General features: G+C 42.6%; 3 protein-coding genes across 11 annotated transcripts in view; all 3 read right to left on the reverse strand.

Moving 5' to 3' along the window:
* Window positions 1-1129: 1129 nt before the first annotated feature.
* On the reverse strand, window positions 1130-67417 carry zbtb46 (zinc finger and BTB domain containing 46). Its single transcript, XM_022192061.2, is given in 11 exon segments — window positions 1130-5488; window positions 5587-5762; window positions 6640-6646; window positions 9590-9708; window positions 9823-9865; window positions 11294-11625; window positions 16336-16617; window positions 44385-44774; window positions 44777-45320; window positions 45457-45677; window positions 67013-67417. Coding segments are annotated over 10 exon segments (2520 nt in total). The 5' UTR covers window positions 45643-45677; window positions 67013-67417; the 3' UTR covers window positions 1130-5047.
* Window positions 67418-86828: 19411 nt separating this feature from the next.
* uckl1b (uridine-cytidine kinase 1-like 1b) lies at window positions 86829-107937 on the reverse strand. Of its 5 annotated transcripts, none has more exons than XM_022192071.2 (15): window positions 107798-107937; window positions 99878-100068; window positions 97914-98020; window positions 96620-96790; window positions 96188-96259; window positions 95163-95352; window positions 94834-94895; window positions 91688-91707; window positions 90876-90974; window positions 90661-90754; window positions 90108-90170; window positions 89838-89960; window positions 89433-89540; window positions 89192-89348; window positions 86829-89062 (listed from the first exon to the last, which is right to left on the reverse strand). In XM_022192071.2, exons 1-15 carry the CDS (start codon window positions 107920-107922, stop codon window positions 88983-88985), a joined length of 1662 nt encoding a protein of 553 aa, XP_022047763.2. In that variant the 5' UTR covers window positions 107923-107937; the 3' UTR covers window positions 86829-88982. The 5 variants fall into 5 exon arrangements, with proteins under 5 accessions (XP_022047763.2, XP_051805521.1, XP_022047761.1 ...); XM_051949561.1 differs by lacking the exon at window positions 91688-91707 and adding an exon at window positions 92862-92878 and having other exon boundaries at window positions 107798-107932; XM_022192069.2 differs by lacking the exon at window positions 107798-107937 and adding an exon at window positions 104848-106498.
* A 3311-nt stretch (window positions 107938-111248) lies between these two features.
* Window positions 111249-136439, reverse strand: part of znf512b (zinc finger protein 512B) — a 26401-nt gene continuing 1210 nt past the window's right edge. The window contains exons 2-18 of one of the 5 annotated variants that reach the window (XM_022192073.2): window positions 136217-136439; window positions 134858-134989; window positions 126081-126160; window positions 125796-125924; window positions 125322-125497; window positions 124926-125209; window positions 124752-124823; window positions 123777-123911; window positions 123081-123202; window positions 121605-121697; window positions 118947-119045; window positions 117955-118215; window positions 116929-117264; window positions 116479-116580; window positions 116254-116316; window positions 115751-115849; window positions 111249-115237 (exon numbers count right to left, since the gene is read on the reverse strand). The exon at window positions 136217-136439 is cut by the window's right edge and continues 50 nt beyond it. In XM_022192073.2, the coding sequence (XP_022047765.1) occupies window positions 114893-115237; window positions 115751-115849; window positions 116254-116316; window positions 116479-116580; window positions 116929-117264; window positions 117955-118215; window positions 118947-119045; window positions 121605-121697; window positions 123081-123202; window positions 123777-123911; window positions 124752-124823; window positions 124926-125209; window positions 125322-125497; window positions 125796-125924; window positions 126081-126160; window positions 134858-134987 (2526 nt within the window). In that variant the 5' untranslated portion in view covers window positions 134988-134989; window positions 136217-136439 and the 3' untranslated portion in view covers window positions 111249-114892. Of the gene's footprint in view, window positions 115238-115750; window positions 115850-116253; window positions 116317-116478; window positions 116581-116928; window positions 117265-117954; window positions 118216-118946; window positions 119046-121604; window positions 121698-123080; window positions 123203-123776; window positions 123912-124751; window positions 124824-124925; window positions 125210-125321; window positions 125498-125795; window positions 125925-126080; window positions 126161-129322; window positions 129461-134857; window positions 134990-136216 lie in introns of those variants that run through there. The other 4 variants (XM_022192074.2, XM_022192076.2, XM_022192075.2 and 1 more) reach the window with 4 other exon arrangements.

The following is a 136439-nucleotide window of genomic DNA, read 5'->3' on the forward strand; positions in this document are numbered from 1 at the left end:
ACCCAGTATATTAAGCTAAACTAAACCCTTGAAATGTGCATCAAAAAAAAAAGTTATTTTTTTCTTTCCAAAAAAAATGTCAAAAATTGATGTGCTGCTTTCTTGAATGTCAGTTTTCGTTTGTTTGTGAATCAGCAGCAGCGAAGCCAATAGATCTCCTTCCAAAATAAATGTAATGCATTGCAATGGCAGCTCCACTCAGTTCTCTGCTTCTTCTACTGTGCTCTTATTGTTTGTCCAGGCGTTTACCCTGTCTGTCACTTCTCTCATTTATGACCATTTTTTTTCTCTCCTCTTGCGTTTTTACCCACCCTTACAGTGGCTGGTGTGAAAACCCAATCTTTGCTTCTTTTATTTCTCATTGATTGATTGTCTGGTTGAGTTTGAGGTTGTTTTGCATGTCTAGCATCGCTCATTTTTGTTTCCTATTCTTTTTTTTTTTGTTAGGAGATACAACACTGAAGGGTTTTATGTGTTAGATTTCCCTTCTCAGTATCCAGTAACCCAAAGCTGATGTAGATTGTTTTCCTCTAAATGCAGAATTGCTCATTGCAGCCTGACAAACACACACACACACACACACACACACACACACACACAGTGCTAAAAGCGTTTTGCGGGAAACATTACGTCAGCTCTGGGTCTTCACTGGAGGGCAAGATTTCTCCTGTGTGTGGGCTCGGCCTCTGGTCTTCACCACCAGTCCAACACACACGTGGACGAAACACTTTCTGAGGAGTGGTGCACTCAAGGAGTATTTGTGTGAATGTCAAGCCTATGACTAGTGCTTGAAAAAGATGGATGACCATGTATGATGCTGATAATGTGATCTATGTGATGTAATGTGATGGAAAGAAAATAAACCTGAATGGAAGAAGTCTGCCATCAGATTTTTTTATATCATATGCGATGATGAATAGAAATATTTTGTGACCTGCTGATGTTGACAAATCTTCCAAAAAGGGGAATACGTTCATTTAAGATCGAGCAGGTGGATTCGCTCCTGTGTGTCTGCTTTCTTTGATTTGTGTCTTCCTCCCCCTTGTGGACAGCAGGAGGTTTGACACCATGAGTTCCATCAATCGGCGTTTTAAAAAAAAAAAAAAGCAAGAAAAAGGCACAGCGCACATTGTTCACTTCTTTACAGCAGCAATTTCAAAATTTATTGAGACTGATTGGTTTTTGCAAATAATAGTCAAGCTAATTCTTCCACTAAACATGAAGTTAGAAAGAGGCTTGGACGGCTGGTGGGGCCTGTCCCAACATCAAAACAGGAGGCTCATGGTTGACTGTAAAAATGTTTTGTGATCAGTACTATCAACCGAAAAAATATCTGCACAAGAGCACTTAAATCTGCCCAAAACAAAACAGGTGTAAAAACAGGACAGGTTTTTTTGATTATTTAGCACATTTTGTTACAAACACAGGATTATGATAATAATCAATATAAAGTCAGTATCATATTGAACAATATTCCCAATGAAAATAAACAAACCTCAAGCTTCAAGTGCGACCTTTTACAAATTAAAGACCCTCCGAAACTTGAGAGAGAAAATAAATAATATATAATAGTAATATAAATTCATATATATGAAGGTATACACACATCACTCTTAGTAGAAGAACAAAATCTAAAGTAAAAAGCGCCAATTTTGAAATATAGTATAATATAGATATACCCATATCTATGGCTTCATGATTTGCACGTGTGAATCAAGCTATACAGGCTAAATGAGGATTGCAATTTGTACACGTCTAAGAATACCCATATTCATCTGCAATAGAGCAAACAGTTCCAGTTTTGCATCGTGTGGAATGAGACAGTTGTGTGCAGATGCCGAAGATGTCGCTTTGGTATGACAAAATGAACACAGGCATGCAGTTAAGACCACAAGAATCAGGGCACAAAAGGTCATCAACACACGGTGGGAAGGAGAATCTGGTCGCCCATCATGATTTGTCTCTTTGAAGGTTTTATCCTCGAAACAAACAAAAAAAAGGACACATTTCGCACCTCCAATCTGATCATCTCGGTAATCTCTATCCACTGATACAAATATTCAGTCATCTCGTGGAAACAAGCACTCTCACAAGCACACAGGTGAAATGTCATTGAGGCACATATTGAGGGGTTGATGGCAGACATTTTCCTGAAGTACAACCCAGAATGAGGAAGAAGACGTACAGTACAGGTCGTGAGAAGAGCGCAGGGCCGGGGGGAGTCACGCATACATCCAGATGTCTCTCAGTGGTCGCAACAAGCGCCACGGGACAGAGATTTGTCACTGATCATGGGTTCCTTCCACACCCACCATTGACATTCATAAAAATTTCTACCCCATTGTCTTTCTTATATTTTCTTTCTACACCCCAAAAAACTACTTGATAAATGGGTCAAAGAAAAACACAATAAATAACACAAACAAAATAACTGACAGTTGCCAGACACGAAGAAAGCATCACGAGTCGCACTGGACTGAGAGTTTCTCAGCAGGGGTTGATGGGAAGTGCAGTCCATGGCACCTGTAGCAGAGAGGCCTGATGTGTGCGACCAGCACTGGCAACAAAATGTTTCCCAGAGTTACTACTGCAGCACTCGCTTTTCCCCTTTACGCAAATGAACGAGAGTCGAGCCAGTAAAACACCAGCATGTAGAAACACAGCGTGTGGACCGAACACTCCGCTATCTGAGTCGAGTGTTTGGTCTGCACGCTGCATTACTGCTTGATTGTGTGCCATTTGAGGCGCGAGACAGTAGAAACCAGAACAAAAAAAAGAAAAAAAAGAAGCTTGGTTTTAGGATGCAGTCTTCAAAAAAGCTAGCTGGTCCTTTCACACAGCCCTTCATATTCACAATAATACCATAACATGTGCACTTTTTCAAACTGTGACACATAGTGACGGGTCCAAAAAATAAAAACAACCCAACAACAAAACCGTTTACCACAACAATAAATCCAAAAAAGCACCTGCACACACAGACTGTGAAACAAAAGCACTTCATGTATACAAAGTACAAGATTGTTTTTGGTTTGATATTAATCAATTAGTGTACATTAGTGATGCAAAAGCGTGTGCTGAATATATGTTTCAATCAAATATCTAACAGAGAAGTTTTGACAGTGAATGTGTTTTTCCCCCTTGGTAAAAAAAAAAAAAAAGCAAATACGACAGAAAAAGCGTAAACTGGCACAATAAAAGGTTGATAAAAGCCCCATGGCTTGCTGTCCACAACAAGGCAAAGTATAAAAGCTTTTTTTTTCTTATACAAGATAGAAAATATCAAAAAAAGAAAACACAATAAAGCTTAGCATCCAGCACTTAATAATAATTAATAATAGTAACATCAACAACAGTAATCATAGTTCTGATATTCATAATAATAAGACATGTCATCTGCCTCTCTTGAATTGTCAATAACTTTGCCGAAAGCATGGAAATAATCTTAAGAAAATCAATATAGACTATTTTTGGACACTGGACACTCATTCTTGCATACTGTACAAACACCCATCCTGTTCCAGCCAAAACACACACACAGAGAGGAGGGAATGACTTTTTCAGAAAATCAGGAATCCACAAACAGGTTTTTCAATAAATAGCTGTTAAACAAAACAAATTAATATTACACTCTCTACAAATATCAAACTCTGAACTTCAAGCACAATTTTGATCCTCTTCTTTTAACCTTACAAAGCCAGAGAAAGCATATCGCCAAAACAAAGATTAACCATGGAAAGAGTCTGCATATTCTGTATCCAGAAACTGGAATTACATGACTAAGAAAAAGAACAAAATAAACTGTTTTAAAACAAAGGCAGCTCATCCTTAGGTGTGAGAGACTTGGCTCTCAGGTCCTATTATTCGCAACCTCCAGTGTGAGAGAAACTGTACCAGAGACAGCGAGAGAGACAGAAAGAGTTATTAGTGTAGCTCATGTGGATCCATTGTGTGCTTGAGTTGATTTTCCAAACAGGGAAGCAGAAACCGATGTGTATAAAGACGGTTAAAACTCACACATACACTGACTTTCAGTCTCTCTGTCTCTCTCCGTCTTGCACAGCTTTCATTCCCCTTTTTTTCAAATTCCAAAAATCGTATGTACATCTCCAGTATTTGTTGGAATGGATCGATAGAAACCAGGTGGTAAACTTAAGCGAAGAAAAGATTAAGGACCACACTGAAAGGCATAGGCTCTATAAACAGCAATCTGCACAAAGATTCAGTGATTTCTATATCGTGATAACAGTCAAGAGGACATAAAGTATATCCTTAAAGGTAGGTGCGGTCACCGAGTTGTTTAGGTAAGTAAAGATCAGATCAAAAATGTAAACCACGGGTTCAGGGCTTTGATAGAAGTCAGTTGTCATTAAAGTGCAAGTCTGTGGCAGTAGGACTCTGCATCAACAATGTGCCATCGGGCTGCCCGGTCCTCTGACACATATAGCTTTGCAATAGATTTAGACTCTCCCTTCACTCATAGAGAGACACTTTCTCCAGAAAACATTACAGACGAGGAGGAACGACCAAGACTCTCGTCCTCGTGACTATTCCCCTACACTGTCAGTGATCCTTGGTTTCCATGGTGATTGTGATGGCAAACATACAAAGTTGCAGTCTAGCGTTGGGCGTGTCCTTGGCAGCGTCCTCGTTGATTCCTGTTGTGACAGAGTAGAAAACTACTGGACTCTAGCCTGAACCCTCAAGAAAAAGAAACACAAAAAACACTGCATCAGAAGTAAAGGAGGTAAGCAGAAAAAGCCTTGCACTTAAGCCATCTCTTGATCACTCTTCTTCTACTATGGCAGTCAAGGTTTAGAATAGCGGAAGTGTGTGTGTCAGTGTGTGTGTCTGCGTGTGCGTGTATTTGAGTGTCACTCAGAATGGAATTAGATCATTGTCGCGCATCACCCTACAGCATTTCCATTCAAAGGAAGGCCTGTCCACAGAGGGACGAATGGGTAAAGAGAGCAGAGGATTCTGCCTGAGAGATCACAAGAGATCTTCAGAGATTGATGATGAGCCACTAACAGGAGCTGGACAGATTCTATGAGATCCAGGCGAAGTCCCTCTCGCTGCCGTTCTGCTGCTCCCCCTCCTGTGCCGAGGAGTCACTCTCCTCCTTCTCATTGTCCAGTGCTCCGTGCGCCTCAGCGGTCATCCCTGAGTCCTTCCACTTCCCTCCTTCCTCCTCCCCTTCTCCCAACATCTCCCCGTCCCCTTCCACCATCATCTCCTCCTCCCCCTCTCCGTCGCCGTCGCACTCCGCCTGGTCATCGTGGAAACGATCGCCGGGATACAGCTCCTCCTCTGGTGAGATGTCTCCGCCCACTTCCCCGTTGTGGTCCAGCAGGGCAGCCATGCCCCGACCGGAACAGTCGGCACAGACGCCATGGCGACGGGAGCCATGTTTGATTCCAACGCTGGCTGCTGACATGAAGACTCGGCTGCACACTTTACACACATACTTCTTGTCTTTGCTGTGGACCTGTGCAGTGGAAACACATCATTTTCTAAATTTTAACTCACACTCTGGATAAGGTGTAATTTACTGACCCCTACAGGAGACTGTTTAGCTGCACTCACCAGTGTGTGTCTCTTCATGTGCTCTCTTCTGGTGAACTTCTTGCCACAGATTTCACAGGGGTAGGGCCTCTCGCCAGTGTGGGAGCGCATGTGCCTCTTTAGGATGCACTGGTGCATAGCAGAGAAGCTGCAGTAGGGGCACTTGAACTTTTTACGGATCACCGTGAAGTCATTCACTGTAAGGGCAGACATGGGGAGGGAGGAAGGACAGAAAGAGAGAGAGAGAGAGAGAGAGAGGGAAGGGGGGATTGATTAGTGTTGAATGAAGCTCATTTAAATAAGCCGAGACGTCACTTTTCAGTTATTACATTTAATTAGCGCCATGGTCTAGAAATGTACCATCAATTCCCATGGCCACCCCAATCCCAGTCAAAGCTACAGTTGCCCTGGCAACAGCTCTTCCTCCATACAAAAGCAATAAAGGCAAAGAGATACTATAAACACATGACACAACAGTCAGTCTGCCTTAGTTGCTCTAGAGGGTCTCTACTATGGACAGCAAAAACACAGACAGAAAGACAAACACAGACGATGAGGAGAAAATAAAATCACCCACACACACAGGGAGGGAAGTAAAATCACACAAAGGGAGGCTACAGCAAAATAAAGAAAACAAAAAAACAAATATTAATACCATGCCTCAATCTTGTATAGAGGCTCAGTAAGCCAATTATCAAAGCCTTGATTCAAAAGGTAGTTAGGCAGGTGAAGGGCGTCCAAGGCAACAGATGTGCCTGGTGTGTGCATGTTTGTAGCCAATGACAAACTTTACAGGGAGGACTGGATTTACGAGTACAGGAACACAACACGCACTGTGCACATCTACTATACATCAAGGAGGGGTCGGAACACACAGTTAACGGTGAAAAACTTGAAGTGATGCGATATAATTACCTCCATCTGCACAACGACTTCTGCTCTGATTAAACGTTTGACAAAAAACATGCAAGGATACATGAACCGCACAACAGCTTTAGGCATTCAGACAGTTTTTTTTAGGTTAAAATGCAAAATCAAAGAGATAAATATTGTGGTGGATGTGCGAATGGCTACTTAACACCTGCACAAAAGAGAGAAAACGGCAGCAAAGTTTTCACATTTTTTCATCGTAGTTTAATTTACAGCATAAAATCTACAAGCAGAATCTCATTCCGTTTAAAAAAGTACAGATCTTTGTACAGTACATGGGTTTTGATGAGAAAATCTAGAATGAAATATCTTTCAATATTTACAGCAACACTTACTCAAACACAGAAATATCACACAATGGCTGTACAGTTTTTTTTTGTGGTTGTTTATTTGTTTCTCCTCAAAGACTGGCTCTGCAGAGTTCCTGATCAGTTCCTGACATCTCTGAGCCCGCCAGTCTGTTTCAGCTGCTGGCTAGGACAGAAAGTGCAACCTGAAAAATGGGATTTTGTAGCAGAAAGGATTTGGCATTTGGGAGTTCCTCTAGATGTGAGCGTATTCTCGGTGTGCTGAAGTGAATCTTAGAGGTAAACACAAGTGGACGTCTTCCCTTTGCATTTAGTATTCACAGTATGGGTGTACACAACAAACCTTCATTAATGGGCTCTGACAAGACGATATCTCGTTGCAGGGTAAAGGCCTGCTGTAAACTCAAAGAAGAGAAAATTTTGGCAGAAACTGGTGTGAATTTACATTAGCGACGATTTTCGGGCCAGTGTTCACACAATTTCAAAATTCTGCAAAACCCACTTGTCGACATCATCCACCTCCGCCCCACTCAGTCCTCACCACCTGCATTATTATTCTCCTGCATCCCCCACTTGTCTCTCCTGATCCCCCACAACCACACATTATCGGTCCACAGTTGTGACATCACTAAGCTCATCTGCTTTAAAGGGCATCTGCCCCATCGCTCCCCACTTCCTCTTCAGATGAGGAGTCAGGGGTTAAGAGGGTCCGGAGCCGTGAAGGGCCAATTACTGTCCAGCTCCAGCCACACTCAGCCACTACAAGATTCAAAGATCTGGGACAGAGGAGATGGACAGAGAAAGAGAAAATGACACCACCCAACCCCCATCCTAGCTGCTGCTGGTCTATTGTTTTAGCAGGCTTTGTCTCATTCAGCACATCCCCTCCATCTGCACCGCTCCGACAACACGGACTGAAGGTGGTCATGTCAGGCTAAAGGAGTGAAGACGAGCGTCTACTTGTTGAAAGTATTGAATATCTTTGTCTTGTTTTCTCTCTGACCATTCAAAGAAAAGTAATCACAAATATATTTTTTTATTTCTATTTAAGGTCTTTCATGGTAATTCATATTATTTGTTGAGATGCACTAACACTTGCAACAGTCATAGCCTTCTTCTTCTTTTCCTTTCGGCTTTTCCCTTCAGGGGTCGCCACAGCAAATCAATTGCCTCCATCTAACCCTGTCTTCTGCATCCTCTTCTCTCACACCAACTACCTTCATGTCCTCTTTAACCACATCCATAAACCTCCTCTTTGGTCTTCCTCTAGGCCTCCTGCCTGACAGTGGGAAACTCAGCATCCAATATATTCACTCTCTCTCCTCTGGACATGTCCAAACCATCTCAGTCTGGCCTCTCTGACTTTATCTCCAAAGCCTCTAACATGTGCTGTCCCTCTGATGTACTCATTCCTGATCCTATCCATCCTGGGCACTCCCAAAGAGAACCTCAGCATCTTCGGTTCTGCTACCTCCAGCTCTGATATGGGTTTTTATTCTGTTCCCATGCTGCAATGCTACAAATTTCCTGCAGGTGGTGTGGTTGTGTGGGCTGTGAGTCCCTGGCAGATATGAACTGTGTCTGAATGTCTTTGTGTCCATAATGCAGGGGAGGACACTATGATAAAGATCTCTCTGCCTAAAAAGGAGAGAAGAGGTTAGTCAGACGTAACTGGCGACAGAGAGTCAGACAAGTAGTTTAGGCCTGAGAGGTGGAAAGACACCCCCTGTCTGTCCAGCACCGCAGTGGAAACTAATTCACCTGTTTATTGGTTGAGTCTGTGCACATCAAAACCTAAAGTTTTGGTCACGAGTCCAAAGGTTGTTTAAACAAATCTGTTTTGCATAGAAATTGTGCATTTTTGACACATAAGTTTGTATGAATCATCCTTAAAAAAAAAAACAATAATGGCATTAAATTTAACAAGCTGTAAAAAAAAAAAAGAGGTGTCCCAAGTTATGTCAACAGACAGTTCATATTAAAAGGAATTCTTTCCTTGTCAGTTCAATGACACCACAGAGCATTTTTGGCATGTTAGACACATGTGAGGATACACTGCTAAGTGATGGGTAGAAATGTGTGTAGCATAGAGCTTGCAGATCAACTCAATTTTCAACATTGATACTGCGACTATGATTGTCAGCTTTCATCTGTTGAGTTAGCCCCCACAGGGGGTCAATAACCCCACCCTGAGACATTTCCATTCCAGTGCTGCCTCCCAGCACAGCTCCTGGCACTGACCCCACCTGGCAACACACTTTAACATGTGTCGCCAGGTTTTTCTGGGTGCTAAAAGCCTTGGCACAGGCCGGGCAGGTGTGCCCTCTCTCTTTGGAGTGCACCGATGACAGGTGCCTGTGCAGGTCTGTGCGGTCTCTGAAGTGTTTCAGACAGTATACACACTGCATCAGCTTCTTCTTGAAGTGGATGGTCTTCTCATGTCGGTCTGCGTTTGATTTGAGGGTGAAGCTGGCAGGACACTGGGAGCAGAGGTAGCGCGCCGGCGCAGGTTCGGCCACTGCAGGGCGGTAGAGAGACTGGTGGAAGTGGAGGGGCTGGGACTGAGGTTGGTGATGCGGTTGGATGGGTCGGTGGTGCGGACCTTGCATGCTCGGCCAGTCCAGGGACAAAGCCATCAGAGACAGGGTGTGGCGGTATTCGTGTTCCCTGAGATGCTCCAGGCTGCTGAACAGCCGTTTGCACAGGGAGCAGGCGAACCCCTGTGAGGGCCAGGCACCGTGCTCTGGCAGGACTCTCTCCCCTGATCCAGCCTCTTCTCCCAGCACCAGCGGCCCTTTAGTCCCTCTGCCAGCCATGGATACTGACGCAGGCACAGTCAAGCCACCAGCACAGCTCCCCTCGCCCATCTGATCCCTCTCGACAGGAGACTGGTCACCTTCCAAGGCTGAAACAGTGAGAATGAGGGCGAGAGTGAAAAGTGAGCGAAATTGTGAGGTATAGTGGTCGCAAACTCTTAAATTATCGAGTCATGACACGCTTGAACTTTTTAAAATCATACCTGTGCTGTATTCTTTCACATCTTCTTTGTCTCTTATGCCTTCCTGTAAGCATAAAACATCCCGTTATGTCACTCACACACATTAATACAGTCTGTATGGAATGTTGTCTGGGCATGCAAGAGGCAGGAAGGTGATACAAGCTGTGAAGACAAGGTTTATTTTTTCAACATGTGAGAAACACAAAGAGGAAAAAAAGACATGGAAACAGAAAGTTAAGTAAAAAGGAAGTAAAACAAGGTGAGAATTATTTGAGATTAGAAAGCAAACATGGAAAAAGTAAACAGCTGACAGTTTCTGGATGCTACAGCAGTCTTGAGGGACACAAAACGAGCAGTTAGGTTGATCTACAGCATTAATAATATTATCTGCCTGCTACTCACACACTCAACACTCCCATGAGGTGCAACAAGCACCCGTCCCTACTTCTTTCCTCTCTTCTACACCCCAGCTCACCCTTCCTCCAGCTACTCTCGCGCTCTCGCCATTCCTTCACCCCCACCCATTTGCTCAGTCCCTACACACCTCCTCCTCCTTCTCCTCCTCCTCTCTAAGAACAGAACACCATGCACTGGGCAAACAGATGGCTTGTCCGTAGAGATAGGGAGGCTTGTTGGGAGGCAGGTCCACTGAAATCAAATGCTGCTCCTAAATGCTCACCCGCACACACACCGCCTGGCACAACAACTCCCATCTACACATGCTCATATCGCCACGCACACACACGCACGCCCACTCTCGCGCTCACGCACACACATGCCGAGCAGAACAAACAATTTCCTGGGCTGCGAGAGCAAACCTCTCATTGTCTACTAGTATTGATTCTCCTCAGTCTCATCACACTACCTTGCCCGTTATCTGCCATATCTCTAAGCGCGCGCTGCCGTTGTGACTAGATGTGTCATCTCTAATGTAACTACTATAAACTACATTACCGCTAATGCCTAGCAAAGACTCCTGGCTTGAAGGTGAATTCAGGTCTAGCTATATTAAAAGATTATCTGAGGAGGGGAGATGTGAGTGAAGAACAGGCAATCTGAAAAGGAAGAGACAGCAAACAAAGCGTACAGAAAAGAAAGACAAACATAAAAAAAGAAATAAATCAAAAAAACAGACAGCATTTCTTCTCCGGTGTAGCAGGAAATATGCCAGATTCCACAAAGAGAATGAGATACACAGGGAGGTTGAGAAATGATGGGCTCAAGCATAAAAAAACACACTTTTGTAATGATGAGAAATAACCCCATTAACCCCCCATTTCTTCTTGTAATAACTCCCACCCCCCACCACGTCACTGGTCACTTCCTACTCTCCGTCACCTCTCAACCTCCCTCGGTGTGTGTGTGGAAGCAGGGTGAAGCTGCCCCCTGGATGCCTCTCTCCACTCGCTGTTGCAAACTTTTATCTGACAAGAGGAGCGGTACCCAGAGAGCAGCCTCTGCCCTGGAGCTGAGCCAGGCTCTGTGTGCTTACCTCAGGCAAGGTGGAGGGCTTGGGGCCCTCAGGGGCCTCTTCCACTTCCATGTCCAAGCCTTCAGAGCGTAGCAGGGGTGCCCCAGCCCGCAGACCGGGGGCCTCCAGGGGCCGAGGCTCAGAGGGGTGCAGTGGCGTGGGTGGAGTGGGTGGGCAGTATGCTGATGTTGATGAGGATGATGATGGCGGTAGTGGTGGTGAAGATGGTGGAAGATGAGGAGGAAGAAGAGGAAGAGGAGGAGGAGGAGAGGAGCCAGCCCCCTGTTTGTTATGAATAGTGGCCCCCGTGGCCCCTGGCCGGAGCGTGCTGCAGTAGTTGTTGGAGCGGAGCCCTGAGGAGCACAGGAAACGAGTCTCACCCACCCACTCACGTACAACTGCAACTCTGCTAGCAGCTGGCCACCAGAACACAACGGGAGAGAGTGGGCAGGGGGGCACACAGAGGCTGCCAGTGCTACACTATCAAACACTATGGAGAGGGGGAGGAAGAAAAACTCTGAAGTTTCACTTTCCACCAGCCAAGGGGAAAGGGTTAGGGCTTCTCTTCTCTCTTTCTCTCTCTTTTTTTCTTTCACTCCTCTGCTCTCCTTCTCCTTCCACCCACATGCGTGCGCAGAGGATGGCAGCGTGTGTGTGTGTGTGTGTGTGTTTTGTGAGAGAGTGTGCATGTGTTGTTGTGTGAGCGAGTAAAATGCATATAAGGAGAGGGCTTGAGGATCCTCTGTAGCGTGGAGGGAGATTGTTTTGGAGAGGAGCCATCTTGCAGCTCGAGTGAAGACTTTTTGTACACGCAGGGTAAAGGACGACTACATCGACCATGTAAGATGTTTACCAGCAACAAGTTAAGGCACGCTGGATAAAGAATTTCAGATTTCCTGCAGGGCCGTTCTATAAGCTTTTCTGCTACATTAATATCACCATTAGCTGCTACCAAGAGTGCATCTCCTTTTCTTTTTTCCCCCTACTTTGATTAATAGCGCGTATTAATCAAAGTGTAATGTATTGCAGGTTATTCTCGACAGTGTGTATGTGCAAGTGTGGGCAGCATTTTGGGGAATGTCTCCAGAGTTATGCAGTGGGTTAGCCATTCATTGCCCTCCTCTGCACAACGGACAGAATCACACAACCATGAGGCTCGACCGTGGACGGATTCCTGGAATGTTAAACTACCGCACCCGACACTCCCCACTCCCACTTACTGAGAACACACACAAATGCTTAACTCCCCATCTCTTCTTCCCCACCCCAGCAGTGACAGGAGAAACAACATTAAGAGCGAGAAAGAGACTAAGACAGAGAGTAAAAGGATGAGCTACAGGTGAGAGGGAGCAGCTCATTAACAAATGGTGTTCTGGCAGGAGACACTTTCTCAGGAAAGGAGGCTATCATGGAATAACTACGGCAGTTTGGTTTGGTTGGAGCCTTTGGCAGAAACGGAACATGCAAACTGTATGTTTTATAATCCCGTCTCACTGAGTTTAATAGTGCAGTCGTGTCTGGCAAGCTGTAAAGAATACAAATAACAACAGGCTGACTCACTGCACAGCGACAAGAGCAAACGATAAAAGAAGACTAATACAGTCATGTAGAATAACTGAATCTCTTCAATTCAGAATGATCATATACAAACTAAAAGATGCGTAGGTTCTTCCACCTGCCATCAGAATAGCATCAAGACTCATTAGGTGTCTTTAGGCTTTAGGGAAATAATAACTGTAAGGAGGTTGACCAGTTACCATCAGCTGATAAACTAAGACTTTGTACGTCTATTAGGAGAAAATAGGCAGATCGAACCATGACTCTGTAGCAAATAAGGCTTAATGAGACCTTGTTTGCAATAACCTCTGGACAGTTTTATTCTCCTTTTACTGTTTTAAAAGATACAACAAATTTCCACTCATGTTTTAGAAACTTTATTTTCCTCCTGAAGGTAAGAGACTGTTAGAAAAGTGCCAGCAACAACAAAGTTTCTGTATAACGTTAATTAGCTGAAAATATTGTAGCAACAGCTTTATTTTAATTATTCGTCACTGTTCATGCTTGTACTCACACATAAAAACAGAGACAGACCCATGGCATCGCTATACATGATCCACGCTTTAACTTTGTGTCGCAATCATACATAAATCCAGAAAAATCTCTGGAGAGCCGCTATGGAGCCACAGGGAGCTGTTGTACAGGGTGAGTCAATTTTTGAAAGTAGATGTGAAGTGATGAGAGCTGGCAGTGGAGAGAAAAGTTCAATAATGTCAGTATGATCCCTATAGTTAATTGGATGTTCCTTACAGCCCGTTTGCGGTGGCAGTGCGGGCAGGTGCACAGGGATGGTCCAGCAAAATCTATTGTCTGGCATTGACTGTCTGACGTACAGAGGGGTAGTGGGGCCAAATCCCAATGATCTTAATTGGATTTTGGAGGCTGATTGACATACGGACTGGTTTTTATTGTATTTTGGCATTCCTCGTGCACGGAGGATATAGTCCGTGACCCATGCAAAGGACCGCAAAGAGGAGCTGCGCATTTGAATTGTGCTTCCTGTCAACAAGGTGGGAGTCGGATCAGTTTGCCATCAGGAGAAAGGGAAATTCAGCTGAAGAACGGTTCTGAGTTTAGTCTAGATTTTGGACGTGAATCTTTACAAGAAACATGTTTTATTAAACAGTCAATTACACAGAAAAGAAAGAAAAAGAGAAAGGAGGAGGAGAGGGAGTGGGAGACAGAATGTCAAGGCCTTTTGCTGATATTCAGTGGTCTCTCTTGAATTGGGCCAGGTGACCTTGCTCTAGCTCCTCTCCGTCTAGATCAATACTTTCCCAGGATTTTAAAACCAACATGCTTTGATGCTCCACGGCCGAAGTAAAAGAGTGGGGAAAAGACAGGAGTGAGACAAATAAGGAGGAACCGCAAGAGCTGGCCAGAAAGGGAGGGAGGGAGGGAGAGCGTGAGGGATGAGTGTTAAGGAGGGGTGAAGGAGAAATGGATGGAGGGAGGGATGGCGTGAGGGGGAGTACGGGAGGGAGAAAAGGACAGGAAGGATGTTCAGCAGGGGTGAAGGAGAAGCAGGGGAGGAGAGCAGGAGAAGGGGAAAACGAGCTGGGAGGGAGGAGGGAGGGAGGCAGGGAAGGAGGGAGGGAGGCAGGGAGGGAGGGAGGGAGGGAGCGGTGATCTGTCAAACCAGGCAGACTTATCCTCCGCCCAGTAATCTGAGGTACAGTGTTTGTTTATTTTCTGTCCTCATTTAGACACAGGGACAGACCCAGGGTGGGAGGGGAGGTTGTTGGCCATCTCGACAAGCCCATTTCCCCAACCCCTATTGTGTAGGGAATAGAAAATAGGGTTTGGCTAACCAAAAACCTCCGTGAGGTTTCTTTGGTGACAGCTGAAATACAGATATAGGGCTCATTTATCGTGTTTTTTTTCCACGCAGGGTGCAAATGATTAACATTCTCTGAATTCTCCAAATGTCCTATTCATATAGTCAAGGCTGAGTATGTCTGTAAAGTCTGAGTGTGTATCAAAAAGCCTCCTCTTCTCTTTTCTGAGGCTTGTGAGGCTGTCTATCTGTGCTGTGACAGCATCTGATTCTCCTCTTTAAGCCAACAGAAACATCTCAATCCCACACACTTAACACTTGCACAAAAGGGGTGATGCGATGTGACGTGCGTGTGCGAGTGCGCGCAACGGTGAACGTGTGTTTTGGTCTATTCAGTCTTGGCCCTGTCTTTTATTTTGTAGGTGAGTGGGGCTCAACTCAATAGACATGACTAGGCTTGGAGTTGTACCCTTCCTTTGCCTTTCTTCCACTCACAAAAACTGGCAGAACTCGGGACAAAAGATCCAATTACTAGCCAGTAAAAGCAAAAGAAACAAACACACAAGTCGAACACGCACATACACACACGCACAAATGTGCCCACGCGGACATGGACTCAAGCAAATATACACTCACACTAGGGCACACACAGATACACACATGCAGACACACTGACAGTTTAACACCCTCACTGAAAGGCAAAAAAAAAACTGTCTGAACACAGAAAAATTCTCTTGTTCACATCGACAAACTAAGCACAAATGCGGCTGCTTATTGATCTATTATTGATATGATTAGAAAATGGTTTATTGCACAATAACTGGAGGAATGGAGTGGAATATAATCAGTGATGTAAGGGTGTCTTTTACCCCAGATAAGATGAAAATGTCAAAGGGGGAAGGAAGGTTGTTGCTCGCACAAATTGAAACAAAAAAAAAAAACTGTTTACATACAGGTTGCACAATCATTCATGATGATAAAAAAACACTTAACGCTCACATTATTATCACTTGCTGTAATTGTGTTTGTCTCGCACGACACCAAATTTCTCCAAATGAACGAATGTGAGGAAAATACTAATGTCGAAGACGCCTTCGACGGCACGCAGAGGCTTGTTTTTGTAGTTGAGCAGAACAATTAAGTAAGTAAAAAATATCTGAACAGTTGCTGCTGCTCTGTCGTGTTATTTTGCTGCTGTGAAATGCAGCCGTAGACCCACTGATACGCACAAAGAAACTGTCACATAAAACCAAACAAATTTTCTCAAGACAGCAAGAGCGATCCCAGCAAAATGTTCTCTCACTGAGTCACTGCTGACTAGTCATCACCGGCGTTGCCACACAAACTGGTTGCACACTCAAGTAGCACCACACACAAACACACACACAAACACACACACATTCAGAGTTATCCAAATACAGTGGCTGATGAGGGAAAATACTGTGCAGCAGAGGACACTCATGCCAAAAGCGGTCAAGCCTGTATGTTTTATGTGTCACAGGTGACCACATAAGCAGGTACTCAAAGATACACTAGAAAAAGTTGACTTTGTGTATATGTGAGTTGTAAGTTAAATTTGTAGCTGCGTATGAGTGTGTGTGTGTGTGTGTGTGTGTGTGTGTGTGTGTGTGTGTGTGTGTGTGTGTGTGTGTGTGTGTGTGTGTGTGTGTGTGTGTGTGCGCGCGCGTAACAATCAGTGTGAGCAAAGTGCTTGTAAATAGTGACTTACAAGACAGGGAGTGTCCTCCTTTGGGCAGGTACTCATACAGCAAGGGGTTATCATCTCCCATCATCTCAGCCCGCAGTGACAGCAGGCTGTTCTTACTCATCAGTGCTGCCTTCAGATTGGCTACAGACGAGATCGTTCCGCCCCCGGCTCCTCCGCCACCCTCCTCCGATTCGTTCGTGCCCAGGAAGCCAGGCTCTGTGGTGAGGGCCTCTTCCTGTTTGAGGAAGAAGTCGAGGCGCTCGCCACGGCTGTCTGAGCTGTTGGGTTCGGTCACGTCTGCCCCTGAGTAGAGATGAAGTAAGAGGACAAAGGTGAGGTTCTTCTGTCAGTGTACAGCTATCAATACTGGCATTAAAACAGGAAGTTAAGCAGGTGCTCTGGGGCAATACCTGAGAACATGGCACACAGTATTTCATTAAAAGGTATTACATGCTTCTCTACAGGCGGAAAATCCTGTCACTTCACAGGGGATAAAAAAAAGGGATGGTCAAACTACGAAAACCCTGACACTGTGCTTGTAAAGCTGTCAGTTCAGAAGGTTTCACCTGACGGAGATATACCAACAAAAAAAGAACTTCCATATTAAACCAATTCTTTCAAACCTCTCAGCCAAGTCATCGTTTACACCCAGTGTTTTCGGTAGCGACTACCAACACGTCACCGCTCTGATTCATCTCCCTCTCTCCTCGACTCCCTAACATACCTCATCATCATCAGTCAACAAAAATACAGGGAGATCATAAAGAGACAGAAAGGCAGACGTGGTGTGTGTGTGTGTGCGCGCGTGTGTGTGTGTGTGTGTGTGTGTGTGTGTGTGTGTGTGCTACGTCTGCGTGTGTGCGTTTAGCCATCAGAGTGGTTGAAAGCAGAGAGAAGCTGTCAGCAGCAGACATGTCGCTGGAGGTTCCACTGTAGATCTACAAGACTGTCAGACCACACTGCTGACGACAGCTCTGCTCCACACTTAAACAGGCACAAACAAATACACGCACGCACGCAAATATGGACACACAAACACACTTTCATTGCCTCCTAATTGATATTTAACTGATGACAGGTTGCTTTCTCTAACAAAGACTTAGACAAAAATACACACCAGGCACATCGCCGGCTTAGAGACTTTGAAAGAATGCCTTGTCTACACCTAAAACAAACACGCACAGACTTTTGAGTGCTAACGCAGACTTGCGTGTTGCCCGAAGGGAAGCGTGTACAGAATTACGTGCAGTTGTTCTGGACAGAAACCCTCTGACATCCTTTTATATACATCCACACAGGCCATGCAGAAATCACACTTAAAGCTAATGGGGGGTAAAAGACGTGAAGAGAGAAACAAGGGTGACGTGGGGCCACGAGAAACAGAAATGAGAAAGCAGAGGAGAGAGAAAGAGCACAAAAAAAATTGGCGCGAGGCAACAGAATAGCCCCATTGTCCATTTTAACTACAGTCAGGTAGTGCTAAGTGTTTCCTCAGTGCAGCCCGGTGCTCGTCTGCTGCAGGGGGAGTCAAGGTGACAGAGACAGTAGTTTGCCTCCACGTCTGGAATACCGATGGGTATACAGCCTTTTCACAGCCTACTGGGTCAATGTTGACCACCATCTCTCTCTCTCTCTCTCTCTTACACACACGCAAACACACATGCACGCACATGCTGTCAGTTATTTTTCATGCTCAGTATAGATAAAATGATCACAGATCAGATGGATGGATGGATACACGCTCTGTATGCACGGCTACACACGCGCACATATATCTGAAAGGTGTAGAGTGAGATATTGAGGACGGCAGAAGGAGATGGGGCGCGACAGATAAGAGTGACATACATACGAAGTAATCAGCAGCCATCAAACTACTACGAGACACCAGATATAAAAATAGGGGATAAAATAGGAGAAGAAAGAAGGCAGGCACGAACAGGGTACTAAGAGAAAGAGAGATAAAGGAAGGGAAAAAAAGGCAGGGGAGTGTAAAAGCGGGGGTGTTGAGCTGTGGAGGAAGCACAGTGGAGACACATAAAAAAACACACGCACACACGCATGCGTCCACGCACACCCCCGAACCCGCCCGCGCACACACAAACACACACAAAGTTAATTAAGGAGGGGGTGTAGGGGTTGGCGCAAAGGGGCACGAGGTGCAGGAATTCATTAGAGCTCTGCCCCCTCCTTCAGTGGGCAGCCCAGCAGCCACAGGAGTCAATCAATAACATAGATCTGCTGTTGGCCAACAACAATACACACACACACACACACACAAACACACACATACATGCACACACACGTATATGGCGAAAGGAGAGGCAGACAAATGGAAGGAGAGGAAGCGAAAGAGAGGGAGAGAGAAAAGAGGGCCATCTTTGACCCCCATCTCCCTCCACTCATCTGTTCATTGGATGAGTGAACGACCCCTGACCACTTTTCCCAGCATCCCCTGGACACGTGCGTCCACAGATGGATCATGTCCGCCCTCCTCGCAGTCGTACAGTAACAGCGCTTCAGTCACACGCCGCAGATCGAGTTATAGATCGCTTCACAATGTCCGCGCGCAGATCACTCAAACTTCTGTCTGCTACAAAAGCGCGTGAAATGAATATCTGTCTTTTCCACATTAGCGATCAACTCTGTCCGTCCTACCGACAAACTCCGCTGTGCAACCTACAGTATCCTGTTTTCTGAGGATATATCCACATATCCGAGACTAAGCGTGAAATATTAGAAATTAGTATTCAGCTGACCGCAAACAGGCTTTCGCTCCAAATAATCGGAATATACTGCATAATCCTCCTTCACTTATGTAAGCTTTATCGGGCCTGCGTAGATGGTGTGTTACTTAAACCTCATCCTGTTCTGACAGATAAAATCATTTACCACACCAGAAACAGTCGCACCTAATCCCATGCACGCAGCTTATGCATTTCATCATACGTGAGCCTGGTTTGGTTGAGGATTTGTAGACACACATATTGTGGTGTCTTTCAAAGGGAATAGGTTTATCCAGAGTTTTAGAGACACTGTGGTTACATCATTCCTTTGTGCACATATGCTGAGTGTTAACGTAGCGGTTGTCATGAGACAACCTATGAATTTCAATGGCCTGGAATATGCCTTTGAACTGCATGGTCAGATACAAAAAACAATAGCATTTTCCTCCCCTTTTTTCCTCTTTCTTCTGTCTTTACAGTGCTGTGGTCTCTGTACAGTGAAGGGAATTTTCATTTTCCCCTTCATAAAAGAGTCCGAATAATTTAGATTTCTGCTTTCTGAAGAGATCCTCCGTTTAATTTGGTTGCCATGGTAGCCAGGCACCCTTGGCTTCAACATTTATGCTAAATAAAACCCCCTTTTAAAAGGAGAGACAAATATGTGGAAATGGTGGTTCTCTTTGTTCGTGTGTGTGTTTATGTGTGTGTGTGTGTGTGTGTGTGTGTGAGAGTGTGTGATGCTGCGAGCTATGTAGGGGCTTGAGTGGGAAAAAGGCAAAGGAGAAATAAGACTTGCCTTGGAATAAAAGATGTGTGTGTTGAACTATACTTCAAATGTTTGCGAGGAATACTGCATTTATCATCTATTGAGAGAGTTACGGCTAATGGATAGAAGATATAGTTTTATGTGCTGTGGCTGGAGGCTGCACTGTATATCTGAGTGATGTGTGTGTGTGTGTGTGTGTGTGTGTGTGTGTGTGTGCATGTTTCGCGATGGGAGTCGTGTTATTAGAGAGCGCGCTTTGACGCAGTAAAAAGGAGGAGAGAGAAGGCCTGAAAAGGGAGGGAAGGGTCAGCTGACCCAGTTTGACCTCTGATCTTCTGTTCTGATTGTGTGATTGTGTGTGTAGCGAGTTGTGCGAGCGTCTCAACAAATGCCTCCCTCGTCTCCAAACGAAGCTTACCGCTGCTGCGCGAGGGAGTTTTCATTTTCCAAAAATACAAGTTTTGATGGATAAACGATGAAAAAAAGCGCAAAAATATACATCTATACGCATCCGCACATGACCCAGCTGTTGATGGACGCACTCCTTTAACACCTCGAGTCAAACACACACGCTCACCACACCTTCAAATCAACAGAGACAGTAGCCAAACACAATGGAGAGAAAAAAGTCCAGGGTGGTTAAGCAACGAGTTACTGAGGCTTGTCGACCACAAGAGAGCTGTCAGAGAAGAAAGTAGGGCTTGTGTGCATGTTTGAGTATGGGAGAGTGCAAACAAAGGAGAAAGACTCTCTCACTGTGCATCTCAGTGTGTATATGTGTGTGTGACAATGAAAGACACAGAAAGAAGCCTTGCCCCGAGTCAGCCCGGTTAATGGCTCGGCCAGCCCGAGGTTGAAAAGGACGAGGCATTACAAGAGCCGTGTTGTCATAAGACTCCACCGCTCACCGCGTTGTCTATGCAACATTACAGCGTCATGCTTCCCAAAAATGAGAGAAAAAATAACATGAAAGCCTCTCCTTCACCTTTATATCACGAGCGGCTTCATAAACTGTACGTGTGATTAGTGCATGTTTGTACTCGAGTGGACAAAGAGGGGAGGGAAGGTGGAACTTGCTTCTTCAGCATGCCAGAGTTTGAGAGGGTAAAAAAGTAATTTCAGCCAAGAAGGGGGAGTGAGGCACTAAAACAGCTCAAGAATTCAGAGGCAATTTAAAAAGCAGTGTGGGAGAGGGGAATGAAAAAAATGCTGGGTTAAAAAGGAGGGAGGATGGAAAGTAAAAGAGGTTGTTATTCTCTCTCTCTCTCTCTCTTTCTCTCTCTCTGTTGTTTTTAGGGACTAGCCGGGCCACAACCTCCAGGAGAGATAGGGATGGGTGGGTGGGTGGTGGTGGTGGTGGTGGGGTGTGTGTGGATAGGGAGGGCAAGCATAAATCAAGTAGAGCCTGAAGGCTTTAGAGGAGGGAGGGACAGAGGGAAGAGAGTGGTAAAGGACAGGGGAGAGAGAGAGAGATGATGGTGCTGGTAGTGATGGTGGTACTGCTGGGGGCTCAGAGAAAAAGAGAGAGTGTGGGTGGAGGGGAGGAGAGGAGAGAAGAGAAGAGGAACACAACGATTGCAAGAGTGGTGGGGTGAGAGGTGGACGGTGGGGTGATGGAGTGTGGGTGGGTGGGTGAGTGAAGGGGAAGCGAGGAGAGGTGAGGGGGAGGTTACAGAGGCTGTGGGAGGGAGGGCTGGGTAGGGACGGTGGGGGCGAACCAGCAAGTGTACGAGCGCGCATCTACAGTAAACCAGCTAAATTTGAAAATGCTTCCTTTTTCTCTGCGCCTTTGCCCGAGTCCACATTAAGATGGCAATGCTGCGCATCCGCGAGACGCGATGAGGAGGTGAACATATAGGCAGAGGAGCTATTATATCAGGAGGTGGTATAATGTGATCTCTCAGTAAGGCAGAAACAGGCAACAGTTACCTCCTCGGCTGTTGTTCATAAGAAATATTCATGTGGTAGATATTCCTCTGTTCCAGGTACGATTTGATCCTCAGCTTTTTTAAAGCGTTGTCACAGTAGAACACGACGCAACAAAATTCATCAGCACGTCTGTCAGCCTACTGCTAAGTCCTTGATTCTAGTCCTTAGTGAATGTGCACGTTGATTTTTAATACATCACTTTCTGGTCGGCTCGGAGTCCACAGATTAAAATTTTGGGTTGCAAAAGTCCGTGGGAACTCTTGCAACCTTCATGGATGCGGAAAGTAGAACACTGGCCTTACATGCTAGCCAGCAGGGGCAGAGCCCGTCAGTTACAACCAAAACTTGATTATATTCATGCACACAAACTGATGTGGACAATTCGGATGTTTAATTGTTGTATCGTGTCGACTGCAGTATGGTTTAAACGTGTACATATTCCGCACATGCACGCTACTACCTTTGTAGCACAGTTGCTACACAGACACAAATTTTAGGCTGCACATGCAGTGATGAAATTTACTTCATGTGGACCCTTGAGAACCCTTGCAGACTCCGTGTCTATAGCACAGGCCTGAAGTTAATTCAGGCTTTCTGTATCTGTGTCAAACAGGTACCCATGACATAACTTTTCATCCATCCCAGTTTGCTGGACATGCGGCCCAAACTGTCCAACCACCGGACTGTCTGCACTGCAAGCACGCATACTTTGCAGGTACCAGGAATGTTACTAAAAACAAATACTAGCTAAGAGTAGAGGCTATGCAAAGAGATCATCCTCACCTGTGTAATTCATCATTAAAAGGCCTGTAATTTAAGTAGTCCCTGCTGGACATTCTCTGTGTTTTGATTTTATATGCTTTCCATTGACAGTAGAAAGTTCTAAATTCTACAGGAATCCTGTGCAATGTCCACTCACTGTACCTGCCACATATTGGGAATATGCACACAGAAACAGTGCTACAACATACTACTTGCTTTACCCTGTAAAAGGTACAAAGCTAGAGTAAGCCGTTCAGAAATATCCACCTGAACCCCTTGTGTTTTCCTGTGTTCAATATGAAGGGTAGTAACCATCGGCATAGACCGACACGCACCTAGTATAGTATGAATAGAACCAGGTGCGCGCTCGCTGTCCGCTTTCAAAGTCCGCATCAGTCATGTGGAAACCATGAATTGGCCTTTACTCTTGGAGCGTCTTTTGAACTCGGCTGTTTACTCCCCCCTGGCACTTTTTTCTCAAGATTTACCTCTTTTATTTTCCCCACCTATTCTGTCTTCTTTCCCTTTGGTTTGTTTTCCTCTGTGTATTGTAAAGCACTTTGGATCAAGTGTGCTATATAAATAACATTGAATTGAGTGAAGTTGAGGATTGTGCACCTTTCCATTCGATAAAGAATGACTGGCGAAGTGAAAGGTCTCGCAAGGAACATGCTAACCTCAATGAATCAATAATCTAAGTTCATGCAGTTTATTCAAATGTAATGTAGTTATAAAATGACTATGATCTTCGAACCATTTCTCTTTTGTGAAGAAGGGTATATTCTGACAGGGGAGGTTAAATTAAAGTGGATGTCAGAACACAGCTCATGAGCCACAATAGTTTCTTGAATTTAGTTTTGCCTCTGCCAAAGTGAAAGCCCAAGCTGAGGTATGTTTTCATTGCTGTTTGTCTGTTTGTTTGTCTGACAGCAGGAGTATGCAAAAAAACTACTTTAGATTTAGGTGTAATTCTTTCAAACCAGAAGCGCATTCAAGAAACACAATCCTCTGCCAAGGCCAATGCCCCATCTTCCAATTTAAAAAGTGATTCAAATCTGCACCAAAATGTTATGCATTCCTCCATTACCCATGCTCCACTTTCCACTAAATTTCATGAAATTCGCCAACAGACAGACAAGCAAACTGACAAATGGAACTGATAATACTGTATGTCTCTGCCTGTGTGGTTAAATGAGCTGATTCGCCTTTTTTGCCCCTTTACTGTAAGTTTCAGTGTGACCAGACCTTTTGTGTATCAGGGAACTACAACAGCAAGTATGCAAGCAACTAGCATTTCCAATAGGTCAAAGTCTGAAGGTGGTCAGGAAGACAGGGACAACCAAGCAATTTTCTTGAATCCTCTGATGATGCTTGAATTTATCGCTGTTTTAAATGGCCGAATTACAGAAGTGTAATCAATAGTAATCATCATGTAGTTTAATTCGTCATCATAAAACAGGGACGTGATCGATGTCTGGGTGAAACAGAGGAGGCATTATTGTTCAGCAGGTGAACAGGTCGTGCCGATGGTGCACGATCAGATGGCTCTTTTGTATTCATTCAGTTGTCTGACAAGCAAAAACAGAGAAATATGTAAACGAGAACAACTTATCACGAGTTCCGCTGGGTAATCATGGAGAGTGGGAGGCGACAGAACTCAGGCTTAACTTGGCTGTGTCTGTCCCACTCATTAACAGATGTTGACAGTGATCCACAGTTTTGTTCAAGGCACCGAACAAGAGGTTTTGCTTTCCAGCGTGGACGGAAAAATTTCAAATGCACCTTTTCAAAATTAGCCGCCTCGGTGCGGACGTAATCTCGGTGAGCAAGTGAATGAGTGAAAGAAGGGAGGGAAGGAAGAGCGGGTGAGTGCGTGGGGGATGGAGGATTGCAGGGCTCAAGGTAATCTGGGGAGTTAATGCAGCTTAGAGGGACTGAGAGGAGTGGGAGGGAGGTAGAGAGAGGGAGAGAGGGGGAGTGATGGAAGAGAGAGAGAGAGGGAGAGAGAATATAAAAATAATAGGGTCAGCAGGGAAAGAGGGAGAGAGAGAGGAATAAATGAAGATGTATCAGAAACAAAAGCCAAAGCAACTGAGGGGTGAGAGAGAGCGAGGAAAAAAAAGGGAGAGGGGGGAGAGTGTAAAAGCTGGAGAGAGATAGGAGCGAGAGAGAGCGAGCCGAGTGACTGTGTGAGAGATAAAGAGTGGGCTAATGAAAGGTAGGGTGAGGCTGAGCGAGTTGGCGGGTAGGAGGGAAGTCGACAGAGAGAGAGAGAGAGAGAGAGCGGGGGAGAAGTCTGCATGGGGAAAGAATGCTGGGTGGGGAAGGAAGGCAGACACGCAGGGCTTTGTGCTAAGAGCAAAGAGAGAGATCGAAAGATTGAGAGAGAGAGAGGTTACGTTTTGGCTTTATGCACGGAGGAGGAGGGGTGGGTGGGGGGTGAGGACCTGGTGAACGAGCCCAAAAGCCACGTCCAGCCCGATCCGGGGTCGCATTAGAAGGGTGAGGTGGGACAGAGAGAGGTTGAGAGGAGGGATAATGGAAAGTGGAGGAGGAAAAATGACAAAGGCTCTGGGTGGGGATGCTGTACCGAGCCTGTGGGTAACTGGTGTGTGTGGGCTAAAAACACTCCCCGTCTCGCGCTGACCAACTGGAAAGCTCAGGGCTAACTAGCTAGCTGGAATTGCTTCTTTACTGCTCCGTGGAAATAAATTTGAAGCGACTTTAACGAGCAAACAAAGTTGGACAATGTCGATATGTTTCCAGCTGCACATTCTGGAGCAGATGCAGGAAGTATAAATGAGATGAATTATATGTTAAAACAGGTTGAGTAAAACAGACACCGGTGAGGTGAGGAAAAATATGATTTAACCTCCTATTAAACTTATCTATAAAAAAAAAAGTCCAGTTCATCCAAATTGTACTTTCCATATAACCACAAGGACGCATGTGAAGTTGTCGCACTATAGAGGCCACATCTGCATCTGTGTGGAGTTCTGTTTTTTTCTTTGTTTTAATCATGAAATGAATGAAATCATTAATGGATAAATTCCAATCCCCGGATTAATGAAAAATCATTAATTAATCACCTGCATTGGACTTAAGTGTCTGTACCTTCCTGCATATTTAATGTTTTAGCCTTATTGCACCTTAGTATTGCCGTGATCTTCCTATGTGCATTCAGAATTTTTCCCAAAATTAGTTTTAGGAAAACAGAATGAGGCAGATCAGCGCATCAGAATTAAAGAAGCTGCTTGGTTCAAGAAATATAGGTTCATTTGTACTGTATGAAATAGGTTGGCATTGTCATACTGGGATGGAATAGTACATTAGCACTATATTATTACTACATTTGCAAATTTAAGGATCAAAAACAGCAGAAACGTTTCGAGTGTCAAGAAACCTGTCATTGCACACCAAAAACAAAACCTCCATTAATGCCAGTGTCCTCACATGTTTTTATATTTCGCTTTTTCTGACTTTTTTAATGTGCTGTAGACCGGCTGTCCAGGCATTAAGTGGCCGCCTGACAAATGCACAAAAGCACAACACATGAAGAAGTCCACTGCGGTCATACGCCGCAGTCACAGCAGGCGAGCAGAGAGCAGGTGACCGGCACAAAAGGTTCCTCCGCAAACAGTCAGTGTCACTGTGCTCCGTCCACACAGGGACACTTCACAAAGTGGGAAGCAGGGGGTGTTACATGTCCTCTGGAGAGTATTAGCGTGCTGTCGGGCTGCCCAGTGACCAGAGAGGCTATTGCCCCTCTCCCCTCTTTCTGCTCATCTCTCCCATCTCATAACATTAAGACTGTGCTTCTCTGTGCTTGTATCCTTGGCAACCTGCCTCCAACAATGGAGAGAGCTCTGGCCTCAGCATGGGAGGAGTATGGTGCCACAGAGAGGAAAAGCAAGGGCGAGGGAGATAGACGGCGATGGAAAACTGGCAGAGCGGCTGAGCAGGAAAGAGAGAGTGAGGGAGTGGGTTGCAGGGTTTGCAGCAGGTCAGATTGAGGGAAGAGAGTGAAAGGGTTAAACAGAAGAAGGAAGTCAGAAGACATATGAGACGTGGATGAGAGAGGCGAACCTGAGCGGAGCTGCGAGCTTAGCGTTAGTGGATCAGTGGAGATCTGTGTCACTTCTTGAGCTGTTTAAAGTTGGACAGAGTTCAAGATCAAGCAGGACAAGTCTGAACCTTGAACTTCAGGATGATCCACGAGCCTCTCAGCAGCCTCAAGCCTGCGAAGATCCCACCGAAATAGAAGATGGTCTCATTTGACACAGCTCTAATTCCATAATCAGTTCTGGAGCTGCAGCCAACATGGACCTAATGATGAGCACTGACTGCGCAAAATCTCGTAAAGTTTGGTTTTCTGCATTTTTCTTGTTCTTCTCCCACTTGATTTACCTCAGGGCTCATTAAAACCTTTTTAAACGTACTTAAAGTCAGATTAAGAGATGGAGGTTTTGGAGCAATATTTGCCTGCCAAGCCAAAACTTGCAAGGGGTTGTTGCTGTAGGGGGAAGAAAATCACACGGGACAGGAGAAACAATCGCCACAGCAGAATTGCCACAGTATGCATCCCTCTATGATACAAGTGTAAGAGTTAAGACGAGTAGAAATCACACTGTGTGGACAGAAGGGAAAAACCAGAGCAAGGGACGCCTGCATGGAGGACTGTATTCATCTTCTCTTCCCCCCACTGCAGCTGAGCTGAGCCATTGAGATTAATTGCTTATGATCAAATCAGCAGAAGCTGTGCAAATTAAAGAGCGGGGCTGCCATCACCACCACCACCACCCTCCTCCCCCTTCACCCCTATTCCCTCCCTCACCTCCACAACATCTCCCATCAACCCCCCGAGCCAGGCCCAGTGGACGGCGCGTGTGACGAGCCGCGGCGCTTATTCGAGGCTACAAACGTGTCATTTCCTCTTTCCCCCCAGAGAGGAGTGTGGAGCGCGGAAAGGGCTCGAAATGGAGCAAAGGGTCGGTCACATGGACACACACGCACACACACACACACACACACACACACACACACACACACACACACACACACACACACACACACACACACACACACACACACACACACACACACACACACACACACACACAAAGAGAGAGTCAGGGCCCCTAAGCAGAACCACTGATAGCTCAACCCTGCTTCTCAAAACTGCTCCTCTCTCTTCCCTCTCTGACTCTCTCATTAAGAAGCCATTAGAGAGAAGGGCAGCGTGAGACCACATGACCCCTTTCTAACCTCTGTAACACACCCCTTAAAGGCAGGGAGGAACGGTAGGGGAGGGAGAGAAAGGAGGAGAATATACTAACAGTGTGAGAAAGCAGAGGCAAGAGGGTGAATGGACAAGATGGGGAAAAGGGGAAAAGCTAAAAAATTTCACATATGACCTGAATCTTTCCTCAATATATGGCCATGCGATGAGTTAATTCTTATGTTTCCAGTGCAGTTTTGGGTGTTTTTCTAGTCAATGACAGATCGCATCACCAGCGTCATAAAAGATGATGTCCTGAACTTGTAATTGCGCCACAAAAAGGGTGACATTATGTCACCGTAGCGGCACTTGCTCCTATAAAACATTCTCCGACTCACTGCCGGATGATCAGACGTGCTGTTAGCTGCGCGCTCAGTGGAAGCATCGAGAGGATGAAAACACGGCAGACAGAGGAGGTCTGCATGAGTCAGAGTGGCAGCGAGAGGTAGAGAGGCGTGCGATAAGTATGCAGTGACTTTAGGAGAAGGGGATAATTTGGGAGTGGAGGGGAAGACGGCTGGGCTGCTTCCTTAGTCGGACACAGGAATGTGGAGCGGGCGGATCCCAAAGTGTGTGTGTGTGTTTCTATGTGTACGTGTGCGTTTGTGCCAGACAGGAATCCCTAACCCCCACAGACTCCGGCTCCACTTATCAAGACCTAAACAGAGGGGTATGGAGGGGGAGACGGGGGAGGCCGGGGTGAGACGGGTCTGTGAGTCCTGCGCTATCAAACTCTAACCCCCATTGCTTGCTCCCTCTTCTCGTGCACACACACAGAAACACACACTGAACCTTGAAGCTGGATGTCTCTGAGGCCAGATGAGCTGTGGGAAGGCCAAACAGTTTAACCGGCCAAACAAAAGCTGCCAGCGTCACAATTACACAATTACAATTACACAAGCAAACACGCAATCTCCTCTCCGTTTCTGTCTCACCACCGACACTTAAAAGAAAACTTCTTCAAGCCTCCACTTTCTAATATGCAGTTTCTCATTCACTCTGCATTCATGAGGGCCCCTTAAACTTTTCTTTCCCCGCTCAGGTCAGGTGTAGTCTCAACTGGGGAATTAGTGTTAATGAAAAAAAAAGAAAAAAGAGAGAGAGATACGGGCACCCCTGCTGGGGGGAGGTCCCACCTGAAACAAGCACATGACCCATTTCAGATGCAGAGATATGAGGAAGAGGAAGAGCAGTGGGGGCTGAAAAAAGAAAGATAGAAGAGAGTGGAAAAGAGATGAAACGAATCAGATGAGGTTACTCTTTGCATGCTGCTGCTGGAATATGAGGGTAGCGAGGAGGAAAGAGTTGCAGGGAGGAAGGCGGAAACAATGAGGAGTGCGGGCCGGCGGGTGATCTGGGGCAAAGGGGTTGGAGAAGAGAGGGAGGCTAGTGGGAACAAAGAAGAGCTTGGCCTCCTTTAAAAAAATAACTGTGTTTAGCAGCAAGGAGCAGATTATATAGAGAGTTGAAACCCTGACTTCAAGTCCAGATTAGCTGCTGGTGTAATAGAGGAAATATTTATCCAAGTTCATCAGAGTAAATCTCTTCATTTTACACAGTTTTTTAGGCAAACTGTTTATACAATAGTGCAGAATACAGACACTTTCAATAAGGTAAGATTGACTTCACTGCATGACGTGTGTTTTCATTTGAAACAAGTTACTCAACACCTAAAACAAACAAGACAGTACTTAAAATTAGATATATCAGGTAGAATCAGATAAAACTTTCCCATGTCAACATTAAATTTGATGCACTAGTGGATAAGAAGTGAAGGAAACCAGAGTGGTAAAGAGTACTCACACTGGAATGTAAGAAAATCAAAAGTAGGTGTTTAGTGTTCAATGTTTTCATGGCAATTGTAATTATTTATGTATACTAATATGGCAGTACAAGTATAATAACTATCCAAACCCCAAGCAGTTACTGGGCCTTTTTTTTGCTGTGGCTACATTACTTTGACTTTCTTTTCTTTTTTTAATGGGACAAACTGAAATCAACAAGTACAATATTCACACGCAATATATAATTGTGAGACTTTTTGCAACGTAGTTGACATTTTTGCTGTTTTCAGGCCTAAAATCAACATGGCCGCCTATAACCAAACACCACATGGCATTTTTAGAGAAAGATTCTTCTAAAATATTATATATAACAATTGAGTAAAATTGAAATTGAAAGTTATTTATAAGGATATTGTAGTAAACCTGTTGACATGTGATAAATCCACACTTGACTCACTCAATACTTTATATTAAATAACTAAGAAAGCCTTGGAGTCTTGCTCATCTTTTCTTCAGGAGGAAATGACATCATGTGGAGCAGGTCATGTGATCTGGGATTAACACACTTCCTTAAGAGGTGTTTTTGTAATGGGTAACTTATTTTGAAAGTGATTTCTGGGACACAGATACAATTTGTTATTTTCCATATAAAATTTGCTATATTGCCAAGAAAGAAACATCTGTCATGATTATCTTAACCTAATAACAAGAACACAATCAAAACATCTTTTGAATAAGTTCATTTTATTGTTGTTTAGCTAATTAGAAAGTGGTTGTTATTAAATTTGGGCAGTTGTTTAGTTGATATTTTAGTGATATCCAGTCATTTTCTATTTAATAAGGGATTGTTTCCATAATAAATCATTATGGAATTTGTAAATGCATGATCATAATGACCATAAAAAACATTATTTTTTTTTATTTTTAATAAAAATGTATGCAAGATTGATCCCATGGACTTCAAAAGTCCCTCAATTATATATTGACCCATATATTTCCACATTCATGTGCCCACAGGTGTTTGACAAATGGTGGATATTTTACCAACAACACTACATTTAGAATTTGCTTCCCTATTTGTCTCCTCTCTGCTCCGCAGCTCAACCCAGTTGAGTCAAAAAGTCCCATAGTTTTTCCTCGTGTGACTGTTGGTTGCAGCTGAGACAGTAGCGGCTTCACAGTTATGGCGAGGAGCACAGCAGTTATCTTTGTTGTCCGGTGAGAGCAAACTGTACATTTTTGGTGTATTTTTAAATAAGACGTGTAGAATCAAGTGATTTGGTTGTAAAATTCCAATTTTAAGCTTAGATTTGGTTACGTTTTCTGAAGATGAGCACTTCATGGGCCGTTGGAGAGTTCAAAATCCAACAATTCTTTCAGTTTTTACAGCTTCTGGCTCTGATAAATGTTTTAATTTTAGCTATATTTTACAAATAACATGTCTGTGAAAACCCACTGGTGGGTTTTGGGGTTCAGATGGTTCAACAGACAAGCAAATAAGACGGATCCTGTGAGAAGGAAGTTTAACCTAAAGCCCTGCCTCTATTTGAAGCCCATGTAATGTGAAAATGTGAACCACACACACATAAACATGCTCCCATACTGTAGACAAGAAGTGGCTGTAGCTCCAGTGTATGACATGAGTGAAAGCAGAAGTGACAGTGTGAATTGACAGGATGTTAAGGAGGCTCCAAACAGACAGAGGGAAGGAGGGATAGAGGAGAGAAGGAGGGGACAAATAGTTGTGAAGGACAGACAGTGGCTTGCAGGACTGTCTTCAGCGTCTCTGCAACTATCAGACCCAAAAAGAACCACACACAAACACACACACGTACACAGCCGAAGCCATAATTGTCCCCTGTGGTGATTTTGGCCTCTCCCTCCTAGTTTCTCAGCGCTGTTGGCCAACTCTTCTGTATCTTTAACACTTTCTTTTTTCCTCTTTTGAAAGGAGAAGGGGGGGGGGGGTTGTCACTAGAGTAGGAATGAGGGATGAAGGAGAAAGAAAGGTCCAAAGGAAGGAGGTGTGGAGGGGTGTGACGGCGGAAAGGGGGAAAGAAGGGAAGGAGGGGAAAAATGAGAGAATGAATGTGTAAGAGGAAGGGAGACTTTGCCCTCCAGCGGGAACACTCCCACGATTGTGTGTACACATGAGTGAGTGAGTGTGTGTGTGTGCATGCCTGTGTGTGTCTGTGTGCGAGCTGTGTCACGGCCAAACCGACACACCCACAGGCTGCAGACCTCTATATCCTGTTCGGGTTGTCCGTTTGTCCAAACATCATGCGCCCACCTCCCCCTCTTCCCCTCCTCCTCTTCCTTGTCGCTCCCCTTTTCTAACTGGTCTGACGAGGGGTAGAGGCCGCCAAGGGAGTGGGTACAGTAAATAGAACAAAGCCACCTTTCTAAAATAAACAGACCGGGAAAAGAGGAACTTCAGGTTGAGTGAAAATGAGAGAGAAAGAGAGCGCAGATCCAGCCGAGAGCTTACGGGAAAGAACTTTATTTCTTAAGGTTAAGCGCGTCACTAAAGTTACTGTTTTCTGCTTCTCCCTGTCAGTCAGTCTGCCAGTGTATATGTCGGCCCCTCACACACTCAATTTACTAGTCTCGATATCCCGGCTGCTTGCGCTCGACTAACTCTCGGTGAATGCTGGGTACAGTGTGACACATAAGCCACAGCGAGCAGAGCTGCCAGGCTCACGGCTACAGGGCCCATTACTGGCTATCAGATCACTGGAGGAGTGAGGGAGAGGCATCCTAACTCACATCACATCACATCTCATATCTCTAAAAGAGGAGCCTTGTCATGGATCCCCCATCAAAGAACAGAAGCAGGAGGCGTCGCTCAAAGCCCATCGTTTTTGGTTTTTACAGATTCCTAAAAATTTACATTTTTTAAAAAGAAGTACACTGGTTTAAACTATTTTAGAGGTTTTAGGCTCCGGGGTATCCAAAAGTTTTTGTTTTTTTGCTACCAAATGAGGATCTGATTTTACAGAAAATAAGTTCCTCTTGTGACAACCTCACATCTGAGTTTGTTAGTTTTGACTTCACTAAACATAACCTTGTGTATCCTCTCCCCTTAATCACGTCAAGCCTTACAGACTTATCTTGCCAAAACAGTGACGTGACATGAGGCAAAGATACTGTATGTGGTGAAAGACAATAAAAGCATTTAGCGCCCCACCGCTTGCTACATGCGTCAGAATTCATGCTTGTTTCTACAATTCATTCAGCTCTAAACAACCGAGCAGCGTATTCTTCTGAGTATATCATTATTACCAACAATTTACAGCAAATAAATGTTTCCAAATCTGCGAAGAAACTGCTCTGTCATTGTGTCTTTAAGGTTTCGCGCCAAAAATGCAAACTAACACAGTCAATACAATAGGGATGAAGTTGTACCATACACACAAACTACTTCCTGTCTACAGCTCCTCAAGCACCATAATAATAATAATGTCAACCATAATAATCCCATAAAAGGAAGTCAGACAAATAAGACAACAATAAAAGAGTTAGAATGTCTATTAATAGTTGGTATTTTAATGTCGAACTTTCAGTCTCTTCATCGGAGCAGCTTTTGTGGGGGCACAGTTGTCTTCATTTTCAGTGTCAGTCTGAAAACCTCTGACTTAATAAAAAGTGAGGCGATAACAGGAGAAAAACACAAATGTCCTGCTGATTACGCCGCAACTTACTCGTCAACCCCCCCAAGTAAGAACAAAAAAATCCAACACATTAAATGTTAAATTACAGTGTGTTCACGAGGCAAGTGGCATTTTAAAAATCTTCTTTGACCCAGATTTCGGTGTTACTGATTCTTTTTTCAGACGAAAATAATCCGAAACCATGCGGCATTCCGTCCTCGATAAAAGAGCAAAATTGTTTTTTGGAAAATAAGGAAGAAAGCAAAGACAAATAGTCCAAAGGCCCTCAGGTATCATCTTCTTTTAAATCAGAATAAATAACTGAGCCAGAGAGGACGTGGAGTGTATTCTCTTAAATTTATGGATGTGTGTTTGATCTACAAAGTCAACTGTAACCTACATCTGTGTGTAGATATTTGGGGTTTGCAGTGGAGTATGTGCTGATATGTTGGGCCAGTTTGGGGTTTTTTTAAACTTTGGGGGTACTGCTGTGAATGTTCAACCGCGAAAACCCCCCTTGACCAACTCCAGCCCTGCGTCGTGCCAACAGGACATCCTGTCAAGGTGCATTCTGGGTAATTTAATTCTTAGACCTGAGCAATCGATGCCAAGAATTTTGTGTGTGTGCGTGTGTGGGTGCGGCATTTAACCACATATATTTTTAAGTGACATGTAGCACTGTACATATATTTTATACAGTATTTTGCAGGTGTTGTGCAGGTTTATGTTTTATATACTTAGTGGTTGAGCGTGTACAGTATGTGTGTGGGCCGCGGCTGACTACACATGGGCGCGATCCAGGTGCACTCAGGGTGGGATGGCTAATCTTTAACCCCCCCACCTCTAAACACGCACTTCTTCTTCTTCCTCTTCTCCACCCACCAATCCTTCTCCGGCCTGTTCCAGGGGCAGGAGGCAGGGAGGTGGGGGGTGCTGACGTTTTGGAAAAAAGCCACGGTCAGGAGTGGGGAGGGGGCAGCTTCCTGTCCAAAATGGTTCTTTTAAAGCCACAGAATTATAAATAGAGCAGGTGTCAGTATTGAGAACTAAGAGAGAGAGAGTGCTGTGAGAGAAAAAGACAGACAGCAAGAGTGTGAAAAATTGTGCGAATGTGTGTGTGTGGTGTGGTGTGGTGTGATGGCGTGGTGGAGTAGAAGAAGGGGCTTTTAGCTGGTGGACTGCCCATAACGTCCAGCAGGATGTGAGGTCATATGACAAAGATGGTTGGTGGGCGGTGAGAAATGATTGGTTACCACAGTGATAATGGAACTTTTTTTTTCTTCTTAATTTCGAGAGGACTGAACAGGAGGCACAAAAAAATGGGGGAGAAAGAAGTGCACTCCTCTGTCAGAACTCCCCAAAGAATTAAAAAAAAAAAAAAAAGTGAGAGATGAGGATGAGGGGGGTAAATGAGTTTGTGTGGAAAAAGAAGAGGAGAAAAAAGGGCAAAGAGAGGAGATGGAGGGAGTAGAGGGAAACTGGGGGAGGTGGGGTGAGCAGGCCACAAAAGTCAATAGGGTGGGAGGAAAAGGGCTGAAATCATCTATGCAGTCAGAGGACAAAGAAGCAGAGCAAACAGGGGGTGGGGGAGACAGAGCGAGGCGCAGAGAGAGGCCTGGAGTACAAAGACAGTGAGAGACAGAACTGATAATAGACTGACTGTGGAAAAAGTGAGAAAGATGAACCAGGAGTCACCAGAAAAAAAAAAACTAAGATAAAAAAAATGGACAGAGAAGGCAGAAAATACAGCAGGAGAGGCCTCAACATGATGTAGCTATCTAACCCATCATGTGTCTAACAGTGAGCCAGGAAGAAAGGGGTTAAAAATTAAGTCCACACAGTCTGAAATATTAAATCTATTTTGGTTTTTAATGAAGGAGGAGTGAATTAGGGAGGAAATATGAGAGTAGATTATTAAACCGAGAGCGAAAGAAAGAAGGGAGCGGAAAAAGTGGAGAGGTGTGTGTGAGGGGTGAGGGGGTTGAAATCTGTTCACGGTGTTTTAAATATTAAACCTATTTCAAGTTTAATGAAGTGCAAATACTATGGGGAGAGTCTTAACTGGAATACAGAGAGGAAGGGGCCGAAAGGGGGATCCGATTCATTATTTCAAGTGTTCACCTTTAGACTGCGGAGACTTGGGGAGAGGAGCGCAGGGAGAGCGGGAGTGGGAAAAAAAAAAGAGAGAAAGTTTATGCGGAAGTGCAAACTAGAGGGCAGTTTTGAGCTCACCTGTCTGCAGGCCCCAGGTGAGTCTAGGAGGCTCGAGAGGAAGAAGATCTGAGTCTCAAACAAGCCAAAGCATGCAGCGGCACTAACTGCAATGCTCCTGCGCTCAAAGGAATAAACAGGACAGAGTTCTACGGAAAAATGATTTCATTTTTTTTAGCATGCCTCTGTGGGCATGTGTGTGTGTGTGTGTGTGTGTGTGTGTGTATTAGTGGTTGAGGAGGGGAACTCTGAGGCCACAGAGCGAGAGGAAGAGAGTCAGATAAAGATGTTGGATTTCAAAAAAGAATTTCGATGTAATCAATGTGCAACAGCTAGAGGGAAATGGAAAGAACAGCCCACGTGTGATTGAACTGTTCACGTCTACATAATCAGATGCTCTCAGCTGTGTGTATGTGAGTGTGTGTATATCACACCGGCCATGTACCGGATTGCCAAAATCCCCCAAGCTGCCACTAAAGGTCACCATGTGTGTGTGTGTGCGCTTGTGTGTGTGTGTGTGTGTGTGTGTGTGCGCTTTAATACCAACAGAAAAACACAAAAAGTATTTCCAGTGCTGTTATTATGTGGGATAAAGATCAAGTTGGTGTTTGCCCCAAGTATAAAGGCAGTAGGAAAGAAATCAATCGTTAACTCGTGTTTTCACCGGCTCTGGCTTCTTCTAAATCTGAGAGGGCAGGTGCCAAAGACAGAACGAATAAAGGGTTCTACCTCCAAAATGACAAATCCACCTTTTGAAGAGGTGACACCTACTTTAATAAAACGAATAAAAGCACAAGGTGTAAATAAAATACTGAAATCCTCAAATGGCAGAAGGTGAGACCTTTGTGGACCAAATGAAAAACTTGAATTTTAGAAATACTTAAGTCACAACTCTGATGCAATTATTTCCTCATATATTACTATTAAGTCTGGAGATGCTTGTGATGACCGAAATATAAATATATATCAACACAATCATTGTCTATGTATGGAGTGTAAAATACAATAAGGTCTTTGGGGTGCTAATTTAACTTATCTGTTGATTGTAAGAATATTCACTTTAGACTCAAAGCAAAAGAGGAACAAAAACTGACACCCTCACATTTGAGAAGCTGGAACAAGCAAATGAACTTTGCTTGACATTAGAATTGTTTCTGTTCTCCAACAAACTGATTAACGGATCCCTCGTTTCAGCACTACATGAATTACACAAAGAAAATATACCGAATTGTTTAAAAAAAATTGACTTTTAGTATTCAAACCACTGCCATCTTTGATTCGCAGCTGCTTTTTAATCCAGGTGTGGAAGAAGCAGCGGGGGCCAAACTAAAAATAATCTGAGGTAATTATTTAAAGGTTCAGGACATAAGCGAGGCAGGAGAAGTACGGACTATTTAAAACTCTCCTCCTCAAAAATTGTCACCTCCAATATAGCATTGTGCGGAGAAAACATACACATGATGAGTGCACTGAAATGCAAGCGGCGTCGATTTCTTCTCTCCGCTTCACATGCGAGATTTCAAAGATTTGTGTCAGCAGACAAGGTGCGTCTAAGAACCGCGGAGATCAAGCATTAGCGGGCGAGAGAAAAGGATGCTGAGCGCTTAGTGGCCTCAGTAATGACATCAAGTGAACACAGCAGATGTTTGCAAGGGAAGGGGATCTAAAGAAAACAAATCCTAATTCCTGCAGCTGTTTATGTCAACACGGGCACATGGCATTTTCATGGAACGCCTTGAAACGGCTGCTGCTGCTGCGCTAATACGCCAAGCCTTTACACAGTCATATATTATCCTTATGTTACAGAATATTCCAGTGGAAATCCTTGGTCAGGCAGCCCCCAGTGTTGTGTGTCATATGTGCAGTTCTAATAGGAAAGCATGGACACTGATTACAGATGAATGGGAGGGAGGCAGAGTGTGTCCAGGCACTTCTCATCAATAAAGAATGAAGCAATTAAGCTAATCTCAGACTGAAGGTGCCCTTTCTCCTTAATACTCACCATATCCCTTCATGGAAACCAACAACTGGACTTCATGGAACAACAGCCCCTTAGCTTAATGACACAAATACCCCGACACCAAAAACACTGCCGAAACGATTTTTCAGTTAATCTACTATAGACTGACCTCACATTATATGGCCGGCAAAGCATTAACAACATTAATATGATGATGATGGCTACATTCTATTAGATGTGTCTGATACTGAGCCATCATTACTGTCATTATTTACACCTCTTCTTTTCCAGTTGTGGCAACGGAGAAATGTTTGCTGTGAAAATGACTCAATCAACAGAAACTTCAACGACTATTTTGATACCAGATAAATCATTTATATGCAAACATTACAGCTTCCCAGCTTCTAATATGTGAAGATGCTCTCTGATTTGTATAATTGACAGTTAATTTGCTTTTTTCGTTTGCTTGGGTGAACTTGTCCCACACACACCAGCGAAACTAATCAAATAAAAGATGAATGAATGTAATTACAGAGTTTGTTGCCTAAAGAATAGAGTAGTGGACCTGAAGTGGTGACATTATTCAAAGGAAGCGGTGAGGGCTTGTTATTTTCTATTTGTAGTGATAATGCAACAATCACAGCCATCTGTTGTACATGTTTTGAATTAATGATGAAATTCATATAGATAATAATCTTTGCAATATTAAAACTTCTCTCAATATTTCTATTAATGAAAGAACCTATGTGCCAGTACGTGAAATACTGTTATTTCTAGCACTAGTACTTATGTATATTTTGATTTATTTTTGTGCTAATATGCTGTTGCTTTAGTACTGCAAATTTCCCCACTGTGGGATTAATAAAGGCTTATCTTATCTTCTAATTTTAATTTTGGTGAGTGCTTAAAGTATTTCATCATTATAATTTATCTTCTTTGTGTGAAGCAATAACAAAAAAACTGTCATACTTCTTAAGCTAATCTTTGCAGTATATCTTACCTATGTTACAATGTTGTGTAATATTTGAAGTGTTATACTGACCACTGATACAAATCTCAGTGAGTCGCCACATGTTGAGCCGGTGGACCATCAAAAAAAAAAAAAAAATCTGTAAAGTTGTTCATCTCTTTACTGGCTCTTTCTGTCAGCCTGAACATGGGATTGTTTACATGTAATCAACCTTCATCAACTCGACCTGCAACACCGCGCCCCCCCCCCCCGTACCTCCCCCGGGCCTCCCCCGGGCCAATCTCTGTGGTTAAGTCCAGGCCCTGAATGTCTTTCCCAGTACACACTTAGATAATGTAATCACGTTCTAATATACCCGCATTAATAGTATTACATCACTTTCTAGTTCTTAGGCCCCATCCATTTGCCTGTTCATTTGACTCGGATCTTTGACTGTCGGCCACAAATTCCTGGACTTAAGGAGACTTAAGCGCACTAACTCTCATAAACTCACAGACATCCTGTGTATTTTTGGGCCTGACTTGCATGATGGAATTAAAAGAGCACTCTCAGCAGGCAAAACATCCCCAACACAGGACAATAATGATCTCACTAAACCTGTTCAACAGTCCCCCAAACCTTCACTAAGCACAAGGACACCACCCCCCTGCAAACTGACTCAACACACAATAGTGAAACGTATCCTGATTTACACCACTACTCTGAGGTTTCACCGCTAAATGGCAAAGCTGTCCCTCCAAAAGGAGACCCAATCCTGCCCATTCTGCACCATTTTGAGCCCAAAACACGGTCGAAGGCGAGGATAAATGGTTGTCTTTTGGCGAACACCATGTGAACCTACACCAGCAGCAACACTAGACTTCCTGTAACCTTTAGGTGAGAAAACACCTCTCTCATTAACCACAGCCAGACTTAAACTCTACCTTCTACCGAAGAACAGAACTCTGGAACCGGCCAATGGTCCAAATAGCGGCATTTACCTGGACGGTGTGTGCGATTATGCATGTGTGTGTGTGACTCTGAAGCCATAGACAAGATGTACTCAGCCACCATAATAAGGTCTGACTGCAGGTCACAAGATCCGGGACTTAAGGACACTTAAGCAGACGAACCGTCATAAGCCCATACATGTGCTCTGCCCAATCCGCATTTCTATTTTGTCCCTCTGTTATTTTTTCCCCTCTCTCTTTCATTACCCCTCTCTTCTATCCCTCTTTCACTCTTCCTTTTCCCTCCTCACGCCCTTTCCAGAAGGTCCTTCCCTAAACCCCAGAGAGAGGGGGAGGAGCCTGGGATGGCGAGGACACGCTGGTAATCCGTGCAGTGACCCAGGTCAATTCAATTATCCTGTTTTCTTTCGCTGCGCGATGCGTGTGCCCATTTCACAGCCAACTCCCTTAATGCGCCCAGGATTAGCTTCTCTTACTTTTAATGATCTACCTATCGACGCCTTGGGCCCCACAACACACACACACACACACACACACACACACACACACACACACACACACACACACACACACACACACACACACACAGAGAGAGAGAGAGAGACACACACACACCCAGGTAAGTTTTTCATGCATAAGTTTTAGTGTAAAGGAATTTGCTAAACAATTCCGTAAGGCTGGGAGATCAAGTGAGGCTTTCTCAAAATAAATATGTGTTCATGAGAGTGTTTGTGTATGTATTTGTTTGTATGTGGGAGTGTGGCTTACATAAACTGCAGTAAGAAGAGGATTGTATTATCCATCTGCATTTACCCAGGCTTCACCTCACACCTCCAAGATTTGAGATAATCATCTTAGGCCGTACACGTTTAGTTTAGTTTATTGATAGGATCCCCATTAGCACAGCTTAAGCTGTCGCTATTCTTCCTGGGGTCCAACAGTAAATACAAATTAAAACAATAACATATATAAAAACCAATACAAATCAAACAAGACACATAAAATACATAACAAGCCACTTCAATTCGTTTTACAGCTTAGTCAACAACCGATTTCTTTGGTCCCATTTTCAATCCTAGTTCGATATTTAATCCACATCTAGTATTTCCTCCCGATTCACCTTCACTGACACCCAATTTCACCACCTGACTGCATTCTACACAATTTTCTCTTATCCTATGAACTTCCCTTCTGTTCTTTCAATAGGAATGTCTTTAGTTGTTGTTTGAATTTATTTGTTTTCTCTTCTAACGTTATCCTTTCTGGCAATTTATTCCATTCTGACATTACTCTGCAAAGGAAAGTTCTTTCCATAGTATGTGATTTTACTTTAGGAAGACAAAATTTTTTTGCACACGCATGTCTAGTATTGTAACTGTGTTTGTCACAACTGAATGAAAGATTGTTGTAAAGTATTTTAGGATTTTTGTGAGTTATAATATTTATTAAAAGTGATAACGATGAATATAGTATCCTCCCCTGCACTGCTAACCAGTTTAATTTATTTAGCATTGATTTAGAGCTACTTTCCAATTTGTAGCCTAAAACCATACGAGCTGCTCTATTTTGTAAGATCTGTAACCTTTTTAACACTGTTTTTGTTGCATTTGACCAAACAGGCGAGCAATAATCTAGATATGAGAGGACCAAGGCGTGTGTGATTTGTATAATTGCTTTCCCTGTTAGAGCATGTTTGTACCTTTTTAACATTGAAATTGCTCTTGCCATTTTTGTACACATCACTTCTACATGTTTAGCCCATGTTAATTTATTGTCAACTATAAGACCTAACAATTTTGTCTCTTGGACCTGTGTTATTCTTACTCCATCTATAAATAATTGTAAGTCATGTATATATTTGATACTATTTCTTGATCCCACAACCATTGAAACTGTCTTAACTGTATTTAATACCATTTGATTATACTTAATCCAACTTATAACATTTTTCAGTTCTTTATCTAAAATACTTTTCAATTCATTTACAGTCTGTGCTGATGAATAGAGTGTAGAGTCATCGGCATACATGACAACTTTAGCTTTTTCTAGAACTAGTGGCATCTCATTGGTATAGATATTGTAGAGCAAAGGTCCAAGGCAACTGCCTTGTGGCACCCCACATGTTACAGTTTTTTCTGTTGAAAAATGACCATTGAAAAAAACAGACTGTGTTCTCTTATCTAAGTAGCTTCTAAACCATATTACTGCTGACTTCTCGAAGCCATAACTTTCGAGTTTATCCAAAAGTAGTTTGTGGTTTAGAATATCAAATGCAGCCGAATAATCTAACATAATTGTTCCTACAATATTATTTTTCTCAATTTCTTTTAACCAATCATCAGTCATTTGTATTAGGGCAGTGCCTGTTGAATGCTTCTGCCTGTAGGCATGTTGATAATCAGTTAGCAAATTATTTTCATGGAAATATGCATTCACTTGTTCATATACAATTTGTTCCATTACTTTTGCTAATACAGGCACTAAACTTATGGGGCGACTATTGTGCCCAGAGAATGTGCTTTTTTTATCTTTTGGAAGTGGAATCACTTTTACTTTCTTCCACTCACGAGGACAGTAACTATTATTAAAACTTAGGTTTATTATATGACAAATTACAGGAGCAATGTAGTCAGCAGCCATCCTCAAAAGGCATGGATCTAAACCATCCAGACCTGCTGGTTTGTTTTTTATATTTTTAAGGATTTTCTCAACTTCTTTTGTTGTTACACTTTTTAAATTAAATCGACAGTGTTTGCGCTCCATCAATTTGTCTCTTATTAATTTGTTTGATCCGATATTATTATCGGTTTTTGATAATGTTGTCTTAAGGTTTTCAACTCTTTCTATGAAGTAACTACTGAAATAGTTTGCAATCTCCTTCGGTTTTGTTAGGAAGACACCTTCAGCTTCTATAAAAGCAGGTGTTGATTTCCTGTTTCTTCCTATGATGTCATGTATTATGTTCCACACTTTCTTGCTATCATTTTGAATATTATTAATTTTATTTTCATAAAATAATTTCTTTTTATGTCTATTTAGTTTTGTTATTTGATTTCTTAATTTACGATATTTAATCCAATCATCCTGATTTCCTGAGGAGTTGGCAGCTTTCTTTGCCTGCTCTCTCTGGTTTATCATTTGTTTTAATTCTTGATCTAACCACGGTGTTTTTATATTTTTTGTGCAGAACCTTCTGAGAGGAGCGTGTTTATCTGCTATTGACCCAAAAACATTGTTAAATAATTTTATTGCTTCATCAGCATCAGTTTGCTTCTTTATTTTTAACCAATTTACCTGTTTAACTTCATCTAGGAAATGTTCCAGTATAAACCTTTTATACGACCTTTTATATGTTATATTAGGTCCAACTTTATCTATTTTAACCTTCCTAACCGTAAGAATTAAATTATGGTCAGTACATCCCACAGGAATGGATACAGTGCCTGTACAGAGTTCAGGTGTATTTGTAAAAATATGGTCTATACACGTAGCAGTTGTTGTCCCATCATTTTTATAACATAATCGTGTAGGTTTTTTTATGAGCTGCACAAAACCATTCACAGAGGTTATTTCTGAAAGCTTGTCCCTTAGAGAACATTTCTTTACCAACCAATCAATGTTCAAATCTCCTACAAAATAAGTTTCATGACCCATCGCACTAATTTTCTCTAACATCATACTAATCATGTTCATATAATCATTATTTGCATTTGGTGGCCGGTAGCAGCATCCTATTAATAGAGGCTTTATGTATGGTAAATGTACTTTAAGCCAAACTGCCTCTAGATAACCCTGAGTACAATCTTTAATTTCTCTAACAGGTATATTTTTATGAATATAGAATGCAACTCCCCCACCGTGTCTATTCCTATCCCTTCTGAAAATGTTGTAATCTTGAATTATCAATTCACCATTATCAAAGGTATCATCCAGATGTGTTTCAGAAATGGCTAAAACATTGAGATTATATACCTGAATTAATTCTCTCACTTCATGAAGTTTATTTCTGATACTATTGATATTAATATGTGCTATTCTTAGACCTTTTCTTGGTTTCTGTGTCATGGTTGAAGAAAAAAAAAAGTGTTCAATTTAATTTAAAAGCTGTAACATTATAGCTCTATTGCTTTAGGACTTTTTGGGTGTACTAGTACGTGGATGTATTATTAGCTTGTCATGTCTTAGAAATGCTATATTCCCCTTTTCTCTTGCTTCCCTCATTTTTGGAAGCAATTCTTTCCTCTTTCTCAGAACCTCTTCAGTGTAATCTTCGTTTACATAGATCTTTGTCCCTTTCAAATATTTGGCTTTTTGCAGGACCATCAATTTATCTTTATATTTCTGAAATTTGACCAAAATAGGTCTGGGCCGAGTTCCTTCCACTCTTCTACCCTTTCTGTGTACATTCTCCATTTCAATGTCCCCATTCAGTTTCAGTTTATCAGTCAGTATCGTTAGTGTATAAGCCCGCTAATCTCAACCCCAGAGGAGGAAAAGAGGTCATTTTCTACTAGTAAACTGCGCGGATGGCTAACATGCCTTGAAATATCCACACAGGATTCAAAGTATTAGGCACTACTGTACTACACTGTGAAGTGTCGTGTTTACTTTACTGCACATGAGTTCTATAAAAGTCAACAAAGGAATGTGACTGCCTCCATGCCGCTACTGACCTAATGGTTAGAAGAGGAAGTTTAAAAGATAAATTAGATTTTGCTACTGTTAGGTGTTGAGATCACACTCTCACCCAATTATCTAACTTAATCTTATTATCTCACCAGAAATCCACTAATTACATGACAGGATAACTAAGTAGAGGATAGCGTTACAAAACTGTAGCAACTGAAAGTCATCAACTCAGCCTCACAAAGACTTTTCCAAGATGGAAAGTCTTCTTTTTTTGGCCTATATCCATCCCACCAATTTTGAGATCCTGTCCAAGCTAATTCCACCTGCTGTTGTGACAGTAAACTGATAATCTAGTCACTAAATCCTGAAAACACCTGCCTTGTTTTTACCACTGCTGCAAAAGCACTTTCCACAAATAGGAGACAGAACACTGTGTGTGAGAGGTTAGTCGGCCTTACCTGGGATGTCCTGCCCATTGTAGTTCCATCCAGCTACAGCCAGCATGGAGGGCAGAGGGGATCCAGGCCTACTGTCCCTGTCTCTCTCCCTGTCCCGCTCTCGGTCCCAGTTCCTCTCAGCCTGCTGGGTAATATGTCTGACTGTGTCCTTATTCTTCCTGTTCTTCCTTCGCCCCGACCCTGACAGGGGTTGCCAGGGCCCTTCACCACCTCCACCAGCACCCCCAGCCCCTTGCTCCCCCTGGCTCTGGGCTGCCCCTCTAGGAGTGTCCCGGGGATGAGAGGAGGAAGCAGGGGACACCTGTTCTTCTTTGACAGTGACAGGCCTATAGTCATGTGGCCAGGCGGGCTGGGAGTCGTGGCAGGCCTCCTCCTGGCTCTCATGGCTCTTGGGGGTTCTTGGTCCTCCTTTCCATACGTGCTGCCTCCCTCATGGCAGCTGGCGATGGCTGAGTCCCCAGAGGAGTTGGCCGGGCTGGTGCGGCGCGCCAGCCAAGGGGAGGTGCTGCGACCAGACATGATGGAGGCCAGGGCTTCAGAAGCCATGCCCACTATCCCCCCTCCACCACCTCCTAAACCTGCTCCCGCAACACCCCCTGCTCCCACTATACCCACTCCTCCTCCACCGCCTCCAACCGCTCCACCTCCACCGAGGCCGGCGGCGGCGACGGCTCCCATTTCAAAGTCGGCCAGTTCGTCAGCCATCTCAGAGCGGATGCTGATGTCCAGCGCAGCCTTGATGAAGCTGTGGCAGGCCTGGACAATGTCTGTCATCTGCAGGTAGCTGGCGGCCGACATGACCTCGATCACGTTCTTACTGGTGAGGGCGAGGTGCGCCGAGTACATGAAGTCCAGAATGGCTTTGAAGCCTGTCGCCGTGACGATGTCCAGGTGAGTGACAGTAGTCTGGTGATGAGGCTCTGCCCCTTTTTTAACCTGCAGGGTAAAGAGACAGAGTGTGTCCTTGCTTATTCATATCAAGCTAAATAAGAATAAAACTAATTTTTAGCATTTCTGAAACTGCCTTGTCAGCTTGAAAAGACACAAAAAAACAACCTATATGAGACCTCACCTGGCAGTAAAGCGTCTTGAAGTAGCGTGAGGAGCCCAGGAGGACGTTCTTATGGGCTTTGAAGATCTTTCCGTCCACGATGACACAGGCGTCACAGAGGATGCCGTGCTGCCTCTGCTCGTTGAGCTCTCTGAGGAGCTGACGGTAGTGAGACGAGATCTCCATGTCCTCCTTCCTGTTGTTCATCTGTGTAGCTGAACAAAAGCCTCTCCTCCAAACATCTGCTGGGAAATGAAACACACAGGCAACACAACTTAGGCTGAAAAATTCATCAAAATGAAGCACACTGCACCATTTAATGTACAGTCTGCACATTTGACTGCTGTAATTTTACAAACATGCACAACAGCAAAAAGGTAGAGAGCAGAAGCAGTGGAATTTCTCTCATACAGTTTATTTCTAGAGAGGAAAATGAAGCGGCAACGTATTGAAGCATGTCTCCTTTAAGTCCATATATGTGGCTGGTAGCTCTATGCAAATCACTGATTTCATTTAAATGTAACATAGGGAAAGGAATAAGTAAATTTAACTGAACCACTCCTTTAAAGATAAGCCAGGGTAAGGATATGTCAGTAATGACTGTGACATAAAAACAATGACATCAATAGAAACCACATCTCAACTGCTGTAGTTTGATGTCTAAAAACAGCCCAGTAACAAATAGTCAAAAATCTCTGTTTAAACCGTGTCTGACAGGTTCATTTATGTGTGCGTGGGAGTGTGTGTGTGAGAGCGAGCGTGTGTAAGCTCATTAAAAATGTCAGTTAAAAAGTGTAACACTTTCACAAAACAGTTTTCAGCTAGAAAAACACCTCATTTAGTACAGACCACTTTACCATTAAATTTATCAATAAACACAACCTCAGTTCCTTTTTTTTTTCATCTCATTTCCACTGTGAATATTCAATCAGCTGTCTAGTTAAGACAGAAATTCACTCTTGAACCTTCACCTCAGCGCTTCAGATCTTGCACAGTTCAGTCTAGGTTGTGAACACAAAGTTTTGCTGGAAACTACAGAGAAAGGACCTTTAATGACAATTTGCAGAGCTGCTCAACTGTCAGTGAATGAAGATCCAACTCTCGTTGATGCGATTCATGGTGTTGTTACAGGAATTCTGCTATATTTTATGAAGAATTTTACCAAAAAAAAAACCCACAGAGAAGCTCATAAATTTGAATGTTTACTATCTATCAGCACATAAAGTTTACTCTACTTCTGGCTTTCGGGCACACAAATATTGATCTCCAATGTAAGCAGGCTTTCGCTTGAGCGTAGATAAAACATCATATAGCCTGTGCTTTTTTTTTCCTGCTGTGCACAGGTTAGATGACATAGAAGAGGCATTGTGAGCTCACACACAAGAGAAGGGGATGAAGGGAAAAAAAGGCCATGACAAGGGGAGTGCAGAAGGAGACAAAGAGAGAACGGTGAACATCGCTATGTTGAACCATGCAATGAGGTGGCGGGAAAACAAAGAGAAACCACATAAGCCCTAGCAAACAAGCATGCGTACACACACGGCGCGAGAAGAAGAAGACGACAGACACACACATATTCAAGCAGTACATTAGACAGAGCATTAGCAGCCGCCGCTCCTGCTCTTGTCTCAGTGAGGGCTAAATCGCGAGGACGCAGAGTGTTACCAAACGCAGCAGTGATTTGTTTTGGGAACGCCACAGCTGTCAGCTCTCATGGGCCATTCTGAGAGATGACAGCTCGGGTTGACCAAGGTGACAGCAGCGTTTGCTCGGGGGCCGGCACACTTCAGGTCATGTTTAGCAAAGCTCTGCTCAACCTGATGGCTTGTAAGATCAGATAAATCCACTGTGTCTCCCACGTCCACTTGGACAAACACACCTCCTATGAACAGCAACGGACAAGCGGATGGAGCGGCGGTGACAACTGCCGAAGCATCCCTCGCTCAGGAAAATAAATAAATAAATCGATCGGTGCGTTTCTGGCCCGACACCTTTCACTCTGATTGGTCTGTTCTTAAAGTCGAGAAATAAGAACTGTGACGAGGAAGGAACTTGGATGCAGAATAACTGTGTCTCTCAGAGTCTCAAAAGGCAAGTTTTGACGCAAGTGTTTTCATCCTCTGCCTCACACATTTCTTAGAGGAAAAAAAAAATCTATTGGCAGTCTAACCTTGAGATATTCTTTCCTGCATTGTTTGATGGAGGTATTGAGAGTCTTCACCTTTCACCTTTACAGACAAACCGAGCAGCTTTAAAGACACAGCAGTGCTGCTCCTGCTCTCTCTGCTCTTCTTCTCTCAGGGCCGCGGACACATTCAATTGTATAGCCCAAGTCTATAAGATACGCTCCGTCTCAAAGCCATATAACACACAAAAGGAGTCATTTATTCACCAAGACATATTCCTCCCATTCCTCTTCCTGTTTTTTATTTTTTAGCCAAAGAAGGTGAAATGAAGGGCCACCGTACAGCATACAGTGGTCAGCAGCTTCCATTCGAGACATGTATCTGATGGCAGCTCGGAGAAAGAAAGCCGGCTACACCAAATCAGCAGCTGGAGCAAGACCGCCATCGCTCAAGTGTTGCATTTAGGGGCCACCCGGCTCTGTTTCCACCTCTTCTACCATTTTCAGAGTCCCAGTTTCAACAATGACAAGCTCTCGATTGAACAAACAACATGCTAATCACAGCCAAAGCAGGGCATTCAGCAGGAGAACCGGTGAATTTAAAGGGTCTCTTCACCTAAATTACAAAAAAAAGGGAAGAAAAAAAGCACTGACCTCTACGTTATGTGTTAAGATATTCATCTATTCATATTTGAAACTTGTGCTTCCACACAAATGCAATTTAGGTGAACGGAATTTTCTATGAGGCAATCAGCATTTATTCAAAAAAAAAAATTAAGCAGCGGCAGACGTACAGCTTCTCGAATGAGTGTTCAATGCTTTTCTTTGTTGTGAATGACACAAAACTGAATCTCTATGGTTTTTAGAATGTTGGTTCGACAAATTAGGCATTTTATTAAATCCTTTTGGACTTTGGAAAATTGCGGGAGGCATTCTCGAAAGAGGAGTAATTAAGAAAGCCAGCAGATTACCAAAGAATGAAATTTATCTCAATTATGCTCAAGCAGCTCTAAACAAAAGTCCAAGCACCTTTGCTGTATTTAATTGGCAACAAAATGTCAGACATACAGCAGATATTTCTGATCTTGGACCAAATCAAAGAAAATTCTGGATACCACAAGATTTCAGAGACAAAATCTTTTTGTGTGTGTGTGTAATTTGCTTGAGCTGGAACTTCACTTAATTAGAGCAACTCTTTGCACTCAGTTGTAATTCATGTCCAAAGTTCTGAGAGTGGTACTGTACTCCGATACAAGGTTTGTCCAGGAGCATTTAAAAAAAATGCACAAAGTGTGTGATTTTGTGCAAACGAGACATTAAACAGTGCCTCAAATTGAACAAAAACAATGACGAGTGCAGGATAAAACAACAGCAGGGCCTCAGAGAGAGAGAAAAAGAAAGAGAGGGAGAGGTCTAATCAGATTTATTGCTTGAACAGACTCAGAGACATAGTGAGTTAGTAGTTAGGTAGAGAAGCGGAGCTCTAATGGAGTGCGCTGTGACCTCTAAACTCTTTGCTTGCCTAATTGGCTTGTTTAATTTCAGCATGTCCAATTCCCTCCAGTCAAAGACCCCCTTTACACAGGAACCAATCCCATGCTATCCCTACACAAACACCCAAAAAAAAACCTCTCCAGCGTTCATCCCGTCTTTTATTTTCCCTCACTCCAATTTTTCGACCATGAGCCGGACTCAAAACCCATTCCTTCTAGCTTGTGAGTACAGCCTTGATTTATGGCACACTTTTTTTTTCAAATATACACTTGACACAAGATGGGAAAGTAAGGTAAAATGAACTTGTCAAACAATCAACTATAGAGAGAGAGACTTTTGCGTCTCATCCAAAGCATTAGCAGCCTCACCAAGGCTACAGAGACTAAAGCCTGCTTTCAGGATGTCACACAGCAGAAAAAAAGCTTTTCATCCCTCTATGAAATTTCACTGCAAAAAAAATAAAAAAAATAAAAGAAAAAGCAAGGAAAAAGTCATCAGGAGGCAGGCTGACAGTCTGTGAGCGGTTATTTGTGGTCAGAGACGATTGTTTCAGTAAAGCATGCCACCAGAGCTCCAAGTCCCTGTCACCCTTCTGAGGACATATCAAAAGTGACTGTCCTCCTTAACCCCTCCTTTCTTTATACACACACACACACACACACACACACACACAAAATAAAACCCCCTCCCTCAACACACACCCATTCGCTCCCTGCCCCTAAATACACAAATACATGCGAGAACTAAAAACACCCACATTCACACGCTTAGCAGAGCCGTCATGGCATCACACCCGGTTTGTCCTGGTCACATCACAGCAAAGTCACTTTAGGCCCCGGCCAGACAACTAAAGAGATGAGACGTGTGATGGAGTGAGAGAATGGGGCTTCCTCCTTCTTGTGTTTCTCTTAATGCAGCCTGTCCCTCCGAGCCACTTCTCTGCCTCCTTGACCGCACAGGACCGAGGGGAGACGCAGCGCAAGGTCCTTCTGGATCAAAGGCAAGAGCCACACTTTTGTTTGTCCAGGGTTTAACATGGAGCTCTTACTTTGTGATTTAACGAGGTATTTGCACATCACACTGGATGAAGATGTTACAACATAAGAAACATCTTCACATGAGGTGATGCTACAAGATTGATAAACACACTCTAGCAAATAAAACTCACTTGAAGTGCATCTTCTCTGAGACGTTTGTTGATTCCCTCTCCATTAACATTCCTATCGGCAGGTACAAGGTTAAACTGGCTTCATGTGTCTTTATGTGTAAGTTAACACCATTTATGCAGCTTCATGCGCTTGCAGGTATATGCATTTTGAATTAAGGGATTTCCAGCTGGTCAAGGCAAATTATTATTTAGTGGCAAAAACTGTCACTGTCAGCTAATCACTCCACATTCAAATGGTGGCACTGTGCTCAGCAAATGGAATAATTTTCCTCATTATTTGATAAAATGAGTTTGGCATGTCACACTGAGTGAACACAGAGTTCACACAGCCCTCTTTTAAGTGGTCAAATAAATAAATAAGTGCATAAATGAACCTAGAGGAAAACCGAACTGACAGCATTTAACAGATTGAATATAAAACCATGTTAAGTGTAGATCAGGCTACTTTTTAAAAAATATTTCTTTGCATTTTGAATATTTTGGCAACTGTTTATTATTACTGTTATTTTTAAGAAGATTGTGTGAAATGACCAATAGCGGCAAACCTAGGGTAAGTTTTCACCTGCAGTTTGTCTCAGTCAAGGGAACATTTTACAGTCGCATCTTTCAGCTTGTCGTTTTAGGTTTCCAGCTGTAATTCCGTTACTTTTGTGGTAGTTGGTTTCACCAATAAAAGTCTCATAACTGCTGTAACTTTGTTTGCAAGACTTAACAGATGCTGCTACCAACAATCTGCTGAAGACACGGACACATTTAGCAGCTATACAGCCAAACATTAAATTTAAAAGTTGGTGGAGACCAAAAAAGAGCTCAAAGAGAGTCAATTTTAAAGTTACACTCGTCAGGTGGTGAGCAAACATTCACCGAATTAATAAAAAATAGAGTACATTAAGACAAATATTTAGTAAGTAAGTAAAGTTTATTTCTTAAGCGCTTTTCACAGATAAAATCACAAAGTGCTTTACAATAAAATTTTATTTTATTGTAAAGCACTTTGTGATTTTATCTGTGAAAAGCGCTTAAGAAATAAACTTTACTTACTTACTTACTTACTAAATATTTGTCTTAATGTACTCTATTTACACTAATATTCCATGAGATATAGCAAACTATGCAGCTTAAAAGCTGAGTTCTGGTTACACACGAGTTGGACTTGTCTAAATATGGTGCCGCAATAAAATAATCTCTAATCTTTATGCATCAATGCACGGTCAATTTATCTAATTTTTACATAAAAGCGTCCTGTATTAGCAGTGAATTCCCTCTTTTTAACATCCCTGCCTTTATATTGGCACCGTCTATGAAAATCAGCAGGGAGGACTCAATAAAAACTGGCCAGAGATTGAAGAAGTGAATGAATGTGAGGAGGAAGGAGGAGGGAATCATCAAGGCAGGACTCAGTCGCCAAGAGTTGGCATTTATGTTGTCAACCATCCCAGCTTCATGCCTCAGTAACAATTTTTTTTTTTCAGTTGAGCTAAAAAAGCAACATGTTCGCTTTTCCGTACTTTCTAGTAGTGACTTGCACCAGCACACTATGTTATAATTGCAGGCAGTTTCTGTGGAAAAGGCAAACAGGATGGTGGATCTGCATTAAATGAATTATGTATAATGTAAAGCTTTCAAAACAAAGTGCAATAAACAATGAAGTTTATATTAAGAGAATCTCTGACATGGCATGAAAATATCTATACAATCTGAGAGGAAGGAAGTTTTTTTGTTTTTTAGTTGCAAGATGAGGTATTTTTTTTCTTTGTAGAGAGAGAAAAAAATAATACAGGAAAAATTTACAACATGAAGAAGTGCAATTAAAATGATATTCAGTTGGCCAATAGACGCACTGTTCTTCAAGCTCGGCGGTATGATAGAGGGCAGCCATTACCTTCCAGAGTACTCTCTACTCAAATAAAAAAATAAAAGTTCTATTAAGTTTCAAGGTTTATTACTATTATCTCCAATATAAACCTGAATGTGTGATGAACGTTGCCGATGTTCGGTGCTCAACACTTTGCGAGTATGAAGCCCGCGGAAGGCCTTTGTGAGCATGGGCTGAGGAGAGACAGAAACAGAGCAAGGTGAAAAGTCAAAAGAGAGAATGGAAGGGAACGCTGAAGTAGGAGAGAGATAACGAAGAGTGAAAAACAGTGAAAAAAGAGATACAGCGGAACCACAGACACAGCAAGGCCAGAACGATAGAGACGGAAGATAGAAAGAGGGGGAGACAGGAACGGAGGGGAGAGTGACTCAAGCAGCCAATATTTTTTAAACAGCTTTGCTTCCACTCAACTGGGCATCAAGGCCATTATCCCGGGGTTAATCCCCAATCCGACGGAGCTGGCAGCCTTCCGGGACAAGCCAGGGTGGCAGTCCATCAACAAGGCAGACAAAAATAACACACACACACTCAAACACATGCACATGACACACAGCCAGACACAGGCAGGCAGGCAGGCATGCAAGCTGCAATTATTTATAAAAAAAAAAAATAACAACACGACAAAACAATTTGCTGCAAACGGTTTGTTCTTAGCTTCTTTGTCCTTTATTTTCCCTCGAAAACATACTATTGTTCGGGTTTGTCTATCATTTTATCTCTGACTTCTTCATGCCTCCCTGTACGTTCTTGTGTTGTCAGTTTCCCTTGTTTCTTTTATCACACACCCTCCATCTGTCCACCTTTATTTTCCTCCACCTTCCCCACCAGCTCTAATCGTGCCACATTTTGCACCTCTTCCTCGCTCTCCCTTTTCTCTGTCCGCTCTCTGTTTCCCTGGCCGCCGTCCAAGGAGCCAAGGTGGAGGAAGAGATTGACTCAAAGAAGGATAGCCATGTCATGTGGAGAGGGACCAAAGAGGATCCAGCAGGCTTAGGGAGACTTAGCACTACTCCCTTCATCCTTTGCTCTTCTCTCCTCGGTCCCACCCTGCGCATACTATACCCGAAAACAATACCCGGACCCTCCACGTTTCCACCTGAAGGTTTCCATGCTGCTCGCCGTACTTTCTGTACATGTTCACGCTCGGTGCACCTGCCAGTAGATCTGCCTACATAAACCTCCTATCCAGCTTATGAGACTAATGTGCTCCCTTCAGAATCTCCAGGCCTCTTCTGCCACCGTGCCCTCTCACCTTCAGCCACACAGGTGTTAAGCCTAAAGTGATCTTTTGGAAATCCAGCCACAGTAAGTACGGGATGGGATGATCTCAGAGTGACCGGAAAAGGAGGTGTGACTCAAACACGTTGCCGTTAATGTCCTTTAGCCTAAACACTAATGGCCGAGTTCCAAGTCGACCTGAAGTTCCTCCAATGACCTACAAAAACCGTCAGTGAGACTATGTGACATGACATGAGCTTAAAGACAAGGGTGAGACAGTCCATCTGACCATCTCTGTGTTCTCTTTTTGTCTGCGCCGTCTTCCTCCTCGATGCTCTCACATTTGTGCGAGTTGTGCGAATGTGTAGTTTCTGGGCTATCTTTCTCTCTAGGCCCCTAAGCCTGCTATGTCTCCCATGGTAACTCCCTGACTGACGACCCGGGGCTTAGCCTAAATTCTCTCTCTATTAAAAGCTGTGAAATGCAAATAATGAAACATCTCATTACCACTGTCGGAGAACCCAAAATGAAAGGAGGGGAGAGTGGGAGGGAGAGGCGGGGGACGACTGTAAAACAACGAAAGAGGGCTTTACGGTAGGGAGGGCGGGAAGGTGAGAAGACAGGGAGAAAACGAGCGAGAGCTGGAAATAAAGGAGTGGAGTGCAAGGGGAGGAAAGAATGGGAAGAGGGAGGATGCGGGGGGGGGGGGGGGGGGGGGGTGAAAGGATGAGAGCAGATAGCCAGACAGTGAGTCTTTTGTTTGATGTTTCCATTAACATAGAAAGTGGCCAGGACCAGCCACCTCTGCAGACAGAGGGGGAGCCCCGATGAACTAGGCTGTGAGTTAGTAGGTGTCATTCAAATCTCAAATGACCAGCACTGGAATATTCCATTTATAGATCTCATACTGAAGTTTAAAACAGACCATCAGTCGAGGGCTTTTTATTGCCGCAGAAGAGCAATCAAACGCAATGTATGCACAGATAATGCATATGCTTTTCAAAGAGCAGCACAGATATATATAAATACTGCCCCATCATTAATCAACCCAAAACTACACCAGCTCAACAAAAATGTACAAACTGACTTTCTACTTTTTTCTCTTGACTACATATTTGTGAGGTACATGGAAGTGAAATCACCACCAGGAAGTTTCTGTATTTGGACTTTGCAGGTAGGAGGACGGTAGCAACGGCGTTGAAGTCTCATGTGACCACATCACCATCTGCTGCAAAACCCCGATTTCATCACCGAAACAGTTAGGAGACTCATCTGCGGATATCGTGAGTAAATTTATCTGAGGTTGAGTTTTTAGGTGTGACATTGTAACAGCAGGATTAGTTCCTGACTTCTGGGAACTCTGTATTGTGTAAGTTATCTTTTTCCCCTGCGGTCACAGATGGGTCACGGATACATCAGAAATGTGTTGCTTTCCACGGAGGGGAGTGCACAAAGCTGCTAAAACTAGTAAATTTGTAATGGAAATTAGTTATTTGGATTATACTCAGAATCCTGCTGATTGTGATATAATTATGAGTAACAGCGAAGGAACAAAAAGCGGCAAAATCACACAGACCATAAAGAAAGTTTGAGTGGAAACTGGAAGAAAAAAATGCTAAAATTATCACCCAGCAGATTTTGCTAACAGACTTTCCAGTTAAACTTTGACCAACTGTACTACATAGCTGATAAAAAGTGCGTGGATGCCAGATCATAACACCTTTAAATTATTATCGAACATCTCATTCTGATATTATGGGCATTAATATGCAGCTAACAGCCTCCTCTTCTTTGAAAAGGCTTTTCACATGATTTTTGGAAGCAGCCTGCAGGGATTTGCTCCCATTCAGCCACGAGAGCATTAGTGAGGTCGGGCGCTGATGTTGGACGATGGCCTGACTCGCAGTCAGCGTTTAAGTTCATCCCGTACGGTGGCTCATGACATTGAGTTCAGGGCTGTGTGCGTGCAGTCAAGTCCTTCTCCATCAAACATGGAAAAATAACAATAAAGCATCATCGTGTGCTGTAGGATTGAGTTTCCCGATAACTGGAAATGAAGGGTTTCCCAGGAGAGTTTCTTGGTTTGAAAGATTCTATGATTCTATTCTTTGGTCCCTTAACAAAAGGCAAAATGTTACACATTGAATATATCACATTACAGGAATGTTAAAAAACATTTTTCAAATTAAAAAAAAAAAAAATTCTGTCATGCGAAGCCCAAAAACATCTTGAAAACATTTTTGAATGTTGGTTTGAGAATGTTCTTCCTATGTTATCATGAAACAATCTGAGAAAGTTTTATAGAAGAATGTTCTGTATTGTGTTCCTCAACGACATTCACAAAACATTGCAGCCAGAAAAGTGCAGTAATTTGTCACATTACAGGAACACTTTACAAAAAATAAAAATCACCTGAGGCTTTGATAACATCTAGAAAATATTTTTTAAAAGCTGGTTTGAAAACCTTTTGTTAACATGGAACGTCAGCCGTGTTCCTGACAGCATCCTCTGAATGTTCCTGTAAAAGCATTATATTAACTTCATAGGAACATTACCCGAAACTAAAACATTCTGAAAATGTTCTTGGAACATTTGATTAAAACATTTTCTTAAAAAAATTAGAAATTGTAGGTAATGGTATACAATGTTGCAGGAATGTTCCCTGCCATCAGGGACACTCCAGAACCTCAAACACAGAACCACAGCAGAAATGTCAGAAAGATAAAGTGCACATTAGGAAATAAAGTGTGCCAAAGTAATACACATTTCTTTGCAATGACGGATCACAAAACCCAGTTTAAGTGAAGCTGCCTTGACAATCTGCCGATTTGTCTTTAACCCTTTTGATCATCAGATTTCAACACTTCAGGTCTTTAATGACTACAAAATCTATTACAACAACTACAAAAATAAGACCCAGGTTGCAAAAAAAAACCAAGCAAACATAATTTTCTTTTATTCGCTCCTTCTCCCCGGAGCTTGCTTTTACATCCCTCTCCCTTTTCTCCCCAGTTTCTCTCATTTTTTAGTCATTTGGCAAATCTCCTTTCTGTTTTGAAACACACCAAATGGCTTTGTGGCTAAAGTGATGATGACAATATAAGGCTATGGACTGGCTCAGAACTCACATTTAACACCTACCCTGATTTCTCTCTCTTTCTGCCAGCCAAAGCCACTCAATGTGTGTGTGTGTGTGTGTGTGTGTGTGTGTTGTGTGTGTGTGTGTTGTGTGTGTGTGTGTGTGTGTGTGTTGTGTGTGTGTGTGTGTGTGTGTTGTTGTCCAGAACCCTCTCATAGGTCTTAACACAAACCTGTCACAGCAAAAAAGCAACCTGTCACGACTCAGCTAGACACGACTGTACATGACTGTATCACAAAGACACAAGCAGCCTGTTCCTGAGCTGTTAAAACAGTCACTGCAGCCACCCAGCTCCGAAAGGTCTCAGACACCAACACACATTCACGCACACAACCACAAACATCATACAAAGTCTATGAAGGAATGAAACAAAAGGCACTATATGCAACAACAAAAAAAAACCAACAAGCATATAGTACAACCGTAGCAGTCTTAAAGGGAAATAGATGTCTGAAGTGTCTGACGACTGAAAGCTAATTGTTGTTTGGTAAAATGTGTGGTTTCTGAATGTGCAAGTGAATGATGGTGACTCACTGCTGGTGGCCAGTCGCTATCTGGTGCCGAGGCGGGTGTCCAGAGAGTGTGTCTGTGTGTGCAAGGGTAACTTGGTGTGACTGTCGCTCTGTCAGACAGCAACAGAGGCATCTTTCTCAAATCCACACTGGGCCGCGGCTTACAATGAGCTCATGCAAAGTGGGGAGCAAAAAAAGCCGCAGCTTAATGTGTACTCACAAGTTCAACAGGCGCACCCTGCACCCCCCCTGAGCAAATATTAAGAGAGACCTTTACTCCCTGGCTAATCTAATTCACAAAACACTCAAGAGCACACACACAAAACACGGAAAACATTATTTTACTGCATTAACTTAGCCCTCCACGTATATCATTCACTTATCAATAACTAACGTTCCCGCAACAATCTACCGCGCAAACAAATAACTGAGCAGCACAGTGATTTACATATAGATAGAGAAGCCGTTTATAAAACACATTTGTATTATAATAGCCCGAGGCTGTGTTGTCAGTCATCAAGCTGATCAAAAAGCAGCTACTATACAACACTGATGAATCTTGGAGCGCTTTTGCGAATCTGTCCTTCAAACGGTTAGGAAAAAAAAAAAAAAAGGAGTGAGATAAAGGGAGAGGAATCAAGGAGAGAGGAGAAGAGCATCTAAATATAGAGAGACTCGCGTTTTGGAGTCAGAAAAGAGACGTGAAGGGTAAGAAAGAGGGAGGAGGCAGGAGATGCAAGAGGAGAAGGAGGAGAGGAAGAGGAGGGATGGGGGGGCAAATAAGAAAAAGCAATAGCAATGAAGGAAAGTAGTGTTAAAGCTGCAAAAAGAAGAACAGAAACACAAGCAGTGCAGCTCCAGATCGATGTTTGCACAGCCTCGGTGGGTTTTCTCATCTGCCGTAGCCTTGCTTAGTGGACTTCTGGAGAACGAGACATGAAGGACACTCAATTTTTAACCACAAGGACGTAGGAGCTCAAATATACAGCATAGCATATCACTACAGGTGTTCGTCAAATACGGACATCGATACTGAGGGTCTACCCCCTCAGTGATCGTTTGAACAGTTTCAGCAAACTGGCTGCAGCCCTTTCTGCTGGACTAAATTCTCGTAGTAGTCAGTGAAGATGCAAAAATCATTGAGGTTCTTTGTTTTCTTTGTTTCCGTGCTGTTCATTGGCGGTGCATGGGGAAACAGCTGTAATCTCATGCTATGTCTTCTAAATCCACCGACAATGTAAAGCAGATTTAAGTCAAGGAGGAGTTTCTTTAGCTGAAATCTAATTGTTTCAACCAAGTGACTTTATAAAAGGGGTTATTTGCATGGTGTGTCTCGAGGCTGTCGTGTCCTCCGTGATTGACGAAGAGTCAGGTCCGAATCAGACAAAACGCCTCACCTGGATCCTCACTTCTGTCCCGAGAATCCCTCTTCTGTCAACCCCTCTCCCATTCCGACTTCCCCTTATCTGTCTGTCTTTTCTGTCAGGAGTGTTTACTTGAATGCGCTTTGACGTTTGACTGTCACCTGTTGACTAACATGAAACGGCTGCCATGGCTTCGCAGGCTTTTGGGAGGCTTTGCTGCTTTTTTTCCCCTCCACCACCACCACCACCCCTTCGACAGCGATAGAAAGAACTGCAAATTCGTGTACAAAGTGGCGTAGCCAGACATAAGAGACACAATGAGAGAGAGGGAGAGACAAAAGAACCACTGTGTAAACTCTGATGATGGTGGCGCTCGCCATCACTAAGGACAACACCGAGCTCGGAAACCTCATTCTGAAGAAGTCACACATTCCCACATTGTGAGGCAGTGCCAGTATCAGGTGTCCGTCCAAACCACCAACCACCAATCAACCACCACCCCCTTCTTTGACACACCATCGCACACACCCAAGACAACCAAAGAGGTGTGAGTGTGTGAGGGTGAGATAGAAGACAGGACCAGGGGGAGAGAGAGGGAGAACGAAGGCAGAGGTGGGGCGTGAAAAAGAGGAGTGGTAGTAAAAGAAGAGGCACGGAAAGAGCCGGCAGATGACAAAGGCAGACAGAATGACAATGAGTGAAAAGAGGAAGAGTAGGGGGGAATAAAGAAATAAGAGAGGGGGACGAGATGAGGTGAAAAGCGCATGCCAGCTCGCCAGTGTGCGAGTTTGAGGTAGAGGCCAAGAAGGATAACAAAAGAAGGACAGCAACAATGACACTTCCGACGCATGTTTCGTGTGGTGGAACGCACGCCTAGGACAGACCTAGCGAGGGGCCAGTGGCAGGAGATTTGCCCCTTTTCTGCCACCGAAAAGGGATGTGAAGCTACTCACCTTCTTTCACATATTGGATCAGCTCACCCCCTCCTGTTCATAAAGGGAACTCTGCCGACACAGAAGAGCTCATAAAATGTCCAGCAACTATGACAAAGCTCCACTTTCCTCGCCGATTTATAAAGTTCACATAATAATACACAAAGATCCATTTTTAGCAGTGAAAAAAAGCTATCATAAAACCTATCGGAATCAAAGTAACCCCTTCTAACCTGACGGGAACTTATTCAAACTCGTTTTTTGTGATTTTTTTTTTTGGGGGGGGAGAAACTGTTGCATAACGGGATGTATTAAATACGAGCTCGGGTCGGGGGGGGGGTAAAAATGAGAAGGGAACAGGGAGAGGGTAAAAATGAGAAAAGGAGGAGAGGAAGGGTTAAAAATGAGAAATGGAAGTAGGGGAGGCCACATGAGGCACCTGGCCCACTTACAGCAGAGGAGGGGGTGGAGGAGAGGAGGAGGAGGAGAGGTGGAAGATTAAGAGTGGGAGGAAAAAAAGAAAAGGAAGGTGGAGGAGGCAGCAAGGGAGAGGATGAGGAGGAGGAAAAAAGCGAGTGAGATGCAGCTGGGACAGAGCAGAGGGCACGGGAGGACGGGGGGAGGCTTAGGGTGAAGTGAAGCAACGTAAAAGAAAGGTGAGGAGAGAAAAAGGGTGCGAGATGAGAAGGCGAGGGGGGAAAAAAAACGGCAGATGAAATAATGGGAAGGGGGGAGAAGGGCAGGGATGGTGGAGGGGGGGAGGTGAGGTGAGAGAACGAGAGGAAAGAGGTGGGGGCTGGAGGAGGGAGGAGGAGGAGGAGAAGAGAAGAGAAGAGGTGGCCTTGTGATGCCGAGAAAGGAGGTGGTGTGTGCGTGAGCGGGGATGAATGTGTGTCCCTTTGTGTGCGTGTGGGTGTCTAAAATTATGACGAAAAACTAACACCCTCACCCAAAGTATGAATAACCGACCTACAACAGGCCAATGTAGGTTTCAATCTCTTCTCCCAGCACATTCGAGCAGCCTGCCTATACCACTAATATCCCACTAATACCACCCACAGTCCTCGCTCCACCTCACATCAATGAATATTTCATGTCTGATGGCACTTTTAAAGCAAAAACTAATTAGCAAATCCAAGTTGATCTGGCATTAGTCATATCAGGGCCAATTAAAAGCCCAGTTCTACTGTACATGTTTAATGCAGCGAAGTGGAATAATTGTATGTTGAGCAGGGGAGAGAATGTTAAACAGGCCATTGTTAGCAGCACTTTAGCCACTTCTAGCCTGGAGTCCATGGCTGGAGTACAAACTCTACCAAAGCAGAATAATGTTCGTACTGAAACACACACGCAGGACCCACACACAATCTTGAAAGCAGTAAACCGAAAAACTCCATCCATTAATTAGAAGCTGTCGGCCCATGAATTCCATTGGGGTCAGGTCTTATAATTAAAAGCTATATAGTAAAAGAGAATAGTTGAAGGGAAAATGACGGTTGTATGCTTCGGTAATAATATTAAACAGGGATCCAAATATTGGCAGAAGCTTACAGGTCAGAATGATATGCAGTATTAGTGGGGAGAAGAACCGTTTCTCTGTTCCAACACAGTGTTTCCTGCGGTCAAGCGCCAGTCAAACATAAGTTGTAAAGGGCAGTATTTGTTGGTTTCGGTTGGAGAAAGGTAATGCTGGTTTGTATTTGAGTCTTTCCTAACCTTCCCTCTGTGTGTTTTTTTTTTATGTAGGAGTTTAGATTGAGACAGACAGCACTGACACACACAGACTAAACTGTGCTGCACAAAAAAAGCGACAGAATAACAAGGGCTAGAGCTCTTTTGGAGTGGATGTCTGTTTCATCGCCCCCCTCAGCCCTCCTCCCCCCACTCGCTCTCCTTCACATTCCCTCTTTTCCTTCCTCTCTCTGCCTCCCCTGTCTCGTTCTCTCACCTGAGCTTTGATATGGAAATCTCTCACCAGCCAGAGCCCGAGGCTAGTTGACTGTTTCTAAAGATGTATTTGCTCAAAGCCGCTCAATTTCTCATCAAATGCTCACACTGTGTGTATAAAGACAAACTCTTTCACTGGGAAAATAACAACTAACAACCACGTACTTATACGAGGCTTTCAGCAGTCTGCAAAACCCAGACTCCAACAAAGAGGTTTTTCCAAGCCAAAAACCTTCAAGTTCTTAATAGCTTATATAAATTTGACTAAAAAGATGGTGACCTTTCTGCAAAGTGGAGAGCTGAGGACGCCAACTATCTTGTCGATGGAGTATTTCAAGTTACTGTGCGTGCTTATGTAGACAGCTCTTTCCCGCTGGTTTACCAGTCCTGCCATGATAGGTAATTATGTTACATTAAGGAGTCCCAACCAGCACGGCGACAACGCTGAGCAGAATAAAGCGACAACTGGAGCCATTCAAGGACACGCGGAACAACATACAAAAGATTTAGTAATAAGGGAATAATTTGGGAATGTGAAATATTTGGGAAGATGAGATATTCTTGCGAAAGAATGCAAATCAAGTCAACAACAATAATCAGTCCCATGTCAGCTCATTACGAGAGAGTGGTGTTATCAGTGGCACAGGTTTGAGAAGGTGGTCTTGAGCAATTTAACGTGATCTTAAAAAAGACAAAAAGATTTTTAACTTTAGCAACACAGCTCCTGTAGACATACAACGCTTTCAGTTAGAAAATCCTAACACCTAAGTGATTCGTAGCTTTAAAAAAATCATAGGAGTTAAATGAAAACATAAAGCTTTAAGAATATCAATGATGTTAGTAACTGCTTCACACATATAACATCAATAAGGGAGCTGAAGGGATAAGAAAATGTCTAGAATTTATATGTCTTCCTTTGTTTTTTTTCCATTAACAACAGACACGAGGCTAATTGAAAAAAAATACGTGCATGTTATCTAGCTGGCTTGCATTACCTGACATTTAAAACACGCCCCATCATCTTATTGCAATTTGTTTTGACAGCATCAGAACAAGTGAAAACATACAGAATATTAAACCAACAATTAGGAGTGCGTTAAGCAGGGAGACAGAAAAAAACACACACGAAGACTGACTGATTAGTTTCAAGGCCGGTCCGGACTGTGGGCATTGATGCAATTGATAGCTGATGTTGTGTTTCTTTAAATGCTGTAAATTCCAGAAAATTACCCATGATGCAGATAAGCATTGTGTGATGATGGTTAGAAAAGAGTGAGTCTGATCTGCATTCCTAAATAAAAAGAAAAACACACCCTGGTGAAAAACAGGGTGAAATCCCTCATCTGCTTCTCAGGAATGTGTGACCCATGAGGTGTTTTGCAATATCAAACAACCGGTCAGAAAATGTCTCATTTTTTAAAAAGTGCCTTGCATTTGATTTCAACAACGAAATTGGATTATAATTTTTTTTCTCTTACTTCGGGACTTTTGATTCTTACTTGTCTATTAAAACTGCAAATTACTCTCCAATTTGAAATGCAGGGACAAGAGAACAAAAGAAAAGAACGAGGGAGATTATTGTTTTCATTGACATCCAATCGTAGGTGGATGCATGCACACACGCACACACGCACGCACGCAGCACACACGCACACGGCTATGAAATATTAACATCTATGTGAAAAGACGAGTGGGGTGGCGGAGAGTGTTGCTCTATGTGTGTGTGTGGTCTGGGGTGAGGATGGCTTAAACTCACCTGTTCTCTCTGCTGGGGGGAGGGAGGATGGGCATGTTAGATAGGTAGATAGGGAAGCCAGCTGTTACAACACACACACACACACACATCCCACAGCATCCGCGTAACCCTGTGGGGATTAGGAACACCTGTATTCAGCACTGCACAATGAGCTATAGAAGCAGCTAAGCTAAAGGGCCTTGGGAGTTATTAGGGGATGGGGGATGGAACTTCAGAGCTGGGGGTTAATGCGTGTCTCGAAATGAAATAGATGTGAGAATGATGTGTAACAGATAGAAAACTGAGTTGTCAGAAAACTCCAGAGAGACTCGGGGTGTCGTGTAAGATATGTACACGAGTGTAAATGGTTCATTTTGCAGTTTGTTAGCCAAACAGGTGTCCCCATTAACAAGTGAGCTCCGAGGGGCGATCGGGATGAGACAACTGGCAGAGAGAGACAGAGACGGAGAGATGAATGGAGCACAAGGTGGCTAACGGGGAACATTTGCCCTCTCTGTTTGGGAAATTCTGCACTAAATGAGACAAATTACAGTACAGAGTATTGTCATGTTGTCTACACAACACACGCACGCATGCTGCTGTGTTGGTGTAGTATGTTGCATCCCTGGGGCTTGCACAGCTAAAGCCGAATAACCTGCTACCACACAATTCAGCCCACAACCTGCATGGGAGCACTGAGCACCACCTACACAGCTGCAGGCTTACAGACACACACATCCACACACACAGCAAGAAGGCAAGTGTCGAGCTTCAAACCTGACTGTCACGCAAACCAACGAGCCCCTCCGTCTCGTTTTCTCACCCTGCCACACCTTTGCTGTTTCCCCACAAACATGCAAACTCTGCAGCCGCGCGAGTGGCTAATATCCAGCGTAACCACCTTCCACAAACACCAGCTTGGACAAGAAAAAGGCAAGTAAATTTAACTCACTTATCTTGTTTAATTAATTCATGAGAGATAGTGCAAGTGGAAAGTGCTTGAAATCTGCTTTGCAATCCCACAAGCACACGCGCTGCTATTTTTTCCATCTTTTGGCCGATCTCGCCTACACTCCTCCTCCACTCATCCTTGTAGCTGTTGTCTTGGTCTGTATTATATTTTCCCCATGGAACACACAGATGGAGGTGCAGACACACACACACACACACACACACAACACACACACACACAACACACACACACACACACACACAGAAGTCCAGTGTTCTTGCAGTGATTACACTACACAGCCCCACCTTAGGGAAGCAACCTCAGTGGTAAAGCAAGGAGGGGGGAAAGCCTACAAAACACAAAGCATTCTGGGAGATGCTTAGGTGACAGTGTGGATGGCAAGTTCATTTCTTGAAATGCCATGCTGGTTGAGCAGTACAACTGAGCTTTCTCCTCATTGCACAAACTGTGTCGAAATGGACACGCGCGCGCGCGCGCACACACACACACACACACACTGCAGTGATTGTATTTGAATAAAAGACTTTGGAGGGTTTATCATATCAAGTGCCAAACCTTAACTCAGTAGTTGGAAGGACAAAACAACCAGACAAATCCAGGGAGGCCTAAGACAATTTGGAAAAATGGCTTGATGGTCTCTTAATCCCAGAGATCCAGTTAGTCGCTGTCAAAGAGAGGAAAAGGCCTAGATCTAGCCGGCCTGTATGAAGTTTGCAGCCGTGACGCGGAAAGGAGCACTTAAAAACTTTTAATAATGTGAAGTTTGTAGTCATTTTATTCATTCATTCATTCATATATACACTACTGTTCAAAAGTTTGGGGTCACCCAGGCAATTTCATGTTTTCCATGAAACACACACTGATGTGCTAACAAAACTGCACAGGGGTTTTCTAATCATCAATTAGCCTTTCAACAACACAATGTAGCATTAAAACACGGGAGTAATTGTTGCTGGAAATGGACCTATGTAGCCCGCGTAGATATTCCGTTAAAAATCAGTCATTTCCAGCTAGAATAGTCATTTACCCACGTTATTTGTGCTTCATTTAATGTTATCTTCATTGAAAATAAAAGCTTTTCTTTTCAAAAATATCAGCATTTCTAAGATACCCCAAACTTTTGAACAGTAATTTATATATATATATATATACATATATATACATATATAGACACACACACACACACACACACACACACACACACACCACACACACACACACACACACACACAACTTAAGGTGACTGAGGTTCACTTGCAAAATATTGTTTCATTAGCTTTAAATTAGTGTTCCCAGTCAATGTGTTCTCATGACTTGCCATCAGTTTGCAATTAAAATATAGGACTGGATTCACATAACATACATAAATCCATGATGTACACTTGCACTAAAATCTGATGAGTTTGTCTCACATTACTATGTAAAAAGTTTGGAACCCCCAGGCACACAAGCTGATGATCAGGTAAAGATGTCTGTCACAGGTCATTACACTCACCTGGCTGTAGCTACTGGAGGTGCACGACAGCCAGGCGCGCATTGCCGTCCTCACACAGAGCGTGAATGAAGTGTGGTCCCCTGACAACCCCCACCCCCCCCCAGCCTTCTCTCACATGGTAAGCATGGCAGAAAATGGAGGAAGACGGAACTGACCGGTTTTGAGAGGGCAGACACAGACAGCAGACACATCCACACAGCACAGGAGACAGACTGAGAAGCGGCGAGGGAGAGACGCTTAAGGCTCCAGTCGCCAATAAACAGAAAAAAGCACTTGACGCCACTCTTTCAACTCTCAACACGGATCAGATGATGATCAACAATTACACACACACAAAAAATACCCGAGAGCACCATCTGCAAACAAAATCCCCACCACCCACCACCACCTCTCCCTCTCTCTGTCTTGTCTGGTACTCAAGGGTTGGGTGTTGACGCAGCAGAAATTTCCAGCTGGAGAAATCCCCCTTTTGGAGGTTAATCGAGGGGAGAAGGAGGAGGGTTTAAGCCCTCGTCTTCCAGCCTCTCTGAGCGCTTTCATTTTGAATCCCCTCCAGACGGCTGCACGGAGCATCACCCCGTATTTTTCTGTGGCACGATATGTGTGCATGACAATTTCTGCCCCCCCTCCTCTTCACCGCCACCTTCCTTTCCCGACCAATGTGGCAATAGGCTGTCACGCTGTTCAAAACTTTCGCGAATTTCACCCGAATCCGCGGTTTCATCAAACTCGATCAGCTGATTGGAAACCCAGCAGAGAATGATGCATGTGTCTGCGAGTGTCACGTTCACCCGAGGAGGTATTTTTCACACAAAAAAGTACCAGCTACAGAAATTCGTGGATGACATTCATTCAAAAACAACATTTACGCACACTGGGTTTGTTTGGAGACAATTACGCACACTGGATTTTCTCCTTGCGCGCAGTTAACAACATTAATCTGAAAGTATTTCTCAGTAACCATTTGGTCCACTTTGGAAATACGTCAAAACACATGTTCAGACACATAATAAAAGTAGATTTGAATTCCTTTTTGTCTGTCTGTGCTCTCTTATTCGCTACATAACGTGTAGAAATGTACAATGTGCGTATCCCGGCAAAGAATGACAGCTTCTCCAAATATCAACAAGCGCAATAGACAGCTGGCTGTCACGTATGGAACAGGTAGGCGTACTTTCAGACTGTCGCCTGCTCACTCGCTCGGTTATGTTGCTGTCAAATACACTCATGCCGTGGCTAACATGATGCCAATGGACCGGAATATATATATATTTTAAAGCCAGAAGACGGACAGACAGGCCTTCACATTAGTAGCTTTCCCGAGAAACACTACCGCGATTGCGAAGAGTTGCATTGTGTCATGTCTCCAAACCTGTGCGCCCACCAAACTATCAGCTGTGGACGCTCCGTGAGGCAGAAAAAAACGCACAACTAATTGTTGACATGGTACAAAGCCGTGGAAATGTGTGGCGATATGCGTGGCGCCTGAATGAAGGGGGAGAAAAGGCGCAAACCTGTTAGCAGGAGGTGGAGGAAAGCGGGGCTGAACGCACGCTGGTGGAAGGGCTTTAACTAGTAATATGAGGAAGTCAGACATACCTGTTACCCCATGGGGTCTGGGCTGGACGCGGTGTCGGTCCTTCGGAGTCCAATCCGCTGTGACAGCCCGAGAGAAGAAAGGAGGGGACGTCCAAAGCGCCGGGTACTGTCCTTCCTCTCCTCTGTGTGCTTTCTGTAAAGTGTTATTCCCCGTTTTTTTCTCCAAACTCCCCGCTCCTCTTCCTCCACCAGCCCCCTTTTTTTTCTTTCTCTCTTTCCCTCCCCTGCTTTTCCGTGTCTTGGTATCAGGAGCCTCCCCCTCCTCCTCCTCCTCTGTGCATGTCTATCTCTCTCTCTCTCTCTCTCTCTTCCTCTCTCACCGTCTCTCTCTATCTCATTCTCCCCCCCTACACACACACTCTCTCTCCGTGTCCCCGTATCTCCTCTCTCTCTCTCTCTCTCTCTCTCTCTCTGTCTGTCTGTCTGTCTCTTTTTCTGGGCAGAGTCAGGAAATGAGACAACATGAACACACACGGAGCTTATATCCATCTGATGTAAGATGAGTCTTATCAGAAACACTCAAAACATATCATTTATTATTATTATTAACAATAATAATATCAATGCTAATAATATTAATAATAGTGATCTGCTTTATGATGTCAGCAGTGGGGTTGTCATGAGTCTGTGGGGCTTCTGTCTTGTGCGTCTGTTGCCATAGGGCTCAATAATGACCAGGGGATTACTGTAACTTACCCCCTCTTGTGGCAACAACAAGAAAACACCAGTCAGTCACATATTTGAAAAGATTTTTTTTTTTTTTTACAGTTTGACACTGTTTGGCTGGAAAACACCTATCACAGCCATGTGATTGTAGCCTGCAAGCATAGTGTTTTTTGGCAAAAAGTCTGGGGTAATTCCACCTCAGTCTGACCTCTCCCTTGTTCGCGCATGATGGATTTTTCTTGTTACATGTCTTTTTAAGTTATGGGGGGGGGGGAATTATCATGAGGTGATAAACTTCAGACGCTTGTGCCAGAGAACAGAGGAGGGGGGAAGTTTTGTGCGATACCAAAACAGCTAGTACATGTATTGCAATATGCACTTCTTTCTGTATATAGGCAGTAGTACAGAACTGATCCCATGAGGTTAGAATCAGCATAGAGATAATTGATGAAATACTCAGAGGTGGAAGAAGTACTCAGACCATTAGGAGCTTTTTACTTAGGTGAAAATATCGGTAAAATATTCTCTAACAAGTAAACCTACTGCATTAAGAAGGTACAGAAGTAAGAGCGCTAGACCTAAGTGCTGAGAAATAGTCCTATGATTTATGTGTAAAAGTATGACACATCACCTTAGATTGTTAATGCAACAATGTAGGAGCATCATTTGACTCTCCTAGCTGCTGAACTTAGGTCTACTTTATCTATTTACCAACATATATATATAGTTCTTTAGCGCAGTGGTTGCCAACTTAGGGGTCAGACACCTCCGAAGTGTTTCGAAGATAAAATTGAGCGGCCATGAGATCATTAATGTAGCACAGCATTAGTCCAGGCAGCACACTGGACTCCCACCATTGGCTGATTGGCACTGATTTTTATGCTGTTTGCCTTACAGTGACCGGCTCATTCACAAGCGCACGACTAACATCCAGTTTCTCAGGTGAAAAGCTCAGACACTAGAACTGATCACTTTTCGCTGGTAATCTCATGATTATCACAACTCTCTCCACTCCCACAACCTCTGCTTTATGCGGTATTTTACATTGTAAAGCTCCGTCAAACAGAACAGATTCTTTTCCTCATATTCTGCCTGTAGAGATATTTGTTATATAGGCATCACGGATGGGAAAACTCATGACGATGGGGTTTTTGCCTTCAAAAAGGTTGAGAGCCACTAGTTTCGAGGAGTACAGTTGTCGTAAAGATTGAGTCGATGTAACATGAACTGGTTACACTAAAGTAAAGTACAAATATTCAGAACTGTGAATTCCAAAAGTAGTGTTACTTTCCATAATTGCAAATACTGCATGTTGACGCAACAAACAAGCTGACTGCTGTCAGTTGCTGCAGGAGTGTCCTAAATTAAATTTTTTCTTACAATGGAGAACTTGTCTATTCTTAACTATTGTTATCAAAAACTGTAACTTCTACAGCGCGAGTGAGAGTGGGTTTTTTTGTGTGTCAGTGTGTACAATGAACTGTGTGTGTGAGTGTCTGTAGTAATGAGGAACTGTGGCTGGGCCTGTTTCTTAGGAAATAAGAATATATCATCTGTGACCAGGAATCGTTGTAAGTTTGAGGAAGTGGGAAAAATTTATGGGGAAGAGAGCAAGTGGCACAGCTAAGAACGTAGGTGTGTGTGTGTGTGTGTGTGTGTGTGTGTGTGTGTGTGTGTGTGTGTGTGTGTGTGTGTGTGTGTGTGTGTGTGTGTGTGTGTGTGTGTGTGTGTGGAGAGAGTGATGTGTGACCTCAAACAGCAGGGGGTAGATCCGTGCCTCCATCAGTCTGGGTAGTTGGCTGCCGAGGGCCGGATAACGGAGAATGTCAGGCCATGTGGATTAAGGCTGTAGGTCTGTAATGCCCAGGCACAGATCTCCCTCTCTCTCTCTCTCTCTCACACACACACACACACACACACACACACACACACACACACACACACACACACACACACACACTCTCTCTCTCTCTCTCTCTCTCTCTCTCTCTCTCTCCAACTATGGTCTGCAAACACAATCCCTGCCTGAAACAAGCTGCTTTACTCAAAGCTGTGCTCGCTCACGCCAATGTGGCCTTCCAATCTGCCTGACACGACAAGCATGACCCCAGAGTCTCCTTATGCCACCTCTTCAACCCTACCCCTCCCCCGCTGCCTCTCCCTCACCCCCTCTTTGTGCTCATGGATGGGTTTAGGCATCATTAGGCCACTTACACATGTATTCAGTCCTGGGAACACTCATCATGGCAATCCACTCAGGAGAGTCAGGAGTGGTGTGGGGGGAAAGCAGGATTTTTGTATTACACTGGTTTATAGCCTGAGTGTGAGTGTGTGTGTGTGTGTGTGTGTGTGTGTGTGTATGTGTGTGTTTAGTACTTACATTCACAAAGCATCCTTAAAACATAAGGTGATGAGTGTGTGTTGTGGACTTGTGTGTGTGTTTGCTTTGAGGAGGAGGGGGGCAGTGTATCAGGCTCTGAATTGCTGCTTTTCCTCAGGGACAGTCAATCTTTCACTGTATTCTGCTTCTCCCCACCTAACTTTGACTTTTGAATAATGAAAGTAAGCATGCTGTTTTCATTTTGAAAGTTTGTCACTGAGGCCATGGAGAAGGTGGTACTCAGAGACACATGAGAACAGAAAGGCACACATCTTCTCTGAGTGCAGGAAGTGAGACCAGGTCCCTTTATGACGACTTGCATTTGAACCGCGACAAAAGGATGAAGACGGTAAACGCACTTTAGGAAAACTTTTTGAAGTCAAGCCTTAATTTGCTCTACCAGCCCCCTCCTCCTTCACTCCTGCTGAGGAACGCAGCCACGTAATTGGTCACATTGAATTAAACAGCAAAAAAATCTACAACTGTCATAAAAATAGCACAAGGTGCTTTCAAAGCCCCATCCACTACCCTTCACTATCAATTTACCAAGGGGAACAGCTGTGTGCTGCTTGTGCCATCCTAGCCCTGCTTGTATAGAAGGCACAGCCTGCGGCTGAAAGAACACTATCTCTACCAGGTGCAGGCAGGGGATGGGGGAAGGCTTTACAAAGGAATATTTGGCACAAGGTGTGAGACAACAATATGTGTGAAGGTGCAGCTTAGTGATACTCGAATCAGTATTGGGAAACGACAAGGCTTTTATAAAGAGTCCTCCCTCGGAGAGAAAGAGCAAATTAAGAGTATGGGAACCCAGTCCATAGGTGGTAGGAAGGAAGAGAAGAAGGAAAGGAATCGAGGGACCAAGAGGAAAGAAACGATAACATTAATAATGGAGGAAAGGAATCCGAAGAATAGGCAGATTTCTCAAAGAAAGTGTAAATGAATGAATTACAATGAGGAATGACACCGGGAAAAGCAGAATGAATCGAGGTTATTGGATTTAGAGGATGTAAAATCATCTGGAGGACACAGAGAATGTGTTTGTGCTCGCTGCCCACACATTTTGTTCCTGTGTGAAGGCAATGTGTAGCGGGTGGGGGGTGGAGGGTTGGAACACAGGAGCTGCTCACACCACCGCCTGTCCTTGTGTCACCCATAGGACTTCCTGTCCTCCCAACAGTGGTGGGCCTTTACGTCTATTGTATGTATATGATGAAAAGACGCCTGTGGACGAAGGCTGCAGATAGCGAGCTAATCAGCCCTCAAGTCGTGGTGTTTTTTGATAAGAACTACTCCTGGCTGGCCTCACCGTGTCCATCGGCATGTGCAGACAAAACACATTCATTTTCCCCAGTTCAGGGCATGAGTGATCTTCCTCCCAAATGAAAAATAGGCAGACTCATATTCAGGCTTTTCATGCCTCTGGCTGACTCGCTCTATAGCCCTGCTAGCCACTTTACTTTAGGGGAATCCAGATCTTTCCTGTTTATCATATTCTAGTTCTCTGTGTTATGAATCCTACATGAAACTGCCCTCTCTCCCTCTGCATCTTGCTATCTTCGTCTTTCTCCGTCTGCATGTCTACCCTCTTGATCCCTTCCTCCACTATCCTACCCCCTCTAAATCTCATTTACTCCATTGGAAGTAGTAGGAGAAAAAAAACATTGAGAGAGAGAGAGAAAGAGAGAGAGAGAGGAGTACAAAACGACCTTCTCTTCCCCGAAGCAAGAACATCTTCTTATTGTGGAGGTCACCGTCTCAGTTCAGCCCCACGCTCTGAACACTACTCTGCTTGTTTTAATGATGCACAGAGCGGAGGGAGAGGGAGGGAAAGAAAGATAGAGATAGGGAAACTAACATAGTATCAGAGAGGGAGAGAGAAGAAGGGGGGAGTGAATGGAGATGGGAGGATTGGGCTATTTTTTTCTTCCGTCTCTGCTCTCCCCCACCCCCCTCTCCTATCTTCCCTCCCCCTCCTCTGTGCAGAAAGTGCACCTCTCTTTCCACATCCATCTTGAAAGGTTCTTCTAAGCTGTCTAACCTCTCAGCAATATTATATATTATTGCTTGCCTCAACCCACACTGAAACCTGGGTTGCTATGCTACAATAATATGACCTCTCATCTCTTCTCCTCCACTACATTTCCTTTCTCATTGCTTTCGCTCGTTTCAGCGGGGAGGCAGGGGAAGGGGTTAACAGCATCCCCCGGTCAGCTTCTTCCCCATCAGGACTCTCTGTCTCTTTAATGACCTTCTTGAGCTCGATGGCGCTGTTTGATTTGACCCCACTGACCATGTGGGGTCACGACCCCATTCCACACCACAACAAATTATCTTTGACCCTTATGGGAGAGACAGGATCTTATTTATGCTCTCTATCTATATAATCACGCACCATATGCAACATCTATCTGTCTTACAGGAAAACGTACTCATTATATAATGCATATATAACGTACTGTTGGGTAGTTTCATCTCTACTAGTGCACTGTATAATTTGTGAAATCTTTAACTACATCCTGGAGTAAGAAGTGCAACACATTCCTCTGACATCTAGTGAAACAGAAGTGTAAAGTAGCAAGTTGTAACTACTCACATCAATTAAAGTACACCCAGGGTGCACTAAGTTGTGATACAATAATAAGCACTTATTCACTTTGACAGAGAGATCCAGTTATAGATTCGGACTGATATGAAGTGCTGGTTCTGAAATTCTCAACCCAAATCCTCACGCACAGCCAAAATTCTCTGTTACATCATCCATCTCCAATCCCTTCCTCCTCCTCGTTCTTTCCCTCTGCCATCCTCTTCTTTCTCTCTTATCTCTGCTGGCCCCGTCTCTTGGGGGGTCGTTCGTTTTTGTCATAATCACCTTGGAGATTGGGGACCGGTGCCCATGGCAGAGCTGAGCTGAGCGGAGGAGAGGAGAGGAGGAAAGAGGATGAGAAAGAGAGAGAGAGAGAGAGACAAAGGTGGGGGGGAGGCGGTGTTAAGATGAGCAGTGGAGGACAGTCTTGTGCTGGTGGAGGTGGTGGTGAGGAGGGGGATGACGGCTTGTCTGGCTCAGCCCCGGCTAATGTGAGGGGACAGCCTTGGCTTTGCCTTAACCATACTCGCGCCGTTGATGCCAGGCAGAGCAGGGAGGAGAGAATAGACGGATGAAACGCTCTCCTTTTCAGCGCTGCCTTCACCCGCCCGCACTGACTGCATTTGGAGGCGCGTGGGGCCCCGATGTCACACCCTGTAGGTGTTTAAGCTGCTTACTTACACCAACAAGAGAAAGAGATGAGGCAATCGAAGACAGGGAGACAGAAAGGGAGAAGAAGCAGCAGAAAGGATGAGAGCGGGAGAATGGGGAAGAGTTAGAAGAGGATGGGGGCGGAGGTCACGGTTGTAGGTGGTAGTAATGTGTAAGTATCCCAGTTCGACTGTCTTCACACCAAGGAAAGGGTTTATTTTGTGTGGGGGATATTCATCACGCATTACGCCTTTGCAGTTTTGCATGCATCTAGGTGTGACGATTAGATGCTGCATTGACAAGCAGGAAGTGGCTAAGAATCAGGATTAAAATATGATAAAGTGGGTTCCTCCAGCCCCACCCTGTTGACTTTTCTTTACACTCTTTCCATAAGAAGACGCTGAAAGGGAAGGCGTGGGATGCACCAGTCAGGAGATGGGTTCCTCAGAAGCAGGAGACAGGGGTCGCGGTGTGCTGTGCGAGTTAAAAAAAAAAATCCTATCTTGCTGTCAGGCGTATGTGTGCTTTTTCACTGAGGTGTGAGGGGGTGATGATGTCATGCGTTAGAGGGGTTTAGCATTCGGGGGCCAGGGGGTGATGGGCGCAAGAGGGGATTTTGTCGGGATCATTTAGGCATGCCACCTAAGAATGGACACACGCACGGACAAGAGGAAGGCCAAAGGGCGACGGCCGCACAAAGACGACTCACGCCGGCAAACACGCTCGACATTGTGCTCTTGGTCTTTTTCTCCGTGAGCTGCTCTCACTGTTTCAACTCGTGTTTCTGTCCTCTCAGCAGCCTTCTTGTTGATGCATGCTGGTTAGGTTCTCAGACACTCCCTCCTCAGGTCACTGGCTCTGTTTGTCCTAGCCCTCCTTTCCTTCAACCCTCTCCCCTCCGTCCCTCCCCTCCTCCACCTCCTCTCTGCCTCTTCTCCTCGCCTGACCAGTTCCTCTAATTTGGTTTCTAATTTTTTTTTCTGTACCTCATCTCCTCTCCCTTCAGCTACGTGGGGGTAAAGTACAGCCCCTCCCCTCGGCCGTGTTTGTATTTGCTCTGTGAGTATACGTGCACTGTGCGTGTGCATACGTGAGTGTGTATATGTGTGTGTGTACGCACCTGTTTGTATGTAAATCCCCTAAAGTACCTCAGGTTTTGAGCTGTGTGGTAATTTTTAAAAAAAATGATGATTTAACACCGATTGGCCTTCGGGAAAACCAAAGCCCCACACAAGACTCATGGTTAACATGCTGGGAGAAATGTGGGTTTATGTGTAAAACACACAGACACACGTGCATGCGCGCACTCACACACACACACACACACACACACACACCCTTGCACACACACAGCGATGAAAAAAAGACAAGCAGACCAGACAAGTGTATAAAATGTGAGGCGCACCATCCTATTTTGTTATACATCTGAGGCACAGCAGAATTTTTTCCAACATCAACCTGAGATTGTGTATTCGTGTGTGTGTGTGTGTGTGTGTGTGTGTGTGTGTGTGTGTGTGTGTGTGTGTGTGTGTGTGTGTGTGTGTGTGTGTGTCTGTGTGTGTGTGTGCGTGCTGGACAGTGAGATAGAGAGAAATTGAGCGCAGCGTGGTGGTAGAGCTTACAGTAAATGGAGACATTTAGGAAAGCAGTAGACAGTCAGACACAAACACACAGATCAAAGAGGTTTGAGCATTACAGTACACTGGGGAACAAAAGGAATAGAGAGAGAGAGAGGGAGAGAAAGAGGATGTGAGTGAAGGTGAATAGAAACCCCAATCAATATACCATCCAAGAACAGCTTGAGCCACACAAGGAGCGGAGAAAACTGAAAGAGGGGTAGAGATGAAGGGAGAAAAAGTGGGTCAAATAATGAGATGGGAAGGGTGAGTGTCTGCACACAGGACAGAGAGATGGAGGGAAGGAGGAGAAAGATGGACGGCGCCGCGATAGAACGAGAGCGGGGTCGGTGGGGAGAGGAAAGAGCATGAATGAGGGAGTCACGAGCTCCTGACCCGCGCTGACCCCGTCTGCCAGGAGGACTCGAGGAGCTCGAGGCAGGGGAGGGGAAGGGTGAGGTCTTGTGGGAGGTTCAGATAAGGGAGGAGGTGGTATTGATGTGACCAGAAGACGGGGGGAAGGGAGATGATGTGATGAGGGGGAGGAGTGAGAGTGAGGGTCAGAGGGGATGGGGGGTCAGCTGGCCATCCAAGGACAGTAGGGAGGCCATTTTTAATTTTAATTTTGTTCTCCTAACTGAGCACACAAACGCCACTGCACACCGTAAGCTCAGAACCTGAATTCACCTTGATACTCTCATCTGCCTCATCTGCACTTATTCTCGTATCTCACTGACATTTAGCATCTTATGCACATCACCTATCAACCTGGATAACATTAGAGCTGCTCAGATTTTCCATTCTGAGCACTTTAAACCAAACTCGATTCGTAGAGAAATCGTTTATTGTAGAGAGACTCAAAGGATCCCACAGTGCAGTCTAATATGTGGTGAGTAACTAGAAGATGAGTAGTCACAAAATGTTGCTGTTCAGGATGGATTAACAACTATGTTAAGCAGACTACTGTCTTGAGGCTGCATAAGCAACTCTAAGATCCTAAAAGCCCTACATTTGCAGCAATGACTAGTTTGTGCCAGTTTAAGTGAAAATTTGAGAATGCTAAAGTACTACAGCAAAAATATTGATTTCAAGTTTGTTATCTAATCCTGTGGCTTTGTCTTGAAGACATTCCAACTGCTAAAATCTAGCGTTGTCCCTTGAGGGAAGAATCACACTGCAAATCTTTGTTCCACCATGCAAAACTTCACGCGCTGTACAGAGAATAACAGAAATAGAAGGTTTACAGAGACTCTTTGGCAGAATAATCTGACCATGCCCATAGGTCGTTGCAAGGAAGATACACTGCCTGGCCAAAAAAAAAAAAAAAGTTGCCACTTCGATTTAATTAGCAAATAGGTAAGAGCCTTCCAGTGGATAACATACTGCAGTGATGAATATGTTTCAGTTGACAACTTATTTAACCCTAACTGGTGCAGTGAGGAGCTTCTCATTTCACAACCATGTTGGAAGACATATCCTGTGGGGGAAAGGATGTTAATCTGTCTCAGAAGGGTCAAATTATCGACCTGCATCAAGCAAAGAAAACAACTAAGGAGATTTGTGAAACTACTAAAATTCGGTTAAGAACTGTCCAATACATCATTAAAACCTGAAGAATGGTGGTGAACCATGATCTTCGAGGAACAAATGTGGTCTGATGAGTCCAGATTTACCCTGTTTCAAAGTGATAGGGGCATCAGGGTAAGAAGAGAGGCAGATGAAGTGATGCACTCATCATGGCTAGTCCCTAAAGCCTGTGGGGGCAGGGTTATGGTCTGGGATTGGTCAGGTTCAGCAACGTTATGTTCCCAAAGAATGAGATCAGCTGACTACCTGAATATACTGAATGACCAGGTCTTTCCATCCAGTGGAGTTTTTCTTCCCTCATGGCATGGGCATATTCCAAGACGACAATGCCAGGATTCATGGGGCTCACATTGAGAATGAGTGGTGAGACTTCATTTTCACACATGGATTGGCCTCCACAGAGTCCAGACCTCAGCCCCATTGAGAATCTGTGGGATGTGTTGGAGACAACTTTGTGCAGCGGTTCGACTCTCCAATCATCAATACAAGATCTTGGTGAAAAATTAATGCATCTTTGGACAGAAATAGATGCGGTGGCATTGCAGGAGCTTATTGAAATGATGCCACAGCGAATGAGTGTCATACTCAAAGCTAACAGCACTCCAACAAAATATAGAGAATATAAAGTGTGCAACTTTTTTTTTGACCGGCAGTGTATGTTGATATGTTCCAGAACTAACCTAAAGCCTTGTGTGATATTGTTTTTTTGAATGTGTTAATTTCAAACTGCTGTACCACATCAACTGAGTTTCAAATGCGGAAACAATAATGTAAGATTTTAATGCAGTTTATCTGGCACATATGTGACCAATTGACAATGACTGTCCAAAATTTGACAACAAGCATTTGAAAGGTCGGCCGGGTTGTTCTAAGAGCACTCCAGTGGTTTAGCATTGCACTCCTACAACACTGATGAACAAAAGTTGATGCGGCAGCAGCAGAATTAGCACTTTTTTAAAAACATTCAGTGCATTCTTCTTCCTTGTCAAAACCTGGTATCTACATTACCCACAAAGTAGCTCAACTGCTGACAGTTTGGTCAGAGATCTGGGTGGTTGGAGTGTGATTTTGGGTTCAGCCTCGAGCAGCTAGCCTCAAGCAGAGATGAGGAGCAGCCACAGAGGTCTCATAAACTTACTTCTTTCTGAGATTTTTTAATTTTCAGACTGCAGCCCCTTCAGTGAGTCAAGAGACATCACTGGAGGCAGTTTGTCAGATTTTTTTTTTTTTTTGCACTGCTCTCTCAGGAGCCACAACATACTTTACACAATTTACACATTTACTGCAGCATATATACCATACACTTATGCAGCAATACCTCCCAAGAGCTGTAAACGCACCTTGATATGTAAATGGAGGAGATCCCCTTTAAGACCCCATTCAGTGCAACTGTTTGATTCTCGCTGGGGACTGTTGTTGCAACTTATACTGGCATCTCTCTGAAATAAAAATCAAGTGCAAAATAAAATTAAAGATGATTTGTTGCATTAGATTTAGTAACATTTTTTGGTTGAAAAGTTGGTAAATTTAACAATTGTTACACAACATCGGCCATGCTTTCTGAGCTCTGAAACACGTGAAAGTAAATCTCAGAAATGTTTGAGAAAAAGTGTAACAATGTCATCTTGAATTCCATCTAGATCCTGACAAACATAAACAACAGAAGTGAATGCACCCCTTTACAAAATCACTAATATGAAATGATTAAAATTGTATGGCCTCACAATGATTGCATGACCTCTACGTTGAACAATAAGGTCGCATGTAAAAACATAAGTCTTATGTCTACCTTTAATTTTGATGACAAACTCAATCCTTCTCAGCACAAAGGATAACTATGTTACACATTGCTGGAGAGATGTCCTGCCATTCTTTCAAGACATTTTTTTCAGCTGCTCTTTGCTAGAGAGGTTGTGTTGCTTTGTCCTACTCTTTAAAATATCCCAAAGGGGTTCTATTGGATTCCAGTCAGGCGACATACTTGGCCAAGTCATAATTTTCACTATTTCTTCTTTACAAACTCTTGTGTGATTTTGGCAGTGTTCATTGGATCGTTATCATGCTGTAATATTCTTCTTCTGCTCAGATTCTGGACACTAGGAGTTATCTTGTCAGCCAGCATTTTAGTATATTCACAGGCATCCATGGTGTCATCTCCCCAATGCATATTTCACGCATGCAGCCCCATATCACACTCCCACCTCCATGCTTCACTGTCAGGACTATGCATTCATCGTCTTGGTCAGGTTCATGCCAAACATGCTGGATCCCCTCTGAGCAGAACAAATTCATCCTCTAATCAAAGATTGTGCTCCCTATTCATCAGGCTTCTTTTCATGTTCTTAAGCAAAGTTTTCTGTTGCAGTTTTGGACTGAAGAGCAAGCAATGTTTTTCCCTTGGACGCTGTCCATAGAGGTCGATGCATGATGATTTTATGCACTGTCCTTCACGCTGTCTGAGCTGTCACAGAAACTCCAATTTCCTTTGATAACCCCTGCGCCAAGTCTGAAGCACTTGCCCGTCTGTTTTTCAGAGTTAGATTGTGAAAGTGGCACACTGTCCATGGAAGCTATTTTAGGAGGATGGCAACTGTGGCTCTGATCAGCAGTTCTATGACTCTCTCTAAACCTCCTGATTACTGCCACAACTAGGTTTCAACTGAATCTTCCTGGATCTTATTTTACAAAAACTTCAAATTCTCTGGTAACTTCTGCATTCACAGGTCATTTTATATCTGTGTTCATGCAGTTAAGTTGAAATCACAAGTTTTCTAACTTGTATGTCATTGATTACAGGTGTATTCATTTTCGTTGCCTTGAGTTTTTTTTTACTTTGGGGCCTGTATTTGCAACAATAGTGTTTCTTAAATATTTGTTTTCAATTGGACAGAAGCAGAAATACTCTACTTGTCAATGTAGAAATAATGCAATTGTTGAAAGGTAACACAAATTGCAACCAGTTGACATTAAGTGATTTGCACAGGGGTATACTCATTTCTGTTGTATGCTGTTTTGCAGAAGACAATCACAAAATAAATAAGCCATACTCTTTTTAAGATACCTGCCAGATACCTTACAGTCTTCAGAAAGTCCTTTGATCATGTGGATTGCAATCTACACCTGGATCCAGATTTGGTGTAGGAAGGATTCCTTTTGATGTTCAAATGAACAACTGTCATCATATACACAGTAGCCTTAAATTTCAAACACGATGTCCTGAATTTGATATAAAATTCTGAACACTTACATAAAATAACTGAATATCATTTTATTTTCTTTCAATTTCAGTCAAGTATGTAAGGTTACCATGACTCTACTGTTTATGTCTATAAAATTATAAATTAAGACTCTTTCAGTTTAACCCAAATTTTACTTGGATCTTGTGGGTCTGCGGCTCCGATATGTCTTTCATTATATTTCATTGTATGTTAGAAATACAACAATGAGCATAGCACAAGCTGTGAGATGGCTTTGGAAGACTGATATTACACAGTATTCTTTAGCATGGTTCCTCATTAGGGGAATACTGACTCAGTGAATGTGGAAGCTTTGACACACAAATGTCTTTTCCTCAGCCTACACTCGCATTCACACACTCATTGTGTCTCTATCAAGTGAAATTAATACATAGCAAAGGAGCCGAGTTGTACCGCACAAATGTACACTCCCTCGTGTACCTCCATCCTTTTCTCGTACAACCTCCCGCTTCCTTGCTCTCTTCTCGTCCATACTCCCTCCTTCTTGCTTCTTTCACACACACACACACACACACACACACACACACACACACACACACACACACACACACACACACACACACACACACACACACACACACACACACACACACACACTCTCTCTCCCTTTTCTTCAGCCTCCTCACAGTCCAGATGGCCTAGCTGCCCCCACACTCACTCTCCCACATACACTCACTCCATGCGCTCCACCCCACTCCTCCTCTCCCCTACGGGAACAGCACTCCCTTTTCGAGGAGTAGGCCTCACCCTCCATCCTCCCCCACCACCCCTCACCCACCCAACAACAACAACAGCAAAAAAAAAAAAAAAGAAGAAAACACCACTACCATTGTGCAATGTATACACACACACACACACACACCTCCCCACACACAGGCATACTCTTCAACACATCTCCACTGTCCCTCCACAGACCACAGGCTTATATACGCCCACTCGCATACACACTGACACAGAAGATCTTGTTCAGAATTCTCCTCTTGTGCGGCATAATGACTGATGGGAATATTGTAGGAATGCGGGTACTGTAGGTGTGATATACTGCACGGCGCAGAGAGGCATGGTCAGACAGAAATCAGACTGGAGCACTGGTTGAATCTTCGGCTTGGCTGTTTTTATTCTTTTATTCTCGTCACTGAATCGCGTAAAACAAGACCATCTCATCCCTTCTGGTAACGCAGAGAGTTGGAGGATCAGCTCATCGACATCTTTCGCCGGTGACTCAGCTGTTGCTAAGCGCAGACATGATCTTTAGAACGTCTTTCAGTGTGGTTGTGTGACCACATCACGAGCGCTACCTGCACGTACATGCCTACGTACAGTCGTGTTAACTTATCTGTATAATTAGCCGCTGTGGGGTCAGGGATACAGAAGCAGAAAGATGATCGTCAGAGGGAACTATCAGAGAGGTGTGAGGGCTATTGTTGGCGCGAGTGCGTTCGTTGGCCGGAGAACGAAGGAGAAAGAGGGGAGAGTTGGGTGTATGAGTAGAGCGCGGTGGTGGTGGTGGCGGTGGTGGTGTGAAGGGGGGAGTGTAGGCCGGGGGGGAGGAGGAGAAGGAGGAGGAGGAGGGTGTGGTTAACGGTTGCAGCGCTCACAGGAAGCCGCGAGGCAGGGAAAGGGGAAGTGAACCACCCCCACACTGTTCCAAGGCCGCGGCGGCGCTCTCCTCGAGGATGGAACTAACTGACCTCAGCTCACAACTCCCACCACACCTTTAAACCCTCTCACGCACACAAAGACAGATCCACGGTGCACGGCCGCTCGCTCACATCAGCCGTGATTATCGACATAAAAGTTGGCCGTCATGTCATTTGTCACGTATCCTTGCAGCATTGACTGCCGTGACTGCACCTTATTCAGTTTTTATACACTCAACATCCTTGTATATTATGCTTTGTATCCCTGTAGCAGAAAAAAAAAAAAAAAAACGCCACACAAAGATGAAGCTGCATCACAGTTTTGGCCCCGCCACTACAAATCCCCTGTTCTTTGTAGGATTGCCAGCCATTTTCCAAAGTGAGCTTCTAGACTGACATTCCTCCCACACTATGCACACAATTAAATATAATGAAACTTTAGAACAATATGAAAATCATCTGGCAAAGCTTTGTAAATTGCTTGATCCGGTAATCCGTCATTAGGATCAATTTATTGCTGTTAAAAGTGTAATTATTTAGGAGATCAGAGCAGATGCACAATTTTAGAGTTGGGGAGTTGTTAGTCAGCTGCCAAAACATGTTAGAAATGAAATCTCAAAGGCTTGATATAGACATAGATGCACTGAAATCTTGAATAGAATAGAATTTTGTCATGCAGATTTAATGCGACTGATAGGGTGTTTTATTTTTATGCCACAGGTAATTCGGTGTCAAGTGCATCCGTCCTATTCTTACCTCACACGAGCTGACCTAAACTTCCCCGCTGACCCGCAGACTGCGCTGTATGTCGGCCAGCTCGGCTCACACTTGGCCACCATATTTTGGCTTTTCAGTCCCTACACATGTTCTTTCTCAGCCAAATGACTACAGGCGGCATGGCTCAAACCCTTCAACCCGGGTCAGCTGACTCACAGACCGAATGCTGTGGGGCAACAAAGGTTAAAGCTATGGGAGAGCTAGCATGAAAACACAGATACACACACGCACACATAAATCACGCATGCACACTTTGTACCGCACCCACAGCAATAATTTAAAAACCAAACAAACTATGATGGTGTTTTGCTTAAACATTTATTGTTAATAATTCAAATTAACACAGTCAAATTGGAAGAAGGCAGGTGACAAAATGTAAACGTTCCCTTCTTCAAGGTGAACTCATTGTGTAATATAAAACAAAAGTCACCGATGTGACCCTTTTCTTAAGCGTGCACATAATGTTACCGTGGTGACCGGGTTTTAATCTCTCCACAGAGAGCTGGTTCCCGATCTGACCCTTAACCCTGATGAAAGGAAGGTCAGCGGGGTCACACACTCCTCTGGTCCATTTTCTGTTTGACCATTTTCATCTGAAAGGATGTTTGTGAAATCAGTTTTCATGGTCAACAGAAAGCTGGTGTGAATACATTTAGTGGGAACGCAATTGTCCAGATATGATTACTGCGAACCAGGCGAAAGACGTCTGGAAACAATAAAAACAAAAGACCGCATCTCTCTATTGTTGTCTAATTATTGTACGGGGAGTGACAGTTTACGTCCATTGAGATTTTAGAACCACGTCAATATTTACACCTTCCCTAAAAATAATTTTTTTAAAAATCACGATGTTCCTCATTTTTAATCCGGTCTTTGCAGAAGAAAAAAAAAATCTGCATCTCTGTTAATACAGAAAAGACAAAATTATCAGAAACCCCAAAAACATACTGTGAAGTAACATTTATTTTACTTTTCACCTTTTTGCATGATTACTGTCTGAGGAGTCCTATAATCTGGGAGCAGTTAAGTGCTTCCTTGCATTTGTAGAAACATTTGCTCGGATGGTTAGTGGAAAATAGAACCGGAAACTATTGAACAAAGTACGATACAAGTTTAGAAAGGTCTGACTAGATTCATAAAAGTTCTTCCATTTCATTTCGCACTTCGTTTTGTACCTGTGAGTTTTAGATTGAATTACACATTTATCTCAGTAAGAGGTCACAGTATAAAAAGCTATTGCTTTTTGTCCTCCTGAAAAAAGGTACGTACATGCCACTGCACAGAACTCACCAGAAATTACTTTTGAAAATCAGATTCTCACAAAATGTCTTTCTTGGGGCTGAATGCCTGCAGTTCAGTTTCCTATTAAAATAAATTTCAAGGAATTTTTGATTCATCAAATGGTTCCGAGGAACAAGGACACAAACAAGAGGAGATGTAACAAGCGATGAATGGTCCAGGGTGAGTAAAATGAATGAATGCATCTGTACACAATTAGATATGCCGCTTATGAAAGTATAATCTCTCTAAAGGTACAACTTTTAAACATCTCTTTCCCTGCAAGAACCCCAATGCACAAATAACAGCTTCAATTTGTCTTGATTTAGGTTTATTTAAAAAATTTTGTATGTGTATGAACTACAGATTTTTTTCTACCTTTACTATTCAGGTCTGCCTTATGCGAGATGATTTGTAAATGCTGAACTGCTTTTGTGAAAAGATAAATGAAGAAATAAAATGAAAGTTGAGAAACGTCTTTAAGGATTTTAAACACACACATTTAAATTCTAGGAAAAAAAGCAGTGAGCAGTACGATGCTTTTTTTTCTTAAACCAAATTGAATATAAATGTCCTGTCGAAACACATTTAAAATATAACTTTTAAAATTGATTTCCACAGAATTTGCCACAAACGTTGTAAGGTAACAAAAGGAAAATAAATTAGTGAGCCTGCCTTTATATTTGCATTTGATTGACTGCATGCAGGTACTGACATAATAGTTACATAGATTAATGTACTTTTTTTTAGGCTGCACGTGTAATTTCTTTCTTTTTTTTCCCCGTCTGAAGCAATATGATTATGAGCACAAATCCATGGTTTTTGAATATGGACAACAGAACAGATTAACGGCTCCAGATGGGACCAAACAACACACTTTGGATCGCTGGATAAATATATCACCATCAGAAATAAAAATTGTGCCTTACTGTTGTAAAATAACACTCTATTTCAGCTGTAATATCAAAGCGGCACATGAAGAAATGCTTTAAAAAGTGAATTTTCAAGAATAAAGTAGTCACTCTTGAAAGCGGTGCCACTAATAGGGGATTCAGGCTATTTTTCTTTCAGATTAAAATAAAAATGATCAGTGCAATTTCCACATGCAGTCGCCTTTTGGTTAGTGTGTAAGTTGCTCCCTCTACTGGTTAACAGGCAGTCAAGTTAGGAGAAACTGTTGATATCTGCATCTCAACATGAAATATGCACATAAAAAACCCTGTTTTATGTTATTTAATTTGAACATTATCCTTTATAATAAGTAGAATGAGGTTTTCCTCCACAGTGCTGACTTGCAATATCTAAATTAGATCAAATGAGTTCAAATTAGAGAGGAACCTGTTTTATTAATTTTAGTAACAAAAATTACTCTATTACTAGATTGATGATTAAAGCATAAAAGGCCACTGTCTATTCAACAGCTAATAAAAAATATTTCTGTCTGAACATCAAAATATATTCCAGGAAGGTCCAGGCAGGTTTTATTTATTCATTCATTCATTTTTTTGGTGTTCCTCCTCATATTCTGCCGAGGTGAGCTAGCGTTTCATGGGCTGACGAACCTGAGATTGAGCCTGAAATCACCATTCTCAGGTTGGACAGTCCTAGAAAGAACCACTCAAGAGTTTAAGCGGGACTGGATGTCGCGTTCAGGCCTCTCCGTGAATCTCAGTACGCAGCGTCCACACTGAGGGCAAATGTTTGACAAAAGTAAAAAAATTAGCTAGTAGAAAAGATGAAAAATAAGTCTGTCTTAGGATAATGGTCCAGATGCATTTGCACCTCTGCGAGGGTGCACATTGTGTGTGAGGTGCTGGTGGGCGTTGCTGTTTTCTCCGTAATTCAGAGCCACAAAAATGTACTTTATGACCACGGAAAAGACAGTTTTAATAGTATTTATGGTCAGACTGTGTGGTCTTTGAAATTGCTAATCAGAATCATGCAAAGGCTGAAAAAAAAAACAATCAAGTATCCTTAACATAATTTAGGTATCTGCTCAAATAAAGCTTCATTTTGTGTTATTACATTAATACATTAAAGCTAAAATAGCACCACACCATTGATTTAAAATTATTTTATTTGCACAATTAAAGATGTTAAGATTTTGGCGCCAGAAGCAATCGTCCCGTAAGAATGATAAAATAATAAATAAATAATAAAATTTTGAAAATATACTTTAAAAAAATGCCATTGATTAAAACAGCATTGATTTTTTGTTGTGTTGCTGTTAATTTTTTTTTTTTTTTGCTTAAAATAAAAACTAATCTCAACCAGAGATACATCATATCTCATTTCAATAAAATAGAGCTTCTGATCTGATGATTAAAGAACATATTTAACATAATAGCATGCTATTTTTGTGCAAATGTTCTTATTCAGAAAACTCCATGAACAATAAATGAAGACTAACGCCACATCTGGCTCTCTGTTGTTAGCTAACCTGCACTGAAACCACTCAGAGAGCAATTAAACACTCAGCCACCAGAGCTTTAATGCACAAACTGAATCTCATACTAAAAACATCTAAATCACCCTGGCCTGACTTTATGAGGACAGTCCCCTCTTAGAAATATTTTACTCTCTTGATAAACTGTGCAGATGGAGAGTGCAGCAGAACACACGAGCACACAGAGAGAGAGAGTGAAAGCAGAAAGAGGGAGGAGAGAAAGAAAATACTTTACCCTCTTCAACAGACTAATCTAAACCCTCTTCACATGATTCAGAAATACTTCATTGTCTGAATAATTCATCCTCACCTATCAGCATTACGCTGCTTCTCTTGCTCTGCTCTGCTCTGCTCTGCGTTGGCCTACTCACACCATCTCTTCACATTTACAATCCAGACACACTCACTGCCAGAGAGCACATTAACCAAACAAATAACAACCATAAAAACAGAGTTACTTCCCATGTTTTCTCAACAGTCATTGCAATGATGGAGGACTGCAGCAAGGTTGTGAAGTCTCATTCTGTCTAAGAAGCTTTCAAAGTCTCCTCTGCATACTTCTTACCCACACGGCAGACCTTGTGACTCCCTCAAACCCAGGCGAGGCCAGACATGGGGAGACAATCTTCATCATGTAGAGTGAAAAAGAAATACAGGTCGCTGAGCTATAAAGGCCACTCCTGCTGCCTTTACCAAGCTGTGACCTCATCATGCTCTGTACTACCAATGGAGATGCATCTCTCTCTCTCTCACACACACACACACACACAGTGACACATACACCACCTTCCTGTTTGTCAGCGCCGGTGGTAAACTTTCCACTGACATCTCCATTCAAAGGGCCAATATGAAGTTTCATTCATTTCATCACTAAAAATATAATACATCTGTGGTTGATTTATAAAAAAAAATTCTATTTGAAATGTCAAAATAAAAGTATAGCAGGGAAACTTTTCAATTTATTGCAAATTTAACACAATCAATTCAACATTTTAGTAAAAAAAACAAAACAAAAACAGCTTCATCTTTGGCAGAAAAATTGAAACCTTTCAAATTTATTGACAGCTGCACACAGAAGAGCAGAACAAGACTAAAAACGGCGCCGCTGAGTTTCCTGATATTCTTAGCTCTTGCTCGTCTTTTGACCGTCCTTCTCACACCTCCTCGCTCAGAAGACGATGCCTCTTGTGTGTCAATATCTGCCCAACAGGCCACTGTTGTCTAATTGTCCATCAGCCTCGTGAAATGCGCGTCAATCACACTTTACCGTGGCTGACGTCTTGACAGCTGTCAGAGTGATAATTATGGAAAGTGATGGAAGATATCAAGGTTACTTTCCATGAAAAGAGGACAACCACAATATCCTTCCTGTTCATTTTTACAGTGTAGGTAATGCATCTTTCTGTCTTGAAATGTTTGATTAAAAAAAAATAAAATATATGCGGATTATTCAGACATGGTGAGAAGCTTACTCCATGTGCTTAGAGGTGTATTTTAATTACCTTGACTGAAGGGTATTTTCAGATAACTGGCAGCACAGTAGGTTGTTAAATTGACAGTTAACATAAATGAAACTATTCACCATGAGCAAATTAAAATCTCTATTGCACTTTTTATTAAATATATATATAAAAAAACATGCAGAATTGGTGAAGCCAAAAGGAGCATGAAGTCAAACAATGAGGCTGCAAACACAATCAGTGGATTTCTGCACAGAATGACTTCCTCACCACTGAATCCAGCAGTGACTCTACAGTAACAGGTGACTAAAAGTAATGACAGGATGCAGCGATTTCCATTACAAACTGACTGTTTTTTCCCCTTAATGATGTGCATTTCCTTTTCTCAAAAAAAACCAAAAAAAACATACAATAACTAGCTGTGAACTCGTAGAAAAGAATATATCCTGATATCAAAGTGAACTTTAGAAGCAACTTGTCTCATGAGTTGAAATACTGACGAGGATGAATATTGTGGAGTGCAACCTTGTGTCTGGCAAACATTTTCCGACAAAGAACAAGGCAATCTCAAATAGGCACGAGCTTTAACAGATGTATCACATTCATTTCAATGTTGCCGCCACGTAAAAAGAGCGGGAACGATCAGAACACACTCTGACCTGTGGATATTTTGAGTTTGTGTCTGCAACTAAACAGCCCTTTTTTAAAAAAAACAAAAACAACAACAACAAAAAAGAAACACTCCCATTCTACTGCATGAAAAACAGAAGCATAAATCAGGACATGTGAGACCGAAAACAAACACTTAATCTGTGTTTGTTAAATGCACATGACCCATTTCTGCAGCAACAAAAAGATGCAGGACTTGCCGGCCGACTGGTCAGGTCTATGCAGAGTACAGGTATGTAAATGAAGGATATTCTGCATAAATATACAGCACAAGCACATACTTAAAGCTGTATAATGAAAAACAGTTTTCAACATCCTTTTAAACTGGTTAGGTCAGCATCCACGCTGAAGGAAAAGAGTGAACCAGAGAGCTAAAAAAAAGAAAAGAAAAGACAGATGTACACCTACACATTTTCCGATTGAATGGTCCTTCAGAAAGCGCTCATGGCGATGGTAGTTGAGCAACATGAGTTCATGTTCCGATTTTAGTTTCGTCAAAGTTGTGAGGAAGGTATTTGGTAAAGAATAACCTTAAAAGCTTGACTTTTACTTCTTTTCCGTCACGTGCAAATTCACATTCAGTTGTGTCGTCCACAGTACACGGCTTAAGGCTCGATAAATCTTTTCAAAACAACACGCCGGCAAATTTCAATAGATTGTCACAATTAAAGCGCAGAAATAAAACATGACTTAAAAACATACTGTACAAATAAAAAATATTTTTCTGACATTATAACACAGCTCTCCTTGACAGCATTTACACGAGACAAAATAATTTAATTTAAAATTTAACCGGAGGCGACATTAGAGATGTTTTCTCCTGTTTTCAGTTTCAAGGCAATCTTGAAGGATGAATGTTATAGCCAGGCAGAGACAAAGAGAATGTCCTCATATTGTCCACTCAGGGCCACGGTCCTGAATCACCCAATAAGGTAAGTGCACCAACAGTAATTTCATCAGTAGCTGGGCTCATCCATCTCTTCATCACTCCAGTCAGGGGGTGCATCTGTTCCAAAGTATCGATCCCCGAAGTTTCCTACAAGGATGAAAGATGTAGCATCATAATTTACATCTATAAAAAAATACTTTAACACAAATGTAAATACAGTGCAATGGTAAATATTATATTCCAACTGTCTTAGAGACTATGTTCCTGTTTTCTCACCTATTCCAGGTATGATGTGAAAGAGATCATTGACCTTCTTGTCAACAGCTGTGGTGATGATTTTGACCTGTGGGAATGCGTAGGCCACTGAGTGGACTCCCATTTCAGCCATGAGCAAAGAAACCAGCAGGATCTTGTCCTCCTGAACGTCGTGATCCTGAAAACGAAGACACCCCCTTGAAAATGTGTAATGGAATTCACTGCAGGCAAAATGCATTTTTGAGCAATCGGCTGCACCCACCAGTAAGACCCGTACAGCCATCATGGCAGCTGCCCCGGTGGACACCGTGCAGTCCATCAGAATCACATGATCTTCACTGATGTCTTTCGGTAGACGCAGGTAATGAAGCTGAAAATGGGCAAAGACAGGATGTGGGTTAACACAAAGGTGTGACAAACATGAACCGTAGTTATATTGTGACATTATGAAGAATTCCCCCAACCTCACAATTTCCTCAAAAGGACAGCTAAACAGAATGTTTGACGAAAAAACAAGACCGAACAATACAAACCACATTCTGAGATATTAATAAAAATGTGTCAAACCACATGTTTGAGACTGAGAGTACGTGCAGGACAATAATGGTAAAAGGCTTCAGACAGATTAAAGTTCCACAACTCATATGCCATTAATTCAGTTCTGTACCTCTGGCTCTCCTGTGTCCTGGTTGGTCTGGATGAGGATCTTTCCGATGCGAACGTCTTTGCAGACAGCCCTCAGGGCCGGCTCCATGGTCTCCCCGGCTCTCAGGATGGACACGCCTGTGATCTGAAGAAAACAAAGAGGTAAAAAAATTAAACAGAGGTTAATTGCATCAGTTTAGGTACTGAGAAAAAAAAAATCTTCTGAATGGTTTCAAAAATTAAAATAAAAAAGTATGGAGAAGACGGCAGGAAGTAAATGGAGTTCACTCACCCTCTTCCCGTGGAAAGTCCTGCCTTCATAATCCTCTCCCTGGGGGGTCTGAACTATGTGGACCTGAGATAATATTAAAAATCAGAACAGAGTGAGCACAGTGCTATAACATACAATAGAAGTGAGGAAAATATATTGTGACTAGCAACATTGAATTACAAGCTGTCAGTCACGTGTGTTTGTCTAATGCATGATTAAGGTATAGGAACTTTCCATTGTGGCCACTTGCTACATTTCCATTGCCTTGCTGCAGGCAAATATAACCCGTGTACGTCTACCTGACTTGTCCTTTCAGTAAATACAAGCACGTACTCTTTTTCCATTCATCTTTATCTTTTCATACCCATTTCAAGGCTGCATACTGTATTGTCTTGCTGTATCTTGTCAGCATCTGTCTGCTCATCGGTTGTCTCCTCTTTTCTTTCTCCTACTTCTTTCCATCTGCACCCCGCTACCTAATGGTTTAGAGTCGACGTTCTATATAATACAAAGAACTGCAAACCCTTCTTGCAGTGCTCTTAATGAATTCACAGTGAATCTTAGTGTTTAGAACCTGTGAGGGGAGGAAGGACAGGGCTCGCTCGATCAACAGACGCATCAACCTCTTGGAGTAGAAGATGAACTCATCACGGCTGGTTTCCTTGTTTCTAGATGTGATGATCAGGAGAAAAAAGATACGAGATTTATGCAGCAGCTTTACCCCACGCAGGTCTATAACGGAAAAAGGCGCAGTAGTTCATGTAACAAAAGACGTTTCTCTGCTTTTACCTGATGATGGTGTGCATGCCCCTGACTTGGGGTGTGCTCTCCAGAACGCTGAGGGTTTGGGGGAGGGGTTGGGCCTGGTGTGCCGAAGCCAGGGCTGCCCTGTAACCACGGCAACAAATAGAAGTGCGGGGGTGGCACGGGGTGAGAGTAGCGGAAAGAGGAAAGATGGACAGACACATGAATGCAACACATAAGAACACGAGTATAATTAAGACTCGTCTACAGCATGTGTCTGTTCACACACAGGCGTGCACACACGTACGGTACGCACACGCAGAAAACAAACACGCAAACAGACGTGTGTGAACATGCACAAAAACATGAATCATTTTTTTCAAGAGTAGTTAGAGCAAAGTTGATAATGGTAGCGTAACCTCCGAAATAGGATTGCTTGGGGAAAAGGCAGACACACAGATTGCAGAGCACTCAGGGCCAGTGTTGAGTATTTCAGTGGAAAATTACAACAGCACAGAGACCGTGGTAATGGAAAAGGAGGTCAAGAATTAAAATGGATCAATTTCAAAATTAACATCGCACAGATTTGAAGCAAACCATCGCACTGTCTTAAATAAATAAATGCACAATGGTTCTGTTTTCCGTGATAGGTCTCTATTTGTAATAATTCAACAGGTTTCCACAAATACTGTAAGTATTAGTTTTAAATATCCAGTTAGCCTAGCTCGAGCTCGGACTCTAGAGGAACAGACACGCTGTTACAAATACTCAGTGATGCCACTACAGTATCCACAATGTCACTGAGATACACATTAGCCAGATGCAAAGAAAAGAAAAATCATAGCAAATCTGCTCACATATCCCAGCGAAGTTTCCTCTATGGGGGGAGAGTTTTCGACGAAACAATCACAACACAGGGGACACAGAAAGACGAAAAGACAACAGATAAGAGGAGGAAAAATGAGAAGAGACATAACATCAGGTGGATGAAGGGATGAAGGGATTATCAGACACAGTGAAAAGTGTGACAGCTGACACTTGCAAATGTCATATGTATCTGAAACACGCTTACTGCCGAGAAGTGAAATAATATGTTGTGGGTTATCGCTGAGTGTATGTGTCATGATACTGAGAAGAAGTCAAGTAAAAGGACATGCTGTAAAAGATCTTTGCAGATGCTAGGGTAAAAAAAAAAAAGAAAAGAGGGCCATCAAGTTTTGGATCAGATTTTGATATCTATACACGTGCATCCATTGTGTGTATGCGTGGGAGGTGCACAAGCTATCGTGTGGCTGTCACTCTTTCACCATGTAGAACAGCAGAGGTTGGTATTTCAGCTCACAGGCCCCAGCACATCCTGTGTCTAAAGACAGACACCAAGCTCACTTCCTCTCTTTCTCTGTCTCAGATACTGTGGCCGACATTCAATGGAAAAACTCAGCGCTTTGTAGTAGGGTACTGGAAACTTTCTCTGTGGCTGAGGTATGTGATAGTCAACAATAGCTGTAGCAAGAGCTTCCTCTCTCTTGCACTTTCTGTTACAGTCTTTCTCTCTCTCATTCTTGTTGCTGCTGAAAGGAGGGGTCAGTGACTTGACTCATTGGTGTATTTTTAGACACAGAAGGCAGGAAGAGTGTGAGTTGTCATTTCTTGAAAAGGTAGAGAGAGGGAAAACCAACATCTTTACATTGAAATGCTGGCTGCACCACACCACACCACACCACTTTCAAACTTTTGATCAACTTTGAGCAGTTTCCATGCAGTTAATATTTTTGCATTTCTTCAATACTGGTGTGAACGGAGGCTTTGCATTATTGTCTCAGATTCTCACTAATTAGCCACATTCGGTTTACAGATGCAACACTGCCGCCTTGTGACATGTCATGGCAGCAAGCAGATCAGTGGAAGGTAGAGGTTGGTTTTTTTTTGCTGGACTCGTTTTTTCTCTCCCTCCCAGTAAGAAGCTGCAGCAGTAGGTGTACTGGGCAGATGTTGAGGAGAGAATGATAGACAGGATAAAGGCCACTCTACCTGACGCTGAGCTCGCGCTGTGAGCCATGGAGGGATTTGGGGTGATGGGGGGGGGAGTGAGGGGAGAGAGTGAGAGAGCAATCCATCAGCAGCATGTGTGTTACTGTGTGTGTGTGTGTGTGTGTGTGTGTGTGTGTGTGTGTGTGTGTGTGTGTGTGTGTGTAACAAAGCAAACTGCACTGTCACACAAAGTGCTCCCTGGGGGCAAAAATGTCCCTTTGGTGACCAGTGATTAGTGCATGTTGTGCAACCAATTCAAAAGTGACGTGCTATGAATCAACATTATGAACTACGCAGAGGGGATTGCTTTCAGGGCTGCATAACTGATGATGGATAATTGTGTGCTGTGATGCCGTGGGTTCCACAACAACTAAACTAACCTGACAACTTATATAAACCTGAACATGAACATAAACATCTGGAAATTAGTTTGACCTGGATAAATGCAAATATTAACCGGAGTTAGTTGAAAACACTGTTAAAACACTTTTTCGTTGTAATATTTTATACATTTTTGAACTTTGAAGGTGAAGAAACTCTGTATTAATCTTAATATGTATTTAATCATTTGTGAAACAGAGACACTGCATAAGATCTGATTTTAGAAAAAGGTTATGTAGTCCAGAATCTTGCAAGGCATCAGTTTTGCAAACACCTGCAAAGCTCTGCAAAAGAATTGACACCTTACGAACAATTATCACGTCAAATCTTGACCTGCCCCCACTTGTGGTTAGACATACGCTGCACAGTCAATCACTTCAAAGTAACCTTTGACTGATTTATTTTATTTTTTAACTTGTGCACTTGAAATTTGTAGAAACAGGAACTTGGATCATTTCAAAAAATCTGGCATAATCAATCACCAGTTCTGCTACTCATGCTTGCTTACATTTTACTGACTTTAAACAACACCTTCTACAGTCCCTGGTTTGACCTGGGTTCTATGTTTATTTATCACAAATCAGATAACTTGCTGCTGTCAATGCCGGTATGGTGAGCACATACGATGCAATCAGCGACGGGTTAGAAAACAAGGTTGTGCGATCGGCTTTCACAATTAAAAAAAAAAACAAACTCTTGGCTGCTGATGTGACTTGATGATATTTGCTGATTGAAATGTTAAAATACTGTGGTGCACACTTACACCACGACATTTTTTTTTTTGCTTTGATCTGCCGCTCACCTACATGTAGTTCATTTTTGTGCCTGCCCATACATGTGTGAATTTTTACTCGTTACGCAACTGATAGACAACCTAGACTCTGACTAAAAGTGAAGCCATAATGTTTTGACTTTACATTCAGACTCATCAACAGATAAGGACTGTAATGTATAGATTCTCTGTATAATATTCTAAAGGTTTGAACTTAAATTTAAAGTATGCGAGTGTGCAATGGGTCACACTTTTTACTTCCTTTCATTATGTACTTTTGCAATGTTAATCTTTGATCTCAAATAGAAATTGAGCTTAACGTCAGATCAACTTCATTTATTTTAAATGTGCTATTAGACAAACAGAGTGACTGTCAGGCTTGAAGAGCAAGAGTCAAAGACGTGCTTACTTATTGGTGCTATAAGCGCCTAATACACACACAAAAAAAACAATAACGTAATGACTGCACTTGATAACTGTTACCACAATAGGTCGCAAAATAATCAACTTTAATGACAACGCCCAGAGCAAGCATACTTATTCAGCCTTCCCTAAATCCTGTGCAGTGAGTTTTCTATCCACTAGAGGGGGTAGTCTAGCTTGTGATTACAGGCAGAAAACAGAAGGGCTGCTCACAACTACATTTCCTATACATGCAATTACATGATCAGATATGAGAATCTAGTTTTTAAAAAAAAAACATGACGAAAGAATGAATGGTCATACAGCTCTACTAATATGAGCTTGTCATTTGGCAGATTATCAACGTGTGAGTGTGCTTGTATGCGTGTGTACATCTGTAAATGTAATGGCTCTTACCTCCTCCAGCTGACTGTGAACATGCTGCACAATCAGATCTATCGCAACCATGTTGCCGCCACCTGACAGGAAGACAAACGGAAAATCAGAGTGATGCTAATTTGGTATCATGGGAGCTTGACAACGTACTGTGACTTCTTTAGTTTAGCAGCAGTAAAAAGGCAATTTAATAAAATCTGAAACACAACATGAGCGCAGCAACTGTACAGCTGCATGGCATATTGGGATTGAAACACTTGATCCTTTTGTGATAATGCTGCCATTATGTCATAGAATTAGTGATGCAACACTGAAAATGTACACATGCAAATCAGGTAGTATGGACGCACCACGAGGCACCACAATGTCGGCCAGGCGCATGGTGGGCTCGATGTACTGCTCAAAGGCTGGCTTGACAAACTTGTTGTACTGTTTGATGACGCCCTCAATATCTCGGCCCCTTTCTGTAATGTCCCTCCTCAGTCGACGCACCAAACGGATGTCAGAGTCTGTGTCCACAAAGATCTTCATGTCCAGCAGCTGACAGGAAAATGTGAAACAGAGAGAAAAAAATTTGACTGAATGAAAATCTTTTTATAATACACACTCACACAAAGATGGCATGACTGAAATGCCAAGCTAATTATACCCTAATATTTATATGTTTAGTTTATTCATTGGTTTCTTTTCAACTATACCAAGATCCTTTATTACATCTGTCCTAAAAGCTAAGTTTACTATGCTCAAACTTCATATTTCATTATTTCTGACAACCAGTGAAAAACACAACAAATGTGTCTTGGAATACATGCAAAATTTAAATCTGGAAATAATAATTCAGCTTCTAAAAGACTGTTTTCTCTTGAAATAAATGATCACATTGGAGGTGGAATTAACTTTCATAACTTATTCCATTTACTTTTGTTAGCCAGTACCTCATTGCAACAGACAAATATTTCACATATTTATTTCCTGTAGATTAAAACCATTTCTGAATCATAGAAACTGTAGTTAGATATTATTATTATTCTTAGTTATATATTATTATTATTAGTAGTTATATACATTTACAGTTGAAAAACAAAATTGTCAATGCTCTCTGGTGGACAAACTGTGATGCAGAAACTGTCACTAAAACACTTCAATCGTAGTTTTAAAGTTTCTGTGATTCAATTTCACTGCACTAATCAGCTGAGATATATTCACATAGGTATCAGATGTTAAGCTTGTTTTGTATAAACAACACTGCCAAATTATAACATCTGAAAAGTGTCAACTATGCTCTAAAAAAAAATCTGTAAATCACCAGTAATGCTGACAACAGCCACTTCTATTGACCAGCCAGACATTTTGGAGGACGATAACCTTTCTATACCTGCAACAGCTCTTTATCTGCGAAGGCCATGATCCCCTCAAAGATGATAACACTGGCTCCATACACGGTTTTCTGTGGTGGACACAAGTGCATGCAATAAAACAGTACAAACAAAGGCATTGTGTATATAAACACGGGATCATATTGCAACAATCTTCATAATCACTCATAAGTAACATGTGCCACTGAGTAAATATCCAAAGGTAGTAAATGGATATTCAAAAATACAATCAAGCAGACAGAAACCATAATAGTTGTCTGTCACACACCATCTGGAGATATGCAGATTTGCAATGCGACTAAACCTCTAGAAGGGAGATTAAACTCTCTTAGGTAATCGAGAAACTGAGATTATTTGCAGAAACTCTGCCGTGCTATTCATTAACTTACAAAGGCCCAACCGCATGTCTGGATGTGTGCATTCATCCTTACCCACTCCTTCTGTCTTCCATGAGTTGTAAAGTCATACACAGGGATTTTCACACTCTTGCCCTGTTTGAGTTTGCGTAAGGTGTGTGTCAGCAAATCAAAGTCGAAGGCATCAGGGTGGTCGAAGTTGTAGTCATTACTGGCAGCCAGGATCTGCTGTTCTTGAGACAGGACCTGAGGATCACCACAATAAGAATGTAGGAATGACTTTAAAGCAACATGATTTCCTGAACAAAGTACTTCCTCTGTCTCACTCTCTGGCTTTTGCTTAGACACATACATTAACATTTGCATATAAAATAAAAATATATACAAGAAGCAGCATTATATAAGTGCATTGCAGTGCAGCAAATATACATACTCAAGTACAGGCAAATAATTTGCATGTGCTTGGACAAAACAACTGCACGCTGCACAGATCAGCGCTCAAGAGTAGTCGAAGTTAGAGGACCTAAATTTAGGAGAACATCATGCGCCACTGTGACGTCTGTACCAAGTGGTGTGTGTGTGTGCCCTTAGGGTGGTCAAGCATTAAAACTCCAGACCTGGTATTTGGCAGTTTGAAGCAGCAACGCCCCCTTCTCAAGTGAACTGACTACATGTTTCATACGCTAAACCGATGTTACAGACTCAAACAGAAGAAAACAAGATATCAATGGAAAAAAATTCAATATGAAACATAAATAAATACCGACCCCTGCTAATGCAGCGAGCAAACTGCCACTTGCTGAAGGCTACGGTAGCGCTGGTCACTGGTAAATCCCTCCCACTCTGCACAGTCTGAACCACCGCCGTCAGATTTTGACAGGATTACACAACCAGAGAGTGGGTGGAGGTATAGAGGGGCAAGAATGATGGCTCTTGCTTGATTGCTCTCCAGCACTCTTTTTCTGTCCCTAATTCACTCGTCACTGAGCCTCATTTCAAACACATGTGCCTTCTTATATTTTATCCCTCCAATCTCTTTTCTGTCCAGTCACTCCTTTTATCCTCAATTTCCCCCTGGGATCCAAATAGAATCTTGCTTTCTCTCTTTCGTCTTCTGCACTCAGCATCACTCTTTCATACCTTCCTTCAGGCCACTGAGGGGTTTTAGTCATACAAGACAGAGAAGAAATAATAATGAAAGGAACAATGTTCGTGGACTTTTGTCACGATTTTCATCTCTTGAAAACACTTCATGTAAATACATGCAGAATCATATAAAAATCCAGGTAACCTATGACAGTTTCAGACAGGCCTGTAACCACATGTACAACATGAGCACACAAAACATAAATCACACGAACATGCACACCTTGTAAAAAGAGTCCATTGAAAGCAGTACAACCCATGGAACATCCAGAGCTTCAATTATTTTCCTGGCCACAGTTGTTTTTCCTGAAGCGCTGCCGCCACACAGACCTGTGACAGAAAATCGACATAAAGACATTAAGTAATGTTTGTGTACAGCCATCTTTGCTTTGTTCAAATATACACTCAACAAAAATATAAATGCAACACTTTTGTTTTTGCTCCCATTTTTTATGAGATGAACTCAAAGATCTAAAACTGTGATAGTGAGCACTTCTCCACCATTTGCCTCATGCAGTGCAGCACATCTCCTTTGCATAGAGTTGATCAGGTTGTCGATTGTGGCCTGTGGAATGTTGGTCCACTCCTCTTCAATGGCAGTGCGAAGTTGCTGGATATTGGCGGGAACTGGTACACGCTGTCGTATACGCCAATCCAGAGCATCCCAAACATGCTCAATGGGTGACATGTCCGGTGAGTATGCTGGCCATGCAAGAACTGAGACGTTTTCAGCTTCCAAGAATTGTGTATAGATCCTTGCAACATGGGGCCGTGCATTATCCTGCTGCAGCATGAGGTGATGTTCTTGGATGTATGGCACAACAATGGGCCTCAGGATCTCGTCACGGTATCTCTGTGCATTCAAAATGCCATCAATAAAATGCACCTGTGTTCTTCATCCATAACAGACGCCTGCCCATACTATAACCCCACCGCCACCATGGGCCACTCCATCCACAAGATTGACATCAGAAAACTCCCCACCCACACGACGCCACACACGCTGTCTGTCATCTGCCCTGAACAGTGTAAACCAATTGTTTCAGCAGCTGTCTGAGTGGCTGGTCTCAGACCATCTTGGAGGTGAACATGCTGGATGTGGAGGTCCTGGGCTGGTGTGGTTACACGTGGTCTGCGGTTGTGAGGCTGGTTGGATGTACTGCCAAATTCTCTGAAACACCTTTGGAGACGGCTTATGGTAGAGAAATGAACATTCAATACACGAGCAACAGCTCTGGTTGACATTCCTGCTGTCAGCATGCCAATTGCACGCTCCCTCAAATCTTGCCACATCTGTAGCATTGTGCTGTGATAAAACGGCACCTTTCTTAGTGGCGTTTATTGTTGGCAGTCTAAGGCACACCTGTGCACTAATCATGGTGTCTAATCAGCATCTTGATATGGCACACCTGTGAGGTGGGATGGATTATCTCAGCAAAGGAGAAGTGCTCACTATCACAGATTTAGACAGATTTGTGAACAATATTTGAGAGAAATTGTGATATTGTGTATGTGGAAAAAGTTTTAGATCTTTGAGTTCATCTCATAAAAAATGGGAGCAAAACCAAAGGGTTGCGTTTATATTTTTGTTGAGTGTACTTGCACAAAGCTGACAGGATGCTCTACTTAGTGCATGTTGAGGTTCTTTTAAGCTATTATTTTCACAGACAGGCAGACAAAAACAATGACGTTCTGAAAAGCAAACAATCCCATTAACGTGTTAAGGTATTTTCACAAATTATATTGCACAAAACACAGTTCAATAGTTCTTGGTAGCTCAACAGACACACTTCTAACTCAGTCAAAAAGTCAATGACACTGAATGAGCTAGTCAATGCTCATTAGCAGGAACATGGCGATTGCTTACTTCTGCAAAAAGACACATCTTATCTGTTTATACAGAGTATCAGTTAACTTTGTTTCCAACAGATAAACAATCCTGAACAAAAGTGCAATTGTCAAACAGTCAGTAAATACCGACTTTAGATTGAACAGTTAATCTAATCACGTACCACTTTTTTCACTTCAGTTTGGAGAATTCACTCTTTTAAATGTGTAATGACACCATTTTTTTTTTTGTATTTCTAATATACTGTGTTGTGTAAATTAACGGGAGGAAGTACCCTAAATGAAACTGAGATACACAAGGAAAGACATTTTGCAGTGCATCACATTTCAGTTTCCTACCAATCACGAAGGCCTCTTTGGACTGAGTTCCATGTTCGTTGTACCAGGGTGGGCGACCAGCAGTGTAGATGGTTCGTTTGGAAGTCCGTAGCAGAGGTGGCTCAGACTTACACTGGCTGGTGGTCCTTTTCCTGGGTGAAAGCCCTGTGCTTACTGAGGGGAGAAGGCGGTCCAGTGATCCTTCACCTCCACTGTAAATTAACAAACACACAACAGAACATGTGCTTACTGACTGGAACAAAGGAAGAAAAACACAGATATTGTTTTGTTGGCCGATTTCTATATTCAATAAAACTTTGTCCTCAAAAGCTCGTGATCTTGGCAAACAGCTCTGCTGACCTTTATAAGGAATTTTTGTCTATTTTCTTTTTAACTCAGTCATCAACTAAAGACCCATCATTCTAATTAAATTACATCTCATCAAATGGTATATAATAAAATGTCTCTTGGTCACAGTTGCTTAGATTAGCTTAATCTAAACAAATTTTTGTCAATTTAAGTGAATACCTCTTTATGGTTTGCTACCTTCCCGTTCTGTGAGTGTGCTGAAGAAAAGTCTGTACAGGTAACAGTATGTACAGGTTGATGTATATGAAGTTCATTTTACAGTGAAACAGCAAGATAATCCTTTTATTTATCGCACTTAATGTGTGAATAATTTAAAATGTGTGAAGTCTTATTTTATTACTTTTTGTAATATTTGGGAATAGGTTGCTGTGTTGCTTCTCAGTGACAGTGCACTTTTAATTGTTCAGGACAATGGGTGTGGTGACCTGTTCTTCAGTCAGGCAAATGAAGGGTTGAGCCACACAGCTGACTTGTAACTACAACCTTGGAATAGGATGATAATTTTGTGCCAACTTTTTTGTTTGTGCGTTGAAATAAACAGTTCAATTTCACCAAGTGGTACTGTGAATTTTTTCTGATGTATATTAGGATGAGAACTCTCAGAGCTTCAAACGAACTGCTTCATTCATTGGAAAAATACTGAATGATTATTCAGAATTATTACATAATCTAAGCTCATCATTTAACCAGCGAGCTGTTTGGGTAAGAATATTGTAACACTGCATATGAAGCTCTCCTTGACACATTATCACGGGGATTCACAACTGATTTCAAAATCTATCATCTATCAATTTAGAAACTGAAAATTGAACAATAACAGCTAAAGCAGCTGAGCTTTACATAAATATGCAATGACTAACAACAACAAGGCAACAGCTAATAACTACAACACAAACAACAGTGATAGAACAGGAACAGGAATACAAAAAGTGAAGACTTCTTTCCCGTCAAGGGAAGCATGCTTGGTCAATAGAGGACCTTTCTTCTTTGATCTATTATGTAAGAACTCAAACTGGTACTTCAGGTGATGATCTTTTAAAGAGATATTTGCATATGAGTAACTCAGGAGGAGGTTTATAGGATGTCTGTTGATCAAAGGGGACGCTGTTGCCAGCTTGAGGTTGTAAATCTTGTTGGAATCTCCAGCTGTTTGTGCGTTTTCTTTTTAAACATCTAAGTAAGGCAGGCTTGCTTGGTTCTTTCTGTAAAGTAACCACTGTAATGACGGTGCTCGCCTTGCTTTTGCAAATGTTCTTTCAAAACAATTCCCCCTCACACTATTTTACTGGGGCAGTGTTGCTCTTCATCCTGGGCGAAGCACCTCTCACGATTATTGCAACTGGTTTATAGAAATAAAAGGCATTTTTTCCCCCTTTAACAGAATGACAATGGGTGCAGAAAGAGGATACTGCAGTGTTGACACAGCAACATGAAGATAGGCTTGACTATGTGAGACAATAAAACATGAATACAGACTATCATGTACGCAATAAAGCTTGTGCATGTTCGTGTTCATACAGAAGACAGATGAAAAGGGAGGGTGAGGAGAAGTGGACTGCGACAGTTAGAGAGACAGTAAGTCTGGCACATGCTAACTAACTAATTAGATAAATATTAACTATCTTTTACGTAATCACAGATCGCAGCTTTAATAAACCAGACACTGATAAAAAGCACACCATACTTCTAACAGTGCTCAGTTGGTGTCAAGGCTTCCATTTGAACAGGGTAAGAGGTAATGAAAACACGATGAGGTATGCTGGGAACAAGACAGCCACAACAACAGGACACAAATGTAATCCCCAGCTTCATTTAAAGAACATTTCTTTCTTGTTAGAGCCTCTTAGATTGTGTCATTGTCCCTCTAGAGACTAATACATGTTGGCATCAAGTGGCAACCTCCATAGCTGAAAAATGAACCCAGTGCTCAAGTGCCAAAAAACTTCACTTGCTTAAATGGCCACTTGAGGCTGGCTCCGAAATCAAGTCATTCCCCAAAGACATTCATCTTAAAATGACCAAGAGTACAGCAGAAATAAACATATTTACAGATTGGTACAAAAACAGTTTTGGTCTCTATAGCTAATTTCCTCATTCATTGCACTTTATGTAGAGTATCTCACTCATATAAATTGTATTAAGGCTGAAAATGATGCAAAGCTACGAGCATGGCTGCTTTCTGCAACACATAAATGCTGTCATTGGACAGTCTGAGGTTCAGAGATGTTTGCATGGTTCACCTCAGCTTCACCCACGCTCCTCTGAACATCTTTTGGTTAACTGGGAGTTAGGTGGAGTTAAGTACACACTGACATTAAGAACTTCTGCTCAGGAAACCAATGGGTGGTTTCATGTTGGGTTTATTCATCTTTATAAACGGTCAATGGGTTGGCATCGAACAAACACAGGCAGACATAAGTGTGTCGGGGTAAACACGGGTGGATGAACCTACAAACAAAAGAGAAGTGGCCCAATTAACTGACAGTAAACATGATCTAATCAGCATTGTCATATTGTCCCTACAGTCATGGTTAATGTTTAGTTTTTTTTTTTACATTTTCAACATGTGAACTTCGTCCAGTCTTCCATCGAATAACTTCTACCATTGTGTTTGTTGTAGTTGAAATGTGACCATCACATGTTGACAGCTCTTTAAGTATCTTTAAGTATTCACCCCTTCTCCCAGGAACACCTAAAATTTGATTAAGGCGCCAAATTTTAGCTCCTGAAAGCGATAACCACAGCTACAAGTAAACTTAAAGGTACTTTTCCTGTGGTGGAAAAGGGCTATACTGTATGTTAACGTGGTGGAAAAATGCTGATTTAACACGACTACATTCCTACAATCTGTTGTGCAACTAAATAAAACCACTGCAGTGAAGGTCATCACAAACAAATGACAACAAGCTAATACAAAACAGGTATGAGTTCCTCAGGGGAGCGAGGCAAAAAGTGAATTTGGATAAGCTATTCAAACTAAACGCAATGGTAAAACTGGTCTCTTGCAAGACGCAGTAAAAATACTGATGACGAAATTACAAGAGAGAGAAAGTTATGTAATACCCAGTGCAATCTCATGTGTTTCAACACCAAACGGTTGCATGCATATTAGTAATTCCTTTTTAGGTTCTGTAACAGTGTGTGACAATACAGTTTTTCATTGCGTCATCCAGAGAGAAAGGGTTTAATTTGGGCACATTACAAAGAGGAATTGAAGAAGAGTAGGCATTAACATTCAGTTAGTGGCTGAAGCTGATTAAGATGGAGATCAGAGAACAAAGCAGTGGCAGCAAAGAACTCATTGAACGAATTTCTCAGCAACCCTTCCAGAGAACTTCAGTCGAAAAACCTGATTCACTCCTCTTATGCCAGTCTACCTTGCCAAAGTCTGACTCATCTGCAGTGCTTCAGACTTTGGCAAATAAAATATTGTAGTCTGACGAAACAACTAGCACTAAAATATCATCCAAAGCCATCCTCAAAACAAATGCTAACCAGGTAACAGTTGCTAGAAACACTTACTGCATTATCCGAGACATCCACACTTCTCCCAGTGAGGACTGTAAAAAGCCAGACGCCATGAGTGCAGTACACTAAGAAAGAAAGAAGTCCTAGATGTTTTTCTGTTCCTCTGTTACGCAGTCAACTGTCAGCCACCATATATTTATATGGGCCATATACTGTATCTCCCCAGGTGGAGTGTCAAGAGATCGGAAGTGAAGCAAACAACAGAGAGCAAAGATCTATCTTATCGCACTGGGGTCACCTGAGCTTGGATGGGGCCAGGGAGCGGACTAAAACAACACACATCGACCATACATGAGATGTAGCTCACTCCCGCTGGGTTATCAGTTAAAACCAGGGTGCCATAAAAGATTAGCCTAGCTGACTTTGCTGAATCATGCCCTTCCTTGTCAAGCGGTTACACTCACAGTACTCAGTACTCCTAAACATTACATACACTCTGTGAATGCACCTTTGTGCAAAGAAACAGCTGGCAAGAGGTCACAGCTCTGGATACCTGAGAGGACTCTGAGAACCATCCAAGCTCTATGGTCAGCATTGGTCCAGGATAATATTAGCAGTAAATAAGACAGAGTGTCACATCTTATGCTACATGTTGTTTTGCTTGCTCTTAGAAAGCCCTCTTTAACTTTGTGGAGGGTCTTTGTATTTGCCTTAAGAAGATGATGAAAAGTCATAAATGCAGAAAGGCATACGTGATCTGTATAGTCTCTCGGCACAACCCAACCACACAAAACGACTAGTTGTTATTTTCCTTACAATTAACATTCACATATTAATTTAATGACAAAATGCTACATTCACAATATCAGAATATGATCTTAGCAGAAACTTTGTCACCAAAAAAACCCTGTTACAGCCGTACACACCCAATTACTGAGTGACAGATGCAAAAATTCCCACAGAATGAAAACAAAAACATTTCAGGCGGAAGTGCTGAAGTTGTCTGTCTTATTTAACCACATTTGTAAAAAACAAACAAAAAAAAACAAAACAGACATTTACATCCCATTGAGCAAATACACTCACCTGTCTAGAACACCTGAGAATAACATGAAAAAAACCCACAAATATATAAATAAATAAAAGGCACTTACCTGCCATCGGATCTTAGAGTCCAACAACCAGATATTCTGGCTCCTGAGTAAGCTGGTAGAGAGTTCATAACTGGAGAAAATATGAGGGAGACTTCCAGTGTTTATACGTCGCAAGTTGTGTATTAATCCTATACGAGTGCCAACAGGTATATCCAGTATTTATATATACACTCAAGGACAACAATGCACTCTAGAGCACTGCCCTCTGGTACAGCACATCAAGAGAGACAGAGGAGGGACAATATAGAGGGGGACAAGCTTGGATGAGAAACGAAACTTTAAACATCTGTTTAGCTTTCTGTTTCTCCCATTCTCTCGGTCGGGGGAGAGAGAAGGAACTGCAGCTCGGTAGAGACAGCGCACTCAGTGTGAAACTACAGCACAGCTTTTCCCTCCTCTTTCGCTAGCCCTCTGCTCCTCCCCTCAGTCATCCAGCCAACAAACGTAAGAGGATAACCTACCCTCCAGATTATGTTCATTAGGTGGTATTAATAGCATCAGGTTAGAGGCAGACCTTCCCACTTCTCGCAGACACACACACACTCACATATATAAACACACATGCCAAGCTCGGGTCATCTGTCTTTGACAGTCGGTGTCACAATATGTGACTGGAGGTTAAAGAGGGACCAGAAGAGAGCGACAGAGAAGAAACAAACTGGGAAGGAAAGTAGGAACACACAAACAGCCCGTTGTTGTTTCTTATTATTCTTTGATTCTGAGGCAGCTGACTGAATTCACAAGAGAGACTTTAGGCTGTGAAGGGGAGGTGAAAAGACGAACAAATGGAGAGACGAGAGAGAAGGAAGACTGCAGAGGGGAGGTGATGTGCTCCCCTCTGCTCTCCCCCTGCAGGGACTTGCCGTGTCTCTATGTACCTTATATCAACTCTGGAGACGTCAGCACCACAACATGCACACACACACACACACACTTGTGGACACACACGTACGTACACAAAGCAGAGCGTCCCCTCCCTGACTTCGCTCGGAGTGAAGACGGGGGAATAAACAGCATGATGAAACCCAACACTGCCTCTGCTGCTCTATCAGCTGACAGTTGGAAGAACAGCCCCAGGCAACACACACACGCACACAGACACACACAGCGCATAAACACAAACGCACATGCACACTCCTGCCGGGCCACAACTTGCACAGACAAACAAATCATTATTCCCAGAGTTCAGAGGATACAGACTAATTGTTTTGCCGCGCATTGAAAAACAAACTGCGCAGGCCACAGTTTGAGAGCCGTACCGCTTAAAGAAGCAACTAAATATGACTTAAACCAATATTGAAAGCACTTTTAAATGTCTGGAGTGTGAACTTAAAAAGAGCTCATTTCTGTTACACTTCCTTGTTAAATCCACAGATTAGAAACACAAGGGAATTAAGCGTTTTCCTCTAATCTTCACGCTAGTTTTGGGACTGTGGCTGCCACTTTAAAAAGCAGCCAGAAGACAGCTGCAAAGCAAGAAAGCGACGTCCAAACAAGAAGCTTGAACTGGTTGCGATGCCAAACATTCAACCAGCTCTATGGCTACCCGGGCACACAGCAGGGTTGTAGCCCTGAGATGAAGTAACACTAAACTAATAATAATGCACACCAAGGGAGTTCTTTTTTTTTTTACAACATGTTAAGCACAGCCTGTAATCTGGAACGCAAATCAGTTTATCTCGAATCTTATGACTCATGTAAACTTTCAGAATTTAATAATTAAACAAGAATGCATAATGAAGGTTGGACTTCAGACAGGCCATAAAGATAGAAAATATATGAACATGACCTTAGTTCCAAATGCCCTTTCTTATCTTTTATTTAAAAAACTGGGACAGAATTATGTAAGAAAAACATACTATAAATAGGAGGAGCCAAAATAACCAGAACAGATGTATGACATACTGTTATTCAACATCTGTGCTTTAAAGCTGCAGTTTAGCATATTTTCAAACCTTTTTTAAAAAAAATTCCCATTGTCAGGGCTTTGTTGATTCAGCTGATATTTTCTGTAGCAACAGTTTGTACTTTCACCAACTATCAGTGCAATCTGTATATCATTTCACAAACTTCTGCCGATTTTGTGTCATCTAAATGTTGTTTTTTTCTGCAGATATGCTGTTGTAATGTCAACAAAGTCTTCCCAGGTTAAATGTCATCATGTGGGTATGATTTCAATGCTTCTGATTGTGAGTTTAGGGAGTCTGCCAAAAAGAAACACACTCTCAGTGGACAGATCGGTGCAGCATCACCTCCCTGTGGTTTGGTAAGGTACTGCAGGCTGATCTCATCCACTGGGTCAATGTGGCAGCGTGACATGTGGATGTATATTCAGCTACAGCATTATCAACTCAAATGCCAGTCTATTCTGTATCCTTTTTGTCTCCCGTGAGGACATGCGCCCCCAAATGATACCATTATTGATCAGAGAACACCATGCCACGCTTTTCTCCTTTGCTAAAAAAAAAGCTCTATTATGTTTCTAATCTTTGCTTTATGATATACTTTAATTTCTCTCTTGCTATTCGTGTCACACATTAAAGCATGTATACGTTTTACAGTTTTAAATACTACTTTGTGGGCGGTTTCCTGTTTGAGAAAATGACAATGAAGTTAAATTAGGAGGCCACCTCGTCTAAAATAAGACAGCTCTCGAAGCTAAGTGAGAAAAGGGACCAAACAACGGGCTAAAAGCGGGTCGTGTTTGAATACCATCTAAAATAAGACAACAATGAGGCTGTAATTTCCAGGCTGCCATTACGGAAACATGTTGCTTTTATATGCGGCACATTTGCTGTACCCATTAGGACGTACAATGTGACAACCCGTGTTTCCGTAAAGATGCTTAAAGCAGCTACGAAAGAAAAATGGAGGGAAAAAGCACCGCCAGAAAACCGTATCATGAATCCAACTGTTTCCAAATAAAACCCTTAAACTCGTGGCGTTATACCTGTTCGATACACAAGAAGTTTTCTCTTCGTTGTCCATCTTTGCGAGCCGTTCCTCCATGCTAACGGCAGACGTTGCTACTCTGTTGACAATCAGGTGTGGGGAGTGCAGTTGGCGCCGAAGCATGATGGGACTTGTAGGCGTATCGGATTACACTAGTGGAATATGCCATAATCGGCCCCATATATGGACTACAGGCCCCAGAAGGAAGCTGATCTGTTGTTTTTACAGAATGTACAGTGCTATAACCATGCTGGGCCTACCAATGCTGTCAGTTGGTGAGGTTCAACAGGCCACGTGTAGATCTGAATACAGATTTTTGTCAGTTTACTGTTACTTTATTATATACATAAATTTTTTCCTCCTGCGACTCGGAAACATGACCACAACAATCGTATAATAAAAATAAACAACAACAAAATAAATAATAGCACGAAAATTTTGAGACCCTTCTGTGACTATGAAAGATAAATTATATATGTAATTAACTGTGTTAAATATATTGTTTTTCTACTGTTACACTATTATATACATATAAGTTATTTTGAGACTCAGAAAAATTAATGCAACAATCAAAATGATGATGATGATGATGATGATGATAATAATAATAATACAAAATATTGATTAAAAATCTAAAATACGGGGCTGCACAGTGCCGTAGTGGTTAGCACTTTCGCCTTGCAGCAAGAAGATCCCCGGTTCAAATCCTGGCTTGGGCCTGGGATCTTTCTGCATGGAGTTTGCATGTTCTCCCTGTGCATGCGTGGTTTTTCTCCAGGTACTCCGGCTTCCTCCCACAGTCCAAAAATATGCTGAGGTTAACTGATTACTCTAAATTGCCCGTAGGTGTGAATGTGAGTGTGATTGTTTGTCTGTATATGTAGCCCGGCGACAGACTGGCGACCTGTCCAGGGTGTCCCCTGCCTTCGCCCGAGTCAGCTGAGATAGACTCTAACACCCCCTGCGAGCCTAGTGAGGATAAAGCGGTGTATAGATGGATGGATAAATCTAAAATACAATTCTGTCACTATGAAAGATAATTCATTCATGTAAATAAAAGTGTCATTTTTGTCATTTTACTTTTTTCTGACTCAGAAACATGAACACAATAACAATATTATTATTACTATTATTATTATTACTGCTACTACAAATAATAATAATGAAAATCTGAAATACCTCAGACGCTTTTGTGTCTATGAAAGGTAAAATATTTGTGTAATTAACTGTGTTAAATAATGATTTTTTCCATTTTACCATTAGTTTACTCTATTCATATACACACGTGGACAAAATTGTTGGTACCCCTCAGTTAAAGAAGGAAAAACCCACAATTCTCACTGAAATCACTTGAAACTCACAAAAGTAACAATAAATAAAAATTTATTGAAAATTAAATAATCAAAAACAGCCATTACTTTTGAATTGTTGATTAACATAATTATTTAAAAAAACAAACTAATGAAACAGGCCTGGACAAAAATGATGGTACCTCTATAAAAGATTGAAAACTATTTGACCAGAGTGACATGATTAACTCAGGTGTGTCATTTAATTGACATCACAGGTGTTTCCAAACTCATAATCAGTCAGTCTGCCTGTTTAAAGGGAGACAAGTAGTCACCCTGCTGTTTGGTGAAAAGGTGTGTACCGCACTGAACATGGACAACAGAAAGCGAAGGAGAGAATTGTCCCAGGACATCCGAAAAAAATTATAGACAAACATCTTAAAGGTAAAGGCTATAAGACCATCTCTAAACAGCTTGAAGTTCCTGTGACAACAGTGGCTCATATTATTCAGAAGTTCAAGACCCACGGGACAGTAGCCAACCTCCCTGGACGTGGCCGCAAGAGGAAAATTGATGACAAATTGAAGAGACGGATCGTTCGAATTGTATCCAAAGAGCCCAGAGCAACCTCCAAAGAAATTAAAGGTGAACTCCAAGGCCAAGGTACATCAGTGTCAGATCGCACCATTCGTCGTTGTTTGAGCCAAAGTGGACTTCATGGGAGACGACCAAGGAGGACACCACTGCTGAAAAAAACTCATAAAAAAGCCAGACTGGAATTTGCAAAAATGCATGTTGACAAGCCACAAAGCTTCTGGGAGAATGTCCTTTGGACAGATGAGACCAAACTGGAGCTTTTTGGTAAGGCACATCAACTCTATGTTCATAGACTCAAAAACCAAGCATACGAAGAAAAGAACACTGTCCCTACGGTGAAACATGGAGGAGGCTCAGTAATGTTTTGGGGCTGTTTTGCTGCATCTGGCACAGGGTGTCTTGAAAGTGTGCAAGGTACGATGAAATCTGAAGACTATCAAGGCATTCTGGAGAGAAATGTGCTGCCTAGTGTCAGAAAGCTTGGTCTCAGTCGCAGGTCATGGGTCTTCCAACAGGACAACGATCCAAAACACACAGCCAAAAACACCCAAGAATGGCTGAGAGAAAAGCGTTGGACTATTCTAAAGTGGCCTTCTATGAGCCCAGATCTGAATCCCACTGAACATATGTGGAAGGAGCTGAAACATGCCATTTGGAGAAGACACCCATCAAACCTGAGACAACTGGAGCTGTTTGCTCATGAGGAGTGGGCCAAAATACCTGTTGACAGCTGCAGAACGCTCATTGACAAATACAGAAATCGTTTAATTGCAGTGATTGCCTCAAAAGGTTGTGCAACAAAATATTAAGTTATGGGTACCATCATTTTTGTCCAGCCCTATTTCATTAGTTTGTTTTTTTAAATAATTATGTTAATCAACAATTCAAAAGTGATGGCTGATTTTGATTATTTAATTTTCAATAAATTTTTATTTATTGTTACTTTTGTGAGTTTCAAGTGATTTCAGTGAGAATTGTGGGTTTTTCCTTCTTTAACTGAGGGGTACCAACAATTTTGTCCACGTGTGTAAGTATTGTTTCTGAGATGCAGAAACATGAACACAATAATAATAATAATCCCAAATAACTTAGACCCCTTTGCAACTATTAAAGGTAGATTTTTCATCAAAGTAAATGTGTTGAATACTCATTTACTCATTTGTCATTTTTTTCTAATTTTATTTCCTCTAACTTAAAAACATGAACATAATAATAATAATGATAATAGTAATAATATTAATGAAAATATAAAATACATCAAATTCTTCTGTGATTATTCCTCCTGTACAACTGTATTTCAGCAAGTAATATTTCATACATTTGATTGTTTTGCATGTGCAGGCAAAAAAGGCACAGGTGTAAGCAATTAACGATAGCTCCATTTATTGTGGGTGTGTATACATGTGTTCAGGTATAACGCAGGCTGTAAGGAGTGCTTGCAACTAATAATAATTTTTGTCACATGTCAAAACATCCAGCCCAAGAAAAGCCTATTACATCCCAAAAAGAATTTACTGTAATATAACCTTTAACCTAGTTAAAATGTGACACAGAATGCACAGCTTTAGTCAACAAACTTTTATTAATTAGTTGAGGGATACTAATGCACAGGTAATACAACAAGTTTGGGAGAAAAATTGTAACAGTTCAGACTCAAAGGAGGCATTGATGCCTCCAATGTTAGGTACTATACAGCTTAATTTTAGATATGGAAATCTTTAATACATAATTAGTCTCATTTTATCTGTTACCTATATGCCATAAACAGCTATGAGCTACAGCATCATCTCTTAAAACTCTTAAAAGTTTCATCACAAGGGCCCCGACAAACAGAGCCGGATGCCATTTCCTGCTTTTGAAGTAGGTAGCATACTAAACGGACCACTGTTGTCCAAATGAAAGGGTAAAATTCTGAGGCTGCCTAAGGGGATTTCTAAGGATCAATCTTGGTTTTTGGAAATAACATTGCTGACAAAGGGAAGACACTTGAGCCTGCTGTTTCCCCAGGTACAAAAGTCACACCACACACAGTCCAGGTAACTAGAAAGCTCCAACAACACTCCTATTTCAAGCCTATGTCATGGTATAGTAAGTGCACTAAATACAGAAACAAACACACATACATATGCCTTTGTTGTCCCATATTGAATAGATAATAATAGAGGACTCTCCCAATGTGTTTGCCATCATGTACTGAAAAAGCTCAATTTATGTGCATCATCAAAATGGATAAAATAACAGTGTATGCCAACACACAGGCCTACAATGTTCTCGGTGGTCTACAAATTTTTTCAACCTTTTTCTGTTTAATGTTTAGATTTCATAATATGTAAAAAGCATTTTCAAAGCAAACAAATAAAAATAGGGGAGTGAAAAGAAAGCCATACAATTTTGAGAAGACACATCAATATCAAAATATCAGCAAGCCAACAAAAATCAGCTAAATATGGTGTATTGCTGTACTCTCTAAACATGTTGCAGTTAGCTCACACTGCGGGATAGATATGTGTTTTCCACATCATAGGAAGACAGATAGTAAAGGGTGTGATAAAATATAAAATACCCACTGTTAAAAGCAGTGCTAAACTATCATATTGCAACACCAAAGCTTGTCAGGTAAACACAGTCAATGTGACGTTATTAATGAAACGAGTAACAAGCAGCTGATGAACTGATTCTGTGCCACGGCGTAACACTCGACTAAAGTGTTACCATTTCTGACATCCAGTCATTACAAAGGTGCTAACTGTTTAATGCACACATACGCACACACACACACACACACACACACACACACACACACACACACACACACACACACACACACACACACACACACACACACACACACACACACACACACACACACACACACACACACACTCGCACGCACACTCGCACGCACACACAAGGTCTGGACAACTCATATTGAAAAAGTCCAAGGACCAATCAGTGCTCGTCTAACTCATCCTCTCCATCAACTGAACCTAGATAGAAGATACTGTAAAGGTCCATCCCACTGACAGAGACACATGCATAATCATCCCCATCTGAACCCACTCCATCAGTTGATTAGCAATGGAGGAACTCAGACTGAATCTTTGCGTTACTTTATAAAAAGTCACAGCGTAGGAATGACACCACCTGGGACACGTACAAAATTCAAATTCAATGCTTCTTGAAAATGTTCGGCTGACATCAGTGCTCGATTTTTATGATGACATTGACATTTTGGTGCAAAATTCAGAGGACTTGCCAGTGAGGAGATCATGGCAGGATGGATCAGTGGACTAAAGTGAGTTGTATCAGGTCCTTAAGGTAGAGTGGCAAGTAAAGCACCCTTATTATCTCACCAGAATATCCTCACATCACAATTTTATTCAAAGCTATCAGATTGCTATCTAGGTAACACACACAATAGAATATAAAATAGATTTATGATCTGTCTCTTTTTTTAAGCAAGCGAGTCATTATTTTCATGGACATAAACTGCAAATATAATCAAATATTCGTGGAGTTTTCATTTGCTCAAATCGTTAAAACAACTGTGGATTCAAGTATCTACTTTAAACACGTTAAAGTGAAAATATTCTCTGGTCTTTTAGATTTGAAAAGTAATTTAATATTTCATATTTGCTTTTAAAATCTGAAGCTAATCTAATATCAAGTGGCAGAGCAGCCTTAAACTTCAACAGGACCGGTTATGGCTTTCTGGTCATAATTATACGGCCGTGTTGGATTTCAGACACTATATAGAGAGAGTTAATCATGTTGCTCATTACCCATGTAAAGACAAATTTAGATTTCCTCTAGTTTTTCATCAGAGTAAAACATCCCCACTCCTGTACCAGCCAGCCACTAGGTAAGGTTGAATATTCCTGGAGTGCAAAAATACAAGAGGGGAGCAAGAAGGGTTAAGGGTTAAAGTGCAAGGCAATAACTTTGAGTGTCCAGGAATTAATTCATATACATTATTATATGTGGATCTTCATTTGAAATTTTTTCTTTGTTTAATAAAAGATTATTATCCCCAACCTCTCTATAAAAGATAGTATTTTACTTCTCTCCTCAGCTTTGATTCAAGCTAAAGCAGTAGCCAAAACATGGCCGCCTTTAAAATGGTGTCACATCATTTGATTGTGCTGCAATGGTGCAACAAGCTTCACACAAAGTCCTTCCTTCTGTCAAACATTTAGCTTTGCCAGTCCTATTTTAGAATGCTTCAACTTTCCGTTGTTTAAAATCAATTAAACAATGTCATATTACATGTTGTTGTAACTAACCTATACAATACAGATGAAAATTTCTAACAATCACTTTTTGGGGTATTCTGCTCTCCAACTGCAGTGTAAAAGAAATGCGGAAATAATCTTTTGACACCTAATTCTGGTTGACAAAGCAGACACCTTTCACTGTCATGTGTAAATAAATGTCACTGAAGTGGCAGCTGTAGGAAAAAGAGTGGAACATGATTAACAACTGACCAACATTTTAGCTTATATGACATTAGCTTACATGAAACATGAAAAGTAAAAAACAATGAAAGCAAAACCAGGAAAACAAAAACTAATTCAAAACAACATTGCACTACAGCACACACAGCAAAAATTCTGACTGCTCATGATCCAATTGGACGTGTCAGGCTTGAAAATGACAGATGGCATCATTGCTTTGAGTATATAGATATATAGATATAGATATTGTTTATGTACACAGTACAGTATATCTGTGAAAAAATGTGAAAACACTAGCTATCATTAAATGACTTCACCATGCTAATAGAATATCCTTTTCAAAATCTCTCAAACACAACACCACGAATCTGGCAGAGAAAATTACTCTCCATTGATTTGGAATACTACCTCTGTTTTAAAAATGCTATCCATGTAAAGGTCAAGATTTCATCTTTTTACCGACGCCCCTGCTGCGAGTACAGAAACTGAAATGTGTGCCTTAAAAAGGAGACAAAAGTGGAATGGAGAAATAAAGCACTACTGTTTGGAGTATCGTTTAGAACAGTACACACATTAACTCTGGGGGTTTCAAATCCAGGATGTGAAGACTGTACTAAATGTTTCACGTCTCAATTGTTGATTTGGCTTTCTCCTAAGTGCCAAGTCCTTGTGGAGTTAGAAAGGTGTTTCAGCTTCCCGGCATGACACGTACAGCAAGTGTCCACTCTGGCTCCTGGGTCGACAAAAGCAGAGCTACTCTGACAGTAACAGCCTCTTGGGTTTGCTTCGTCTGGTGGCGGAGGGGATGGGCTGTCTGTTTTGGCCTGAATTATTACTGTCTGTTGGGTCGCGGATCAGGGTTGGGGAATGTGCTGGGACTGAAGGAGGGAACACGGCGAGGGCTGAGTTTTGAGTAGTGGTAAGTGCTTCAGTTTGTTTGTGAGAAGGCTCATCCACAGGGGGGCGCTCTTTCGGTTTGCGGCCCCTCTTCTTACCAGTGGTGGCACCGTTCCTCACCTCAGCCTTGATCCCATTGTTCTCCAGGACTTTACTCTTGCTACTGGCGACCACTTGACTAGCTGCTGCCCGGAACCAGTTCTAAGAAAACAAGACACACACACAGTGATCACCTAGACCTAAAAGAGGTAAAGAAGCATATACGTGTACAATTGTATAACTTTCCCACTATAAATAGCTGGGGAAACCTTCACCTATATTGTGCAATGAAGCCCCTGGAGTCCCAAAAGATGGCACTGTTTAAAGTTGTTAATTGTGGATAGAAAAAGCTCTTATTTTGTGGGAAAAAAATGTATATTTGACACAAGTTATTATGCTATTTTGTAAACAAGGTATCGTGCTACATGTGCTGTACTTGACAAGAAAAGATTAGTATGACTTTCCAGCCTTCTGTATCTGTATAAACTTGTCCCCAAAATTTAATGACTGTTTGCAAAACATTGTGACTTTACCTCCCTGTGCAACTCAGCAGGTCTTATCATATATTAGCAGATATGAAAAGGCTGCCTACGAAGAGTGTAATTACAGTGAGAGTGAATAATATCGAGGCCTGTTTTAAGGCTACTTGTGAAGTTTACACTGAGTGTGACTCACCTGTGAGTGTGTTTTGCTAATGTGGTACTTGACACCGCTCTCTGAGCTAAACTCCTTCTGACAGATCAGACAGGTATACTTCCCCAGTTCACCTCCGCCCTTTAAAACACACACAGAGACAAGCACTAATGTGTATGCACAGTATATAAAAGTGTAAATTTAGGTCTTAAAATGATTTCTTTTCAAATCAGGTGAGAAAAAGACTGAAGCGTTACCATTTTTAGGACTTTACCTTAAAATTAAATTTTACCTCTCTAACCTTTTTCTTTTAAATCCCTCTCTTTTTTGCTTTTCGTATTTATGTTTGTTTTTTTCTTTTCATGCAGTGACATGATGCAAACATTCAAAAAATAAGCATGATTACAGCATGAATACATGTTGAGCGTAAATATGAGTTGATATTCTGTAAGACTTCCATATGTGTGTAAAGGCTTATTTTATATGGTGCCTACAGAGACAAAAGTAATCAGGTTGGTGGTTCTGCTGCGTGTGTGGGTTTGTACCTGGCTGCAGTTGGCGAGATGTGCCTTTAGTCCTGATACACTGGAATAGACAGCTTCACAGTTCTAAGACAAAGCAGAAAATAACAGTGAGAGAAGATACGATCTCAGTCTCGCTACTGTAGCCATAATGAGCACTGCTGAGGCAAATCCACCAGTTAATGTTGTCTTTATTCAATACAGAGAATGATTTTGTAGGTGGCACATCAAACTAATGAATGTTCTCACTTCATTTGTGCAGCAGATGAAGCCTTTCTCCTTGACTTGGTTCTTCCAGGCCTCTAGTAGCTCTGGGCTGAAGTTGGGGAGGCCGGGCCGGGTGTAGTTTAACTACACAAAAGAGAACATTTTGATCAGTGTTTGTGGTAGCGTTACAGTCTTGCTGTGTAAATACTGCATACAAAAGAGAGGCGACTGAGGGCCATATTTATCTGACAACATCAGGGTTTTACAATTTGTGTTTGTGTAAAGCTTTTGCAAGGAAATGTTGGCTTTGATGTGCGACGGTGTGTGATCCTGTTTGTGCCTCTGGAGATGTCTACCTGCGGTACACAATGCTGATGAGCCTCTGCCTGTATGTAAGGTGACTATGAATGGGTTTGTCTTCTGTGATCATCTCTACATGTCTGCTAGGAATGTGTGTCAAGTGTATTTAGTGCATCCCATCTCCGTCCTCACCCTCTTGCTGTCGGGCACCAGGTCGTCCTTGATGCGCCGCTTGGTGCCCCAGTCCTTGGCCAGCTCATCCTCTGCTATCTCCTGCAGGTGGAAAACGGCCACCTGAGCTGATCGCCGCCTCACTCTGCCACTGGGGGTCCTTTCAAAGTCCTCGCTCTGGCTCTCAGCATGGACTGGTTTTTCTCTGTTTCTCTCCCTCTCCTTTTCCCAGTCCTTTTCTCGAGCTTCTCTGTCCTTCTCCTTAGGATGGCTGAATGGTGGTTTCTCCTGCCAGTCTCTCTTCTCAGGTTGGCTTAGCTCCTTCCTGCCCCCTGATGGAAACTCCTCAGAGACAATCTGGAAGAGCAGAAATGACCACTTTGAGTGCGAAATACCAGCAGGATATTCACACCGTGGTCCAAACCTTTGCTGGAAGTTCACTGGAGCTCAACATTTTAAAGACTAAAGAACTATGCTGTGGGTCCTCAGGGAAAAGCCCAGACCTGTTCCAATCCCTGAAGATCTGTCTGTGGAGCAGGTAGGGGATTTTAAATATCTTGGGACAGAGATTGACAGCCGCCTGTCCTTTGGCAAACAAGCGGACTCGGTCTACAAAAAGGCACAACAGCGTCTCTTCCTGCTCAGGAAGCTCAGTTCTTTTAACATCAGCAAAGATACTTTAACCCACGTTTATAAATCACTCATCGAATACATCCTCACCTATAACATCTAAACCTGGTGGTGGTGGTGGCAATAGCTGCTCTTAATAACACAAAATAGACTGTGTTTTTAGTTATTTTATGTGCTTTACTTGTTTTGATTTATTGTACTGTGTTTTTAATGTTTGAGGGTGCTTTCAATGTTTGAGTGTGGTTTTTTGACTTCCAGCCATGACAACTTGGAACAGACAATAATCTATTCTATTCTAAAATGTGGGGAAACTTATTAAAATCTACCAAAAATATCCTCATAAAAGGCATTAACTGAAAAAATATGTCTGTGTCCTACTACTATTACAGGTACAACTGCTGTATGAGACAATCTTACCCTCTCCTTTCCGGTGTTGTTGTTGGTGTCAGTGACATTGTCCTTGTTGTTGGTGGTGGTGGTGGTGGCTGTCATGGTGGTGGTGGCGATGGCCGGGGAGTGTTCAGTGCGTACATGGTAGTCTCTGCCAGCCTTGGAGCGGTAGTGTTTTCCACAGTGCTGGCACAGAAACACAGGCTTCTCATCGTCAGAAAACTCTCCTCCACAACGCTTCTGGTGATACTGGTAGCCCATCAGACTGGAAAAGTGGGCTGAACAGCCCTGTATATATGTGTGTGTGTGTACACAAAATGTTTGTGTGATCATGTGACGCCAGTGACAGAAATGAGACAGAATGAAAACACACATTAAGCAGGAAACTGGGTAAGTAGAACAAAGTGTAGGATTAATGGTACAATATTACTGCATTTGGTCAATATTTCGTGGTTAATGTTTAAAAGACAGAGAAAACGGGAGGAAGATGCTCATTTTTCAGCGTTACGACATGTCACCATTTTTCGCAGCTTCTTCTCTTCCTCTCTCTGCCTTTTGCACTCTAGTGTGAGTAATGGGAAGCAGAGTGTTGATGTGGTTTTGGGCAACATGTCAAGAACAAGGCATAAAGGAATAAGGAGAGGGAGAGAAAGAGAGAGAGAGAGAGAGAGAGAGAGAGAGAGAGAGACAGAGACAGAGAGAGAGAGAGACAGAGACAGAGAGAGAGAGAGACAGAGAGAGAGAGAGACAGAGAGAGAGAGAGAGAGAGAGACAGAGAGAGAGAGAGAGAGAGAGAGAGAGACAGAGAGAGACAGAGAGGTAAAAGGAGGCTGACACAAAAGAGGAGCTTGAGGATTTGGAAGAAACAAAATCAAACCTGGCAGATGAGGACTGAGGTAAATGTGACATGAAAGACAGAAAAGTTGAGATAAATAGAAATGAGGGGCAAAGAAGAGCAAGAGTAATATAGAGAGACAAGAAAAGAGAAAAGGACCAGGGAAGAAGGAAGAAGTGCATACCTCACTAGGACACTTGATTCGTCCCATCTGTTTGAGCACTCGGCGCAGCCTTTCTCTCTCCTCGTGCTCGTTGCCCGTCTGGCCTTCGCTCCCTGAGGGCTGAGGCGGAACAAACACACCGTCGCATGAGCATGTCCCACCACAACACCTCCCACTCCCTCGTGACTTTAAAAAAAAAACGTGATGAAAATGTGTTTTCCATCTCTGGTGTTCACACTGTGCCAGGATCATTAAATGGTTTCATGGTGAGGCTGTTACTCAAGGCATGTTTATGACAACTGTCAAACTCATGTTTTCGCTCGAGTGTTGGCTGGTGCCAAACCCCAGCCAAGACCAGAACAACAGATGGCTACCAGGGAGAAGAAAGAAAACTGGGGAGAGTCTGGACTTACTGAGGCATCCCAGCGGAACAAACTTCATGTGTTTTCTCATGTGTTAACGCACAGTGATGACTGAGACGCAACTCTACAGTAGCATTCAGTAACGGTAAGGAGGAGCGGCGACACCGTTTTTCAACAGGCTGCAGGCGCAACAAACGACACTTCTCGCTTCCAGTGGCAGGGACAAGAAAGCATGAAACTACATCAGCATGTAATCTTAATGCCTCTAGAAGAGACAGAGCAAAAGAGCAAGCACGAGAGGAACACAGCGAGAGAACAGGCAGCACTATGCACAGTAGCGACATCAAGGTCAACCTCAGTGGGTGACCTCTGTCCTTCTGTCAGCCTGCTGTGTTTTCCCATACTGCAGTGGGGCTGAGCCATGTGACCACACTGACAACACAGCGAACCAAGGGTCGGTGCAAACACAAAATCAAGCAAAACTCTAACTTCACTGCAGCACTAGTACATAAAAATGATAGTAAGAGATTCAACGGTAATAAAATCAGCAACAATAACACAGAGAGAACTCATAAAAATCAAAGCAAAATGAACCAGTACTGGCATTTATGCAATTTCCATTACAGAAAGATATTTCAGTACCTATAAAGACACTATACCAACTGATAGAAAGAACACTCAAATTACTAAATTTGAGTGTTTTTATATAAAGGAACAACTCTGCAAATATATGACCAAGCTTATCAGCACTAGTTCTATGTCATAGCTGCAATGTAGATAATAATAATCTCTTGTCCACTCAAAGATACAAGACAATAAAATAACTGTCTTCTTGATACATTGAAATGGCACTGTTTTAACAACTAAACAAAAACATGATGTAAAATGTTTTCAGAGGATGAACCTTCAGCGCCTCAAAAACACGACCCCAAGCACTCTACAACGATATAGAACATCAACAACAATAAACAACATGACAGATGCTGTTCGACATGCAGACATTATATCAGAGAAACAGACATCTTCCTGAAAAAACAAAGGAAAAAATTCAACCTAAATACTATGGGGTCTAAGGGCACATCAGTAGCTCATGATTGTAAACAACGTGCCATCTCCTTCTGGTCTTTGATTTAGAATTTTCTGCTGTTTACAGTTTTCTCAGAAAGAAAATGAAACAAAAAAAAGAGAGTATGACACTAGTCAAATCTCCAAATGATAAAAGCCTTCTTTAATCAGCAGCTACTTGAGTCTGGATCAAGATCACAGACGGCAACACAATAACACACAAGTAACACAATGATGGCTTTCATTCTGTCACAAAAGTTTTAATTATCTAATCTGCGAAATGCTGCAAAAGTTTCGTAGTTTTCTGATGGGGTCTACCTGCTTAAAACTTTCCGTATTGGACTTTTAACACACGCCTAATGTACTAATGTCTTTTGCTCTGCTGGACTAGAATACTGCCAATAAGGTCATGGAACAACAGGTCCAGTCTGAAGACAAATGACAGCGTCAAACAGTTGAACTTGTCTGACACAGATGGAATAGTCATCCATCATCACTATTAAACTAGAAAGCATTACACACCCAAAGTCTCTCACGCAAATACACATGCTCATTTAATATGTACTATACGCATACGTGATCACATAAAGAAAACAATACAAAAACGCACATGCTACATGCCGTTTACTGCCTGTAGGTTCATTAATTTTTCATGATACTTTTTCAAACAGGCAGTGTTGAATAATTCAGCTAACTTCATAGCGGTACCATTGCTCTAATGCAGGAGTGTCATGATAATATCTTAATGAAGCTCTGTGCTGCCAGAGTTAAGACAGCTGCAGGAAGAAATGTGAGCACTTCAAGGGCACCGGTGCAAATGTATGATCGTTTACAAAATCCCAGATCACATTTTTAGAGAAGACCACAGCAGCTGACAAGGAATATGAAATAGATTGAACATAAAAGGAAGGAAAGGTATTTTTGACCGTATGATATGCATCTATATGGATTCATATAAATTTGTAGACATCTGCATACAGTCAGAAAATATCTTTCTATAATAAAAAACTGAAACAAGCAGTAGTGTATGGAAAATTTCCTTATGTAGTGCCACAAGTGTAACTCTGACTGATGCTGAACGGGTGTACTGCTTTGGTGTGGTTCCTAATTAACTACCCCGTTCAGTGGGTCAGTGTGACAGTAGCAAAGCACTTCTATCTCAGTGATGAAAAAACACACAAAGTGAGAGGGTGCTACTATTTGGATGAGGCTTTGAAGCAGATTCCAGAAATGATAACATCTATGAGTGTACCTTGGTGCTGTGTTCAGCCATGGTGTGGTAGTTGAGGCCGGCCTTGGACCGGAACTGTTTGTGGCACTGCTGGCACTTCAGGGCGTCCTGGAGCTGCAGGGGGTTGAAGGCCAAACTGAAGATCAAATAACATTTCTCGAAAGGAAACTAATAAGTAGCCTACTGTTGCTAGCTTTACTCTTTATTGGATCCATCAATACAGCAACATTTCATCTGTAATGTAATAGTGTTTGCTATCAGTGCACGATTCTGGTCAAAGAAAAGGACAAAAGACACATAAGAATCTTCAGGAACCCGAAAAAAAGCCAATTTAACACACAGTGTTCCTTGTCAACGACTTCTCTTCTCGCCTCGGTATTGATTTGGAGACAGAAGTGTTTTGATAGTGTGACCCAGTGGTAATGTGGTGATTCTGTCATTGCTTAGCGGCAGACCGTCACCTTAATAGAGTCACACGGGCCACTGGGCTAAGGAGCACTTGAAATGGTTGTAGGGACCCATCTCTCTTAGGGCCAAGGCTACTGCACCACTCCACCAGGCTCATCCAAGCTAAATGCAATCTAGCTGGTTAACCTTTTAAACCTCTACTTCGTTTATTACTGCAACTGACCACAATCAAGTGCAATGCAAAAAACACACAGCGCTTGCAGAAAAGTACAGTGTCCCTCCCCCTGGTCTATGTCTCTTGGCATTAGCTTTCACATCATAAATTAAATGAATGAGGATATTACACGAAAAGCTGGTAGAGATTACTGTACTGAGATACTGCCTGATGGGTTTTTTTCTACAGCATTCCTAATCAATATCTTTACTCTAAAGGCTCCCCAGACTCTGCACAATGGGGTTCTCAGGGAGACGTATCTAATAACGTTGCAGTCAAAGTCGTAATCCGGAGTGGAAATTGCAGCTCTGGGTTGAGAGAGCTTTATTTCATCCTCAGGAAAAAAAACAACTTTAATAACAAGCATGAGTTTTGTCATTAAGCAACAACTTTTGGTTGATATGAATATGGATTCCACTGAGAAGATGTCAAACTTCAATTAACGCATTGTGTATAGCACAGTGTCAAATGTTCCAAGGGATTCCAATTTTAAGAGAAACAGTAAAGAGTTTTTAGGACTTCTTCCAAATGAACCGCATACCAACAGCATTCAACAACTGCTACATGAGGGTTTAATATTGGTTGTTGCTAGAGGTACCGTATCTGTCTGGCAAATGGAAAGTGCCGTACCCGTAGCCCAGGCTACGGGTACGGGTCCGTATCTGTAGACACTACCTTTAATATTAGGGGCACTCATGTCTTACTGAGATTTTCAGCAGCAAAAACAAGCTTATAATGAGGTGTTTGTCTTGGAATGATATTAACTTGTCTGGCAGGAAAACATTTTTTTTTGGTTTCGTATCTCACTCTACCAGATGCAGTGACAGCACATCCACCCTGATCCTGTCTGATGAATAGCTCAGTCACTCACTGACCTTCTGGCAAATCTCCATGTGTTTCTTCAGCCCGTGGATTGTTTTCCTGGTGACGATGGAGCAGGTGGGACACACCACTTCACCTCGCTCTGAGATAGCTCGCTGCCACTGAGTGTCAGCGCCTGAGAAACATCCAGAACACAGCTCTGCTAGTTAAGCAGTCAAACTAGAATGAGACGAGGTCCTTATGGGTATAATATTTCCTTTGTTGTATTTGCTATTCCTGTTTTCTTGTCCTGTCGCTAAAACCTATGCTTATGTTAGCAAGCAATAATGTGCACTCAGTCACTTCAATGAAATAAGGTCAACAAGCATTAACATATACCTGCTATGAGTCATCTGCTTTGAAAAGTGATCGCTTAAAAAATTGTTGTCATTTTTGCCTGGTTCCTCATACACAATACAGACACAATCGCATTAGGTATTATTAAGTTTTTCTTTGGTTAAATATTACTCTTTTTATCTCATTTAGGCCAAAAAAATGCTCTTGGTTGGCAACAAGACATTCATAACAGAGGGATTTGGAAAATTGGGCTTTTGGTGATTGAAAATGATGCTTTTAAAAAGAAACAAGCGAAATGAAAACAGATTTTTTTTTCTGGTATCGCTGGTAGTAATTTTAATCATACCAAGGCCTAAATCCCAACAACTTCATGGACAAATTGAATCATTTAAAAAAGTGATCTTTGTGTTTACCAGAGCTTGTTGTTGCCGACTCTTTCTTGGAAGACTGACTCGAAGAAGGTCTTCTCTGAGGCTCTTCACTGAACCCACTCCCTTCCGGTCTCTTTACACGGCCCGCCTTCAGCTTCTCCTCTACCTTAGTCATACCTGCAACACACATGTGCACACACACACACACGCACACACACACACATAGACATGATCGTAATTAATACTCCCATTGAAGGTGTTCAAAGTGAGAGATATGAGCAGAGAGGGACAGTTGTAGGACAATGCTGAACAAGATACAAGATACAAAAACAGAAAGTTGATACTGAATATAAAATGAAAAAAGAAGGCCCAGAATGAAAAAGGAAGTTGCTTTGCGCTATGCCGGATCAATGACAAGCAGACTGAAAGGGAGCAAGAGAGAGCAGTGAGTTCTGCAAACTGCCGATGAATTGTTTGACAAGTGATGATAAGTAGTTTACAGCCTTGTGTATGCTTTATGAGTCACTGAACACTTTCAGCATATGAATGAGACAGAAAGAGAGAGAGACAGGTTGAAAAAGCTGCGTGTACGTGATGTGTTCTTGGTGTCTGAGTCACTGATTTGCACAGCCCGATATGAAACATCTCTACAATCGCTACATTAGCACTGCTAAGAGACCAGCACCATTGATCAGGAGCAGTAGGGAGTGCTCAAAATTACTTACGTAACCAATCACACAATGCAGTAAAGTTCTTCTGAGTAACCTCAGAACCCACAGTCCCCGTCTCTATTTTCCAGCAATGGTATATTTGTCCGCCCAATAATTCCTTTATTACGTAAATCATCATAGGGCTCCCGAGGTCTGCTGTAATCAGTGATGAATCAGCAAGCCCATAAAAACTCTTCTTCTGAACTTCTTTATCACACCAATGCGAGATTACAACACAAAGTTGCTTGTTTGTTCTGGACAAGTTCTCATTAGAAGAGATGGTTTATGTTTAACAGTCGGTATCTACCTTTCAATCCAAATGTTCCAGATATAGAGGGCTGTTCTCCAGTGAATTTCTTAGGCGTTTTCTGCTTCCGTCCTGGCTCAAGAGAAAAACAGAGCAAGAAATGGTCAAACGCATACAGTAGAAGCAGAAAATGAGAATCTGAGATCCTTTTCAAAAGATATACTGTAATCTTACTGTGCCTCATTCGCTCCGGGTCTTCATCTGGGAAAGAGGGGGGAAGGCTGCCCCCCTCGCTCTCACTTTCCCCTGCATCGGATGACGTGCTTTGGGACTGGGACTGCTGAGACTGAGGCTGGACTGGCTGGAACTGGTGAATCTGCTGTGAAGGCTGGCTGTGGCTGTGCTGTTTCCTCTCGCTCTTCTGGTGGGCCAGCTCCCCGTTCTGAGAGGGTGTGGACACCTCGTGTGTCTTTTTCACTTTGAAGAACACCGGAGAGGGGGGACTGTTCTCCATGGGCCTGAATTCACAGACCAAGGGAGGACAGTTTTTTGCAGTCAGCATTTATAATGTTACGAACAGCGTTATGTGGCTCAGTGTGGGTGGGAATTTGAGCTCTAAATCCCAGTCACCTTTTCTTGGTGTTGGACTTGATAGGAGTCTTTAGAAGCTTAGCCTGCTCTTGCTTTGCTTCCATGCTAACTCTGTCTGGGTGGTTCCATAGCTTGTGCTTCTGCAGGCGCACCTTTGTGGCAAACACTGCCTCACAGTAGGGACAGCCGTGACTCAGCTTCTCAGCTACGGTGGCCTGAATACAGACATGAGGAGAGGGGATTTAGAGTGAGCGCGCTCCCCACGCAAAAACTGACAGCAGTGGGTAGCTATTACTAAAGGCTTCATCTGACTAATCACAGGTTTTTGACAAAGCCTGACTAATTGCTCATGTATGGTCAATAATCACTAAATATTTGTAGTGTGAGAAGTATAAATTCTCTGGAATTAGTATGAACTGCAATTGTCCTTCATTGGAAGGTTTTCAATAGGACTTTATTGTAATCCACTGTTAAAATCCACACAGCAGGAAAGAGCAGAGGCTAGTGACTCACCCCCTGGCAGCGTTGATAGTGGTACTTGACGCCATAGATGCTGGGAAACTCTAACCAGCAGCCTGAACACGGACATTTAACCCTGGAGCGGCGTTTAAACTCTTCCTTCCATTGTACTATCATATGGGCCTGCTCGGGGGTGAGGAAGACAGAGTTGGAAAGTTGAATGCAAGCTTTATTGCTATATACTACTGCATACTGTGCATATTCATGGGGAGCTGCCCTCTGTGCAGAAATAATGAAGCCCACTTCAAGCACCCACTCGTTTCGAAGAGAAATACTCACAGGGATGCTTCTCAGTTCCTGCACTTCTGCTTTAGGACGACCTTTCCTCTTCCCCTCTGCTGGCTCATCACACACCGGACCTGGCAAAATGAGAAAGAAAAGCATATCTGAATTAGAAACAGGCTACTGCTAGCACTTCATAATCATGGAATTCAAATTTTAATTAAAAAGCCGTATAAAACACGAAATCCTTAAATTTAATTTTAGCCTTCTATGTTGTTGAACTTTGAAAGCAAGAGTGGTCACTTGTGATAACTTCTAGAAGTATTCTTGACTTGTTACAAAGCTGCACATGCCCAACTTCAGTAGAATAGCTTTCCAAACATCCGAAATAAAAGAACTGTTGCCTCTTATTCAACTAAATAAGAGCATGCACACATATGAAGGAGACAAACACAGAGCTACAGTGGGTGGGTTCAATAGCGATCATTGTTCACATGTCGGTATGTAATGCGTGTGTACATGTACATTGCACATTAATGAGTGCATGTATGTGTGTGTGAGCGAATGAAAGAGAAGACAATGTGTCCAAAGGCCTTCTGTTGAGCCAAACAGATCAGCTATAAATCGCTGGTGCCTGTGAACCTCTGACACAGCAGACTGCAGACCGACTGCCTCAGCTCTCTCCACTGCTCCCTCCCTCCGTCTCATATTGCTGCTTTCCTCCTTTCTCACCCCATGTCTAGCTTTCTCACCGTCCTTCCCTTTCTCTGCCCACACCCATCCCAATCTTTCACCGTGGTTCCACTGGCTCATTACCGCTCTCGTCTCTGCTACAATTAGAGCTCCACACTATCAGCCCTGCACTCTATTCCCTCTATACAGTCCTACTTGTGGGAAAGCGAGAGGGAAGGCAGAGAGAGCTGAGGATGGAAGAAGGGGAGGGGGGTGACAGAGGAAGAAGAAGAGAGCAAAGGATGTTGAGGGAGAGAGGGGAATTGCAGAGGCGGATGACTCTGACCAAGCATAATACTGAATGACAGTGCTGCAGGTAGCTGTGCTCTGCTCTTCAGAATGATGTATCTTTACATGTGCTCTCAACTTCCCATCACTGATCTGGCAAGACCAGCTAGCTGCAGCAGAAACAAGGCGAGCAGGAGACAAAGATGCCGCTAGAGTCTATTCAGTCATATCAGATCTAGAAAATGTCAAAGAGAAACTACTTCTAGTAGAGACAATAGTCCTTTGTTGTGAAGTGGAATGCAGCAGTGGTCTTGCAATGACTTTCTTTTGCATCCGTTTCACTTCTCCATGCTGAGGAACATGACATTGTGTCTTCCAACTGCTGTCTTCTCCTGCAAACTCACTGACAAGCAGAGGCTGGATGCACAGATGTGTAGTGCTGCCCGTTTGAGACGGGTACCAAACTGGATCAAAGCGTTCTGTTTGCCTACCTGGACTACAGAAAAGGTTCAATAATTTTTCATCAAGGTAAATGAATTGACTTACAACCATTGTTGCTCGTTCAAAAACATCTCCTGTTGGCAAAAGAACCTCTCTCTGTGATGTTAATAAGTAGAAGAAACACTCCAAATCTAACCTACCATGACGTTCCCTTCTCATTTTCCCGCGTTTTATTACACAATATCAACTTTCCCTTTGTTGTCCTCTTTCTGTTTCTCACTCAAAAAACACGACACAAACATGGGCTGACAGATTATATGTAACCTTTTACTTCTGACTTGAAATAATAAGGTAGAAAGAAAATAAGGCAAGACTGAATAAGATAGAATGAGAAGTAGCACAGCATTGCTGGCTGTGTTTCAGAATAGTTCATGACACAAGGTGTAAACACGCAAATAAAAGCGCACACTGACACACAAACAAGCACACAAAACCATTACCAGTGTGTGTGCAGCATGATGTGTGTGCATGGCTATGAGTGTATTAATATTCTCCAGGCGACAGAGCATTTCTCTATTAGCTGTCTGGGTAGCAGCTGGAGAGGTGATGCAGTCGGCGCTACTGCTCTTGTGCTGAGGAGGAAATTGAGCATGCATTCTAATTCCTGTCTTAGAAAATAAAGGTCTTGTAAAAGAAAGGCATAATTAATGAATTCTGCTCTTGGGAAAGATATGTTCTTGTTGCTATGGGAATAAGATCCACTTGTCTTAGTTACCACTATCAGAGGCCTCTTTACAGCATGCAGAACAATTAGGCCCACATACAATGCAAACAGGCAAAGCCTCACAGCCAAGGCAGCACATGTGCTGGCAAAACTTACTGTAAAATTAAACACAAAACAGCAGCCTTTCCTGTCCTGGGGTGAAATGAGTTCATATCTTTTACTTTGCTAGCATGAATCTGAGGAGCACGCTGGCGCTCAGATATCCCAGCAATCACAACCATTGTCTTGGTATGAAACAAAGCAGGTCCATTGTGTCAAATCTAAACCCCAGTGCTCAGGCACAGGCCATGGGGATAAAACAGCTGTTCAACTAATGTCAGAGTGTGACTCGCTCCCAGCTGTCTGCAACTGTTGCTGTGCACACTGGTTAACACTGACGGAGAGGAGAAGAGAAGAGAAGAGAAGAGACGAGAAGAGAAGATTCAGGGTCCAGGAGCGCTGGCAGCTGTCTAATGATCTCAAATAACCTCTGAGTTCTCCTAGCTACGCCTGCAACTGCTCTCCCTGAGTGCAAGGGTTCACACATTACCCACAAACACACAGAACAGTCATTTGTTTTCCTTGACAAACACTCACACAGGAGTCTTTGTCTTGTGTCTGCAGAGTAGGTTTTTAGACATTCTGTAGTTTAGAACGACAACAAATACAAACACCGCTCGCCACTGACACGGCTCCATGGAAAGAAGACATAGTATCTCTACTTCCTCAATCTCAACAGACAATAGATGGAGAAACTAATACACCTGCACTCACTACAGAGCAAACACGCTGACAATGAGCGAAACTGTCGTTAGTATGAGTAAGCGATGTTGGTTTACAGTGAGTGCAACCACTAGGCCTTACCGCCATCTCTATTTCTGTTTTGCCGCTTTAAAGTTTAACCGTTGTGGTTTTACTTTTACTCCTTCATAGCGTCCCCCTCTCTCACACATTCTGTTTAGTGGGCAAGTTAGCACTTCACTACTTTCATGCGCACAAACAGTCTTCTACAACTTTCAATATATCAATATTCCTACATGATATTTTTCATCCTGAACTCTCAGTTCCTCCCTCTCCATCTCTCTCTCTCTCACACACACACCAATGCAGGGACATTTCTTCCCATCATACACACCTCCTTTTGAAGACGTCCCCATATTCCCTCCCAGTCAGGCCTGATTCCAGACAGTGAGTAAGAATGAGAAGTGTGGTGGAGCAGCACCAGAACAGTCTTACTGCCCAGACACTGACTAACTGAAAGAGAACCAGACTCTCAGTGAGTCTGGCTCTTACTCTCTGTCTTTGTTTTTCCCTTTCTCCCCCCCTCCCTCTCTTTGTAAGTCTGTCTTTCTGCCCTCCCTCTCCCTTTCTTTCTGTGTAATTCTGTATCTGAACTAATCTCCTACATAGACTAGATACACTTGTTAGCACACATTCAAATATGGTTCTATAAATTTGGAATATTTGATTCTAAATTTTGTGAAAAACATCTGAAAAGGAACAGGCCTTCTATAGCAGAACTGTTTAGGGAAATGATTTCAGGTGATCGTGTCTTTGCTTTTGAAAAAAAAAAAGAAAACAACCAATAAACACTGTAATTTGTTGAGACAGCTGTGAAAACAAAGAAGTCTGCATCTGGTATTTGTTTCTTTCTGTGATGTTTACTGGTTTTAAGATTTCGATAATGACACAATGAGTTAATCAGATTTTTATGGTACCATGATGCTATCAGTTTCGCAAATCTGTTTCCTCTTTTTAGGCTATTATGAGTACCAGCATGCTTTGTGGCCATACACTGTGAATAAAAGATGAGCACAAAGCTACTGTGATGTCACATATTAGTTTGTGGATGATTGTTTTGAAGCCTTGAGCTTGACATTTTCTTTCCCACATTGGTCTTTTAAACCTAAACACTGCAAGCAAGGACTGGAACTGACTGAGAACTTGAGGACACTGTCTGCACGGCCACACGGTAGCGACTTTTCAATCACAAGATAAACACAAAATATACAAAATGAACATCAAGCTGTACTGGAAGGAACTTGACACTCACGATTGAGACCATAAACACGTTGGGAAAATGCTTACTATGGTAACAAATCAAGTGGGAAGTAGGGTTGTTTTCTCACAAATTTCTATACATGTGGAGTTTTTGGCAACCAAAGAAGCCACCCCTGCTGGCCATTAGAAAGAATGCAGGTTAAATCTACTTTCAGACTTGGAAGCAATGTCCATAACTGTTACAATTGGTGTGAGTTTTAAAATTCTCTACAATACTCTACTTCAATCGATCCTGCCTGTTCAGGGTATAATCTACTAGTTTCTTTCTGACTGTGCATTACTCTGTGCCTTAGTGTTAAACAGATTTAGATTGGGAAATTTTCTAACCACCTAACTTTTAAATTTAGTTCCTTGAACCACAGCGAGTGTCCTGATGGAAAACATTTTTGTTGCCCTGAGTGACCTGAACTACTTCAGAGTGAATCACTCTGAATGTGAAGCCAAGACTCACCACACAGACTCGTGGTAGACTATCAGTTTACTACCACCACCGAACCACACGTAAAGCAGCCAAATCAAAGAGAGGAGCTCGGGCCTGAGATTGTTGCTACATAATCTGGTGACTCATAGTACCTCCACTGATTCTTCAGACCTGTATTGATTTTACAGCCTTCCACATCAACGCCGCGCTTCATATTATTGGAGACCTAATGTATTGCCCAGTGCTCATTTGGCCCAAAGCCAGTGGTGTGTTTAGTGACATCCAATCACAACAGCTTTGGATAACTGACCACACATATGGCCAGGGAAATCCGAGGGGATGACGCTAAACTGACAGCAAAGCAAATGAAATGTCTCTAAACATAAGACTGACTGGACAGAAAATATACAGACAACGGTGGCGTCGACATTGCTGCACCGCATACACAGGGCGCACATGGATCAAAAAAAGGCATGTGCTAATTCAGCAGGGCATACAGTATTGTATATGCGAGCCAGACAGACAATGCCTGCTCCAGACTGTTTGCAGTGCCCTCCTTATGGACAGTGACTCACCAACTCAATCTCTCTCCTCTCCCATTTCCCTGTACTCCTTCTCATCTGCCATCCTCAAGCCTGCCAAATAAAGGTGTGACAACGATGACAAAGGACTCTCCTCGAAACGAGATGCAGCATCAGGCTCAGAAAAGCACCAGAATTCAATTTCGACTCAAAACAAACATTTTCAAATGTATAGCTCTTTATTGATTTTATCTTTTGGTAGTTGGTAGACGCAAAGCATGAGCAGGAGGGAGCTGGAAAATGTAAGAAATCTGAGAAGAATGAGGAAGGGTAGTGGGTGTAACGGATAGGAATAGGGTGAAGAAGGTTGCGGGGATGACATGGAAGGAGGAAGGAATAGCAAGTTTGAGTCACTGCCGCTGATGATACTGCCTGATGAGTAAAACAACAACTAAATTAAGAGTTTGAGGGAGGATAAAATAGAAAAGATTGGCAGTTATGCGTGGAGAATTGGACAACAATCGAGTGACAGAAAGTGTGAAACAGCACTGAATCGAGAAGAAAAGCGAGAGAATGATGCTGGAGCAAATATACAGGTTCAGCTGATGGAAACTGAAGGTTCTGAAGTCAAGAGTGGAGGACTGTCATTTGAGAACACGTACAGCAGTGTTCACACATCATTGCACACACACAAGCAGAGACAAGAAAAGATAAGCAAAACAGACTGCACAAATTAGCACACTACCATCAGCCACAAGCATACAACTCATCCTGCTGCACTTAGATTCCCTCCCAACCCTGTTATCTTCTAAACTTTCCAATGCTTAAGCACAGCAACAAACGTGGAGCACCCACCTCCCTTTACACACCACATGCCCAATGGATAGAGTGTCTTGTAATCAGGTAGGGTATTGCACAACTCTCCATCAAGGAAGGACAACGGTTACATATATACTTTACTCATTTAGACTTCAATTACTGTCTGCAGACATGTGCCTAATCTCAGGGCTTTTCCTACAGCACTTGGCAGAACAGCATTAGCATCATCCAAATACAAAAACTATGAGCCAAACAAGGCTTTAATAGGAAAAAAAAAATCTCGCAGCAAAGGAAAAAAGAAAGAAAAAAGCAAAACAGGCAGAGTGCCAGTCACCCTCAAGGACCGGATCCCTTTCTGAGAGTTGTCTGGTGTGGTAAAGTGACAGCTCAACCGCAACACCCAAGGCACAAAAGCTCTACCAAAGCACACAGATCCATGCTTCAGGTTTGGTTTTCGTGCATAAAGGCATGGAGGAATTTTGGAATTTCAGGAAACCACTGCTAAAACAACAGTCCAGCCAGCCAGAATTTCTTTATTGTTGCATCACGTAAAGTTTACGTCAGGGAGAGTTATCGATCAACATGAAATCTGACAATACGACAAGATGTAACAGTTCAAACTCCCTGTGGACATGGAATAAAGAATGAAAAGCCAGCAGTGGGATGAGGGCACATACTAAGGTACCTGGTCATCAGAAGGGCACACTGTGTACAATGGACATAGACTGAGTCCTGAAAAACCTCTACAGGGAGCCTCAGATATTGATGCCTTTGTTTCCCCAAACTGAGGTTCACAGGTCCCACGGGACAGACGAGCTAGCGGCAGGCTCATTATTATTAGCACTATAGCATTTCTCCTCATCATTAGCTCTAGAAAGCTGTTGAGTTGTGAGCTAAGGACATTTGAAAAGACTGCTTGTTGTTTGAAATGCATCTTGATTTAGATGTAGTTGGTACAAGAACTAGAAAGCCCAGTCTGTCAATGAATACCTTTTTGCCCTAGCTACAGCTGAGTAAATCATATACCAAAGCAGTTAATGTGTGGTGAATACCGAATATGAAGGATACTGTAATCTTGTCCCGTTTTGATGGTCATGTAAAATTTCAACTGTTTTTCCTATCTTCTGCTTTGTGTTAATTCTTATTCTTGCACTACATTCTGCATATGTAACCCAGTGTTTCCTCTTAAGTTTCCTGCATGCTCGTAGAGAATCTTGAAACCTCTTAATCACATAAAAACTCAGTCCACCGGCAAAGTTAGCAGCTAAGCTTCCCTAAAGGCTAGGGAAGCCTCAGGTAATGGTCAAGCGAAGAGAAACTTTCTAACCAAACAAAACAATCCTTCAGCTACAACGCGGTGGAATGTAGATTTTAATCTTGTGCAATCAAATTGTGCTAGAAGCTCTCGTTGACACAGACTTGCGCTACCAACTACACTGACATAATTACTGCACTAGTATCCCTGAGAAGCCCTACGTTATTGAGTCAAAGCACATCAGTGGTGAAAAAAACAGAAACCGTTGAGTCTTAAGTTACCTGAAAAAGTCCCATAAAAACCAAGGCCAATTCGTCACTTGCGATATTATTACCTCAAGACACACAGACACACTCACAGCTATCACAGTTACTCATTAGGGAACCGAAGCCAGTTCTAGTCTCAAAATGATTAGGGCAGAGCCCACCACAAACTTTCCACTGATTGATTTATAAACTCATCTTGTTTATTGAGTGATAAAGTGTAGAAAAAAAATCTATAAAACACGGGACTTTGAGAGGCTGCAGAGAAAAGCCTGTCATTCAAATAGATCCCCTGTCTTCTGCTACAATAAACGCTTCAAGAGCAAAAACAGCAAATCAGCTGACAATCTGTATACTAAGACAAGTTGGGGAGCACACTGTGAGCCAGTGCTATGCTGCTAACTATTAGAAAACAAGGCAAATAATCATAAAATGAGAGAAGATGGATTTCAATCAACTGCTCTGACGCTTTGTATGGCTTTCCTGCACTCTTGTCTGTCTTGCAAAAGAGGCATTGTATTCACGTCCACAACAAGCAGGCACACACACGGACACATGCACGCACTCACACAGACGTGAAAATCGAGCCTAGGGGGCTGAATAATTATGCAGAAAGAAAACAAATTGAAACACCTAGACTAGTGTTGGTGCTCTGTGTGTCTGGGAATGAGAGGCTATTTTGTAGCAACCAAAACAACTGGGTCACATTAGAACAGCCCCAATTTTCCAAGCCCGCCTGACGCTATTAACAAAGTCATGATGATCTGCTGGTTATTGGATTGAAAAATAATTCCCCAGCCTGGCTCCCTCTTTCCTAAATCTTCCATCTCCCTCCAGATGGCTTGGGGTTTCACTCATGTCAGCTCTTGGCAATACTTATTTGTTTGGTTTTCTCACTGTAAGGCAGTCTCAGGAAAAACGTTGTAGTTTCCAGGCCCTTCTGTGGTGAGAGGGGTAGAATTACACTGAGGCTGGAGCCATTGATTCTTAATAAAATATAACCCATTCAAAAAAGCTGCAGTGCCCCTTACATGTATGGTATGTTAATCAAATCCTTGAGAAATAGCAGTGAAGTTCTGAAGAGCTAGCCTTGAATTGTAAACGCCAGTCAATGCAAAGTCAATGAAACAGAGATAAAAGTGCAAAAAAAAACAAATGCAATGATCGTATGCGTCTTGGTATTTGATGTTGTATGCAGACAGTAGCTTTTCTCAACATTGCATCACCACATGAAATTCATCCTGGAGGCAGTCCAAGAGCAAACCTGGGTCATTCCAGCTACAGTCGCACGCTGCTTTCATTTAACAAAGTGCAGCGGCTCCTCACTCACTGTGTTTGTTGTTTTCGGGGCCTGCCGTGGTTCGAACAAGCTCCTGGGGATGTCCATGCTTGGGGGTTCGGCCCCTTGGCAGCACCGACGAGGACAGCTTCCCAAGCCTGGGGCCGCTGGGGCTCTCCATGCCTGCAAAGGGTTCAAACACACAGGAGAGTTAGACTGCTAAAGGCTCTATCTGGTATCTCTGCTTCTCATTAATCGGGCTCCACTGTTTGTCAAAACATTATTAGCAAAGTCCACTACATCAATAGCCTGTGATGATGCCGTCTCCTTGTTCTATAATGCAGTTTCTTCGTGTGGGCCGTCTGTGCTGTTGGACTGAAGGTTATCTGAGTGGAGGCACACACATCATCTGCAGTGGTAATGAGGGCGTGACCTTCCATGTTTCATTTCAAAATCAATACTCTCACTTACACACTAACTTCATGCTCGGCCCATTAGAAAAAAGGTGAGTCAAAGAGAGGCACAATCGCTTTTTTCCTGAGTAGTTTTTGCATCATGAAAAGCAGTGATGCATCTCTTGAGCGGCTCAAGTGGTCAGCGGCAAAGTTTTCTGCTTTTGAGGGAAGCCCAGTCCTCTTTTGTTTACACAACATCGTCCATCGATCTCTGACAGACTTCAGCCTACAGTATGTGTCAAATTCTGTCGTTCCCCATCAACATGGGACAGCTGACAATCACTAATTATGGTAAGTGGTGCAGATTACGATCCAACATGCTTTCTCTTAGCACACACATCCACGTCACTCCCCTAATGAATTACGAAGGCACACAAAGGGTCACCCAGTGGGGGCCACTCAGTGTCCGTTTACATGCCTTTCTATTCGCTGTATATCGAGCAAACACTGGCTCATCTGCCACACTGATAACATGCTCATGAAACTGACTTAGTGATGCTCCCGCAGGATGCTGAAATGCTGCACACATCAACACCAGTCATCTTCCTGTTCCTGTGTGATGTGTCAGTGAGGTGTCTGAGAACTACTTAAAATAAACAAATGTGATGCAGGAGTCTGCACAGCCACATCTCTACTCTCTGCATTTGTGTTTTTAGCTTCTGGCTGAGCAAATCGAGCGTCCCTAAACGTTGCAGCTGGTGTTTCCATGAAAGATGAATCCCTTACAGTAACTTTATTAACATGCATTTTGCCAGACACAACAAAACCTGGTTGACACCCACTCACCATCTCACATCTCTACACAATCTGCTGACAAACCAACCTGGAAATAAGTCTTTTAACACCACGGCACGTGGCACGCTGCCATGCTGTGTTTGTCAACTACAACAGGAAAAAAAAGGAAAACAGGGATCCACTTTTTTTTTTTTGCCTTTTCCTCACCGGCCACACCTACCTGAACTGTCGGGCAGTCACCCAGCTCCAGGGGCCGGGTGGTGGCCCCGGGTCACCCACGTGAGGGGAGGAGGAAGGGGGTCAGGAGACAGGCACCTAAGTGGGCGTTTTTCCACCAATGTTCTCTTACATGGCAATCACACCTGCTGTGCGTCAAGGACCGGTCAGACCGAGGCTGGGGGGCCCGGAGGGGAGCGGGCGGCCGTCTTGTCTCGTCCTCCTCC

The sequence above is a fragment of the Acanthochromis polyacanthus genome, chromosome 6, assembly GCF_021347895.1.
Source record: "Acanthochromis polyacanthus isolate Apoly-LR-REF ecotype Palm Island chromosome 6, KAUST_Apoly_ChrSc, whole genome shotgun sequence".
Lineage (NCBI taxonomy): Eukaryota > Metazoa > Chordata > Actinopteri > Pomacentridae > Acanthochromis > Acanthochromis polyacanthus.

Coding starts and splice junctions, on each gene's coding strand:
- uckl1b (XM_022192071.2), bottom strand. CDS start 107,922: ATGCTTCGGCGCCAACTGCACTCCCCACACCTGATTGTCAACAGAGTA. Junction 91,708..94,833: donor TTCACAGTCAGCTGGAGGAG/GTAAGAGCCATT, acceptor CTCCCCCCATAG/AGGAAACTTCGCTGGGATAT. Junction 90,975..91,687: donor AGGAAACTTCGCTGGGATAT/GTGAGCAGATTT, acceptor CCGTGGTTACAG/GGCAGCCCTGGCTTCGGCAC.